General features: G+C 46.0%; 4 protein-coding genes and 2 long non-coding RNA genes across 11 annotated transcripts; 2 read left to right on the top strand and 4 right to left on the bottom strand.

Moving 5' to 3' along the window:
* Positions 1–37,050: 37,050 nt before the first annotated feature.
* LOC144455761 (uncharacterized) lies at positions 37,051–38,835 on the bottom strand. The gene is made up of 2 exons (XR_013484497.1): positions 38,545–38,835; positions 37,051–37,212 (listed from the first exon to the last, which is right to left on the bottom strand). It is a non-coding gene; the product is annotated as an uncharacterized LOC144455761 (long non-coding RNA).
* Positions 38,106–55,465, top strand: POLM (DNA polymerase mu). 2 transcript variants are annotated; one of them, XM_020963755.2, is made up of 11 exons: positions 38,106–38,408; positions 38,976–39,156; positions 40,790–40,888; positions 43,143–43,313; positions 43,855–43,926; positions 47,709–47,829; positions 50,639–50,771; positions 51,065–51,167; positions 52,067–52,333; positions 53,542–53,625; positions 54,880–55,465. In XM_020963755.2, the coding sequence occupies exons 1-11, from the start codon at positions 38,203–38,205 to the stop codon at positions 54,961–54,963; spliced, it is 1,521 nt and encodes a 506-aa protein (XP_020819414.1). In that variant the 5' UTR covers positions 38,106–38,202; the 3' UTR covers positions 54,964–55,465. The 2 variants fall into 2 exon arrangements, with proteins under 2 accessions (XP_020819414.1, XP_020819413.1); XM_020963754.2 differs by having other exon boundaries at positions 38,107–38,408; positions 54,877–55,465.
* Positions 47,043–57,802, bottom strand: LOC110192543 (uncharacterized). Its single transcript, XR_002320185.2, has 5 exons — positions 57,723–57,802; positions 56,125–56,222; positions 51,490–51,655; positions 48,520–48,591; positions 47,043–47,169 (listed from the first exon to the last, which is right to left on the bottom strand). It is a non-coding gene; the product is annotated as an uncharacterized LOC110192543 (long non-coding RNA).
* PGAM2 (phosphoglycerate mutase 2) lies at positions 56,212–66,001 on the top strand. 3 transcript variants are annotated; one of them, XR_013484496.1, is made up of 4 exons: positions 56,212–58,532; positions 58,702–58,882; positions 63,518–63,729; positions 65,794–65,880. XR_013484496.1 is itself a non-coding variant. In XM_020963759.2 (4 exons), the coding sequence occupies exons 1-4, from the start codon at positions 57,678–57,680 to the stop codon at positions 65,958–65,960; spliced, it is 1,320 nt and encodes a 439-aa protein (XP_020819418.1). In that variant the 5' UTR covers positions 56,212–57,677; the 3' UTR covers positions 65,961–66,001. The 3 variants fall into 3 exon arrangements, 2 of the variants coding, with proteins under 2 accessions (XP_020819418.1, XP_020819419.1); XM_020963759.2 differs by lacking the exon at positions 63,518–63,729 and adding an exon at positions 64,139–64,255 and having other exon boundaries at positions 65,794–66,001; XM_020963760.2 differs by lacking the exon at positions 63,518–63,729 and having other exon boundaries at positions 65,794–66,001.
* Positions 66,002–66,799: 798 nt separating this feature from the next.
* Positions 66,800–95,314, bottom strand: DBNL (drebrin like). 2 transcript variants are annotated; one of them, XM_020963758.1, is made up of 13 exons: positions 95,116–95,314; positions 84,593–84,648; positions 80,589–80,701; positions 79,505–79,579; positions 76,201–76,347; positions 75,022–75,099; positions 74,607–74,758; positions 73,955–73,997; positions 72,827–72,920; positions 69,882–69,977; positions 69,256–69,371; positions 68,782–68,884; positions 66,800–67,707 (listed from the first exon to the last, which is right to left on the bottom strand). In XM_020963758.1, exons 1-13 carry the CDS (start codon positions 95,196–95,198, stop codon positions 67,568–67,570), a joined length of 1,296 nt encoding a protein of 431 aa, XP_020819417.1. In that variant the 5' UTR covers positions 95,199–95,314; the 3' UTR covers positions 66,800–67,567. The 2 variants fall into 2 exon arrangements, with proteins under 2 accessions (XP_020819417.1, XP_078005459.1); XM_078149333.1 differs by lacking the exon at positions 84,593–84,648 and having other exon boundaries at positions 95,116–95,269.
* Positions 95,315–104,915: 9,601 nt separating this feature from the next.
* On the bottom strand, positions 104,916–142,035 carry UBE2D4 (ubiquitin conjugating enzyme E2 D4). Of its 2 annotated transcripts, XM_020963639.2 has the most exons (7): positions 141,903–142,035; positions 128,724–128,787; positions 125,838–125,869; positions 125,658–125,735; positions 117,515–117,620; positions 113,481–113,574; positions 104,916–110,536 (listed from the first exon to the last, which is right to left on the bottom strand). In XM_020963639.2, the coding sequence occupies exons 1-7, from the start codon at positions 141,924–141,926 to the stop codon at positions 110,491–110,493; spliced, it is 444 nt and encodes a 147-aa protein (XP_020819298.1). In that variant the 5' UTR covers positions 141,927–142,035; the 3' UTR covers positions 104,916–110,490. The 2 variants fall into 2 exon arrangements, with proteins under 2 accessions (XP_020819298.1, XP_020819299.1); XM_020963640.2 differs by lacking the exon at positions 125,658–125,735.
* Positions 142,036–142,782: the final 747 nt, after the last annotated feature.

Genomic DNA, 142,782 nt, shown 5'->3' with positions numbered 1-142,782 from the left:
CATGATGAAACATGCTATCTACCTCTGAATAGAGAACTGATGGACTCCAAGTGTAGACTGAAGAATCTTTTTTTCCTTTCTTTTTCTTTCTTTCTTTTTCCTTTTTGGGAACATGACTACTATGTAAATTTGATTTGCATGACTGTGCATGCTTGTGATGGGTTTTGTTTTTCTTGCCATCTCATTGAGGAGGGGAAGGGGAAGGAAAAGAATTTGAAAAAAACATAATAAAAAGAGTATGAGGATTTTAAAAAAATAAATTTTAAAAAGATCATTTTATAAATTCAATGAAGAGGAGAGGGATAATAAGAGCTTTAATAAGCTTTTATTAAATGCCAACCATGTGAAAGGCACTTTTCAGATATTTGATACTCAAAACAACCCTATAAGGTAGGTGCTATCATTATCTTCATTTTACAGTTAAAGAAACTAAGGCACTCGGAGGTTAAGCAACTCATCCAAGGTCACACAACTAGTATCAAAAGCCAGATTTCAACTCAGGTCTTCCATACCCTGGATTCAGTGCTCTATTCCCTATGGTGCTCCTTAGCTGCCTCATGAGGGTCTGGAACATGCGCAGAATATCTCTGACTCCGCTTTCCATGTGGGAAAGGCTGGGGAGCCTACTTCCAAGAGAGTTGTGATGACATGTGCCTTGAGACCTTGGAGCATGCATAGCCCTTCTGTTCCAGACCACTAATCATGTGGTGAATGGAAGACTATTGGATGGCTACATCCCTAGAACTAGCAGTGGCTTCCAAAAGCATCAGCCAATTAGAACCTCAGCCATTGTCTTCAGCCGTTCTCTTTTCATGGATCTCTGCTCTTGGTTTGGAACCTTCGCTAGCAGCATCTGATGAAAGATAATGCAGTAAGGGAAGAGTTCTTGAGCCTTTTACCCTCAGAAGCTTACATGGAGCCCCACAAAAATAAATCTGGGTCTTTTCCCTTGTCATTTGTTCCTCTGTGTTAGGGGAAGGAGATGAATTAGACAGCTCTGACTTTGTGAGTTCTGAAAGGTCAAGAGAAGGAGTCTCCAGAAATCTAAGAACCTAGGAATCCAAGAATCTGGAGTTCAATACTCCAGGAATCCAGGAATCTAGGAATTGGAACTACACTGTTTTGCTGCCAGCCCAGCCTCGATGCACTGAGGAGTAAAGAGGGATGTTGGGTGTGACCGTTGGGATTCAGCCCAATGGTTGCTGAGACAAGGACTTATTCAGTAACAATGCCATATTAGGACATGAACTTGGTGGGGCCAATGCAATCAAGAAACTGTGCTAAACCTTGGACCACTCTAGAGGCCATGGTGGTAGAGGGAATCTTGTACCCTCAAATCGTTTTGGGGAACTGTTTGTACTTTTGTAATTGCCTGTATGTACTCATTTTTCAGTGGTTTCCAACTCTTCATGACCCCAACTGAGGTTTTCTTGGCAAAGATACTGGTTTGCCATTTCCTTCTCTGGCTCATTTTACAGATGAGGAAACTGAGGCAGAGTTAAAGTTAAGTGACTTGCCCAGGGTCACACAGCTAGTAAGTGTCTGAGGCTGGATTTGAACTCAGGAAGATGAGTCTTCCTGACTCTAGGCCCAGCCCATTGTTCCACCTAGCTGCCCTTTGTTACTGCTATATCTCAAAGTAAATATCCCTTTGTGAAAGCTAATTGATGTTAGGTTGTCATATGGAGCTGGGACACTAGTCACTGATGCCTAATACTGGAAGGACATCACCAGTGGGGGCTTGAGGCAAATGCACCAAGTCCACCAAACCAGTTGCTACCAATGAACAAGTAAGGCTAAGGACTCTAAGCATGGCAATCCCTACCCCCACCCCAGATCCCAGGTCCTGCTTCCAGCCTAGGCTCCACAGCCATCATCCCAGGAAGCCCTGCCCCTCCAAGATGTGCTTCTGCTGGCGTGCCAGCCCCCACCTCCTCCTCCTTTCATGATTCAATATGGTAGAGGTTATTGTAGTGAAAAGAACATTACACTATGAGTCCACAGCAGTGTCTGCAAAGCTTTTACACTCCACCCCACCCCCACCCAATTCGCTCTGAATGTGTCATAGCACCTGGATGAGTTGTCCTCACTCCCTCCTGGCTGCCTTTGACCCACTTCTAGGCTGGACAAGGAAGGTTACTGGGGACTTTGGTCCATCCCTGCTGAATCAGCTATTTCCCACCCCTGGTATGCACGCCATCTCCCAGACCCCTGATGGCTCACTCTCCTTCCCCTTCTCCCCTCACTTCTCAAAGTCTCCAAATCTCAGCCTCCCTTAAGTCAAATGAGAACAAACAAGGGCAAATAAATAAACAGGTAGCATGATCGTGACCGGGACTTGGTCACCTTGGTGGGGATGAATGTCTGAGGCCTCCTTCCCCACACCTTTGGAATATATGCCTAGATCTGACTTAGCAGTCAGTCAAAGGTCTGTGTCTTCACTACAAACCAGAAAAAGAGTCATAGCTAGGGGTAGCACAGCGTATAGAGCTCCAGCCTTGGAATCAGGAGGATCCAAGTTCAATTCTGGCCTCAGACATTTGATACTTAGTAACTGTGTGACCCTGGGCAAGTCACTTAACTCTAGTCATAGCTACACATGCTCTGGAGACCATTTGGGAATTGCATCAACTGAGTATGCTGCACGTGCTCACAGGGACTGAGCTTCCATTGTCTGATCCCAGCTCCTCTTACACTTTTATTGATGAATACTCAGACCCTATCTGTATGTGTTGTTTTCCCCTAACAGCATATAAGTTGCTTGAGGGCAAGGCTTATTTCATTTTTTTTCTGGGTCTGACATACAGTAGGTGCTTAATAAATCCTTATTGAATTGAATGAAATTGAGCTGATGGCTGGATCTCCAAATGCCAGTTAAAAGACGAGAATGGACGCTAATTTGCCAGGCTAATGTGGTGGGCCCAGGGAAGCAGCTAGACTGGAATCAGTTTTTGAAAGTCAGTTTGCAAAGGATGGATTAGGTTTGTTAGCACCCCCCCCCCCAATTCTCACGTGCACCTGGTCAATGGGCTTACTCCTGCAGAGGTAAAGGGGAAGGGGATGCTCTCAGCGCAGGTGCACCTGTTTATGTCAGCACAAAAAAGGTAGCTATGGTTCTGGCACTGTTGCTTAGGGTGCAGTCTCTGCCTAAACCACCAGATGGTGCTCAAAAGTCAAGTAGCTTCAGGTGATTTTTATCTACATATATTTTACATACGTAAATTTTATAAAATATATTCCATATATTTATAGTTATACATAGCTATATAAATATATATATGCACATATATGTATAATACATATAATTAAATATAATATATACTGATATCTATCATTTATATATTTAAACCTATACACACATAAATATATATATAATATATGTATAACATTTTTTCCCATTAGCAAGCATTATTTCTTTTCCATCCACTTCTCTCATCCAAATAAATGTTGAAAAAAATTGAAAGTGTAATTAGGTGTTGGCACATGCCCAGATCACCAAAGATAGAGTTACCCACAAGAGAAACTCTGGGGAACCACTTCTGAGAGACAGGAGAACTAAAGCATGCGTGAACATCCTGCATTGGCCTACCGTGTGGTTGGGAGCAGTCTCTTTCCATTGGCTGTGTAGCTGGAACTGTGCACATCTTTAAAACTACCTGTCTGAGCACAGTCTTCCTCTTTCTGCAATAAGGGTAGTGGACTCTTATCCACATAGTAGCCAGCACCATGTCCTAAGAGAGAAGAAACTGGGCCATTTGTGTCCCTCTCCCCTCAAGCCATGTGGTCCTGAGAAACTGACTCGGAGTTTGGGCCCAATTAATTTCTCCTTTTCAGTTTTAGATGCAAGGACTAGAGTCCCTCCCTGACCCAAGAGCCATGGGGATATTGGAACCCAGAGTTCTAGGCCAGACATTGCAATCGTAGCAGTAGGGACACCCTGAGAAGAGACAGTAAGGCTTTGGATTTGGCCTCGATGGGACTAACATTATGTAGGAACTGAGTTAAGCTGTGAGCCTAGTTCCCCCCCTCAGAGTGTAAGGGAGATTATGGCCCCAAGATGTTGGGGGAAATGTTTGTATGTTTGTTCTTGATGTACTTTTAAAGTAAATATTGCTTTGTGAAAGCTAATCTGAAATTAAATGGTTAAATGGAAATGAGGTATTAGTCACTGTGCTCCTAAAACTGGGAAAACACAGTTGGTATTTCTTCTCCTAGGCAGAGATCCCTTACTCTTTACCCTTCAGCTCCATGTGCAGCAGCTATTTGAATGGATCTCAAACAAGGAATGTGTTTCTTTTGAAATTCACTTAGCACGGTGCCTGATACACAATGGGAATTTAATAAATGGTGATTGATTGATTGATTGGGGGCTTTGTCAGAGTTGCTCCAAGAGAAAGAAGGTTGAATCCAGGCTTGGCTAGGCAGAAGCTACTGGCAGCTGGAGGGAGACATAAGGAGACTGCCTGCAAGGCTTTGAGGGCAGAGGAAGAAGTGCAGAGTATGGAAAACAAACATGGTATAGAAAGAACATTGAGTTCAGAGTCAGAAAACCTGTGTCTAATTCTAACTCTTCTACTAATTATTTGATTATGATTTATCGTAATAATTATAATTTTACATATTATCGTATAAGTACTATTATATAATTTTATAATTCTGTAACTATAGTCATACAATTATATTTTTTGATTATTTATGGAAGTCGTCTAAGTCAACCCATAACTGCACAGGAACCCCCTCTAAATCTCACATCCATTGTTCCATTGACTCTCCATGAAGATCTGTGGAGACAGGGATCTCACTGAGGACTGAGGCCCCCCGTGCCATTGTTTGGATAGCCTTCATATGGAGGCTTGTCCTTATACAAAGCCGAAACTTGCTTTTCTGTGGTTTCTACCCACTGGTCCCAGTTCTGGCTTCTCAAGCCAAACAGACTATATCTAATCCAACCCTCTTCCCTGTGAGAGACTTTCAGACATTTGATCACTCTTCACCATTGGCCAACTACAGATCTATCTCCATTCCTTCTGCCCAAATTCAACTGTTATTTAGTCATTTTTCAGTCATGTCCTTACTCTTTGTGACCCCATTTGGGTTTTCTTGGCAGAGATACTGGAGTGGTTTTGCCATTTCCTTCTCCAGCTCATTTTACAGATGAGAAAACTGAGGCAAACAGGGTGAAGTGACTTGCCCAGGGTAACACAGCTAGGAAATGTCTGAGGCCAGATCTGAACTCAGGGAGAAAAATCTTACTGACTCCAGGCTCAGCACTCTACCCACGGCACCATCTAGTGCCACCTTCTGCCAAAGTAGGGAATAGACAAAAAACCTACTGACTAAAATGTGTGTTATGATAATATATATTCCAGCTATATGTAGATGGGGATTAAACTGAAGCATTTCTCATGGTGCTGGGCAAGGGCTCTAGCACCTTGCTAAAAGACATGTGTGTTACTAGCTGTATGACCTTGGACAACTCACTTAACCCTGATTGCCTCAAAAAGACATATGCAACCAGAAACTTCTGGTTGGTTCCTCAGTCCATGTGACTTGGGGTATGTGTTAAAGATGTCTGACTCCTGAGCCAAGAAGAACTACATTTTCAGAAGGTTATAAGAACTGTAGAAAAGCTCCCCCATTCTCTCTTTTGAATGTGTTCATTGGGAGTCTGCTAGCCCTCCCTTGGATTTCCAGTAAGAAAGGAGAAATCCTCTGCCTTCTACAGCAATGCTAAGTGAATGTCTGGTCCTTGGCTACTTTTCCTGTTTTCTGTTTCTAAACTGACATTTCCAGCCTTGGAATCTTGGTGCCCACCCCATAAGTTTGAGAATTCCTGAGCTGGTTGCATAGCAGGTGATCTGAATCTTCTCGAGGGAGAACAGCATCACCTCCAGGTGAATTCTTCATGCCTGGCTAGCCATGTACTTCATATATAGTCACTCAGCCTGTGGATGGCCTGAGGTGAAAATTAAATCTCTGCTGAGCAGCTCCTGAAAGAAAGCTTTATCACTCAGGAAGACCATGCTCATGGTGATGGGCTGTTGTCTTCAGTTTTAGGTGCAAGAAGGGAGTCCTCCCCACCTCAGCTGGTGGAGTCACAGCTGACTCAGGATAGGATTGAATGGTAGAAGTTTTCCTACAACCTCAAAACAAGTGTGATTAAGTTCTTTAATCACTGACAAAGGAGTATAGGGCTTCCGCCACTTAATGAAAGCAACAGACAGCTCACAGGAAACATCTCACAGATGTCAGAAAGAATCAGTCATATTCCTTGTGTCAATATATAAAAAAGCAAGTCACTCAGCGACTGAGAAGTTCCGGTTTAGGTTCAAAAGTTGGGGGCAATTGTGTAAGGAGATGTCCAGTCCTTGCACCAGAGGGCAGAGATGGGGGAGAGATGGAGGAGAAGGGATTTTCTTTCCTCTTCACCCTCCCCTCAATGGCTTCATCAACAGAACCACTTGACCAGTAGGAGAAACTGCATCCAGACTGGAAGCAGAGACATACACTCTAGACAGACACAAATGCCAAGAGACTGTCACCCAAGGTGCGAGGCAGCTTCAAGGACCTACCCTTGGAAATCGAAAGTTGATCATGGTGAGGTGCAGTCTGGAAGGTCAGCCGGGCAAGCTGCCCAGAAGAGAGGTTGAATCCAACTTAATCTCTTTTAGGAAAAATACTAGGCAGGAGCCACACCTAAGCTTTGGTTTTAGAGATTTCCCCACAGTTCCACAGTGGGGATACAACAAGCCATGGAGAGCAAGAAACACTTAACCCTCTCCTTTAGGGTCCATGACACTGCCTGCATGAATCTGGACTCTGTGTGAGTCATGAACCAAGGGTTTTTATGAGAGGGCAGTGCAAAGCCCAGGACTCTTCTGGGAGAGAGCCCCTCTTGGCCCCAGGAGACATCTTTGGGACTTATTCAGAATCTGAGGGGGGGAATACAAACAGACCCAAATGTTTAATCTCTTTGGGAAAGATCTACTTGTGTTTGGGGCCCATGTGAGTTTCTTTGATTTCTTTTTTCAAGGTAGCCTACCTGTCCTATCATCAGATGAATTCAGACCTCCATCTGGAATACCCCATGATTTTGGAGAAATCATTAGAAAATGGGTTCCCTGAGTGTTGCAGGGACCCCCAAAGAGATTTTGTCTAGACTTCTATCCAGAATTCCCTACTGGCAGGGATCTAGATTCAATAAATGCATGAGTGAGACCAGTGGGCAGGACCCCCACCTGGACTATGGATGATGAATGCTAATAATAGTAGTTATAATAGTGGTAATAGTGATAGTAGTAAAGTGGTAAGAATAGTAGTGTAGTTGTAGTAGTAGTAGTAGTGTAGTAGTAGAGGTGGCAGTGGTAGTAGTAGCGGTGGTAGTAGTAGTGGTAGTAGTGTGGTAGTAGAATAGGAGTAGGAGTAGGAGTAGTGATGGTGGTGGTAATAGTAGTGTCAAAAATACAATCATGTACATGGAGTGAAAAAAGATAAGAAGGGGACAAAGAAACAAATAAGACTTATGTCATTATTTTTATTCATTGTTATACAGTTTTTTTAATTAAAAAGCTTAGAACCCATGGTTTATGTATAATCATTTTTTATTCTTGACTTAAATGTGTAATGGGAGAGGAGAGTAATTGGAAACCTTTCAGAATTCGAGAGTCATGTAACAGAGACAATGAGGTGTTAAAATAGTCACATTTGTCCCTCGTAAAAGGTATGAGATTTCAAGTGACTCCCACCTACATAACCTATTACAGATTGTAAAGAGTATGAAACCATAAATCAGCCAATCTTGCAAAAGAAATGTAATGAAGCGTCTACTCCTCTGTTTTGTTGTTTAGTTGTTTTTAGTCACACCTGACTCTTTGTGACTCCATTTGGGTTTCCTTGGCAAAGATACTGGATACTCATTTTATAGGAGACTGAGGCAAACAAGGTAAGTGACTTGCCCAGGGTCACACAGCTAAGAAGTGTTTGGAGCCAGATTTGAACTCAGGAAGAGGATTCTTCCTGACTCTAGGCCCAGCATTCTATCCACTGAGCCACTCACTGCCCTATTCATGTTACTTTTAACATAAAAAAAAGTCTTCCATGAATTGATTTTGTTGACAATTATCAAATTCACTTCAATACTTCATACATCCATGATTTTGTGTAACTGTCTTCTGTTGCCAAGCTAGGTGCCTTTCTCTGGATATGCTCCAGAAAGTCAATATCTTACCTGAGGTGCTCAATACTGATTGGCATATCCTAAAGGAGACCTGACCAGGACAAATTATAGTCCTTCTGGACACTATGCCTCCAAAAGCACAGAATATTTTTTCAGTCATTTTTTTTTTGGCTGTCATGTCCCACAGATGATTATTGAGATTGGAATCCACTAGAACTCCCAGATCTTCTTCAGATAAATCACTGTCTAACTATACTTCTTTCAATCTGTACTTCTCCAGTCGAATATTTTATTTCAGATATAAAGCTTTACATGTATTCCTGTTTAATCTCATTTTGTTAGATCCAGCTTACTGATTTAGTCTACAGAAAACTTTTTGGAATACTGACTCCGAAATTCCACACATTAGCTACCCTTCTTCACTTCGTATCATCTGAAAATCTGATAATTATGTCATCTATCCCTTTAAGAATGTTGAACACAACAGGAACATGGACAAATTCCCAGGGAGCTCTGCCATCCAAAATGGCACCAAACCCTTCATGGCAATTCTTTGGTCCAATCATTAAGGTGGTTTTGAATCTTCTCAATTGTCCTTTTGTCTACTCCATATCCCCAGCATCTTGTCCACAAGGTAGACTATCAAAGGCTTTGCTAAAGCCCTAAGAGATATCATTCTACCCCATGCCAATCTTTTGTGCTGACCTCTTTACCTTTACAGGGTATTCTTCCTGCCAGGAGGGAAAAAAATCAGATAACATTTGTGAAGTGTTTAGCACAGTGCCTAGCACACAGTAGGTGCTCTATAAATGCTTATTCCTTTCCTTTCCCTTTCCTTCTCTTCCCACTGCCTCAGCCAATCTCCTGGCCTAGGCCACCTGCAGGGATAGGAGAGAAATGCTATTACATCACCTCCCCCCTCATAGTCCTCTCACATGAGCTGCCTAACATCTAGAAAGGATACCATCCTGAGGCCAAACCCCTGTGGACAAATAAAGTCCACCTAAATTAATTCTTCAATGATTAACCAACTCCTCCTTGCCTTACCTCCCCAGCCCCATCATTCCATGATCATCATTCAAACTCTAGTCTTTGTTCCCCACTGTTTAGCATATTTTTTTAAATATGAGGCAACTGGGAATTAAGTGGCTTGCCCAGAGTCACATAGCTAGTGAGTGTTATGTGTCTGAAGCCAGATTTGAACTCCAGTCCTCCTGTCTCCAGGGCCAGTGCTCTATCTACTGCGCCACCCAGCTGCCCCTTGTTCCCCACTGTTTGATCTCTTATTCCCATTCACCTCTATCCATACTGTACCATGCTCAATGGATAAATGGTCATCCTGTTTCTACTTTGAGATGACCAGGGTGATGGTCCCCACCCCCAACTCCCAAGGCAACTCCTTCCACTGTTAAACAGCAAACCAAAATTGTCCTCCTTGCGGATTCTACATACCCCTTCCCCCATTGCTCCTGGTTCAGTCTTCTGTAGTCAAACAGATCAAATCTAATCCCTTCCCCACTTGAAATTCCTTTGAATACTCAAAGACAACTTTCATGTCACTCTCGCCCACCCCTCCACTCATCTTCTCATCTTCAGGCTACACATGCCCAGTTCTTTAACAGATCCTTATATGACCTAGGCCCAAGGTTCTTCACCATCCATTCATTGGACATTCTCTTTTGGAATATTGGATGGCTCTCTGGAAGAGAGAAAGGGGGAATGATACTGGGAGAAATTCAGGTGATGTAAAAACAAAAGGAGCAATAAAAAATTATTTTAAAAACATGTAGCTGATCCTACTTTTTCATTGCTTTCATCTCTGTTCTAATTAAATATAGCATGGTGAGTAACTAAATAAAACTGAAATTATGTTTCAGACCTGAAATAACTTCAGAAGTTCACAGGATCCCTTCTGGCTGGAGGCAAGCCAGTTCAGACAGGTAAATTACCATTAAAAGTCTACATAATTAGAATCGTAGTAGCTAAAAGCACAGCAGGTAAGGACCTTGGACAGCTTGCATAAAGAAAGGATTGACCTCTAAGCTCTAAGGAGTGAGATGGTAAACACAGTCCGTAAAAGCCAGCTCTCAAAAAAAAAAAGCAGGCAGCTAAGTGGTGCAGTGGATAGAGCACGAACCCTGGAGTCAGGAGGACCTGAGTTCAAGTCTGGCTCGCACACTTGATACTTACTAGCTGTGTGACCCTGGACAAGTCATTTAACCCTAATTGCCTCACCAAAAAGAAAAAAAAGTACACATGACACACTTTTAGATTTAATGGGCATTATTGACATCTTCTCCATCACTTTCTTAAATATAGACAAGTCTTGATTTGCAGTTTCCTGATTTCAGAAATGAAAATGCTCTCATGGAAATTGGCCTGAATGAGCTGACTCCAACAGACTGCTGCCTCTAAGCCTTCTCTGTTTCAGACATTCTAGGTATCTGTGAATCTATATCATGAGACTCCTAGAACCACAGAATTTTAGAATTAGAGAGGATCCTGGTGACAATCTGTTCTAAGACTCTGCTCTCAGGTAGCAGCTTGGAAATGCCCTGATAAATACATTCACACTAAGCAATTAATGACTGATAAAAGCTTAATATGGAACTCTATTGGGAATATTTGCATTTTAAAAGAGGATCTTCCAATGGGAATTTTTGTTTGTTTATTTTTAGCCAGAACAGTTATGAGAGGCATTCTAGAGCAATGAAAAGAACACTGGACCTAGAGTCTAAAGACTTGGGTTACAATCTATCTATACCTACTGGGCAGGGCAAGTCACCTTTGTGGGTATCAGTTTGTCCATCTGTTAAATGTTGCCTCAGTTTCTTCCTCGAAACATCCATTTCCTCAACTGTGAGATGTATGTAATAACACTTGTCCTATTGACCTTTGACAGATAAAGCAACATGAGTCATCGTTATTAATTCAAAGAAATGAATATTGAATAGTTGAATTTCAAATCCTGTGTTAGGAATGGGGTGAAGAGGAGACATATTGAGGGGGGTGGAGCCAAGATGGCAGAGTGAAAGCGGTGACTTGCTTGAGCTCTCCCCCAAACCTCTCCAAATACTCATAGAAAATGGCTCTAAACAAATTCTGAAGCAGCAGAACCCACAAAAAGACAGAGTGAAACAAATTTCCAGCCGAAAACAACCTGGATGGTTGATCAGAAAGGTAAATCACGCCGGGCTGGGAGTGCAGGGCAGCACAGCTGGAGCAGGCCCCAGAGGACTGAATCGTGGGCAGCTATGGAGGTTTCCAGACTCCTCAATCCACGAATGCCAAAGACAACTTAGAAGGTCAGTGGGAAAAGTCTGTTTCTGCAGTGCTGAGACAGGAAGGCGGGGTCTCAGATCCATTCCCCAAGAGTGTGGTTGGGGGGGGGCAGCTGCTTCCCGAGCTTCCGGCCCACAGACCCAGTGGCTGATCAGAGAGGGATTGCAGGGATCTCTTTGCCAGTGCTGAGGCAGGAATCTCTTGCTTTGCCCGTGTTTGGATCTGGGTCACAGTTCTGGGCGGCGGTGCTGGGGTGAGGAGGAGCGCTGGCTTGGTGGAGCTTGTAGTGGAGAGAAACCCCTCCTCACAGTTACAGGACAGAAAGGAGTACTCGTGGTCACAGGCCAGGAAAGGAGTAAACACCTCGCCCCTTATCATACCACCTTGGAAGAACTGAAAATTTACAGGTCCCTACAAGTATCTCTGAAAACAGCTGTACAAACCCCTGAAGCTTGGGACAGTACATTCTCCACATTGGAAGCAGACTCTTACCTTAACAAAGAGTTTAAAACTCAAGTAATTGGCTGGGATCATGAGCAAGCCGCAAAAAGAGTCAGACTATCTTTTTTTTGGTAAAAAGAAGATCAAAATATACAACCAGAAGAAGACAACAAAGTCAAAGCTCCTACATCCAAAGCCTCCAAGAAAAATATGAATCAGTCCCAGGCCTTGGAAGAGCTCAAAAGGGATTTTGAGAAGCAAGTAAGGGAAGTAGAGGAAAAACTGGGAAGAGAAATGAGAGTGATGCAAGAAAATCATGAAAAACAAGTCAACAGCTTGCTAAAGGAGACCCAAAAAAATACTGAAGAAAATAACACCTTAAAAAATAGCCTAACCCAAATGGCAAAAGAGGTCCAAAAAGCCAATGAGGAGAAAAATGCCCTAAAAAGAAAAATTGGCCAAATGGAAAAGGAAGTCCAAAAGATTACTGAAGAAAATACTTCCTTAAAAATTAGAATAGAGCAATTGGAAGCTAGTGACTTTATGAGAAATCAAGACACTGTAAAACAAATCCAAAAGAATGAAAAATTAGAAAACAATGTGAAATATCTCATTGGAAAAACAACTGACCTGGAAAATAGATCCAGGAGAGAGAATTTAAAAATTATTGGACTATCTGAAAGCCATGATCAAAAAAAGAGCCTAGACATCATCTTTCAAGAAATTATCAAGGAAAACTGCCCTGATAAGTAGAACCAGAGGGCAAAATAGAAATTGAAAGAATCCACAGATCTCCTCCTGAAAGAGATCCCCAAAGGAAAACTCCTAGGAATATTGTAGCCAAATTCCAGAGTTCCCAGGTCAAGGAGAAAATATTACAAGCTGCCAGAAGGAAACAATTCAAGTACTGTGGAAACACAATCAGGATAACACAAGATTTAGCAGCTTCTACATTAAAGGACCAGGGCATGGAATATAATATTCGGAGGGCAAAGGAGATAGGATTACAACCAAGAATCACCTACCCAGCAAAACTGAGTATAATCCTTCAGGGGAAAAATGGTCATTCAGAAATAGAGGACTTTCAAGCATTCTAATGAAAAGACCAGAGCTGAATAGAAAATTGACTTTCAAATATAGGACTCAGTGGAACATGAAGAGGTAAACAGGAAAGAGAAATCATAAGAGACTTATTAAGATTGAACTGTTTACATTCCTGCATGGAAAGATGATATTTACAACTCATGAGACCTTTGGCAGTATTAGGGTAGGAAAAAAATTATATGTATATAGATAGATAGATAGATAGATAGAGGGCACAGGGTGAGTTGAAGATTAAGGGGTCATATCTGAGAATAAAATTAAGGGATGAGAGAGGATTATACTCAGGAAGAAGAAAGGGAGAGGTAGAATGGGGTAAATTATCTCACAAAAAAAACAGAAAAGTCTCTTACAGTGGAGGGAAATGGGGAAGGTGAGAGGGAATGAATGAATCTTATTCTCATAGGATTTGGCTTAAGAAGGGAATAATATACACATTCAATTGGGCATGGAAATCTGTCTTACCCTACAGGAAAATAGGGGGAGAAGGGGACAAGAGAGCAGGGGGATGATAGAGAGGAGGGCAGATTGGAAAGGGTGTAATCAGAAGTAAATACTTCTGAGGAGGACAGGTCAAAAGAAAGAATAGAATAAATGGGAGGGCAGGATAGGATTAAGGGAAATAGAGTTAGTTTTTCACAACATGTCTACTATGGATGTGTTTTGCATAACTGCACATGTGCAACCTATATTGAGTTGCTTGCCTTTTCAATGAGGGTGGGTGGGGAGGGAGGAAGAGAGAAAATTTGAAGCCTAAAGTTTTAAAAGCATATGTTTAAAAAAAGTGTTTTCACATGCTACTGGCAAATAAGAAATACAGGAAATGGGGTACAGAAGTCTATCCTGCCCTACAGGAAAATAGAAGGGGAAGGGGATTAGAGAAGGGGGGAGAGATAGAAGAGAGGACAGACTAGGGGAAGGGATATTCAGAATGCATGCCATCTTGGGGTGGAGGAGGGGTGAGATGGGGTGAAAATTTGGAGCTCAAAAACTTGTGGAAGTGAATGTTGAGAACTAAAAATAAATAAATTTACATTAAAAAATAAGTAAAAAATAAAAAAGAGGAGACATTTTTAGTCAGAGTCCAGACCTCACCATACTGGGGCCACCTAATTGACGTCATCATGACTACTCTACATAATGAATTTGGAGTAACTAAACACATCTTCAAGTATTTGAGGACCTGCCTTTTGGAAGGGAGAGTAGACTTGTTCTGATTGGCCCCTGAAATCAAATCTAGAAGAAATGGGAAGAAGTCGCAAAGATTCAAAGTTAGCTCGATATAAACGTAAGGATGGAGTCAAACTCATTCCACTCCACGTTAGCCTAGATAGATTAACTACATGAGAGTTTGTCTCAATCAGTTACTTGGAAGCCTTAAACACCATGTCTAGCAGGATTTTATTAAGTACCATACAAATAGGAGAAAAGACTTCTAGCAAACAGAAGCTGTGAATTATCACATGCACTCTCTAATCTTGACCCCACTTTTCCTTGGATTTGATGTGTACTTGGGGGGAAAGTGTGTAATACAGGGGTAGAGGTGGTTTTGTACCAGTGATTCTTGTTATATACCTTAGTGTATATCCATTTCTAAAGGCTATTTAAGTCTGGCAGACTAAATTGATCTTCAAGTGACCATCTTGAAGGGAAGCACACCACTGGGGGCTCAAGCCAATGGCCTTAGAAAATAACCTCTCCTGGGTAACTCTAGATCCTTGAAGCTTGCTGTAGACTCCTGTGAGAGCAGGAATTGAAATAAGGCTCATCATAGGTTACATAGACTACATAGAACAATTATGGCTATCGAAAAAGTAGAATCAGCTGGGTCTGGAGTCAGAAAGACCTGAGTTCAAATTTGACCTCAGACATTCACTAGCTGTGTGACCTGAGCAAATCACTTAACCTCTGTTTGCCTCAGTTTCTTCATATGTAAAATGGGGATAAAAATAGCACCTACCACTCCAGATTGTTGTGAGGATCAAATGAGATAATTATTGTAAAGCACTTAGCACAGTTCCTGGAACATAGTAAGCACTAATAAATGTTAGCTATTATTTATGAGTTTCCTCTCATTAGAGCTCTTTAAGGAAAAGCTAGATGGCAATATGGGTATGTGGTAGAGTTTTTCTTGCTCAGGTATGGGTTGGACTACATGGCACCTGAGGTTCTCTTGCCAACATTTAGATTGTGGGAGCTCCATAGGTATAGAATCTGATGACTTATTACTGATGAATTAATTCACAAAATACCTGATCAGGAGACAAATCACTTTATTTCAGGGAGCTTTTTGCAGACAGGGGGATCAGAAAAAGAGAGACTGATAGGATCAGAAATTGGGAGGAAATGGTGCCCAGTAAGAACTATAGGCTGGGGAAATCATTGCCCAGGGAAAGCCCAGGGAAATCAGGGGATTGGGTAAATACGACATCTTCCCCTTAACCTAGAAAACAAAAAGAAGATTCCATAGTACAAGCAAATTCCAGGAAGAGTCAGACATCCTGCATCCCGATGCTGTGCCCATTGAAGTGGGTCATTGAGGCACCAACTCAGAAGCCCACTCCTCATATCTCTGGCCCTCTAGCACCATCCCAAATAGTTCCCACTCCAAGGCCCATGGGTATTGCTGACCCCTGATGACTTTCACCCTGGTATGTGGAGAGAAAGCATAAAAATGAATCCTGCAGTCAGATCTGAGGCAGTTCACATGGGGGAACAAAAAAATAAAATGAAAAAAAAAGAAAGACATTGGGTCCAAATGCAAGGGAACATCATTGAGTCAGAAGGCAGAATGCTATTCAGGGACCTGTCACAGTCCCTAGGCTAAGTAGACCTCTTCTTATAGCTGTAGACAACTGTCTCCCTCTGGACAACACTAAATTCTTGACCCCCCTTTCCCAGTACTGACCACTTCTATCACAATGTATCACTGCCCAGACTTCCCATGTCTGACACTGGGCAAGAGGAAAAGTAGGTAGATTTTCTACCATCCTCACTCAGAAACCTCCATCTATATCACCTGTCCAGGCCCTCTGCCCAGATGGAAGTCATCCACAGCTCCCTCCCAAAGGGCCTTCCATGGAACAGCTTGGGACACCCAGTGCCTTATACGCAGTAGGTATCAACAAATCCTTTCAGAGTTGAGGCAGCCAAAATGAGTCCTGAGGCCCCCCCTCCCTCGCTTCTGTTTCTGTGACTCTACCCAACCTCCTATTATGCCCTTGTTTCCTTGGCCCAGGTCCTTTTTGGACACCCCTGGCTCCCCAAAGACCTTCCTGTGAACCTACACTCAGGCTGAATTCCCAGAGTTGTAAATCACCCCTTCTCCCCTCCTCTATTCACCTTTGCCCTTTGGGCAGGAGAACAATCTCCGATGAAAGGAATTTACATTAACATGTGAACAATTATAGTAGCTTTCCCCTTTGAGAAGCCAAGTGAAATGGGAACATTGGAGGAATTTCAGGCAAAGTAACAAAGATACCACTGGGGACGTATCTCCAGCTGGCTCTAGCTTTGGAGAGGACTGGGTCTGGATATCAAGAGAATTCTTAGGCTTACGTTTTCCACTGCAGGTTTCCAGACAATCAATTTTGCTTTGGAAATTGTTGTTGTTGCCTCCACAGCCTCCATAGATAAACAGCCCACATGTATTGCTCTTAAAGTCATAATACCACCTAGGGATAAAAGCTCGGCAGGGGCCCTGCACTTCAGTCTCCTTGCAGAACTCTAAAGAGAAACACCAGAGAGGTGGAAATGACTGACAAGTGATGCCAGAGTGATCATCAAAGTCCCAACAGCTATGGGAAGGAGGTTCAGAAAAGGAGAATGACCTCCTAGAGGTCACAGAGTCCAATAGTGGCAGAGATCAATTAGGAGCCAGGTTTCCTGGCCAAAGGGAGGAACAGAAGGGTGGGCTGGTGGTCAGGTCAGAATCCATGTCTGGTCCTCCGAGATGTGACCTGTTTCCTTCTCAGCATCCTAGTTATTGTAGCCATGGTACCTGTGTGATAAGGGTCTTGCTGGGGATCTTTTGTAATGGATCTTAGCCAAAAGGTCCAACTAGGCACACCAGCTGGCAACTTGTGGCTTCCATGCCAGCCATAAAGCTTTAGGTAAACCCCTGGGCTCTAAGCCCAATGATGGTCCAACATGGAAACCCAGGGGACTACAGCTCCCAGGGGACTGATACAAAATGAAGCTCCTTCCCTATTGAAGACAGAGAGTCCAAGAAGCAGGAACAAGGTGAGATAGTGTGGTTGTCTATCAGAGAAAAGGGTAAGGTAAAATTTTGACATAATTCCTTTATATAGAGTCTTGCCAATCTTTGGATTTCTGCTTGAAACCCTCCGACAGAGAATAGCTAAGGGTAGTTATTGTTTTCATTCGGGCTTGGTGGGGATTTGTGCATTGCCAGAATCAGTGAAACAAAATAACATGAATCTCTTGGAAAAAGGGGAAAGGCTCAGATAGTGCACCCCCTTTAAAAATGGAAGCCTGATATCAGGACACAAGAATTGTCCATAAAAGACACTGAGCATTCTGATTCCACCAAGTAAGGAGGGCAAAGAATATGTGATATGGAGAGAGCGTAGAAGCCTGAAAAGGAGAAGACTCCCTTCCTTTGCTTCTACTCCTCACTTCTCATCTCTACCTATCACCCCTCCCCAGTCTCTATCCCCCTCTACTCTCTCTTTCCACTATGACCTCTGGAAACTTCCCTTCATCCTAGACATCTTTCTATGCTGATGGAAAATTAACTCACTCTGGAAGAAACTGAATCCCTGACCATCTTCTCCTCTCTTGTTGCTCCCACCCCCACTGGGCAATAGGAAAAATAAGTATATAATCCACCACCATCACTCAGGAACCTGCTTTCCGACTTCCACTTTTCTGCTGCCATCTATTGACTTCCAAGTCACCCTCCCTCCTTTCTGAATTCACCTACGGTATAATCAATTCTGCTTAAGCCTTCATTTCAACTCTTCTTCAATCTTTATGTTTTGTGTCTCTTGTCAATAACATTTTGTTAGATTTGCTTTTCCCAGTCTATTCTGTGACCTCCCCTCTGTTTGGGGCTTAGTGAATCCTGTTCACATGCACATTGAGGGTTATTTTTCCTGGCCAAGTATTCCATTATAATGGTTCCTCTTTACCCAAAATAAAAATGAAGAAATAAAGGGAAAGAGATCAACAATAGCCACATATGATTGGGGAGGGACAATCTGATCCTACTCTTTGAAGATTAAAGAATATCTAGAGATTGTTAGTGCTATAACTCCTTATTCCCTTCCCCCAGACTACATCCATATCACTGGGTCAGGTAAGAACCAAGGCTATGTGGGAAGAAGAATTCTTTATATAGAAAGATAAATCTTCCTCAGATCCCAGCTTTTAGGTGAAACCAAGGCCCTCCCCTTGCCCAGTCTTCAGACACCAATCCTGTACCCACCTCTATTTGTTACAGCAGCCTTCTGCTTTGAGCAGAGAATGAGCAGCACCAAGATGGTGAAGGTGGCCCTGAGCCTCATGGTGCTGCTCGGCAGGAGAGACCAGCCTGGAACAGGCATTGATGCCCTCAATCCACAATGGGAATTAGACTGGTGATATGGGGGTGAGGCTGGCTCTCTGAAGAATAAAGACAGAGGATAGAACTTTGTCTTTCCACCAGTCCCCTTAGTGATTTTCCCTTCTTGGCAGGGGCCTTGCCCCTCACTGCTTTCTTAGAAACAAGACCCCTCCCTCTCCCTCCCAGGGCCAAACTTGGGAAAGCACATTGAATTCCCTAGAATAGGCTATGCATCAGGAGACATGCTCTCCCTATCTCCTGGGGATCTTTATCTGATCTCAATTTGTTGCCATAGTTCAAGGGTTTGGGTCTCTTACATAAGGGTAGATTTGAGACAAGACCCACGTATCTCCTACCCAGACCCTCTGAATGAGTAAGGAGAAGCAACAATACCTTGCCACCACAAGTTTGCTTATCTCTAGGACTGATTCAATCTATATTTAAAATCTGTTCCATTCCTAAGGCTTAATCAGGTCACAACCTACATAGATGAGCACTTGTGGCTTCAAAGCCAAGTTACAAAGTCCATTCTGGCCCAGCTTAGATCAGTCAGATGTTGAAATGCTTTCTTCTGGTTGCTTCTGTCAAGGTACCCAAGTCCAGTAAGTTCCTGGATTGGGTTCTCCTTGATTCTATGAGATGGGAAGGGAAGGGAAGGGAAGGGAAGGGAAGGGAAGGGAAGGGAGGAAGGGAAGGGAAGGGAAGGGAAGGGAAGGGAAGAGAAGATGAACAGAAGGGAAGGGAAGGGAAGAGAAGATGAACAGAAGGGAAGGGAAGGGAATAGAAGACAAAGGGAAAGGAAGGGAAGATGAACATAAGAGAAGGGAAGACAAAGAGAAGGAAGGCAAAGAGAAGAGAAAGGACAGTTATATAAGTGCTGACTGCCAGGTACTATATGCTAAGTGTCATTTACTAACATTATCTTATTTGATTCTCACAACAACCTGTGATCTAAGTTGCTATTATAATCCCCACTTGACAACTGAGGAAACTTAGGGAGATTAAGTGACTCGCCCAGGGTCACATGGCTAGTGTCTGAGGCTAGATTTGAACTTGGGTCTTCCTGGCTACAGGCCCAGAACTCTATCCACTTCATCACCAGCTGACTCAGAAAACACAATGCACAGGAAGCATGCCTTTATGTCCTATAGGCACCTAATAAATAGTTATTAAATGAATAAATGTTCCCAGTTCTCCTGCTTCTCATAGTGACCCCAGGTGAGTTCACAGAAGTGTGACGACTGACCTGAAACAGTGACCCAGGGAAGGTGCTACACTTACTTTTGATTTTAAAGTAAATTTCAATGACTATTGGTCACACATATTGTGGAGAGGAACTTTCAGGTCCTCTGGAGTAAAACACCCTCTGAGCTTCCTTCAACCTCCCAAATTTTATGATTTTCTACTATATAATAGACCAAGAAGAGGTAAACTGTATTGATGGAAGGAACACTGAGTCAAGATAGACCTGGTGGTGAGCTCTTTGACCATAGATAAGTCTCTGTACCTACAACAGTAGATCAGTGTCCTAATCTATAAAATGGAGATAATAATACGTACCTCAAAAGGCATATTAAGTGAGATGATATATAACATGCTTTGTATACCTAGAAGCAATATGAAAATATCAGTTATTATTATCATTTCATTCTCATCTTTTTTTATGGAGTTTAGATAGAACTGGTCCTGGTTGATAAGTAGCTATCCCACTATTTTGCTTTTATATTTAAAATCTACTGCACAGATGGATCAAATAATTAGCTACTTTTTGTAATTGAACAAAAGTACTTGGATACAAGGTCTTCTCCTACAGGACCCCTCTACATTTTCACTAGAACTCCGGGAACCAACAGGACATCAGAGATGGTATATATCTCATCTTGTTCCCCACATAGTTTTAAACTCCTCTGCTAGTTTCCTGTGTTTTGAGAACTTCTTATTCCATGTTCCTTGGAGATTAGGAGCACTTGATACCACCACATCTATGAAAAATGTTCTTGAGTTTTTGTGACTTTCTAGAAGATAATGGTCAACATTTTGATCTGTGTTAACGTGCTGGTGCAGGAACACTAATCAGGAGATTGGGGAGTTTGAGGATATATCAATGAGAATATTGAAGTCTCCTTAGCATAAAGATGGGAGCTATAGTGGGGAAAAAGACAATAAAGCCAGGAATGCATTCCATAAGAAAGAAGGGGAAATGACTCATGAGCTGACAGGTACTGGCTGCCAAGACCCGGACTAGATGGTAAATTTGAATACAGTAAACCTCCAGGGAAGAAAGGCTGCTGGGTGACATCAGCAGAGAAGGAATCTGAAAAAATGTCAGTGGGGAGCAAAGAGAATTCTCATTCCCCCTCCAGGAGTTTGTTCAAGAATATGAGAAAAGATGTATCCAATACTGAAAAAGATGGCCAGGGATGCAGCACCATCTAGGGGCATCCAGGTTTCTATGAGTTCCAGATGATAGGAATACAAGAGGAAGAGGTCTAAAATGAGGAAAGTTTGTATAGCACAGGAATTCCAGAGGGCACAGTGGAAGAGGCCAATAGAGCAGGAGTAGATCATTAAAGGAGTAGCATTGAGATGGATAGGGAGGGGGAAGAGAATGGGTATTGAGTGAAGGATGAAAGTAGGATTCACTGGTAAATGCTAGAGAAATCTTTTTTTTTTTTGAGAGGGGGAAGCCTAACCTCTATGTAACACCTGACAGTGGTCACCCTTCCTAAGCCACAGCTGACTGGTGGTTTCCTCTTCATTGCCTGTTAGTGCCAAAGAAACAGAAGTGGGGGATAGAAAGATGTGAGTATCTAATTGTTAAGTAGGTGACAGGTCAGAAGTTTAAAAGGACCCTTATAAGACCAATACAACATCTTGTGGCTGTCTTGCTCTCTCTCTCTCTCTCTCTCTCTCTCTCACTCTCCTCTCTCTCTCTCTCTCTCTCTCTCTCTCTCTCTCTCTCCTCTTGTTCTATCCATGAAAACTCCTACCTCTTGGGTATCTGTGGGTTACACCTGGCATCATGCAAACTGCCTGTGTCCAGTCATCCTAGATGACAGATACACTGGGGAAAAAAAGTTCCAGAGAGTTATGAGAAAAGATGCTGGCCCAGGGTCCTTCCAATGACCAGTCTGTGAGATAGATATCCAAGAGAGTTTTTATCTGGCTGTCATCTAGAAGAACTGAAGAACCCTAGAAGTAGCTGGAGTGATAGTTACCACAGGTCCAACCAGGGAGGCAGAGGCAGCTAGGTAGCGCAGTGGATAGAGCTCTGGCCCTGGAGTCAGGAGGACCTGAGTTCAAATCTGGCCTCAAACACATAACACTCTCTAGCTATGTGACTCTGGGCAAGTCACTTAACTCCACTTGCCTCACACACAAAAAAAGCTTGAAGTAATTCCCTATCAATACTATGGTTGAATACACCTCCCCCAGCTCAGAAGACTGGGGAGGGGGGCAGTGAGAAAGAATAGGGGGAAGAGCAAGGCTTGAGATTCCAGGTTTCCTTAAGAGTGACGAGCTACTTGGGAGACTAGCACTGTTAGCGTCACTCTCAGCAGAAGGGGTGCCCCTTTCCTGGGGTGGGGTGGGGGGCATAGTTCTGGGCTCAAGTGGACTGGGTTAATTCCTGAGGAGAAGGTTGACCCAAAAGAGAGGAGATTAGCTTTTCTTTGAACTCTCTGGTAAATTTTGCCCCTAGACTCACCCCAGAGCCCCATGGAAAATCTTTTAAATAGAGCTTAGGTATAATTTATGTCTGGGGTCTCCCCCAAAAGGGTATGACAAAATTCCTTCTACAAAATCTCTCAGTATATAAAATAGGATAGCTATTTATTTCCTCTACCAAGAAGAAATGCTTAAAATACAAAAGATTCATGCATAAAATATTGATAAACATTCATTGACAACTATTTAAAACATGCTAACAGTAACCCACCATTCTGGTTAAAAAAAAAATTCTGGAAGAGCTATGCAACTGTTGAACAGATATTTCATTTTCCTCTGTAGCCTGTGCTGTCTGCACAACTTACAAGTCTGGGTCTCCTGGCAAGTAAAGGCATGATTCGTGCCATCTTAGCCTTTTAATGGGTTGTATCCTCGGTGGTTGTGACTTCCCCTCTGACAAATTGTTGTGGAGATTATCCCCAGTGGATCAACCAGTACCTCAATCCAGGAGAACCTGAATTCTCAAACTCATGAGATAGCCACCAAGCCTAGAATGTCCACCTAACTATTCTTTTTTGGTCTCCTGTACTCAGAAAAAGAAACACAAATAGTTATCATTTATGTAGCACTTTAAAGTTGGCAAAACACTTAACATATGCTATCTCATTTGATCCTCACAACCATGCTGGGAGATTGGTGCAGTTATCTCCATTTCATAAATACAGAAACTCAGGCTGAGAGAAGTTTTTCATTTGCCCAGGGTCACACAACTAGTAAGTATCTGAGGCAGTGTTCTAATCCAGGTCTTCCTGATTCCAAGTCTAACACTCTATCTGCTGCTTCCTCTAGCTGCCTCAGATCAGAAGAGGCATCAAAGGACTTGAGGTCCAGGTCAAGCACATGGTCTCATTGCCATGTACATGCACCATTATTGTTCTTGGGGGAAGTAAGAGAGGTATCCTGTCCTCCTCATTGTAAGTTCAAAGGAGAGACTACTTGAGTCCCAAGTGATAGACTCCAAAGAAAGGAAAGGAGAGAGAGAGGCAGGGAAGGGAAAGGGAAAGGATGAATCTAAGAGAGGCAGCTAACAAACTGGATGACATTCAGGAGCCAAAAGATCTCTACAGACTAGAATGAAGGATTAAATGTAATCAGATGGAATTTAATAGGAATAAATGTAAAGATTAACGGGCAAAATAGAATAAACTTCGTAAGTATAGGATGAGGGAAATGTGGCTAGACTACAGTTCCTATTGAAAAGATCTGAGAGTTTTAATGGACTGCAAGCTCTATATGAATCAACAGGGCAAGATGGTGGTCAAAAAAAAAAGATACCATAGTCTTGGGGGGTGTTGACTTCAGAAGGAGGGAAGTGGCAGATCTACTATATTCAGTCCTATGTAAGACTTCATGTGGAGTATCTTGCTTGTTTCTAGGAAACACATTTAGAAAGGATGTTGAAAAGCCTATGTGCACAGCAGGGTGGCAAGGATGGAAAGGAAATGGCAACCCACTCCTATATCTTTGCCAAGAAAACCCCACCGACAAGATGGTGCACGGGGTCACAAAAAGTTGAACAAGACCTAACAATATTCCACTACATAGAATTAATTTTATCCCAGTTCACTCCATTCCTTTTATTCTATTCCACAAGAAAATAGTAAGTATCTCCCATATAGCAAATGTGGTGATGGGCCCAGTGGACAAATTTGGCTGTAATAGGCCAGAAACTCCATCCAGGAACACAGGCAATCCATTAACTAACATCTGGGTGCAAAAAGGGTTCTTCTGAGGGTTCTGAGGTGGGTGATACTGGTGAAGGTGATAGAACCACTTTCTCTTCCCTCCCTTGTCATAACCTCCCCCTACCCCAAAGAATCTAAGATCCAGCATCCCTTGTGGAGCAAGTTGTCTGATCAGCTCAGTAGCAGCACCCTGTGGGAAGGAGAATTTTCTGGGGGTGATGGACTCCTCATCTGGAAAGATGGACCCTCTTGGCCCTCCAAGGAGTCCAACCTCCAGGTTGACCCAACCATTCCCTCCCCACTTGGTGCCCAGCCTCCTCCTAAAGCACACATTCCCTATACCCATCCTTCTCTGATGCAGACCTCCTTATCTCTGAGAAGAGGAGGAGGAGCACCAAGAAGATGAGGGAATGCCCAGAATCTCATGATGCCACTTTATAGAAAGGTCCAGCCTGGAGCAGACATCTATACCCTCAGCCCATGGGGGTCCTCTTGGGATAGGGGAAAGAAGAGTAAAGGCAGGGGAAGGCAACTTGCCTCACAGCTGGCCCCTTGATGGCCTGCCTTCTTGGCAGAGCGGTTGGTGCCTGAGGGTGAAAATCAAATGGGGCATGCAAAGGAAGACAAAAAGTCCCCCAGGACAGGCTGTCCATCCATCACAGGTCATGTTCTTCCTTTCCCCCTTAGGGTCTTGATCTGATCCACAATCTCAACCTTTGCTGTAACAACCCAAGGGGTTGAGCCTCCTCCTAATGAGAGATTAGACCTAAAAAACACACCCACTTTCATCTCCTATACAGCCCCTCTTAATGAACCGGCAATGTCACATTCTTGACTCAGTTACCTTGAAGATCAAATGATTTAATTCATTACAAGTTTAGTCTATATTTTTTGCAGCAATCATCAGGTCACAAGGTATACATGTGGGCAGTGTCAGGTATATAGCAGATTCAGAATCCAAGCTGGCCCAACTTAGATCAGTCCTACATAGAAAATACCTGGGCCTGGACTCCTCCATCTAGTGGCCAAGTTCACCACCTTTGCAGCCTGAGTTTTTCATCCTCTCCATCCTTTTTTTTTTAATAGTATTTTATTTTTTTCCAACATTTTTCAACATTCACCTTTATAAGATTTTGAGTTCCACACTTTTCTCTCCCTCCCTCCCCAAGATGGCAAGCAATCTGATATAAGTTATATATGCACAATCATATTAAACATAGTTCCACATTAGTCATGTTGAGGAAGAAGAATCAGAACAAAAGGGAAAAACCAAGAGAAAGAAAAAAGTGAAAATAGTATGCTTCAATCTGCATTTAGACTTCATAGATTTTTCTCTGGATGTGGATAGTATTTTCTATCATGAGTCTTTTGGAATTGTCTTAGATCATTGCATTTCTGAGAAGAGCCAAGTCCATTAAAGTTGATCATCACATAATATTGTTACTGTTCACCTGGTTCTGCTCACTTCACTCAGCTTCTCCATCCTTCTTGATCTGTTTTATAGGGTCTGCAAAGAAGTGGAAGCAAATCAAGAATGCCTATCAGTTTGGGGGTGGGTGAACAAATTGTATTCTATGAATGCAAGAAATGGTAGAGATACAGAATTCAGAGAAACTTGAGATGATTTGTATGAACTGATGCAGAAGCAGGACAATAGACACAATGGACCCACCAAGAGAAAGGAAACTGTCACTAAAAGGCATCAAAACTCAGATCAACACAACAACAAATCTTAATTCCAGAGGACTGATGACAAAACACCCTTTCCCCCTCCCAGGAGTAAAGTAGGGGACTACATGTACTGAATCAGGCATGTGTTGTCAATGTGTCAACATGTTGACAACAAGGTTTGTTTTGCTTACTTTAATTTCTCATACATATAAGGGAACTTGCCTGTTCATGGCTAGATCTCCTACTCTGGAGGCACCTGGTATCCCTAAGTTCCTATATCACATAAGAGGAGTAGACTCCTTTGATTGGTTTCATAGCCACAATAGGCTACTCTTCCCCATATGATAAGGGAACTCAGGGAAGCCAGGTACTTCCATGGTAGGAGATCTGGGCACAAAAAGGGAAGTCTTTTATGTGTACAAGGGAGAAATCTATGAGAGGGAATTATTTGGAAGTAATAGTGACTTTTTAAAAAAATCTATTTTAAAATGGAGACTGCTTCTATAATCAGTAGGAGCCTAATAAATACTTGTTGAATAAATTGAATGCATGTTCCCAGTTCTGCCTCTTCCTGTGGTCCCAGTTCAGCTTTCTTTAAAGTTGTAGTAGTTTTGGAAGAGTCAACAGCTTCCCTCAGGTTGAGTGGCATCCGTCCCCTTTTTAATATCAATCTGCATGTATCATTCCCTGAACAATAGCAACAGAATGGAATGGGGCTGAATAAAATGGAAGGTGATGGGATGGAATGAAAGAGGATGGAGTGGGGCGGGATGAGATGGGATGGAATGAGGTGGGATGGAACTCAAAATAAAACTCTAGTAAAGAAATTACATTTTTCCCACCCCTGTGACTCTGGGCCTTGATCTATCAGTGATGATTATTTTATCTTGCCCATCTCAAGCCGGCCACCACTTCCCAGCCATCTCCTTGCCACGCATGGATCTTTACCTTCCTCTCTCCCTTTCTGACTTTAGCTCAGATAGCAGCAGTCAAATCATGGTGATCTTTTCTGAAAAGAATAAGTCGACCATTTGCCTAGTGGCTTCAGTCCTCCTTCTTGGCAATCACTCCACTCTGTGTTGTCTTTCCCTATAAGAATGCTTACATTCTCTTTAAGGTCAAAGACAGTTTTGCTCACTTCTATTTGTTTCTTCAGCATTTGGCACAGTACCTGGCATACAGTAAATGCTTAATAAATGCTTTTTCATCTCTTTTTATTCATTCTGAAATAACGGAGCTGAGAACATACTGCCATTGCTCACTTATTGATTCAATGGATATTTATTGAACTGGTATGTTTAAGACCCCAGATGGGAGTCCCAGATCCTTGTGGTGGCCAACGTTGGGATGCTAGATCAGATTAAGTTCCAAAAGGGGTATGGCAAGAGCATGACCTCTTATGGATGAACAGCCTGTTCCAGAGAACTCAGTGTCTGTTTGTGTGCTCCCTAGGGGTTCTGACCCTGGGGCAGCATCAGGGAGATGGATCATTGTGGGGTTGGCTATGGGTCAACACCCCATGCCCTGCCTTTGTTCTTCTGAGATCCTCTCTTGCTCCCAGTCTTATCTTCATGGGCCTCAGGAGAGGGTACAAGTTCGCTCTCTAGGTTCCACGTTTCTGTAGAGTGACACCATGAGACCCTGGGTACCTCTCACCCTCCTGGTGCTGCTCTTCACTTTCTGCTCAGATCTGAAGGCTACATCAGGTGGGTGTGGGGAACATATGCCTGAGGAGATTGGACACAGGGAGGGACCTGAGTGATTCTAGAAGCTGGACTCCCAGAAGGGTCTGTCTCTCCAGGTGGGATTCCATCACCCTATCAAACTCTTCCTTCCCACCCTGTCCTAGGATTGAGCAAACTAGACAGCCTATCCTAAGAAACTGAATCTGAAAATCTTTGCCGGGGGTGGGGGGGAAGCAACATGAGTGAGGAATGAGAGAAGGGAAGAGGTTCTCACCTTCACCAGAATCACCAAAAATAATGCTTTCCCACACCCAAGTCTCTTACAGGAAGACAGAGTCATGAGGGTGGACTGAGAGTCAACATTTTTGCCCAGCTTGCCCAATATGCCTCCTCTGCAACTTTAAAAAAAAATGGCTGTACCAAATTCTTGGGAAAGCCAAGAAAAAGTCACAATGAGTCATTCTTCCAGCCCAGGAAAGCTAAACTGGGGCCATCTCTAAGCTCCCTTCCTATTGGCTCTGGTTTGGCTTCTTGGAAGAAGTAGGATGGGTGGTCTTTTGCCCTCTGTTTAATGCTGGAATCTCAAGAGTAATTCTACTAAAGGGACAGTCTGGGGCCTCAGGGTGGACCAAGATGCCAGACAAGGGAGATACATGGATCCAAGAGATAGTTTTAGCCTTTTGAGGCATCCTCTCACAAAAACCCCTCTCATCCTTGACCTCTGCCGCCCACCCCCCACTGTCCTGGGAGCTATAGGATCTCCATATTGGACATTCCCCACCAAAGCTTGGACTTAAAAGAGCAGGGCTACACCGAAGGCATCATGAATAAGTAGCCTGGGTTCACATGGTCAATTGTCCCATTAGCTCAAACACACACTAGGAAACCACTATATGATACATATAGCACGCACAGGCAACTACAATTTCTGGGACCCTGGGAATGGTATGACCTATCTCTGACAAGACCCAAAAAAAAAAAAAGATTCAAACTTCATCTACTTCCCTGATGAGCTTGTGGTTCCATAGAAAAAGATTTAGGCAACCTGGACTCAATATCCAGATTGTGGCTCCTGTGTGTCTTTGGCAGGCATGACATTTCTCTCTGTCCTTCAGTTTCCTCCTATATACAATGAATGGGTTGCACTAGGGGTGGGGAGCCTGCAGCTTCAAGGCCACTTCCCCCCTTTGTTCTGTGACATTCAGTCAAAGAGCCGCACTTGAGGACCTAGAGAGCCACGTGAGGCCTCGAGGCTCCAGGTTCCCCACCCCTGGGTTGGATCAAATGATCCCCGAAGGCTCCTTCAGTTCTGACTTTCCATGACTCTTTAAAGAGCAGGGATTTCTCCTAACATCCCTCCCCTGCATGCTCCTTTCCACACTCCATCCCCTCAACCCCATCCTCTCTAAAAAAAAAAAAATCAAGGAGTCTTACCAAGAGATGCAGAATCTTAGCATATAAGAATGATGGGCTTGGAGTCAAGAAACACCTCAATTTAAATCCCACTTCTGAGATTTGTGAGCTGTTTGACCACAGGTAAGGTGTGTAACCTGAGCCACCATTTCCTTTCCTTTGCAAAGAATATAATACCCACAGATACAATAATTCCTATAGTCCCACCCTCAGTACCATTTTGAGGGTCAATTGAGATTATATATGTAAAGTGTTTTGCAAACCTTGAAATGTTATGTGAATGTCTTGTTGTTATTATTATTATTATTTTAAGTAAGCTACAACATTTGATGTTAATTGTCAAACTCAATGATCCCTGAAGGCCACATATTGATTTGGAAAATCAAAAATTAACATTATTTATTCCATATTATATTTTAATTTATTAATTTATGTATTTATATATAACATGTAAAGATATATTTATATAATACATTTATATATTGTATGTCATTTTTATATTATATGCTTATATATTATAAATATATGTATTTGCCTATTGATTTTATTGATTTAATCTGGTTTTTAGTTGCACTCGAGAGTGCAGGCCTCATCTGGCCATGAGTTTGATGCTTCTAATGTAAGGGATGCTGAGCCCTATGCCCAAATAATCTCCCCCAATATTTGTTATGCCCCTGGAATATCCCTTTGGACAGTCTCCCCAGGATGGCAGGGTGCCGGTAAAAGAGCACTGGATGAGAAGAAGCCAAGGAACAGGATTTAAGTCCCAGCTCTGGCCCTAACTCACTGTTATCTGAATACATAAGTCACTTAGCCTCTCTGGGCCCCACTTGCCCTAATCTATAAAACCAATGATCTGGACTACTTAACTTCTAATGTTCCTTCCAGCTATGATGTTCCATTTTCTCTTTTTTGACATTCTGTGTTCATCCTTCCTATCTCATTGTAACAACTCCCTGTATCTACAAAATTTCCATTTTCCAGAGTTCCCTATCAAAAATGCAATCTCCTAAGAGGGGGCTTTTAGCAGAGCCTACTTTAGCAGGGATTGGCAATCAACCATCAGGGATCAATGTCTGGTGGAAACCGTATATCAACCCCATACATAAGTATTCCTTAGAGCAGAGTGGGGCACCATTTTCAGGTGTCTGGGGTAACCAGGTTGGGGCTGAGCGAACCCTGCAATGGAATACTTCAGACACTCTGGATTGGGGGACCAGAGGACCTGCTTTTCAGTCTTGCCTGGCCCTGTGACTCGGTAGTTAGGTGGCCTTGAAATCTCTTATCCAGGAGTGGGGCACTTGCAGCCTCAAGGCCACGTGTGCTTGCATCCTTTCTGAGCTTCTATTCTTCATCTTTAGAATGAATGAATCGAGTTAGATGATCTCTGTAAGCTCACCTGCAGATGTCTCACCTGCCACTTCCATGGCCCCCTGAATTCCCCTGCTCTCCCTTCAGGTCAGTGCAAGGCTGCAGAGGACCAAGGCTTATGTCGGGGCTACTTCCTGCGCTGGTTCTTTAACAAGACATCCCAAAAGTGTGAACCCTTCATCTATGGAGGGTGCGGGGGCAGCAGCAACAACTTCCACTCCAAGCTTCAGTGCATTGGAAAGTGCATCCTTTGGGGTAAGGCTTGTTGGGGCTCAGGGCAGCCCCTGGCCCATGCACACAGAGACCCACTGAGGATCTGTGGCTTGAAGGTGGAAATCGGGGCCCTATGCAGGGAGCCTGGGCTGCTTCACGGGGGGATCAGCAATGTTTAGGCAGCCAAAGGGTTGCATGAGGTCACTGAGCTCAGGGGCAAGGAATAAGGAGGTGAGAGAAGCAGGGAAATGGGGGAGAAGGGGAAGGGGGGAAGACAAACTTCGGCAACCGTGGCTATTTTTTTCCCTTACCTGGCCTTGGGAGGGGTGAGGGGATGTGTAGGGGATGCCATTTATACAAATGGCCTATGTTCAGGGCTGGAAGGATTCCCTACTCCCTGGCTCAGGGATCTCTCCTATGCGGTTGAGCTCACCTTGGACTCCATGACCATCTCTTCTCTCCAGATGAAGAGAGAGAAAATCTGGAGCCCTAAATGGACCAATTATACCTAGAGACCATGAGAATTGGGGCTCTTTGGCCGAGGCAAAGGCTGTAGTGGCCAAAATGCCTGGGTCTTCTCTAGGGTCTGTCCATGAGACACTTGGGCCCTGCCCAGAGGGACCCAAACAGAGGACCCAAGAAGTGAAGGCAATTCCTTCCCTCAGATATTTTTTTTTTTTGGTGAGGCAATTGGGGTTAAGTGACTTGCCCAGAGTCACACAGCTAGTAAGTATTATGTGTCTGAGGCTGCATTTGAACTCAGGTCCTCCTGACTCCAGGGCCAGTGCTCTATCCACTGCTCCAGCTAGCTGCCCCTCCCTCAGATCTTTTTGTCTGGTTCAACCCTGGGGTGGAGGGAGAGGGTGGAGAGAAGTAGTCTCCTGGGAAAGGTGTGTGGGAGGAAAAGTGAGCAAATCTGATGATGTGACAAGAATGGGAATCTTTATTTTCCAGGCTAAAGAGAAGAAACCATCTATTGTCAGGCAGAGCCCAGCCTCCCCTGGCCTCTGGAGGGTTCAGCCTGCAGGCCTCTATGCCAATCCCTGGTGTCCATGCCCCTAGTCTTGTGCTTACTCCAGGAACTGATTCCTCACTCCCCATCTATCTGCACCCTCCTCGTCTCTCTCCATAAACCCTCAGTCCCATGTTCTCCACCTGGGTTGGTATTAACCCTCCCTTCAGGTCCCTGAAATAAAGTGCCCATCTCCCCATGGAACTGTCCAGCGTGTCATCTAGCTTTTGCCCCATGCTCAGCCTATGCTAGTCAAGGTCCCCTTAGAAAGTAGCTAGCCAGCTCCAGTACAGTGTTTCCAGGTATCCTGTCTTCTCAGTTCCATCCCTGAACACACTGTGGTCCAAGCAGAAGGCAACAAAAATATAGCCCCTGAACTCACACTGAAAACAAAGACTCTTCACACCTGTGTCTCCTGAGAGCCAGTCCAGGTGGATAAAATTCAGCCCCTCTTCTAGTGCTTCAGGGAGAAGAGAAAAGATCGAGTCCCTACAGGCAATGAGTGTCAGAGGGAGGGAGAAGACAGTTGAGAACCACAGAAGGGAAATGGACTTCCATTCTAACACAACATGTTATTCAGTCAGACCCCCTCTGGAATTCTGTGCCCATTTCTGGGTATCACATTTCCAGGAGGAACTTTAGCTCACTGGAGCACATGCAAAGGAGAGAGACTAAGATAGTGAGGGAATTGGAAACCATCCTCAACAACTCCACAGCCATATCATACCTTGCACCAACACATTTTGCCAATTTGCACCCACTCACCAATCCCTGCTATCAACTGGTTTTGCCCTCCCAGTTTTCCTTGGTCATAAAAGTCAGGCCAACGGATGAAAGTTTTAGGAGGTAGATAATTGGTCACTATAAAGAACTTTCTAAGAACCATGGCTACCTAACAGTGAAGTAGATGTAGGGAACTTCAAGATGTAGGGAACCTATCCAAAATAATTCTAAAGGACCCATAACAAAAAATGCTATCTACCTCCAGAGAGAGAACTAATGGAATCTGGATGCAGATGGAGACATGCTTTTTTAACTTTCTTTCTTTCTTTTTTTTTTGCAAAGTGACCAATATGGAAATAAGTTTTGAATGATTTCACATGTAGAATTGATATCACATTGCTTGCCTTCTCAATGGGAGGGGAGCTGGAAGGAGGGATAATTTGGAACTCAAAAATTTTTTTAATGAATGTTAAAAATGAATAAATAATGAATTGTGCCCCAAAAAAGATGTAGTAATCTCCCCATTACCAGAAGTGGTTAAGCAAAGGCTGGATGACCTCCTGTTAGAGATGTGCCAGCAGGGATCATGTACACATGTGGGTATTCCTGGAGGACTGGCACCTCTGGCGCAAGGGCATACTAAATCCTTTTCAGGGCTGCTCATCCACCTTTAGTGCCACCTTCACCCAACTCTCAGCTGTGGCTCCAAGAATCTATAGCAAACACAGCAGCCACACCCCAGGAAACGGCTCAGCAGACAAACCAGGTTGAGGTAACTAACAGACCACAAACCGATTGGTGAGTTGGGAAGTGTCTCCTCCAAGCATGAGAAGACTTCCCCCAGTGGAATGGGTGGATGAGAACAATTTGTTTCAATGGTCAGGAATGTGGCTAAAGTAGGCTCTGTGGAGCGCTTCGAGCTTGGTTAGACATCAAAGATGCCAAGGTCATCTACTGCATCCTGGGCCATCGCCAGTCGTCCTGACTTTTGTCTTGCCACCGGGCTTCGACGACTCTGGAAGAAAGGGGTGAGGACAATGAGTTTGTGCAATTCTGACTCACTTAAAATCCAATTCACACGCAAGTCAAGACATTACTCATGATGTCATTGGTCCTCTGAAAAAAGGAAAGACAAACAACTAGCTAGAACATTCTATAGCCTATGTTCTTTTTCTTTCATCGTGGCCTTATTTTGCTTTATCAACAATCACTTCCGTGAGCTTTTGAGTTTTAAATTTTTCTCCCCCTCCTTCCCCACCTCCCTCCCCAAGATGGTGAGCAATCTGATATAGGCTTTACATATACATTCCTATTAAACATATTTTCCCATTAGTGATGTTGTAAAGAAGAATTAGAACCAATAGGAGGAACCACCAGAAAGAGGAAACAAAATACAATAGAAGAAAAAAATAGCAAATTCAAACTCCATAGTTCTTTCTCTGAATGTGGATAGCATTTTCTATCATGAGGCCTTTGGAGATGTCTTAGATCTTTGTATTGCTGAGAAGGGCTAAGTCTGTCAATATTAGTCACCACACAATGTGGCTGTTACTGAGTACAACATTCTCCTGGTTCTGCTCAGCATCAGACTATGTTCTAAAACACACTAGATCCCAACGCCCCCTTCTATCGCAACCACCTGTATTCCAGGGATCCCTACCATGCCTAGCCTTGGTTTGACTGCTAACCTCCTTTTCAATTCAGGGCAAATCACGTCCCCCTACCCCACCCTGAATCTTAGTCTCCCAGTCTATAAAATGGAGATAATAAAAAACTCTTCTTCCTATCTTGCAGAACTACTTTGAGCTTCAAATGGAAGCATAGAGTCATGGTTCTAGCTAGGGAAAGGATCAGATGATGGATTTGGAATCAATTTGGAACCTTGTCTCCCCTTACAGTGCCTTGTACAATCCCAGGTATGATACTAAGGGCCCAGAAGCCCTCCCAGATTTCAGACAGGCCACCTGGATTTTATAATTTTACAAAGCAGGGCCTTTTTGTATGTGGGAACCCAGGAATATGGAGATAGTATAGACCTGGCATGCACATGGGGGATGAGAGAGGAGAGGGGACAGAAAGGCACTCAGTGGGCTGCTAAAGCCTTCCTAAATATATCCAGGCAGATCTCAGACATAACCCAGGCATCCTGTGTCCCTCCCTTGTGTCCACATTCCTGCCATGGCCAAGCCAACCTCACTACTGTGCTCTGGGGTAACAGGAGACCTAACCATCATTGGCCACAGGCCAGGTCAGAAAGACAGTTTGTCTTCCTGCCCAAGAGCTCCCCAGATCTTCACAGCTGGGACCATTTATCCTTAGCTGTTTGGCCTCTGAGCCCCACAGCTGAGTAGTACCTGCTAGCTTACACCTGCAGCCCATCTACTTGTGATTCCACCAATGGTTTGCCATCCAATCTACCTGACAAGGTTCTCAAGTCACTTGCCAAATCTAACATTTACTAGCTGTTGTGACCTCCATCCACTGTATCATTTAGCTTCCTAGTTCTTTAACATGGTATGGAGGTGACCCTGGGCTCTCAAAGGCTATGCCAGGGGACTTCAAGTTTTGGTAGGTCTGAACAAGTTGCAAACTCACTCTCTGATCTGGTTCATTCACCACAACCTGCTCTCACATTGGCAGGTCTAATTTCTCAGAAAAAGGATCACTGTGTGTCTACACTCAACTATGGATAACCCTGTTGTGAGAGAATCCACTCTCTCCTCACCAGCATTTCTCTCAAGCCTCAATCAGAGCACTTCTATTTGCCCAAATCCAGTTTCTCACAAAGGTGACACATTAGATCTTTAACATAACCATTTACTTAATAAGGTGAAAGCAGCAACAATTCATATTAGGCAAACACAAATAATAAATGTATCATTGTCCACTTATAAACCTAGATAACATTATCCCACCAGTTTGCTGACTATTTGTGAGAAAAAAAGTGGACAGAAACCTGGAGATACCTAGCAGGGAAACACACGAATGAGGAAAACCCATGTGTTTGGGATAACACAATTCTGGTGTTATAAACTTCAGCGTCATCTTTCTCTGGGCACCTGATGAGACAGAAATGGCTCAGAAATCAGTTAGCTGGGTATACATCCATCACGACGACATTCAGTTATGAGTGCCACAAGGTTTTCTGTCAGTGACTTTGCCAATGGAGTGGATAAAATGCTAGCAGTGAGGTTCAATGGGTCTCAGGACAGTGGGTCCAGAATTGAGAAGCCACTGTCTGAGGGGGGTAGTGGTAAGGGGGGAAGAGAAGAAGAAGAAGAAGAGAAGTCAAGATGATAGGAATTGGATCTGTGTGAATTACAGTATTTAGAGCCAGAAGGTACCCCAAGGAGGTTGGCTGGTGATTGGTCTTATTTAGACTTGCAGAATTTCTTGTCTGTGTGTGTTTACATCTGTGGGTCTTTCTGGGCCTATGCCCCAAATCTAATTCCCTCCTCCCCAATTAAACTGTCTTGACATCTCCACCCTGGCATTAAATAAACAAAATTTTCACTTGTAAACACTCTGCATGAAATATCATCCATTGAAAAGGGTAGCAAGGAGCAGCCAGGTGGCACAGTGGATAGAGCACCAGCCCTGGAGTCAGGAAGACCTGAGTTCAAAACCGTCCTCTGATACTTACTAGCTGTGTGACCTTGGGCAAGACAACCCTGAGAGGGAAAGGGGCAGCAAGTAATATTAGTATTCTCTATATAAACTTGACACATAGAGGCACACATCTCCTTGCCTTTTCCAGGAAAAACATTCTACAAACAATTGGCTTGATTATGATGATCATTATGATGATGGTCAAGGGCTAAGAAATAATAGAGTAAGGGGGCAGCTAGGTGGTGCAGTGGATAGAGCACCGGTCCTGAAGTCAGGAGGACCTGAGTTCAAATCCAGCCTCAGACCAAACACTTGACCCTTACTAGCTGTGTGACCTTGGGCAAGTCACTTAACCCCAATTGCCTTAACAAAAAAAGAAATGACAGAGTAAGGTGCCCCCCCCCCCGCTGGGAGGTGACAAAGCTGCAGCTGTTTATCCCTTCCCTTCTGTGGTGGGGTTCACAGAGGTCCCCCTTTGCAATCAGGACTTGAAGGGTGGTCTTGGAAATCATCTTGTCTAACCCCCTCATTTTACACGAGGGAACTTACCCAAGAACGGTAAGTGACTGGGCCTGGAAGCTAAGAGTCTGGACTTGCAGTCATAGTTAATGGAATCATGGGCTCACAGGCTTAGGTCTGAAAGGGATCTTCAGGATCATATAGTATAACTTCCACATTTTCAGATAAAGAAACTGAGGCCCAAGGAAGTTAAGGGACTTAGCCAAGGTTACACAGGTGAGCTCACAAGTGTGAGCCTGTGAGCTCCTGGAGGACAAGGACTGTCTTTTACCTCTCTTTGCATCTTCAGCACTTAACATAGTGCCTGGCACATAGTAGACAACTAATAAATGTTTATTGACTGACAAAATGGCAAAGCCAGGATTCCATTCTCCCTGAACTCTTGCCATCGCTTCCCTCCCTCCCTCCAGCCTCTCCCCTTCTCTAGGCCTCCCTGCACTCCGCTAGCTACCTAATTAATAGTCCTAAAAGTGTAATTTCTGACTTCCTCATTCTCTTGCAAAAGAAACTCCAATGGCCCCCTCTCGACTCTAGGATAAAACATAAATGTCTCTATTTGCCATGTGGAATGTCATGTACAGGGAACAGCTGGAACAGGCTGGAACACAGAGTTCATGGAAGAGAATAAACTCGGGATGGGTGAGGCAGACCACAGGAGGCAGGTGTAGCTAAGTTGCTGCCTGGCTGTTCCCCTACGTGACATTCCCTCCTCCCTTCTCCTCGCCTTCTCTGGGGCTGTGTCTCCTGCCCGGAATGCACTATCTTCTCTCAGATTGCCACAGTTCCTTCAAGCTTGTTCAGTTCAACCAGCATTCATTAAGCACTTACTATAAACACCAGGGATGCAAAGGCAGAAATGAAACGGTCCCTTCTCTCAAGGACTTTGTGTTTTATTGCAGGGAAACATGTACATAGAAAATTAAATACAAAACATGTGAAATAATTTCGGGGGGGGGGATCAGCAGAAGCTTCCTGTGGGAAGGGACGTTTGGGCTGAACCTGGAAGAAAGTCAGGGATCCTAAAAGGCAAAGTGGGAATAATGAAGATTAGACTTAAAGATATGTCTCGAGCGCATTCCCCACCTCACTCCCTGCTTCCAGCCCGGGGTGTTAACTATTCACCCGCACACCCCTGGCTTTAGCTCAAAAGAAATTTTCACGGCAGGTTCGAGTAATGGATCTCGTCACAGGATTCATTTTTCTCACTAATCCGGACCTAAGTGTTGATTTAGGTAAAAATGAAACAATCCCTACCCTCAAGAATTTAGAATCTACCCGTGTTACGTGTGTGGGGGATAGATTCCGAGCTTGATCGGAGTAGCTTGGGCCAACTCCCTCATTTCACGGACGAGGAAACTGAGGCCCAGGGGCTATCCCAATAGGTAGTTTTAGAAGGAGGGTACTAGCAGTTTGGGGGGGTGGGGTAGGGGATGGGCTATCGGTAACAGGTGCCGATGCAGCTGAGCCTTGGAGGAAACTAGGTAACCGACAGAAAGCACTTTGTAAACAACCTTAAAGCGCAGTATTTGTCACGGTTATTATTTGTCACGGTTCTAACATCCACCCCACCCCCGCCTTGAGTCCTACAATCCACTAGGGATGAAGAAAGGGGTCATCCTGGCCCCTGGGTCTGTGGGCCGAGATTAGGCTGAGATGCACAGGGAGCACTGGGGCGGGGCGGGAGGGGGGGGTGCCTCTGCCGCTTCACTAAGACGACTTCACTTCTCTCTGCTTCTCCTCTCCACGCCTTTGCTCCGGGTTGTCGCCAGCTCACCGCCCTTCAGCCCCACGGGACGGGGTGGAGCCTAGGGCAGTGGTATCTACGAGGGGGTGGAGCCCAGGGCGTGGCCTCGTTGCCCTCTTAGGCGCCTGCGTTCGCGGTGGGGCGGAGCCTCGCAGGGCTTGATTTGCATAAGGGCAGCTGCCCAGTCTTTCCGGAACCGGCTTCCTCCCTCCCTTTCCGACTGTCCGGCAACAGAGAGTTTTCTTCCCTCTGCCCCGCCCCCGGCATGGCCTTGGTGCCCCCCAAAAAAAGACGGGGCCCAGGCCGAGGGGAGGAGGCTGGGGCCGGGGGAGCCGCAGCCCCCTCCCCAGCCCCGCTCCGCTTCCCGGGGGTCACCATCTACCTGGCCGAGCGGCACATGGGCCGGAGCCGCCGGGCTTTCCTCACAGGGCTGGCCCGGGCCAAGGGCTTCCGCGTGGACCAGACTTACAGGTGATGGACGGGGAGCCCAGGGTAGGAGGGGTGCAGAAGGAAAAGGCACAGAGGAGCACTGCAAGGATGCCCCTCTCTGTCCTCTGTGCCCTGCTTCTTACCCCCTCTGCCTTGCCTGAATCACTGACTCAAGTACCTCTGAGTGACCCCATCTCCTGAGCATGGGAAAATGCCTCCAGAAGCCTTTGATCTCTTCGGAAACTAGCACCAAGGAAGAGTCGTGCCTGGCTGCGCGTGGTGTTGGGCTTCCTGTGAGGCAGTTATTTTGAGTGAGGTTTTCCTGTAGGTTAGAGAACCCAGAAAAAAAAAATAGCAGAAGAGGATGTGCGCAGGAGGGGGCACCCAGAGGCAAGGGTGACCAAGGCAAGGGATTTCCCTAGGGTGCAGTGAACTACGTGTGGTCTCCCCGTCCTAGCAGCCTCTGAACAGCTGAGGTGGGAGGGACCTGGGAACTTAAGAGAGGCTGCAGCTACTGCAAGTTCTGTTTCTGGGGAGAGTAGGATGGTCCTGGCCTGGGCAAGTTTCCCCCTTTAACTGTCTTCTCTATCTTGTTCTATGTGGACCCAGCCCAGAAGTGACCCATGTGGTGATGGAGGGGAACACAGCAGTAGAATCATCTGGCTGGCTGGATCGTGTTTTAGGAGACTCCGGGAGCCTTGAGAGGCCCCTGATGTTGAATATCAGCTGGTTCACCGAGAGCATGGCTCAGGGGAAACCTGTGCCAGTGGAAGGCCGACACTGCCTGAGGGTGAGCTAGGCCCTGGAGGGAGGACCACCCCAGGAGATGCTGTGGAAGCCCCTTCAGACGGGGACCTTGGAGAAGGAGCATGTGGGACTGTGGCCTTTGCCAGGAGGTTGATCCTCTCTTGGCAGTGCTCAGTGTTAGTAGATTGCCAGAGAGCTGGCCTCAGTCTTCAGAATTTAAGCATGACCAAGTTCCTTGTGGCCTCTAGGACAAAACACACGTCTCTGTTTGCCATATAAAGCCCTTCACAGTCTGACTCCATCCAGCCTGTGTTTCCACCCTTGTACATTTCAGCCTAATTTGTCTTCCTGCTGTGGCCATGCCCTTAAGGCACAGTCCGTGTCCAACCCCCCCCCACACACACACACCCCTTTTGGAACTCCCAGCTCTCTTCAAAAACTCTTCTCAAAAGCTACCACCTCTAAGAGGCCTCTCCTGTCCCACCCCCAACCCCTCACTACTTTTTAATTTATTTAGTGTCTATTTACTTATTTGTTTGCATTTTTTCCCTTCCATAGAATGGAAGCTCCTTGTGGGCTAAAACTGTTTCATTTCAGTTTTTGTGACTGTAAGTGCATGTTAAATTGAATTTATTTGATCAGTAAACATTTATTAAGTACCAATATGTACCAGGCACTGTGTTAAGTGCTGGGGGATATAAAGAAAGACAAAAAACAGTCCCTGCCCTCAAGGAGCTCACATTCTAATGGAGGAGGCAACATGTAAACAACTATGTAAAAAATAAGACATATTCAGCATAAATAGGAAGTATCAATAGAGTGAAGGCATTGGAATTAAGATTCAATTGTCAACCCACGGGAGGTCTGGCATCTTCCCCAAAATCAGTCTTTGTGGTTCTCTACGATTCTGTCCTCTACCCAGGCCACCAAGAATGTATTAAGTGTCTGCTAGACACCGTCACTGTGCTGGACAGAGGATAAAAAAGACCAAAAATAAAGTCTTTGTAACAGATATGCCTGGTCAAGCCAAACATTCCACACTGGCCATGTCCAAAACGCAGGTCTCATTCTGCACCTGGAGGCTGTCACCCTTCGGGGAGGGCTGAGTCTGGGGGATGATCAGAGCTTATCACTGATCCTACAGAATCCCTGTTGGTTATCATATTGACCAGAGTTCTTATCTCCCAAGGTTAGTTGTCTTTAAAATGTTAGATAAATTGTTCTCCTGGTTGTACTCCCTCCTCCATGCATCAGTTCATACAAGTCTTCCCAGCTTTCTCTGAAACTCTCCCCTTCATCATTTCTTGCAGCCTAATAGCATTCCATCACATTCATGTGCCATAATTTGTCTGGCCGTTCATTCCCCAATGGATGGGCACCTCCCTCAGTTTCCAGTTCTTTGCCACCACAGAAAGAGCTGCTATGAATAGTTTTGTCCACAGGGGTCCTTTCCCTCGTTCTTTGATGCCTTTGGGGAACAGGCCTGGCCTTGGTGTGGCTGGCTCGGAAGGGTAGGCACCGGATAATGACAGTGGGGGCACAGTCCTCACAGTGTGTGGGGGTGCCACAGGGCATGAAGATGGCAGTTTTTTATTTTGTTCCTCTAGATCGTGTTGATCTTTGAGCAGAAGGTGGTGATGCTTACTCTTGCTCACCCTTACCCTATCTCTTCCCAGGTCCCCTTACCCACGAGGAGCCAGGTGGATCCGGGCTCTTTGCCAGCCTATGCGTGTCAGCGACACACACCCCTCAACCACCATAATCTGTGCTTTACGGTAATGACTCGGGCCGTATACCTCCCCAGGGAACAGGCTCACAAGTACTGACACATCCCCTCCAATCCATCCTTGGTGCTGCCATCAAACTAAACTGCCTCATGTGAACCAGCTAAATAGGGCAGCGGATAGACTGCTGGACCTGGAGTCAGAAAGATATGGGTTCAAATCCTACTTCAGATACTTACTAGCTGTGTGACCCCACTAGGCAAGGGGAAGAGAAGGGAATGAGCATGTATATAGCACCTACTACATACTAGGCACTGTATTCAGTGCTCTACAATCCTCACAACCTGCTAGGTGGTTGCTGTTATTATCCCTTTTTTGCAGTTGAGGAAATTGAGGCAAACAGATGCTAAGTGACTTGCCCAGGGTCAACAATTGAAGTCATTTAGCTTCTCTGTTCCTCCGTTTCCTCACTGGTATAATGAGGGGGGTGGACTTGACCTCAGAGGTCTCTTCCAGCTCTGTATGTATGGTCGTTTCCTGGCCCTCCAAATCTGGTATCTCCCTACCTCTCTGCTGCGGGGCTCAGCCTGCTGCTTCAGGTAGGTAACAGCACCTACCTTTTTGTTCCAACAGCTTTATCTTTCATATTATTCCTCTCAACACATTCTGTACTCCCTGGGCAAAATTCAGAAAGATGACTTTAACTGTCCTACCCTCATGCCTTTGTCTATGCTGTTCCCAGTGCCTGAAGTGCCCTCCTTCCTCCCTTTTCACTTGTTTGGTGATATGTCCTTTAAAGCCCAACTCCAATGCTGTCTTCCATGGAAATTTCCTTGATTTCTGTGCCCTCCGGAACCCCTCCCCCTGTGAAAACCAGCCCCCCCCAGATCTTGCCTGGCACTTTATGTTTGAACTTTTCTAATACAGCTTTGTGTTACTGTGTATCCAGGTCTTCTCACCAGTTGTCATATGTCTCTGCTAGACTCTAAGCCTCCTGAAGGCAGGAACTAATTCCCGTTTACATTTTAGCATTCCTCTAGTGTCTTACACACTAGTGGCATTTAGGCCACAGTTGTGGAGTCTGAATTTGCCTTCTTTGGTGTTTGGTTGCTCAGAGAGAGTAGGTTTAGGAATAATCAATAGATAAACATTTATTAAGTACCTACTGTGTGCCTGGCACTGTGCTAAACACGAGGGATACAAAGAAAGGCAAAATGCAATCCCTGCCCTCAAGGAGCTCACGATCTAAGAGCACCCCCTGGTATTCACAGGATTTCAAAATTAGGCAGAGCCAGAATTAGGAGTTTTTTGTGGGAGAGGGGGTTCCTCTGGAGTGTAGAAGAGTAGGGAGAATTGATGAAATGCATACCTCTAGACATCAGCACCCTGGAGCAAAGACCCAGTCATCCCATCCTTAGTTGCTGCTCTGGGTTGGAGGCAGCATGACACAGTGATCATAAGTTCCATGGATTTGGGTTCTAAACCTCTGTTCACTGGGCAAGCCACTTCCCCTGTCTCACTCTCAGTTTTCCCTTTGTGAAATTGGTAGCTATGTATAATTGGTGTGGGTTTCTTGTCTTCTTAATGGGTGGGAGAGGGGTATAAGGAGGGAGAGAATTTGGAACTGAAAATAAAATTGGGGGGGGGGTTGTACTATGTAGCTCAGAGGTCCTTTGTGGCTCTAAATGTGGGAACCTATGACTTCAACAGCCATGTAATACAACCCACACTCTAAAAAGAATTCTCGGGGGCAGCTAGGTGGCACAGTGGATAGAACACCGGCCCTAAAGTCAGGAGAACCTGAGCTCAAATGCGGCCTCAGACCAAACACTTGACACTTACTAGCTGTGTGACCCTGGGCAAGTCACTTAACCCCAATTGCCTAAAAAAAAAAAAAGATAATAAAAAGAATTCTCACTATAGATAAGTAGCCTTTGTTTGATATGTGTTGGGCCTAGATTCCGGAAGACTCATCTTCCTGAGTTCAAATCTGGCCTCAGATGCTTGCTAGCTATGTGATCCTGGGCAAGTCACTTAACCCTGTTTGCCTCAGTTTCCTCATCTGTAAAATGATCTGGAGAAGGAAATGGCAAACCACTCCAGTATCTTTGCCAAGAAAACCCCAAGTGGGGTCACGAAGAGTCAGACACGCCTGAAATGACTGAACAAAGATGACCAGAAGCCCACTAACTCCCCAAGCCATCCATTCCATGTCTGGCTAGCTCTCACCGTTGTTTGGATTGATGCAATCCACATGAGGCCTCGAGGCTGCTGACCCTCTTTGACGTGGGTGTCATCCTTCCAGGAGGCCCTGGAGACCCTGGCAGAGGCTGCAGGTTTTGAGGGCAGCCAGGGTCGTCTCATCTCCTTCCGCCGGGCTGCCTCAGTGCTCAGGGCCCTGCCTGGCCCCATCACCAACGTGAGCCAGCTGCGAGGGCTTCCCTGTTTTGGAGATCATTCTTCCAGGATTGTGCAGGTAACCTTCTCTCTTCTCCCACCTTTGAAGGGAGTGAATCTCTCCAAGCTACCATTAACCCCTCTTACCTGTTTTCATTTCCCACATCATTCCCCCCAGGGGTCTGAAACTTTGGGCTGATCAGAGGGACACCTAGGCTGCAGAAGTAAAAGGAAGATGTATCAGCCAAGATGACACCTAAGCCCAGGCACATGTTCTAGAGATGTGGGGAGAGGAGGGAAGGGACCTCTGGCTGCCAGACCCCTTTAGCTTGTGTTCTGAGCGTTCTCAGGCCCCTGAGAGGTAGTAGAGTATCATAGAGCCCTAGACTTGGTGTCAGGAAGACCGAGTTCTGTCCCTGCCTCATATACTTCCTAGCTTTTGACCCCAGGCAAATGACTTCACCTCTGCCTCAGTTTCCTTATCTGTGAAATGAGGAGCTTGGACTCATTTTCCTCTAAAGTCCTTTCTAGCCCTAGATCCATGTTCCCATGATTTTTCATCCAACTTTTTTATTACCAGGCTCAGCCTCTCACTAATTTGTCCCTTTTTGTTTCAACAGGAACTGTTGGAACATGGAATTTCTAGTGAAGTTGAAAGAGTGAAACAATCAGAGAGATACCAGACAATGAAGGTGAGTGGAGTGAGGGGAGAGAGCTCATGTCTTCATTCTCTTCACCATCATCTGAAGGTCAGTCAACCAGTAAGTATTTATTAACCACCTACTGTGTACCAGGCAGGCACTGTGCTAAGCCCTGGGGATACAAAGACAGACAAAAGACAAGTGTTCTGGTTTGTCATCGTAAATGATGCCTAGAATTCAATATAATATTGCAGTCTTGCTGGGACCATGTCAGAGTACAGTGGAACCATCCCCTCCCCTTTTCTGGCATCTCATTTCTGACCTCTATTTCTCATCTCTTAGATGAGGAAAGCATTCCTTTCTTAGCTGTTCTGTTATACATTAACTCAGATTCAGCTAGCCATTCATTAGAATGTAATCTTCTTGAGGGTAGTAACTGTTTTGTTTTGTTGGCATTTAATAAATGCTAATTGAAATTGAATTGCTATCCATTAAAACCGCCAGATATTTTTCAGACAAACTAATGTCTACCCACATCCTACCCACCACTTCCTGCAATTTGCACTTGGGAAGTTGATTTTTTTTAATTAATTTTGAATTATCAACAATCACTTCCATAGGCTTTTGAGTTTTAAATTTTTTCCCCTTCCCTCCCCACCTCCCTCCCCAATATGGCACGCAATCTAATGAAGTTGATTTTTTTTTTTTAACCAGCTAGATGGTGCAGCGGATAAAGTATTGGATTTGGGTCAGGAAGACCTGAGTTCAAATGCAGCCTCAGACACTTTCTAGCTATAAACACTGGGGAAAGCCATTTAACTTCTTTGTGCCTCAATTTCCTCATTTGTATAATGGGGAAAATAATAGCACCTACTTCTCAGGGTTGTTTTAAAGATAAAATGAGATGATATTTGTAAAATTATATATAAATGTTGGCTATTATTATTAACTCAAGCATGGGATTTTACATTTATCTTAACTAAATTTCTTCTTATTGAATTTAGCCCATCATTCTAGCCTGCCAGGATATTTCTGTCACTTGATTCTGGCATCTAAGAGGTTAACTATGCCATCTATTTTTGTTTCATCTGCAAATCTGATATGCATACCATCTGTGTTTTTATATAAATAATTGTTAAAACTCTGAAAACACAGGCAAGTATGGAACCCAGAGGTTCTCCACTGGAGTTCTGTTCCACATGGACATCAGACCACTAATGGTGATGACTCTTTGGGCCCATTCATTAAACCAATTCTTGAGACAACTCGTGCTATCAATCCCATATTTCCCACAAAAGAAGTTGATAAATGTTCTAATACAGTATTCCCCTGACATACCAGTCTAGTAACCCGGAGGGAAGAAGGAAGGGAGGAAGGGGAAGGAAGGTATGATCTACTCTTGATGAAGCCATGATGACTTTTTCTGATTACTACATCCCTTTTTAGATGTTAGTAAACCCTCCCTTTAATGATACACTCTAGAATTTTGCAAGGAATCGAAGTCAAGTTCCTAGGATTTTAAGTTGACAGACTCTAGTCTTTTTGGCCCTGTCCTGTGGCACCCCTGCTCTCCGTGATTTCTCAGAGATCATCGGCAGGGGCTAAGGAACCACGTCTGCCGGCTCTCCCCCTATCCTGGGATATCGCTCATCTTAGCCGGGGGATGGGAACACCTCAGGGACAGTAGTGTGCATTCTTACTATCTCATCACTCATCTGTTTCCCTGTTAGCCGCTTCTTTCCCACCCTCTTCAGGTCAGTGACCATTCTTTCTGGGGCATTTGTGGAACCGAGTGCAAGGGCTGGAGAAGGGATCAGACTCCCCAACATTTAGCAGCAAGTGCTTTCTAAATGGAGAATGACATGACAGTTGTTCCCTCCGCTTCACTAAAGGGTAAATGTGGAACCCGATGCACCATTTACATTATGTTCCAGTGTGATTTATCGAAGGATCCAAATGATATCTGGCTCCATCTCTGACAAATAGTGAATGCAGGGAATGGGAAAGCGGCCAAGATGCCCTCCGGCGCTCTCTTGGATGAGGGCCATGGCATGCTCCTCTGAGCCTGTAGGCTTGTCGGTCCTGTGCTAACCTTTTCCATCTCCATACAAGCACTAGTTTGTATTGGCAACAATGCAGTTTGAGGCTGGATTGCTCTCATGGAGAAAAAGCTTGACAATGCCCCACTTTTCAAGTGTCCGTGGATGTTAAGAACACTGGTTGGCCCTGAGCTCAAGGGTTGTTTTGTCCACACTCCCATGATTGGGCTTTGGGGTAACTTGGCCTTGGGATACATTCAAGACCTTTAATGACCCCAGACATAAATTCTTGTTTTCTGGAAGGTAACCTGTGATGGTCTGATCATCATAATTAACCAACCGAAGAATAATATACACTTGATGACCTTGAGATGTGGGAGTTAGAGTCTGTTCAGCTTGGATATTAATACTTTTCATGAGAATGACCTTGACCTGTTATCATCACAGAATCATAGCTGTAGAGCCAGAAGGGACCATGGATGTCAATGAGTCCAAACCCTTCATTTTACAGATGAGGAAACTGAGACCCAGAGAGGTTACATGACTGCTGAAAATCACATAATTAGGAAGTGACTAAGGTGGGATTCCAACCATCATCTTCCTGACTTTGGGTCCAGCTTGCTGTCGACTACGTTATGCTCCTTCTCCAACATGCTTTCAGTGGGACCACAGAGAATTAGTATTTGTCCTAATGCTGTTATTCAACTACAGAAAATGGTTATTTCATCCACTTATGCAGTAGTCCATGGAAAATTAAATATCAAGGAATAATAATTATGTAATAGGATGTAATGGTGATGACGATTCATCCTGGAACCACTTGTCTGAACCCCATCAAAAAAGATGAGAGGGGCAGCTAGGTGGCACAGTGGATAGAGCACCAGCCCTGAAGTCAGGAGGACCTGAGTTCAAATCAGGCCTCAGACCAAACACTTGACACTTACAAGCTGTGTAACCCTGGGCAAGTCATTTAACCCTAATTGCCTTTAAAAAAAAAAAAGAAAGAAAGAGAACAAGATGACAGTATTGATAATAACATTGACTTGAGCCATCCCTCTGCCTCACTTTTCAGAATTCATCCATCAGTAGCATCTTGAGCCATTAGGTGAACTCCTTCCTCAGGGGCTGTTTTTGCCCTTTTTTGGATCTCCAGTGCTTAGCACTGTGCCGTGTAGATACAATGAGCTCTTAATAGATGTTGGTTGACTTGTTTTTTAACCAGGAGACTCAGCCTTCTCCAGTCTCCAGCAATTCCCTGGGACAGATCAACAAAGTTACCAGTTAGGGAGGGAGCTCCCAATGCCAAAATCACTGACCGTTTCCAAATAGCAGACCTCCTTGTCTGTTCTTCAAGGTTTATTGTGTACCTTTGTTATGTATATATGTCACCCACATGCATGAACACCACACAGTGTCCCAAAAGTCTTACTGTACTTTAAAACTTTAATTAAAAATACATGGTGTCCCAAAAATCTTAGTGAACTTTTAAGCTTTAATAGCTATTAAATTTTTAGATATTACTTAAGCTTATTGGGACACCCTGTGTATGTGTGTGTACACACATGTGTGTATACATATGTACATATGTGTGTATTATATATATACACGTTCATATATAAATATGTTTATGTAACATATGTGTATACGTATATATACGTATCCACACACATAAATATATATATTTCTATGATTATAAATGTGTGTGTATGTACCTACATAAACATACACATCTAATATGGGTGCAGTGGTTATTTTCTAAGATCTATCTTGTCCTGTGTGAATTCCTCCCACCAGCTGTTCACCCAGATCTTTGGAGTTGGGGTGAAGACCGCTGACAAATGGTACCGGGAGGGGCTGCGGACCCTGGAAGATCTCCAAGGACAGACCAGAAAACTGAACCGGCAGCAGGAAGCAGGTGAGGAACATGGGATTATACATTTTAGAGTTGCCAGGAATCTTAAAGACCATCTGGTGCAACACCACCACCTGCCCCCATTTCCCTTATTTCACAGAGCTGGGAACTGGGGCCCAGACAGGTTAAGCAATGTGCCCCAGGACGCACAGCTAGATAATGACAGGTGGGATTCAAGCCCTCTGACTCCAAAGCCATTGCCTAGAGGCAAGTGGGTAATGCAATGAGCCAGGAGTCAGGAAGGCTGAGTTCAAATCCAGTCACAGTCACTTACTAGCTGTGTAACCCTAGGCAAGTCATTTAACCTGTTTGCCTCAGTCTCCTTTTCTGTAAAATGGGGATGATAACAGCCCCTACCTCCCAGGGTTGTTGTATTAAATGAGATAATGGTTATAAAGTGCTTAGCACATAGTAAGAACTTAATATATGTTTATCTCCTTCCTCTCTCCTCTGCTTCAGTGTTTCTTGAGGAGATGGGGAACTGTGGTTCCTCTCAGACAGATAGGTCCTGGTGGCTTTCTCTCAGAATCTCCACCTGCAAGGGTTCTGAGGGACAAATGTCTCCTGATTTTAGCTCAGAAGGTCACTTGCATTGCAGAAGGTCATTCTATCACTCATTAGAAGCCTGCTAGGCACCAGGCACTGGAGATGTTCAAGTGAAAACTAAGCCGCCCCTGCCTTGAAGGTACTTACATTCTGCTGGATCCAAGAAGTGAGGAAGGGTATGACTCCAAGACTGCAAACCGGGGTGTTTGTTGCTGGTACCTTTGACAGAAAGGAGGCTAAGCAAAAGGTTTGCAGCTGGCGGGGGAGGACAGCGAGCTCTGTTGTGGCTGTGGTGAAGGTGAGATATCTATGGGAAATCCACTAGGAAGTGTCTAGGAAGTTGGTGCTGGGGCTGGAGCTTGAGGAAGGGGAATCCTCAGCGTAGGGGCCTTTGAACCCCTAGGATCTGAGATGAGTCCACTGAGAAGGAACAGAGAGGGAAGAGGAGGGGGCCCAGGACCTTAGCTTCTTTCAAGAGGAAGGCTCAGATCTAGTCAGTTCCTAATTATCCATGCTCCCAGAGGGCCTTGAGGAAGACATGGAACCCACACACCAGTATCCTTTGTCGTTTCTCATTGGTTCAATAGATTACAGTACTTTTTAAACTCGTCTCTAGCAATGGTAAAGGGAGATAGGAGAGTGTAAGCCCCAGGCCCTGCAAACATGGCAGCCCTGATCCCCTTGTGGGGAGACCAAAAGAAACCTAGGAACCGACCAGAAAACCCAGCAGCAGAGAAGAACGAGCTGCTCACTACTTCGGTTCAGCATGGGCTGGATGCACAAAGAGAGAGAGAAAGGAGAGCTTGGAAGTCCCTTCTCTCAACCCTTAGTTTCTTCATCTGTAAAACGGGGATGATACCACCATCTACCTCACATAGTCACTGGGAGGATTAAATGAGATGTTTGCTTTGCAAACCTTAAAATACTATATGATTTGCTGGCTATTGTTATAATCATCATTATTGTTCAGTCATTTCAGTTGTGTCCAATTCTTCAGGACCCCATTTGGGGTTTTCTTGGCAAAGATATTTGGAGTGATTTGCCGTTTCCTTCTCCAGCTCATTGTATAGATGGGGAAACTAAGGCAAACAGAGTTCAGTGATTTGCCCAGGGTCACACAGCTACTAAGTGTCTCAGGGCAGATTTGAACTCAGGAAAATGAGTCTTCCTTACTCCAAGCCTGGTGCTCTGTGTACTATGGCGCCACCTAGCTGCATCAGACTCAATGGCTTAATGAGAGTTTTGTGAACTTTCCCTTCCTTGGGCATAGATTGTGCCTGGACATCACAGAATCATGGATTTAGAATTGGAAGGGACCTGAGAGGCCATGGAATCTAGACTTCCCATTTTACAGATGAGGAAACTGTGTTCCAGAGAGGTTCAGGGACTTGCCCCTGGTCACACAGATAGTAAGAGTCCAAGAGACAAGATTTGAACCCAGGTCTTTCCAACTCCAAGTCCCATGGACTATCTATCCACTGCATCCAGGAAGCTTTTGCTCCCTGTACAGAAGGGTGAGGGCAGTGACCTCAGTGGCCCTGGCTCCGGAAGAGGCACCTCCATCCTGCTGGGTGGTGGCCCAACTGTGGCCATGAGAGGGAGCCTTCTGTCTGGACCCTGAGCCCATTCTGCCACTCACCCTGTGACCTCACTCCTCCATCCTCCCCTTCAGCTCTGTCTTTTCCTATTCTCCCTCCCATGAGGAAGAGGACTCTTTTACTTTGTTGTGGCTTGAGTGCCCACTGCCCTCTCTCTTGAAGCTCCTGGGGATGGTGAGTGGACAGTGAGTGGTGTGTGTTTATTTCAAAGGCCTTTCCTTGTGACTGAGCCGAGAGCAGGGGGAAGGGAGGCCACCTGGGTGGCCCCTCCACACCCTCCCCCACCCAGTTCCGTGGGGACTGGTGGGCTGATTTCATGGCTAGTCAACAGGAAATGAGAAAATCAAATGGTGCTGGAAGGCATCATTAATGGTTATTATAACATAAACATCACACACCCTTCCATTGGCCCATGACCCTTTGGCCTGTCTTATAAATAGGAAAATGGAGGCACACAGCATTAATAATTTGCCCAGAGCCACAAAGGGAGTCTGAGCTTGAAGCTACTCATACTGGCTAAGCCCCAAAACCCTTGTTGATAGTTCATTGGGTAGCCCCTGAGATGGGACGTAGCATGTGCTAGAAGTGGCCCTCTGCCAGGGTTACCAGAAAGGGCTGAGGATTCATTTCCAGTGGGTCCTTGCTGAGCCAGGCTTGGGTATCTGCAGGGATCCGCCATTTTGAGGACCTTAGCAGTTCTGTCTGGCGCCATGAGGCAGATGCTATCCAACGGGTCGTGGAGGAGGCTGTATGGCAAGTGCTTCCTGGTGCCAGTGTGACCCTGACTGGTGGCTTTCGCAGGTAAGAGGAAGTGGCTCTGGGACCCATTCCAAGCACCCTGCCCTGCCTCCCTTTCATGGGCTCAGGGCTCAAGAAAGCGAACCCTGGGGTAACCACCTCAGTGCCAGCTGCCCTCACTATTTTATTGGCCAAAATTAGGGGTGGTGCTGCCTTCTCCTAAGTGATGAGGAAGCTAGAACTTGGGGGGGGGTCCAGTGCTGGGGGGTGATTTTGGAATTGGGAGGATAAGGGGATATGGAGGAGGAAGGGGATATTCTGACACAAGGGGAGAATCCTTCCACCCCACTCTTTAGGGGAAAGCTCCAAGGTCATGATGTCGACTTCCTTATCACCCACCCTGTAGAAGGGCAGGAAGCAGGACTGATACCCAAGGTGATGGGCCTCCTGGAGAGCCAGGTGAGAGGGGCTGGGTGCCCTGATGATCCAGGTTATCCTTCCCCCTTCTCGTTCTCTTCTCTTCCTGTCCCACCACCAATCCAAGGAGGAGGCCCCTCCCCCAAACCAGAGGCTTCTTCAGGTAAGAGGAAGGGTCCCTGGAGGCCCCATCCAAAGACTCTCTCCTGGCTCCCTTTGACCAGCTCAGGATTTCCTAGACTTCTACAGAAAGGGAGCCTGGGGTAACCACTACACATAACTGTGTGTGCTTGTGGTATTGGGGGGCAGAGGCTCGGACTAGCCAATCATCTGGACTTGCCAGTGTCTCTCACTCCCCACCCACCTGCCAGAGTCTCTCCTGGGCTGTAGAGCAGTGGGGTGGTGAGGTGGTTATAGTTAAGCACAAAGAGCATGAATCTCAGGTCAAAAGAGCTGATTCAGATTCCAACTCTGCTGCATACTGGCTGTATGACTTCGGCAAATCACTTGACCTCTTGGAATTTCCACATCTGTAGAATGAGACCATTATCCGTCATTCAACAGGGACCTGATTAAGTATTTGCAATGTACCAGGCACTGGATCAGACCCTAACTTTGTTAGGCAGTAAGTGGAATTATTACCAGTCCCCATCCTGACTTGAGGCCCGCAGACAAACATGGTGGCCATCGGGGTGCCAGCGAATCCTGCACACACCCCAGGAGGCTCCCTTCTTCCCCAGACCCGAGGGACCATTGCCTCTGCCATGTACATGGCTGGGTTGTGCAGCAAACATAGCCCTGGATTTGGAGCGAAACCTCTCTCCTGGTGGTACCTTGAGTTTCTTCTCTCTGGGCTCTGATACCTCTGATGGGAGGGGGCTGGCCTAGATCACTTCTGAGGTTCCTTCCATTTCTAAGTCTCTGATGCCCACTCCTCCCAGGGTCTTGTTTTGTACCAACACACCCAAAGCAACCATTACCAAGACTTCAAGGACCTTGAGCACAAGGTGTCCCAGAGCACTGCCATAGATGCCTATGAGAGATGCTTCTCCATTCTCTGGCTCCCAAAGTCACCTACGTCCTTCCACCCAGAGGCTGGAGAGGGTCCCAAAGAGCCCTCCAGGGATGGGAAAGCAGTGAGAGTGGACCTTGTGGTAGCCCCTATCAGCCAGTTTGCCTTCGCCCTACTTGGCTGGACTGGCTCCCAGGTAAGAATGAGGTGGCTTCCTGGGGTTGGCAGTATTGGCAAGCAGACACTAGCCACTTCACACCCTGGGCCTCAGTTTCCCCATCTGTAAAATGAGGGCTCTGGACTAGCTGACATTTGCAGTTCCTTCTGTCTCTAAATCTAGGATTCTGGGGCTAAAGGCTATGGCTTCCTACTCCAAGATTGACCAGGCATTGGAGCCATGTCTAATAAGCCTCATTCTTCTTGACCTCTCTGCAGGTCACAGTTGATCTCTCTCTCCTCAACACTCTCTTCTCTCCAGGTTTTCAGGACACCTCGCTCTCTCTCCTGGTTCTCCTCCTCCCTCTCTGACCACTCCTCCATCTCCTTTGCTGGATCCTTATCCAGATCATCCCTTCTAACCATAGGTGTCCCTCAGGGCTCTGTCCTGGGCCCTTCTTCTCTTCTCCCTCTATATTACTTTCCTTGGTGATCTCATCAGCTCCTGTGGACTCAGTTACAATCTCTGTGCTGATTATTCTCAGATTGACTTATCCAGCCCTAACCTCTCTCCTGCCTGACCTCCAGTGGTCACATCTCCAGTTGCCTTTCAGACATATCAAACCGGATGTCCAGTAGACACCTTAACCTCAACATGTCCAAAACAGAGTTCATTAACTTTCCCCCAAGCCCTATCCCCAGCGGACTTCCTATTACTGTAGAGGCCAACACCATCCTTTGTCTCTCAGCCTAGGAGTGATCCTAGACTCCTCCTTCTCTCTCATCTCCCATGTCCAAGCTGTTGCAAGGCCTTGGCAGCATCTCTCAAATGCGGCCCATTCTCTCCTCTGACACAGGCACCACTCTAGTGCAGAACATCATCTCACACCTGGACCACTGCAATCAACTGCTGGGAAGGCACTCTTGTCTCTTGGCCTGGCTGTCCCCATACCTAGGACAGTCTCCCTCCTCTGTGCTACCTACTGAGCTGTCCAGCTTCCTTTAAGTCCCAACTAAAATCCCCTCCTTTACTGGAGGTCTCCCGCCCCTCTTTACGCTGGTGCCTGCCTGCTGATTTCCTCCTCCTCCTCACCCGGGCGTAGCTATTGGCAGGTAGTCGTCTCCCTCACACTGGCAGCTCCTTGAGGGCAGGAATGTCTTTTGCCTTTCTTTGTATCCCTAGTGCTCAGTCCAGTGCCTGGTTAGCACCGTAGGTGCTTAATAAATGCTTCTCACCTTGTTCCACAGCATTTTGAGAGGGAGCTTCGAAGGTTCAGCCGGGCAGAGAAGCAGATGCTGCTGAACAGCCATGGGCTATACCACCCAGAAAAGGTAGGAGCTGAGGCAGAGTGGTGGGAAGGCAGAAAGAAACCATTCTCCGCTCGTCCTCTGGCTCCCCATGGCTGATCAGGGAATGACAGACAGAACCTCCTCCCTCCCCGCCAGGGTCTTTCGGCTTAGCTCCGGGGGGACTAATCCTCCCCTGCACCTTGGAGTCCATGCCTTCTCCAACCCAGAGAAATCCCTGCGTGGAGACCAGAACTGGTGTCTGAGCCAGGCCCTCGTCATCCAGGACAGCAGGGGCAGATCTCAGCTGGGATGGGGGAGGTGGTGGTTAGGAAGGACATGGGATAAACTGGGGAGCACGCAGACAAAGGCAACCAGAATGGGGAAGGAAGGAATTGTGAGATTTAGCCTGCAGAGCTTTGGGGGGAAGGGGGAAACCAGGTACAAGATAACTGTCATATATCTATCTCCTTCCAGGCTATCTATCCATCCATCTCCCTCCATTTTATCTATGTATCTATCCTTCCATCTCCCTCTGTCCATTTCTGTCCCTCCCTCTCTTTTTTTTGGGGGGGGCAAGGCAACTGGGGTTAAGTGACTTTCCCAGAGTCACATAGCTTAGTAAGTGTTACGTGTCTGAGGCTGAATTTGAACTCGGGTCCTCCTGACTTCAGGGCCAGTGCTCTATCCACTGCGCCACCTAGCTGTCCTCCTCCCTCTATCTTACCTATGTATCTATCCTATCTATTTGTCCATCTCTCTCTATCTTGTCTATGTATCTATCTATCTCCTTCCCTCTATCCTATCTGTCCATCTATCCATCTCTCTCTACCCTATTTATCCATCTCTCTGTCTCCCTCTATCCTATGTATCTATCCATCTATCCGTCCAGCTTCCTCTTTCTACACTATCATCTATCTATCCATATCTGTCTTCTAGTAGTTGAAAACTGTCCTATCCAGGAAGAATTAGAAATGTTCTGTTTGGCCCACGAGGACAGACCCAGCAGCTGTGGGTAGAAGTTATGAAGAGGCCAGTGGAGGCCTGATGTCCTAAGCATGAGAGTTGTCCAGCAGGGCAGTGGGCTGCCTGCTGGACCCCTCCTTCTCCCATCCAGCCTAGGCTGGGTATCTCATAGTGATGCTTTCTTTTCGGAGGATGGCTTGGATAATGACTATTGGGCTCCCTCCCACCTCTAAATTTGGTGATTCCAAGGCCTCCTTCTTCATCACCTGGGGACTTAGTTGGTACTTGGACTCTGATAGTTCCATTTCTGTCTGCGCTTGCCTGTTTCAGAAGGAGTCCTTACCAGCAGCTTCAGAGGAAGACATCTTCACACACCTGGGCCTGGAGTACATTGCACCAGAACAGAGGAATGCCTGACTTCCCTGGTCTCTTGTCCTACACGTGCCTCCATTTGTGGGTAGCAAGAGAAGCCTAAGGACTGCAGAGATTGGGTGGGGCAGAAGGGCCTACCCTGCCCCACATTGGTCTGGTGACTATTCCACTCTGCTCCCCTCCCCAGTGGCCCATGGCAGAAGCCTGGGCTTCCTGGTGTCTAACCTTCCCATCCTGATTCTTGGGAAGGTGAAGGTATTTTAAGATTAGTCTGGAGCATCTGAAAATCCTGGGTCTTTTAAAATCACTCTTCCTGGGTGTCAGAGAATGAGTTCCCAGCCCCACATTCTTGCCCAGCTGAGGCTTTGGGGAGAATGGAATGCCAGAGTCAGTAGAAGCCTGGAATGCCTGGACCAAAGTGCCCTTTAGAAATATGCAGGGCCCGTGGTTCTTGGCCTTTTTTCATCCCCACAGGTAGGGCATTAGTGGTTTCTATGTAAAGGCAAAAACAAAATTATCATTAAAGGGATGTCTTTTTTTGCAAGGAGCCACCAGATTTCTTTGCTTTCTGCCAGTGTGGGCATCTGTACTTCTCTGGTGGAGTGCAGGTAAAGGGGCTAACTGGGCCTTCCGGTGTGCCCAGGGCATTGTCCCAGGGGGGAGGGAGGGACACAAGACGGTGAGTCCTCGCCTTCTAAGAACTTCTTGTGCAACCACGGGAAAAGATATTTGGATGAATGAATGAAAAACATTCATTGAATACTCCAGACATGCTGGGCTCTGTGCTAAGCGCACAATAGCCCTGGGAGGCTGGTGCTGTGATTATCCCCATTTTACAGTTGAGGAAAGTGAGGCAAACAGAAGTCAGGTGACTTGTCCAGGATCACACAGCTAAAAAGTAGCTTTAGTGGGGTTGCCGGAGAGTGTCCCCACCCTCTGTGCCATGCTGCTCCCCACTTTTCCACCTTGGCCTGCTAGCCAGCTAGTACTTCCCCAGACCCAGCCTCTCATCTCCCATCTTCACACCCCATGCCTGGGACACATTTCCAGTTCATCCTTGCCCCTTAGAGTCTCTGATGCTTCCTTCAGCTCACGCGCCACCTCCTACAGGAGGATTTCCCAGACTTCCACCCTCCCACCACCACACGCACAATCCATGTTGGTGGTCCACCTGCCTTCTTCAGATTACCTTGTAAATTTATTTACCTGCATATGCACAGATTCCCTTTGGCTCAAAGGCAGGGATGTGTCTCCAGTCTTCATATCTCATAACACCAGGCCTTGAACGTAGTAGGTGCTTCTGTCTGGGGAATTGCAAGGCATAGTAGGAAGGTCAAGATTCGTACCTTTAAAGAGCTTACAAACCCATTGGGAAGAATGGGAAGGGGTTCAATGACTTTCATGTATACGAAAGTATTGGAAAGCTGTGGAGGATGCCTGGGTTCAGATCCCAGCTTTGCCTTGGTATTCTTTTCCCTCTAGGTTTTCAGGACAAGTGTGGTTGGAGGAGGAAGGGCAGATTGGGAAGGGCTTTGACCACCAAACAAAGGATTTTATGTTTGATTTCGAAGGCCATAGGGAGGAACTGGAGTTTATTGAGTGGGAGGGTGACAAGGTCAGACCTGCACTTCAGGGCAGTCCCTTTGGTGGCTGAGTGGAGGCTGGATCGGAGTGGGGAGAGACGGGGCAGGCAGACTTGCCAGCAGGCTGTTAAACAATAGTCCAGGAACGAGGGGATGCAGGTCTTACGGCAGGAGGATGTCGGGGTCAGAGGAGAGAAGATGTTGCAAAGGTGAAATTGACAGCCTTTGGCACCATATTGGATATAGGGGTGAGGGAAGGTGAGAGATAGTGAGGAGTCCAAGATGACTCCTAGGTTTCAAGCATAAGGGACTTGGGAGGATGGTATTGCCATCTATACTAACAAGGTAGGAGGGAAGCCACGGGGAAGTTTTAGGTGGAAAGATAATGACTTCTGTCTTGCGTATATTGAGTTTAAGATGTCTACTAGATATCCAGGTCAAAATGTCTGGAAGGCAATTGGAGATGAGAGATGGGAGGTCAGCAGGGAGACTGGGGCAGGATACATCGATTTAGTATCATCAGCATCGAGTTGGTCATTAAATCCATGGGAGCTGATGAATCGCCAAGTGATTCAGGGAGCACGTGGGTAGGACTGGTTGGTAGGAGTCATGGTATAGAACTGGTTCAGGGCCAGCGTGAGGGGGGAGAGAGATACTGCTGGGCCAATGCCACTGGCCAGAGGGGGAGAAGGGATGTGGAGGGAGACACTGGGGATGGAAGGGTCAAAATGCAGCTTTCAGGTACTAACTCTTCAAACTGTTACATGGGAAACTTTTAGGCAAGTGAGGTCCCTGAGACCTAAGACCCATTTCTACAAACTGAGAGGGGGCTTCTCACTCTTACCATCCCTCAACCCCGCCCCCCCCACCCCCCCAACTGGGACAAGGCATTTGTGTATCACCATGGTAACAGCACTGTCACCTTTACCATCTCTGCCTGTGGCCTCCAGAACCCCCTCCCCAACCCAGCTTCCTGGGTGCCCTGGGGGGGGGGGAACTTCTGTTTTTCCAGACCCCCCAAAAGGCCCATACCACTTGCCATCAAGGCATATGTCAACCCAGAGTGAGGGGGCTCAGCATTAGAAAACCTGAGACACCTAGAACCCCCAAGTTACTCCTTGATCAAGCCTCCTGGCACTTCCCCAATGCTTTAGGGCTCTGAGGGTAGGAGCCAAGATGGCCCCGTGGGATCCACTCATTCCCTCAGATGGCCCCTCTCACCTTTACGCCCAAACTCAGATCATCTTGCCACATTGCCCCAGGCCTAGAGGCCCCCAGACCCTGGCCCAGGCTAAGGGAGTTCCTGGGCAAGAGGCCCAGCCCGGGACTTATTTTGGACAGATCCGTCACTGGAGTCGACTCTCAAGAGTTATTTTGAGGCTGGCTCCCTTCTGCCAGCCTTGGGCTCCTCCTTCCCGCAAGGCCACTGACCACCTGCCACTGTCCCTCTCCCTCCCACAGGCCCAGAATGCCAGCTGGCAATTAGTCAAGGGGGGAGGGGTGGAGTCAGAGCATCATAAAGCCAGGAACACTTGGCCGACAGACTGTGCTCCGCTGCATTTCAGAGCTGTCTCCACTGCTTACGTCCCCTCTGCTCTGCCTGCCACCGCCATCGCCATGCCCACCCACCGGCTGGTGATCGTCCGCCATGGCGAGAGCACATGGAACCAGGAGAACCGTTTCTGTGGCTGGTTCGACGCAGAGCTGAGCGAGAAGGGGAAGGAAGAGGCCAAACGTGGGGCCCAGGCCATCAAGGAAGCCGGCCTGGAGTTTGACATCTGCTACACCTCGGTGCTGAAGCGTGCCATCCGCACCCTCTGGTTCATCCTGGATGGTATAGACCAGATGTGGGTGCCTGTGGTGCGGACCTGGCGCCTGAATGAGCGCCACTACGGGGGTCTCACAGGCCTCAACAAAGCAGAGACTGCTGCTAAGCATGGGGAAGCACAGGTGAAGATCTGGAGACGCTCCTTTGACATCCCACCCCCACCCATGGATGAGACACACCCCTACTATTCAGTCATCAGCAAGGTGAGAGGGGGATGCATGGAACTTGGGGCTGTTCCCTTCCTCAGGCCAAGGGGAAAGAGGGAGGGTTGGAGCATGAGGACAATTAGCCTGGAGAATGGTTGGGGAAAGAAAGCACTGGGCCCCCTGGTTAGGAACACATTCTTGGCATCGTCTCTATTGCCCTCAACAGGAGCGGCGCTATGCTGGTCTGAAGCCTGGGGAGTTGCCCACCTGTGAGAGCCTGAAGGATACCATTGCCAGGGCTCTGCCCTTCTGGAATGAGCAGATTGCTCCCCAGATCAAGTCAGGGAAGAGGGTGCTCATTGCTGCCCATGGCAACAGCTTACGAGGCATAGTCAAGCACCTGGAAGGTAAGATCTCTGTGACTCCATCCTAGCAATGGGAGCTGGCCTATAGCTACCCTGCAATGTCTTCCTATCCCAAGCCCTGCAGAGCTCCTGATCTGGGCTCGAGCTCCTCCCCAGGTGCCCCACCTCCAAAATAGGAGATAGCCATGGAACTGGGGCCATGCAGAGAGCCTGGTCCCCACTCTGGATGCTCGGTTCATAATCAGGCTACACAAATTTCTCTTGAGCACTCTTGGGGATAACTTAGCCAGGATGGGATGTGTACCAGTGGAAGAATGCCCTTAAGAGCCTGCACCAGCTTTGGGAGTGATGCATAGAAGCCAGGACTCCAGAAAAGTGAATTACAGCACTTGGGCCCCGCCCTCCAGGACCAGCCAGCTTGGCCTGGAGACCACTGAATTCACACTGGCCTTAGGAAACTCAGCAGCACCTGTCACTGCCAAATACTCCGTGGGAGGGAAGACCCTTTTTCTTATGTCAGCTGAGCCTGGCCCTCAGGGCTCAGGGAGCAGGTAGGGGGGTGAGGGTGGGGGTGGAGGAATGGGTGACTAGACAAGTAGGAAATGAGGGACTGGGGCTGCCACACATGTGACTCAAGCGTCTCTATGCCTCTATTTCCCTAACTGTGAAATGAAGGGGTTGGGCTCCAAGGTACCTTTAGCTCTAGACCTCAGATCCTAGCCTCCTGAGGGAGCATGCTGTACAGACCTCTGGCTTGGGATTTGGAGTTCTATCCCCTAGCTCTACCAATAGATGTTCTGTACTTAAGCCTGGCTGCCTCTATAGATCTGAGCTTCCTCTTGTATAAAATGTCAAGTTTAGACTAGGTGGCACAGTAGACAGAATGCCAGGCCTGCAGTCAGGAAAACCTGGGCACAAATCCAGCCTCACACACTCACTAGCTGAGTGACTCTGGGAAAGCCACTTAACTGATGCCTGCCTCAGTTTCTTCATCAGTAAAACGGGGATAACAATACCTATCTCTCAGAGTTGTTGTGAAGATCAAAAGAGATTGTATTTGTAAAGTGCTTTGCAAAACTTGAAGCGCTGTACAAAACACTAACATTCTTTGCTCCTGCATTCTGACACCAGTGAAGCTGTCTGCTTCCGTATTTCTCTCCTCAACACCCCAGTGACAATTTTGCCAGAGACAACAATCAGCACTTCCCCCCCCCGCCCTCTCTTTGGTGACCATCACCCATGTTGAATTGGTCTTACCCCCACCCTGAGGGGAGTAGGGAGGGAAGGAATGAACACGTCCATATATGTGTAAGAAAGAGGACAGGGCAATAACACTGATATAGCAATGACCAGGACAGGTTGGTGAGAATAAGGAATAAAAAAAAAAAGTTGCCTCTACCAGGGGTGGGGCACCTGCAGTCTCAAGGCTACATGTGGCCCTCTAGGTCCTCAAGTGCGGCCTTTTGACTGGATCCAAGTTTTACCGAACAAATCCTTTGATTAAGGGACTTGTTCTGTGAAGTTTGGATTCAGTCAAAGGGCCGCACTTGAGGACCCAGAGAGCCACATGTGGTGTCGAGGTCAAAGGTTCCCCACCCCTGCTCTAGGCTCTGTCTTAAGGGCTTCAAAAATACCAGGAGCTCTAGCTCTATAGAGCCAGGACCCAAACCCTATCTCATGAGTCTGAGTGCAGGTGGGTGGAAGAGTGGAGTTTGGTGGGTGGTCACTGAAGTTAGCACCAGCTGCTAGTGTCACAAATGAGCAGCCAGGGACAGACATCTGGTGTCTGCAAGTACCTAGCTTGCCCCTGAGCCCCTAAATGTTGCATGGGGAACTGGCTTTCTGAAGTCTTGCCCCTTGGGGGCATACTAGCTTGGGTCTGTCTTGAGAAAAGCGGGCAGCCAGGGCCAGGTGCAGGATGAGAGGTTTCTTAAGCCCCAGCCCTCATCTTGACTGCTTTAGCAGATTGGGGTCTGACAGAGCCTGGAAATGAGGAGGTAGGCCTTTCATCTCTTCTTCCTAGGTTTCTCATAACTTCTTGCCTCATGGAACCCATTTTCAGTCCCCAAGGAGATGTTTGGGAGAAAAAAAAAGATTTAGAATGGGGTGTGAGGAAGGGGGAAGACGTTAAGTGTGATCTAGCTGGCAGACACACTTGCTCTATGTATGCAGTTCAGCACAAAAGACAAGCTGCCCCCCCCCACCCCCAGCCCTCCACTGCCTTCTCCTTTAGCCCCCTATGTCCCTCATGTGGGGATGCTCACAATGCCCTGCTCGGTCTCTTCAGCTCTAAAGATCAAAGAATAGGCCAGGCTATTCACCGAGGTGCCTCAAGGTCCAGCTGTCACCAAACATGCACTTTTGGGGGCATTTATTTCCATAGCCCCGCCCAATGCCAAATAGCAAGAGGCAAGGAGACCTGGGTGGACTCTGAGAGATCCCCATGCACAACCTCCAAGAGAAAATTTTTACTTATATGCTCCATACCAGCCCCCTCCCTGAATCAGGACCTAGGGAGCCCAGCCCAGGAAGTGACCACAAAAGGAGGCCACTTCTTCCCTAACTAGGTGGCCAACCAAGGAGTCTCCCTCTGCGATTGGTTTATGGCTTTCACAAACTCGGGTTTCTTGCAGCTCTAATATTTCGTGATTCTTAGCAATAATGTGGCCCAATTTTCTTATTTTGTAGATGAAAAAACCACCCCAGGTAGACAGAGGTGGCTGCTGCTGGCGCTGGGGTTTATGACAGGTGCAGGAGAGGAGGTAGATTACACAAAAAACTACCTGTGGCTCCCTCGGAGGATTCTCCAAAAAGCAGCTCCCCAGCCCCTAGCCCACTGTACCCAGGCTGATCTAAGAATGAGGGGGTTGGCTTAGATGACCTTATTCAAGGTCTATTCCAGCACTAAATCTATGATCCTATGACCTTTGTCTTTTTTTTTAATGCTAACGGATCCATCCTAAGTATTTAGTAGACTTTCACTGATTTCTGTCACTGTAGCCTCAGTACTAATGGGTGGGTTTTATCTATTTGAAAAGGGAATTGGTTCATCTGTGATCCAGTCTCTAAATGTCTCATAATATGGACACTCTGCAGAGGCAGTGTGGTTGAGTGGGATGGGGGCTAGATTTGAAATCAAAGCCCCTGGTTCAAATTCCAGTTCAGTCACTTACTATCTGTGTGACCTCAAACAAATGTTCTAACTTTTGGGACCTCTAAGGTCCCTTCCAGCCCTGTCTAGGATCCTATAAACTTCTGAAAAAGAAATGAAGGAAAACCTTTAAAGGACATGGTGATTTCAAGGTGGAATCATATTTTTTGCTCCCTTAGGCAAATTAAAAGCTTATTCAAACGTGAGATAACTGAGCCTCCAGAGTTGTGAAAAGTTCTATTCACGGGGTGGGGTTTTTCAAGTTCAAAGCCAAAGAATTCTCATGGTGTCTTTGGGGAAAATGCAGATGTTGGCACAAACGTGTCATCCTTCCCACTTTTTTCTAAGAGTAGGCTCTTTTTAATGGAATTCTCATAGTTTGCTGCCCTGTAGGCCTTCTTGAAATACATGAGAAGCAGCTGGTGAGCTGTCAGAAAAACTGATAGGGCAAAACCAAGGTACCTCGGGTTACCCTGTGGCCAGCCAGCCAGCTTGCAGTGCCTATCCTTGGCTGGCCGCATCACTCACACTCTCTTCCCTTTAAATTGACAAGTTTGCAGTTAACATGTATTCAGTTCATTCACTCTGCGCAAAAAATCTGGGGGGTTACATTTTAAATTTTTTTTTTGCTCTGGTCCCTTTCTTCCTTTTAGGGGTGTCTGCTATGGTAACTCTTGAATCTCCTAGGTATGCCCCCATTGACTTAGATAACATACTGGCAGGCACTCCAGTTCTGCAAGGCTTCACTTGGTATTCAGGAAAAATAGGAAGCATGTGGCAAGGTCTGATTTGTACTCGTAATAATAGCAATAAGCCATCTCCTGAAAATGCAGATCTCAATCCACAGTTGCACCTCAGAAAGGTGTTTCCAAATGCCATCTGTTTTGCTGTTATGAAAGTACTCATTTCAAACGTTCCCTTGGAAAGTGCCCAGTGTCTGTCTGATCACTTTTTGGAAGGGGGAGGTACCAATGTTCTGTCTCTACATTAGCCTCACTCATTTTCAGTCTGAGATTGAAATCCAATTTCCTAACAAAATTGGTCTGATATCCTGAAGTCATCCCTACATCAGTGTGGGCTGAGAAGGATGCTAGACATGAATGTGATTATGAAGAGAACAGAATGGTATTAAGGAAAGCCTTACTTTCCAGGTGTCATTTTTCCTAAATTTTTCAACTAACTCCAGATATAAGCACCCAGGAAATAATACCTATGAAACCCTCTAGTGCCACAAAGGCTTCTTGCCTCTAACCTCCAAACCAATAAGCCCATATAGATGAAGTGAACTAAGAACTGAAAAGGTAATTCTGATAAGCTAAAAACACCGAGGGGAAAAAGCTGTTAAAAAAAAAAACCTGCAGAGACCACCACAGGAAAAGAAGACTGGAACAGGTACTCTGTGGTGACTGATGAAGAAAGGGAGAAACAATATTACTGCCATTATAAATTCAGGTTTTTTAAGATTGTTTTGTTTTTACTCCAAGTTATTTGTACCCTGAAAGATTTTCTCGTTTTCCTTTCTCCAGCAAGGTTTCTCTTTCCACACGTCAGGATGAGTCTTTCCTATTGCTTCCATGACCATCAGAATGGAGTAAATAAGGCGCCATGTTGAGGTCTTCCTTTTCCTAATTGTGCTCAAATGCAAGTGTCTGAGAGCCCAAAGTTGGGTCCCAGCAAAGCAGTGTCTAGTAACTCAGAACTTAACCAGTTGACTTACATACAGTAAGCTTTTCAGAAGGTAAGAAAGGCATATATTATAGCTGGCCTAAGTCTGCTGAAAATGCACTGCTATTTATTTTGTGGATATTGTTTGGACACAACAGATCTTTCCCAACAAATATCCAAACTGCACTACACTACCATGGTGTGCCCCAAAGACAGTGATTGTCATGCCACCTTTCCCATTTGGAGTTGGCCAACTATTACGAGAACCGTGCAGAATTAGGGGCTGCTCAGATGAGTTTTTGGTTTTGCTCAGGAAGTCTAGTGGGCAATTACCCACAATCAGTAAGATGGACAGCCACCCTTCCAATGAAGAAAACAGCGTCCCAGGTTAATGAAATGTTTTTAACTCTTCATGGTCAGATAGTGTGAATTCCTGCCTTTTTGTGATTCTTCTTTTTTGCTCTGGGAACATGATGAGGCAGATAGTAAAGAAGCTCGTACGAAAGAATTCCTGAAGCTTTCGATGATGAGGTGCACGGGTTCTCAACAAATGAGCACAACATTTCAGGTCCAGGGCTGTAAACAGGTCCCAGCCACTGGTAAGGAACTTGGGGGCATTTCTGATAGACAAATAAAGTTGTTTTACACACACATACGCACACAGACTCACAGAGGGGCGTGGCTCTTCTTTCACACAGTACGTTAGGGACGAGGATGGAGCAAGAACTCTGGTCCCTCTGTGCTCTTTTTACACCTCGTTGCTTCACAAGCAGTAGCAAAGCTTCGAGTTATAACCTTCAGGGAGTAACAGCTGGCAACGGGGCCAGGTGCTCCAATCTATAGGCATTCACATAGGGAACCCACCTCCGCAAACATCAGGTTCTTGTCACCAACAACCAACAATAAACACGATAATCGGTAATGAGGCTAGTAACAATTCCAGGTTGTTTGGACACTCATTCATATCCCATCTAGGCTTCACCCGAAGATCTAAGGCCTTCCCCATTCCAGCCCCATCTGTCCTCCACTTTTCCTGAGCTTTCCTCTCACTCCCTCGTCCTTTGTGTGAAATGCTTTGGAGCAAGCACACCTATTCCCTGGAGTGCAAAGGACAGAGGGCACCTCTGTTCCACTATAGTCTTCCACAACCCCACCATGCAGAGGAAACAGATCTGGACTTAATGTCATAGGGACCAAGGTTTGAATCTTGGGCAAATCCTGGGCTTCAACGCCCTCATTTGCAAAATGATGAGCAGAACTCGATGCCACCAAAGGTCCCTTCCTAGTCCACGATCGATGATCTTTTGTTTCCAGTGTCCATAACCCAAATAGGGGATGGGTGGGGGTAAGGAGCACCCTCCTAAGTAGGTTCTATGTGAACAGACACATTTTATGCTTGATGCCTGATAGCTACAGGTGTCTCGCATCAAGAGCTCCACCCCAGAACTGTCTCTGGAGCTGAACACACTGGGGGGAGCCCACTGCTGGGTGAGGATGCTAAAGGTCAAGTTGCTATTCCAGGCAGACATGATAGCATGAGACCAGTCAGGGTCAGGTTTCCACAAGCAACTCCCTGCCCTTCCCATGCTGGGGGGGGTGGGAAGCCACTCTCCTCCCTCTTAGCCCAAGAATTAACCACCACTCAGCCCAAACCTGTATCATACCCAATATCTCCTGAACTGGGCCAGCTAAACAAATCTGGGTTCAAAGCCACTGAGACATCAGACAAGTCACCTAAAGTCTATGGTCCTGTTTCCTCATCTGCCCCCTCCAGCTCTAAAGGTGAGAGGAAGCTCCTGGGCCTTAAGAACAGAGAAGTGATGGCAGGACATTTTGTGATGAGCCATCCCACCCCCTCCCCCAACACATGGAGCACTTAGCATTAGTTTCTTCAGCATGACCTTTCTTCGTTGACTTTTTAGGATTTTGCTGTTGAGTGGGGATTTGCTTTAGGGCCAGCTGGCCCAAGCTACAAAGGTCACTGGAATACCAAGGAGGTTATCATCACCGTCCACTCCACGGGGCCCAATCATTGCTCCTGACTTGACCCCACAGTACTACTTCCTGGGTACTTCCCAGGAGGCAGGAAGTCAGGACAAAACAGTGGGTTCACTGCTAATTCCTCTGCTATTCACAGGCATGTCAGACGAGGCCATTATGGAACTCAACTTGCCCACCGGGATCCCCATCGTGTATGAACTGGATGACCAGCTGAAGCCCACCAAGCCCATGCAGTTCCTTGGGGATGAGGAAACAGTCCGGAAGGCCATGGAGGCCGTGGCTGCCCAGGGCAAGGCCAAGTAATAGCCTAGAAGCAAACTGCACAATAAAGTCACCTCCACTCACTCCTCCGGTTAAGTCTGAGCAGATGTCTGACCCATGGGCATGGTCCTGTGCACATCGGGGAGGGACTGTCAAATGGGGACAAGGCCCTTGGTAGCTAGTCAGCAGAAAGGAAGCTAAAGTGTAACACTCAACTCTATCCCAGTACTCTCAGATCAAAATCACGTCCCGGAACCCTAAAAACAATCCCTGGCCAGTCCTGGCCCTGTCAGCTTCTGTCGTGCATGGTAGCCCCAAAGAAGATGCAGGATCAGGGAGGGCTGTGGGAGGCTTTCGTCCTTTGCTGCTATCTGTAGCTGTTTACTGCAGTGAATGACCAGTGCCATCAGCACTCCCTGGATCACTCCTCCCATCTGGTGAAGCCTGAAGAGGCTCTCCACCTTGGGGTGGAGAGTTGCCTAAACCAGAATGTGAAGGGGCTGGTCCACTTCAACAGGGAACTAATCCTCTAATGGTTGATGATAGAACACAGTGGGGTCCCAGAACATGGTGGTGCTGTTAACCCAATGTCTGGGTGACACCCAGCACAACAGACTCTGGGTGTAAAGGGATTCCCCACTCACAAGGACGTAGTTCTAGAACCTAGGCCAGTTTGTAAATGTTTCCCCGGCAGAGAGCCCCAGCACGATTGGGGAAAAGGGCTAGTTTTTATTTGCCTAAAGCTGTGGGATGGGATGGAAATGGGGAGAAGCAAGAAGCCAGAGCTGGGGAGAAGGGCTGTGATGAACCCAGCTCTTGAGTCTAAGCGCTCCCAAGGCCTGTCTGGGAGAAAAGGCCCTTGTTACAAGACAGAGACACAATCACATTGCAGGGTGTGTCATGTTTGCAGAAATTTTCACACATCTGATTCATGTACTCCACTGGTGTAGGCTGCTAGCCTTGGCCCACACACACTGCGGCCACAGGAACAGGAGAATGGAATGAAGGGAGCAGCAGATTAAAAGAACACAAAAAACCCAAAACAAAATCCCAAACTGCCTCCAAACCATGGCACCCCAGGCTGGTTTTGGTCATATATGAAAATAAAAACACTTCCTAAATTCATTCTACCCAAAGGTCTCTAGTAACAAGTGTTGCAGCCATCACCCCTCAAAAGCAAGAGGAAAACGAAGAGGGCCAGGCTCCTCAGGGGACCCGCAGGTGCTGGGGAAGCCTGACACTGGCAGCCAGGGGGGCTCAGAGGCTGTGGAGGGGAAGAGGGCCCGGCTTCATCACCACCAACAGGGACAGAAGTTCAGGGAACACTGGCAGATCAGATGGGCCCAGGTCTCCTCTGAGGATGTGAAATCACCAGGTTATTGCTGTAACTGGGGAGACCAAACTATAGGCTGGCAGAAGAGACCCCAAAGCCTGGAAAGGCACTGAATGGGGGGTTGCCTCGCCACTTCAGCATAAAAAAAAAAGGCTTGCGGGGGTTGGGTGCTTCTGGGTTCCCGTTCTCCCCAACCCAACAGGTCTCTTGTCAGGCAGTGCCACCCTAGCACCCAGCCTCCAGGGCAGGTGACATGATGCGTCAGTGGAGTGAAGCAATGACCTGGAGAGTCCAGAAGCCAAGCGACGGGCAGCCCTCAATCGATGAGCTCCACGTAGTTGGCAGGAAACATGCCAAAGTGGCCATCTGGGCCATAGCCACGCCACCAGCCCTCATCGATCACTTCAATTCCTGTGATGAGGTTTTCCGGGTCAAAGGAGATCTCTGTGTCATCGGCTGGAAGATGTAGAGCAAAAACACTCATAAGGAACAGCCTCGGGGATACCTCGTGAGCCAGGCTCTTCAGCTAGTCATTCCCCACTCAGCCCCTCCAAAGCCCCCACCTCAGGGGATCTTTAGGTCCTCGGATGGTAGACTGAGAGGCAGAAGGGTCCCCAGGGGCCATCGAGCCCAGCCCTGCCGTGCAGCAGCACCACGTGCCAGCTCCATGTCCGCGCAGGGCTGTCCCCTGGGCCTCCCAGAGAACCCCAGGTTCCGAAGCCTGGGCCAGCAGTGCATGGGCTCTGGCAGTGAAAGCTGACTGAGCTGAGGAGGCTCCTGGTACAAAGCCGACAATAGACTGTCCTCCAGGCAACAGAGAATTCAGCGCAGAGGTTCACGGTCAGCCTGGTGACCAGGTGCCTGAGGAGCCCCCAAAAGATGGAAGACCATCTACTAAAGAACCGAGAGGTTCTGATCTGTGCTCAGGGGGGGATACCCATAAGGGTGAAATCAAAGATCTTTTAACACAGGGACAAACAGCAATCCTACAGTTCTTGACAGAACCACTGTCCTCATGTAACACCAGCCCCTTGATTCTGCTTCAGTGGAGTCAGGGACAACGGAACTGGAATCCGGCCTTGAACACTAAGTAACAAGCAGCAGTTTAGTTCTCTGGCCTCAGTTTTCTCATCTGCAAAGCTGGGATATTCATACTCGTCCCCTGCCTCACAGGCTGACAAGGAGTAATCGATATAAAAGCACTCTGAGCACCTGAATGCACTACACAGAATATACATATACATATATACACACACACACACACACATACACATGTAACTGTATATCTAGAGACATATATGTACACGTGTATATGTGTATATGTATGTTTATATGTATACGTGTGTGTATGTGCATCACTCACACACACACACACACACACAGAGTGATCTTCAGTCCTCTTCCTGATCCAGGCACACCTGCTCCCACCCTGAGCTCTCCTCTGGGGCTACAAGTAGCTCTCCCTAATGATGTCCCCGGCCCACCCATCCCCCACCTCCCACCCCTAGCCAACATACGTGCAGGCCTTACCAGCCTGGTAGTCATACAGGGCCCTAGCACAGAGTCCCTTCTGGCCCAGCTCTGGTCCCGGCTTGTAGTGATCAGTATACTCATAAGTAGCCTCTTCCTCTACCTGTCCAGGGAAAGAGACAGGAGAAGGATGAGTTCTCTTCCAACAACATATTACCTGCCCCCCCTCACCTCTCTCTCCTAGTGCTGTCCAAGAAAGACTTCAAAGGGGGAGGGGGAGCAGCACCCACACATGGTTGGAAAGGTTCAGGTTAATGGGACAAGGCTTCCCAAGGGCTGGGGAATTGCTGTCCCCTCCCCTCCGTCCTCTGCAGCCCACCCAAAATGCCAGGCCCTGGATCACTACACCGTGCCCTCCCCTTTCCTGCTCAGCAGAGTAATGCTGCCGGGTCTGATGGTCTGTGTGGCCAAAGGGGCTACAGCTGACCACCACTTTTGACAGCGATTCCCGGGGGAAAATGCTGAAGCATCAACCTGCGGGGGCTCCTCATAGAGATTATCGTGCTCTGGGGGCTTCTCATACAAGCTTTCTTCTTCCGCCTGCCCTGGAGAATGAGGAGCAGCACCCGGGCCCTGCTGCACTTGGACATCTGAGAACAAAGTGTCTCTATCAGCCAGATTTCACCCAGGCGCTCCTCCTCCCACTCACTTCCAAGGACTGAAGGTCACTTCAGAAGACTTAAGACACTTTCTATCACCACCCTTCCACCAGAAAAAGAGAATTATGGGGCAGCTAGGTGGCGCAGTGCACAGAGCACCAGCCCTGGAGTCAGGAGGACCTGAGTTCAAATCCGACCTCAGACACATAACACTTCCTAGCTGTGTGACTCTGGGCAAGTCACTTAACCCCAACTGCCTCACCAAAAAAAAGAAAAAGAAAGAGAGAGAGAGAGAGAGAGAGAGAGAGAGAGAGAGAGAGAGACAGAGAGAGAGAGAGAGAGAGAGAGAGAGGACAGAGAGAGAGGACAGAGAGAGAGAGAAGAGAGAGAGAGAGAGAGAAGAGAGAGAGGAGAGAGAGAGAGAGAGAGAGAGAGGAGAGAGAGGAGAGAGAGAGAGAGAGAGAGAGAGAGAGAGAGAGAGAGAGAGAGAGAGAGAATTACTTGTTGCAGGCTCTGGGGAAGCTGGGGTGGCTTCTCTGGTAATAGAAACTTCTGGTTGGGTATGCTGCCTCTGCAGGAAGGGGCTCCGAATCTTGCCTAGGAAATCAGACAGCGAGATACATCAGGTCAAATGCAAAATGCATATTTGGGAAAGAAGATCAAATAGCCTGAAGCCTCATTATCTATTCATTTTCTTTCTAGGAGGCAGTGTGATATTAATGGACAGGGAACCAGACTTGGGAGAAAGATCTAGGATCAGATGCTACCTCTAAAACTTTCCTGTGTGACCCTAAGCAAATCACTTAGCACGTCTGGGTCCCAGTCCTAAACAGATGTCTACTTCTACTACTATTTCATATACAGCAATACACATGCACAGTCCACAAAATAAATGCCACTGCTAATGAATGCTGATCAGACTACAAATAAACGGGTCCTTGCTGATGCCGACTAGTTGGTTCTTCCTTCACTGTCCTCCTGCCCCCCCACCATGTTCCCACTCCACACTCCATGGGGATGACCCAGCCTATTTCTGCAATGGACACAACAATCAGGGCTCTCCTCCAAGGGACCATCCATCACTCCCTCTCCTTCACTAGGACCATACAAGACCTAGTCTCACTCCTCACTAAAGCTCATTTCTCCCATTATCCTTAATTAAATTCTTCCCAGGCTCCTCTTCTCCACTGTCTCTAAGGTCATCTTCTTCCCTTCCCTTAGTCTGTCCATTCATCTATCCCTCCGTCCCTCTCCCCGCTTCCCATCTCTTCATCTCCTCCTCGCCCCAACCTCTTAAGAGGCCACCACTGACTGACCTCCTGACCACAGACTCCAGCAGCCTTGGCCCAGGCCTCGAGCCCTCAGGCCATGTTGGGCTGAAGCTTGCTGCTCCCTTACTCCACTCTGGATCCTTCTCACTGGGCTTCTTGGAAGGCTCTTCACCCTCTTCCCAAGCTCTTCATGTAGACTAAGGCCTTAGTCCTCCCACTTCTCTAGGTTCTCCCCCTTGGCAATCTTGTGTTTTCATGGCCTTGATCACCTTTTGGCCTCCAGACCTGTCCTCTTTTCTGAGGGTCAGACTGCTTCTCCAGACACCACCCCCCACTCAACTGCCCAAAGCCCAGCTTAGCTTTCCTCCTAAACCTACTCTCTTCTGGCATCATTATTTGTGTTTGTGACACCACACTGACTGACTCCCACAGTGACAGCCTTAAGGTTATCTGTGGAATGGAGAGGTGAGGAAGGAGGGAGGGTGGGCTACCATTTTGCATCTATTCTCTTCTCTCAGTTACCATAGCCACAATCTTCAAACAAACTTCATTAATGCACCTGGAAAATGCAGTTGCCTCCTTAGGCGTCTTACCACATCCATTCTCAAACCACAAGTCCAAGCAAGATCCTCCACTAGAAAATCACTGCTTCCAAGCGAAGTTCAGACTCTCCTGAGTGGCATTCAGGGCCCTCTACAAGCCAGTACCATTCTCCTTTTCCCATACTGTCTCCTCCCCAAGCTGGTCTCCTTTCTGCCCCCTCAGGTGCACCCAGCTTGGGGCCCTGCCCACCCTGGCCTGTTGAATTCTCATACGTCCTTTAAAGTTCAACTCAAATGAAACCTTCCTCCAGAATATTCCCCTGAACCCCCAGTTAGCAATGGACTTCCCTCTCAGGCCTCCTTCTCTGGTCCTCTCCAAGGCCCTTTTCAAGCCACAATGTATACCACAGCTGTCTTATCTGCCTCATGTTCCCCCACCAGACTATACATTTCAGGGGCAGGGCATCTTACCTAAAATTTTATCTCCCTCAACTAGGGTCTGCATCCACAGGCACTCAATAAATAGCTGCTGAATGAATAGCTATATGAATGTACACAAATAGCAGGAAATAAAGGTCAGGCTCAGAAAAAGCCCAGCTCCCCTGCATCCCAGAGCCAAACTCATTCTTAGATGAGATCAAGCAATGAGATCTCCCTCCCTCTCCGTTATTTCCTAAGAGCCTCATCAAGGCCAGTAAATGTGGTTTGGGAATAGGAAAAGGGGGTACAGAGATGGATGAGGGAAGAGGCTACGGTTCCGAGGCACTTCCCTCCATACTGCTGGAGAATTATCCCATGATAAAATGAGACTTGGGGATCCACTGTCCTGATTAAACAGAGAACATTGATTCTGAAGTTCTGGGGGTCCCAAAAGCTTAGTGACTTCAGTTTCTGAGCACACTGCTGCCAGCCTCCCCTCTGTGGAAAGGTATGAAGGACTTGGGGGCTCGGACAAAGAGCAGATAGGAAGATGGGCACACTGGGACATAGAGAAGAATCTTTGAAGCTACTCTTGGCACAGAAGAACAAAATCTCAGAGTCAGAAGGGATCTTAGAATGTTATATGGTCTAGTCCCCTAATTAATGTCATCAATTCCTTCTACAACAACTCCCATTAAGCCTCTGTTTGAACCCTTCAGTGATGGGGAACTTACTCCCTCAGGAGGCAACAGAAAAGCCCCAAACTTGTCAAGTCTAAAGGTTGTCTGCTAGGTTGTCCCAATTCTCATCTCAGAACATGGCTGTACAGAAGCCAGGAAGGATATTCAGAGCACACCCATGGCAGTGTCAAATATCAATATCAATTTACAGTCTTGTTCTCTAAAACACAGGTGTCAAACACACAGCTTATGGGCCCACTGCAGGTGCAACACTCCTGAGTACAGGTTGAACCAGATTAAAATGTAACTGGGAAATATCTAACAAAATAAATAAAAAGACAACAGAACATGGAAAATGCCAATGTGTGAGCCCCTGTCTCTACCCGAGTTTGATCCCCCTCCCCCAGTCTAGAGGAGGACAAGTCACACTGTATCGTCCCACTGGCTCCTTGACCCACCACAACACGAGTCAGGGGCCTGGTGGCCTTCCCTGACAACACCCATACCAAAGCAGCTATAAGGCCCCTTCTCACCTGGCTGAGAGCCCAGAATGGAGGTCGTGGACATCGCTCTCTCCTTCTGCTTAAAAATATCACGTGGGTTTGCTGGTTGATGAGATGCTGCCTCCTGGGAAGGAGGGAATGTACATGAAAACACAAACTGCCCAAGCACATCTGCACAGCACTAATTCACCAAGCACTTTCTCACAATGCCCCTGAAGACTGGGCAGTCAAAAATATTATTACTCCCATTTAACAGTGAGAAAACAGGCAAAGAGAAGAGGTGATTTGCTCATGACTCATTAGACAAAGTCAGTAAATCATGAAGTTGGGCCCCAATCTTAAAATTTTCTGCCTGATGCAAAGTGGTCTCTCTAGTAATCACAACTGCAAAGTGCTGCCATGGCTTATTAGTCATTAAACCCTTGGGCTAAATACTGACCACCCTTGTAGGTCTGGACTCTGGAATGGGAAAGCTGAGGGGGTCCCTGGTGCCTCTGTGAGCATCAGACTCAGCCCCCTTCAGCCTCTTCCCCAGGAGAGGAAAAGAAGAGAGGAGTAACCCTGGGCCATGACTGCAGAAGTGCTATCATTCATCCAGAGTCTTGTGTGGGCACACCGTTCCCCTGTGCAGCTCAATCCTCAATCCTGATCTGCCTCCAAGCTAAGCTCTCCTATTAGAGGCTCTCCTGCCATCGTCTCTACCCTCTGCAAGGTGCCTGGAGGTCCCAACCCCAACTCCTCTCCCACCCCAGAAAAGGGTAAGTGCTTCAGGGCAGACACTGTTTGTCCTCGTCTCCCCACTGTCCAGCACAGCACAGGGGTTGGACTGGGCTGGATTAAGAATCCCAGCTCTTCGAGGCACACAGGTTATCAGCCCTGTTTTACGGATAACAGGAGCAAGCCTCAGGGCCTGTGAGGGACCCCACAGCTCAGTGCCCTGCCTCCTGATGGACATGTATCTGTCCTCAAGTCCCATGGCCTGAGACCCCCACTCAGGGCCTGCAAGGGATCCCACAGCTCAGTGCCCTGCCTCCTGATGGACACGTATCTGTCTTCAAGTCCCGTGGCCTGAGCCCCCCACTCAGGGCCTTCCAGCCACTCATTCTGAGCTCAAAGTGGCAGGAAGGGCCCAAATACCAAAGACAAGCTCGTCCTCACCTGCTGCTCCTTTGAAATCTTTTCTTGCTCCTGCTCATACCTCCTATCAGGTGAATTCGATGAGAGGAAGAAGTAACGTTAGAGTCAGATCTAATACTTCAGGTAACCCTAACCCTCCCTTCACTCCTTGCTAAGATATCCTTGCTTGAGAAACCCCTCTCAGGTAGTACTTGAAGGGAAACCTTCACTAAGGAGCAGGGAAGGAGGGAGAAAGGGAGAAAGCACAATGGGAAACAGTGAACAAATGATGGGGTGTGAATGTCACGGAATGCTACAATTGTGACAAGACATATGACGAAAGAGGTGGCTTCAGAGAAACTGATGTAGTGAAGGAAGAAGAACCAGGAGAACAAAGAACTCTGAAAGCCTGCAGGGCTCTGATCAGAACCATGACAACCTGTGCTGCCAGAGGACCAAGGAGGGAACATGCTGCCGCCTCCTAGCAGAGATGGACTCGGGGTGCAGATGGTGACACAGATTTTCTGGATATTGCCAATGTGTGGATTTATTCTGACTATGCTTATTTGTTATAGAGTTGTTTCCTATTTTTTCCAGTGACGGAGGAGGTAGAAAGAGGTGGGGAGAGAAAAATTTTTAATTGAAAAAAAAATTAACTTAAAAGCTAAAAAAGAGGACTGGGCCCAGCCTTCACCTCTGGGCATCAATCTCATGGGCGTGTTCCTGGTAGCGCCGCTCTCGCTCCGCTGCCTCCTGCAGGTCCCGCTCCCTGCATTCCTGTTCCAGCCGCTGGCGCTCCTCCTCAGCCCGTCGCTTCTCCTCTAGCCGCCGATTCTCCTCGTCTTTCTACGGGGACAACGATGATGATCCTTAGATGTCCTCAGCAGGCTGTGGGCACCTCCCACTCTCCCCATCTCAGTGTCCTCACTCTACACAATGGTCACCAGGAAGGGCAGACAGCACTTAGCTGCCTCTATCTGCAACACACCCTGCTCCTCAGATTAGGACTATCAACTGATCCCTCCACATTCCCTCTAGCAAATTGGTCGCTCACTATCATTCACAACAGAAAGATTGCTGCAATCCCAGTCCTCAGCCCAAATGCTCACCTCCGCTTTGGCCCAGAAACTGTCTTTACCAACCCTTTTGATCTCAGACACAGCATTGGTTTTTTGGTACACAGAGCCCTGTAGAGAGACAGATAATTTTCATCAATCACCTGGACCTTGAAGGAAAACTGGGCCTCCATGGCTTCTTAGACACGAGATCAACTGCAGACAAAATCATACAATGTCCTCACTTCCAGAAATTTCTCCTTAAATCAAGAGGTTCAGGTCTTATAGCAAGTACTGTTAGATACAGATGTCTAGCACCAAGCTCCTCCTGGAACAGGACCCTGGAGAAGAGGATGCCAGGGCCCTCTACAACATAAACAAGTAAAAGATGACCATGAGCCTCCCTGACCTGCCCACTATGATTCTAGTCCAGTCCTACTAGGCTGAAGTCCAAGAAAGACCCAAGGCATCCTATACAAAATCACTTTAGGGGCTGGCTCAGTTCTGCTAAAGGATCAGTATATGTGCCCTTGGAAGGCTATTCCACAGTTATCTGTATGAGACAGGCTCACCACAACCATGTGGTACCCACATAAAAAAGCTACAACTGTATGTAGCAGGACAGAGGGGCTCTGCACTGGCTGGAGCATTAGACTGTACAGACACACGGGGCCTTTCCAACACAGAGCCAGCTGGATCTGGAGGTTAGACTTTGCTCTCAGGGCATCTTAACCCATCACCTTATCCCCACCCAAAGCAACTACTACAGATGGTTCAGCTGCCCAACGGAAGAGTGATTACTGCCAGCAAACATTAGATTCAAATGCTATGGTAGATAGCAAGAATCCCTGTGGTTTGGAAACCACACCAATTCCTGGAGTAAAGACTGCTAGAACAAGTGGCCTAGTTCAGAAGATACAGCAGGGGACCCCTCTCATCCCAACCCTCCCTGACTTCCATTTTAGAACCTGGAACATTGACACGGTCTGTGTTTCCTCAATTTGGAAGCGCTGTACCCGTCATGGCTATGAGGCCACTTCCCTAACACCCCCTGAAGCAGACAGATCTCATCGGGCTGTTTCGGTTTCAGTGTCAAATCAGCCTCCAAGAGGAGCTGAATGTAGGTCTGTCCTAAAAGGGGCTTGGGAGCACAGTCTTGCTACTTCTGAACAGAACATCTAGTCATCTGTACCCCTCCTCCTCCAAGCTTCTCTTCACGCAGCAAGGACTCACCACCGGTGCCTGGGGGCCCGAGTCTTGGAAGCGGCTACTCTCCTTGTGGAAGTTATAGTTTGCCCCTGAAGCTTTGGCAACCTTCTGCATGATGGACTCCGGCTCAACGTCCTCCTCAGCCCGAGCATTGATGGTCACATGAGCCCCCTGCAGGCAGATGCACAACTTGGAGAAAGGAAGGCCCAGCTAACAAGCAGACAGTGGGCATTTATTCAGCCCATCTCACAACACACAGAGCCAACAGTGAATGCTGTTCTGTTCATTTCCCAGAGAGTAACATTTTACACAACAAAGCCCCAAAGACAAGACTATGTGAGGGATTAGGGGTGGGAGGGGAGGCCCACAAGGTATCCATCCCAGTCAGCCAGGCTGACTCTACCTTCTTTCTGACCTTGTGCCCCACAGTCCCAACAGTTGCTATGTCCTTTCATTTTTAATGCTAAATTCTCTCACATGTAACCACTTCTTTCCCTTTCCATTGCCTTATTTTATCTCTAGCCCTCATGGCCCCTCCCCCAGACAACTGGACTCCTTCCTGGTCTCTCACTCATAAACTTGGAGAATATCGTCAGCTGACAGCCAATACTTCCCACCTTCTACAGTGCTCCACACGCCAGTGAAAATAGCATCAATGGCACTTTGAGGGAGGGGTGCCCCCACTTCCCTACCTCTAGAACAGCACAGTAAAGGAACTGGGATGGGTGCTGCAATGATGCCCCAGGATGCCATGACAGAGTGAAGCACTGGTAAGAACATGCTCAAAGACCTTCCAATCTAAGGAAATTAATGCTAAAAAACACCCTGGAAAATTAAAGCATCTGCAAAAAGTGAACCACTAACACCCTCCTCCCTCCTTTACCAACTTTCTCTTTCCTATATATTTAGGAGAAAGACTGTTCTTCCCACCTCACAGATAGCACCACCAAGAGAACGGGGAAGCCGTGCTAGGGACACAATCGAGGGCATCCTCCCTCTCAAGCTCCATGGCAGAAAATGTTTCTTATCAGCTACGCCAACTTTGCCATGGATTCCTTAAAAGACTGACCAGCTACAAGGCCTGGCAGGTGCCTTTCCAAAGGGTGCTGATGTCAGAATGTGGCCACCAAGAGCCAGTGGCTGCCAGGAAACTGACGAGGACACGGGGGGGGGGGGGCAGAACCTGTGACGTCACTGGTCCAGAGAATCCTTAGTGAGGAAACTCCCTTTATCCTAGCAGTCAGCTACCCTCCACGGATGGTCTGATGATAGCCTAAGACCCTGAGAGCACGTACCTGTCCAGGGTCACTCAACCACTACAGACCGGAGTTAGGACTTGATCCCAGGTCTTCTTGGCTTCGAGGCAGGAGTCTAACCACTCAGACTCTCCATATCCCAACTCTGGGCATCTTCTGTCTGTCCCCCATACCTGATACACTCTCCTTCCTCATCTCTACCTCCTCTTCTTGGCTTCCTTCAGGTCCCAGCTAATATCCCACCTTCTACGGGAAGTCTTTCCCAACCCCTCTTAAGTCCAGTGCCTTCTCTCTCTTATCCCTATTTACACTTATATGCAGCTCGTCTGTGTGTGTTTATTTGCTTGTTGTCTTCCCCTTTAGACTGGGAGCTCCTGGAGGGCAGGAACTGTCTTTTGCCTCTCCTTGTATCCCCAACACTTGGCACAATGCCTGGCACACAGCAGGTACTTAATGCTTACTGAATGACTACGCCACACTGCCTCTCTTCATTCATTCGACACTGCCTGGGCAGCTGGGTACAAGGTATCAGAGAAGACACAGAGAAAAGAACAATCCTGGCCCAAAGAGCTAGTAACTCCAGCAGAGAGAAAAGAACAAGCACATCCAACAAAGGGCGGTGCAAAGAATGGCCGGGGAAGGGGGGGTGCCAATTACAGAGTCTTGAGAGGGACCATAAGAGACGTGTAGGATCTGAAGGACAGCGATCGGAGGAGGGGTATTCAGGCAAAAAAGAACCCCAAGAGCAAGGGCGTGCAAGGATCCAAGCATAGGGTGAGCTGGGGGGAACACACGCCGCCTGAGCTGCTCAGAAGCAGCCCAGCTTTGAGCGGTGGGCCTCAGGGCACTGTGTTCTTTGTCATGAGGAGCCTTAGCACACTGAATGCTGGTAATACAATAGGAGTGCTAGGAGACTCCCAACCACAGAAGCAGTTGTTTTTGTTGAATTCTTTGAGAATTCAAGGCCTTGTGTTTAGTGCGTAGAAATAAACAGGCAAGTTAAAATAAACATATTTTGCAAATGCTATGCTTACTGTAATATGTATGCCAGCTAAGACTAAAAAATGGGCCTGTGACGTCATTGATACAGGAAATTCCTGAATGAGGACACACACTCTTTCTACTAACCATCTCTGCCTCAGTCTTAGGAAGCATCCCAGAACACTCAAGTGACTTGTCCAGGATCCCACAGCAAGCATGTGTTACAGGGTAGACTGGCCCCCATGTCTGCTTGGTCCCAAGGCCAGCTTCCATACACCATACCACACTTCCTCTGGTTAAGTACAATTTATAGCTTATTGATTTTATCTTATCTGCAATGCAGCATCCAAAGTCTCCCGGTGTGTAGCAGAGGGCCCTCTGAGAGTCACAGAATGTCACGCAGGAGGGCAATGGGAGAGAGAAAGATGAGTGGAGGTCAGCACCACAGGCAAAGGTGCCTGGAGGTTACTCACTAGTTAATGGGGACTCACTGAAGGTTTGTGAGCAGGGAGGGGAAAAACTCAGGGCTAAGCCTTAGGAACGTGGCTCTTGCAGCAGAGATAGAACAGATTAGAAGGAGCAGCTCCAAAAATAGGGGAGAGGCAATTTAGGCCTGGCTTGAGATCATGACAGTGAAAACGAAATGATCCTATCAACTCTGCAACCCAGTGACACTGGACCCTAGCTGTCCTTCTTCCAATCCCAAACAATTTTTCTGGCTACTCCCAACAAGAAGCCTTTCCCAATCTTCCTGCCTGCCTTCTGTGCATATCTTACGAGTACAGAGCTATCTCCCCTCCAGGATGGGAGCTTCTTAAGAGCAGGGACAGAGCTCAGGACAGTGCTTGGCTCATAGGAGGTACTTAATAAATGTTTGTTGACTTGACTTGAAATAAGGCGAAGATGTAAGAAACATTTCAGAGTTAGAGCCGAAAAATCTCAGCACCAATCAGTGTTGTGAAGGGAAAGGGAGAGGGGAAAAGTCCAATGGGCCTAGGGGGCTGGACAAACAGTGCCAGGGGTCGTGTGGTCAAGTGAGGTGCACAGAAAAGAGCTGGCCTTCTGAGAACCCTCCTAAATGATAGCTTTACCTTTAGGAAGTTGGCCATCGTGCTGACGTGGTTGGCGCAGGCCCCCTTCCGCACATCGTTCACACCTTCACCCGTCTGCAACACAAGGAGTGATGGCTTCGTCTTTGAGCCCGACCCCTTGACTGGAAAAGAGGCTTGCTCCCAGAGTGATCCCACCCCGAAGCAGCAAAGGACAAATCTCAAATGGGACAAATCTCAAATGATCCCCACCCTCTCAGCTCTTCCCTGTGAAAACTCAAAGGAAAAGCTCTTATCAGCCTATGGTAGGCAGCCTAGGGCACAATGGAAAAGCGCATGAGTCCATGTTCTACTACTTCCTACCTGGTGACAGTGGCAAGTCCCCTTTTCCTCAACTGTACAGGGAAGGAGTTGGACTCAAGGGACAAAGCCCCCCTTACTCCCCCTCCCCCCCTCGCCTGCCATTTTAAAGAATCCAAGAGCTATAAAGGACTCCAGGAGGCATCTGGCCTAATTCTATCCAACACGTCTGACAAGTGAGCTTCCAGTCTCCGGCTCCACACCTCCAGTAACTGTAAATTCACTCCCTCATGAGGCAGTTCATTCCATGATCAGGCAGATGCAATTCTTAGGAAGCTTTCCCTAACAAAATAATGATCCAAAGTCTTTGCTAAAGGCTGCCACCTTAGATCATCTAATCCAACTCCCTGCCTGATGCTGTAGAGCAAATTAAGCAGGAGACACTGGAAACATGAAGCTTTCAGCATGAAATTCTGGGGACATCAGAGTCCTCTCACATCACCCCTAAACTAGCCTACTGCTGGTTTTATGATGGGCTACACTCTTGTTCTTTCTCTGGTAACATTCACAGAAGGCCTAGGAATCAAATATCCTTTCTGCCTTATGTTCAAATGATAAAACTTGGACAGAGAGAGAAAAGAGTGATTTGCCACAAGTTAGATAGCAAATCAGTGACATGTGGGCTAAAACTAAAAATTCTTAATCCTACGGATTATACAAAAGCCACAGTATCTCTTTAGAATCTGCTTTTTTTTTAATGGGCCAATCTTGGAAGCCAAGCAGGAGTTAATTCTGAAGGAAAACTGGAAATAAAAGCTCTACATACCCAGTTGACAAGGACAAATTTGGGTAGGCCGGAGTTTGGGTCCTTCACCCGACAGAAAGCATACATCACCTTCCCGCTATTTAGCTCCTCCACCATCTCTTCCAAGCCACCTTCTGCAGTACAAAGTAGAAAGGAAGGAAGTCAGGAAAGCATAAGGGAAACTCCTAGGGAAACTGAACAGAGCTTGTGACAACAAACAACAAAAAAACAAGCTTTGGGCTTTATTTATTTATTTATTTTTGTTACTCTGAATGTGACAAACACCAACGTGAACATTTTCATAAGCAAAGAACAGAGAAAGAAGACTCTGTGAAACTATGACTATTACATATAGTTCATTTATCCAAATGTATGAAAAATTCAAGCTAGTCGTTTCAAAGTCGTCCTGATCGTGTTCTCTAACCTTGTCTTCCATGTGTTTTACAAAATGCTCTAATGACCTTTGTCCCCTTCTTTTGGGAGCATCACGATCCCTCCCCAACTCAAAAAATAAAAGTCTTCCGTAGTAACAACCAAGCAAAACAAATCCAAATATGACTACGGACAAAAAAACCTGTTTCATTCTGCACCTCTAGTCCATCACTTCCAGTTGGCCAATGTACTACTGATCAGAGTCTTGAGACAAGTTTTTCTTTACAATGTTATTATAAATAACTTCATAAGTTATTGTTACTGTATAAATTGTCTTCCTGACTATGCCCAAAGTATTATAAAACTCTGCATACTTTTTGACCCAGCAATACCACTACTAGGTCTGTATCCCAAAGAGATCAAAGAAAAAGGAAAAGGATCCAAACACATAAAAATACTTGTAGCAGCTCTTTTTGTGGTGGCAAAGAACTGGAATTGAGGGGATGCCCATCGACTGGGGAATGGTTGAACAAGCTGTGGTAAATGACTGTAAGGGAACACTATATATGCTACAGGAAATGATGAGTACTGTGCTTTCAGAAAAACCTGGAAAGACTTACCTGAAATGATGCAAAGTGAAGTGAAAAGTACCAGGAGAACACTGTACATAGTAATAGGAATACTGTAATGAGGGATGATCAACTGTAACAGACTTAGCTACTCTAAGACAAATATTCATAACAATTTCAAAGGACTCATGATGAAATATGGTATACCCCTCCAAACAGAGAAATGATCTCTAAGTGCAGATGGAAGCATAATTTTTTTCCATTTTATTTCTGCCTTTTTTTTTTTGGCAACGTGGCTTAATGTGGAAGTGTGTTTAGCTTGGCTTCTCATGTATAATGGGTAACTGTCTTCTCAATGGGTCTGGGAGGAGTGCAAGGAAAGAAATTTGGAGCTAAAAAAAAATTTTCTTTTAAAAATTGTCATCCGAGGGGCAACTAGGTGATGCAGTGGATACAGCTCTGGCCTTGGAGTCAGGAGGACCTGAGTTCAAATCCAGCTTCAGACACTTGACATTTACTAGCTGTGTGACTCTGGGCAAGTCACTTAACCCTGATTGCCTCACCAAAAACAAAAACAAAAAGCTGTCGTCCTGATCTGCTTACTTCACTTTGCATTAGCTCATACAAGTCTTCCAGGTTTCTCTAAAACTGCTCCTTTCATCATTTCTTATGGTACAGTGATATTCCACTACACTCATACACCATAACGTATTCAGCCATTCTCCAACTGATGGGCACTCCCTCCGTTTCCTGTACTTTGTTACAACAAAAAGAGCTAGTCTATTTGTGTACATGAGTCCTTTCCTTTTTTCTTTGATTTTTCTTTGATCTAAACCTAGTAGTGGTATGGCTTTATTCTTACAGTTTTCATCAGCCACTGGGCAGAATGGAAATAAGCTAAATAAGCCAACGACTTAGTTTTATGGCAGTCTGGATCAAAACGAGAAGTAATGAGGTTGTGAAGTATGCCCTGCACTCCAAGCTACTGAAATTCACTCCTGTCCTTACTCTTGCTTAGAACCCTCCCAGACACTTCCCCCACCTCAGGGAATCGGTATCCTACCTTGACTATCTCCTGAAGGCCCCCGGGTATTTTGAGGGGACATTATAAGGACCCTCTAGAAGATCCAATTGTCTAAAAGGCCACTTTGCTCTTTTTCACTTTCCCATTTTTATCACCAAGGATAGGAGAATGAAAAGTTAGGTTAGCCCTTATTTACAGTTACAACCTCTATGGGGTTTCCAGAGTATCCAGCGGCTAGCTATGCCAACCAGAACACACACACACACAGATAACAGGTGACAGACTTTAGGGGAGGAGAAGAAAAAGGGCTAAGGGAAATCACCACAGTTCAAGAAGAGCTACAGATTAGAATCAAACAGCAGCCCTATTTAAAATATACTGGAAAAGAACTATGTACCTTAAAAAGCAAGGAGAAATCTCATTATGAAGCAAGAGACTGCAACATTACCATGCCACTCTCAAGCTCTGCCTTTCTGTCCCTGAGGCAGGCCATGTCTCTAGAAGGAGCAATGAGGCAGATTTAACCCTCGCTGAAATAGGCTGGGAGGGGGAACCCCACCACAGAAAAAGTGAGCGGTGCCATTTTTAGTTTGAGTCCCATCATTCTGTGCCGTCCCGCGCTGGCCTACACCCCCTTGATATGCCCAAGGCTGTCACCAATGCCTCTGGGCGTATATGTGCATGCAAGGCACTTGAAGAAGATTCTGTAAGACAGTACATTATTAGATGGTCAGATTAGTAGTGAGGACACTAAGTGTGACCCAGAGGAGGTAGAAGGAAGGACGTTTCCGATTCTCCACTCCCTCCCACCCTCCCTAAGGACAGCAGAGGCGATCTGGGGGATTTTATTTAGTTGCATTTCCAAAACTTTAAAAGATGGGTTATTTTCCTGGATGGGTGCTCTTTCCTTCCCCAGAAAGTATGCCCTGACTGAAGCCTTACAAAGCCTCCACTTTATCAGACTCCATGCCCTGAGAGCACTAACAGCCTCCAGAGGCCTTAGTATTAAGGGAATGCAGCAGAGTCAAGAATCAGGTAAAGAATCAGAGGGTCACAATGTCTTCACAAGTGTCGCTGCTCAAGAAACAGCAGGTGGCCCCAGTCTAACATATCAGGGGATATACAAGGAATCGTGAAGTGAATGGAGGGATGTCCCCGGATTCTTAAAGCTGCTCTCAGCCAACTACTTTTCTTGGCAATGCAATCACCAAGATAAGTCAAGAAGCATGTATTAAGTGCCTACTATATGTTGGACACTGGCCCACAGCAGTGCCCCCTGTGCCTGTCTTAAGCAGTCACTGGTGGAAGGCCCAGATGGCCTCCACAACCACTCCCACCCTCAATCTGCTCTAGCAGTGGTGAGCAGCATCTCCTTGTCCTTCAGGGCCCCTCGAAGTAAACACCCAGAAGACTCAAAGAGGCTGTGTACTCACTCCCTTGGAGCACTGAGGATTTTTATTTCACTCTTTTGTGTGCCCAAAGACCCATCACTATATGTGCCACTGTCTTCCCTTAGACAGCATAAGTGAGAAAGAGCAGGGCCATAGAAGGGACACGTCCCAATTTCCTGTTGCTACTAGTAATAAAAACCCTTATACAATCTCAAACATGTCTTAGAGACAGAGGGTTATAAAAGAAGCTGTAAGGCTGATATCCCTGCATTTGTTCAGGCAAGGAAAGAAACCCAAGTTGGAAGCAAGATGTGGTGGCAGGATGATTCTGAGTACCCCATGTTGGGAACGTGTGACTGTTCTCAATGAAGCCTCTCCCAGCAAACAGCCTACACAGGCCAAAGAGAAAAAGTTCAGCAAGCAGTGGGAAGAATAAACAAGACAAAGAGTGGAAAAGAAGAGCAAAGGAATTAAAAAGTACCCAGTCTAACCTGCATTCTGCAAATAATCTGTCATTTCACCACTGAGAGAGAACTCCTTGAACGGAGCTTCCACAAATTCAGAACAGCATCTTTTTCATAGCCTGTCACAGACTGCCCTCTTTCCCCATCATCAAGCCCACAACAAAAAGTCACTTTGCACCCACTTCCCCACCACATGTAGGCTCACCTCCAGTGCCAGCCACACGGATGTCATTGCTGTTGCCTTCATAAGTAAACAAGGCCCTGTAAGAAAGCACAAGTAGACCATGCGGTCAGGTGACACAGCACACCCTTCACTTTGCAGTGCTACAGAAGTCCACAATAATCTGAGATCTTACAAACGATATTAGCTCAATCTGTATAAATACTTAACATTTCACAAACTTTGTCTTTCAAGGTCAGGGGTGCAAAGTATCATTATCCCCATTTCCAAGACATGGAAACTAAAGCCGAGAGAGATGATCCACAGAGCTAGTAAATGGCAGAAGAGGGCTGAACCCAAGGTCCAGGCGCTCCACTTCTAACCCAGTGCTCTTTCCATTGTACTCATTTGCCTCTCTAACACCAGGATACTACGATTCTTTCAAAAAAAAAAAACCGTAATTAGATACTAATTGTCCATGGAGGTCAGTAAGATTCTGCAGACAGCTTCCTCGGCTACTCAAATGAATTCACAAGCAAGGATGTAGAAAAGTCAGAGGAGACTGACTTGTTTATTAACAGGCAAGAATCACGAACTAAGGTTGCTAGTGAAGCTAAAAGACCCCAAAGCAACTTAAGCAAAGCTGGGAAGATCAGGCAGGAGAAAGATACAAAATTAGGCAAAGGGCCATCGCACCTAACTCCCTTTGTGTGTACACCTGTTCTGTATACTTGCGGCTAACACAGCTGTCTAGACTGGGATGAAGCTCCGAGTCCTGATCTCAGGACAGCTATTTTGATATTTTAGACTTATCATTCCCTGGCCACTGCATCCCAGGTGCTGAATACATCATATTAAGATCACTCTCATTAGCCTTGGACAAGTTACTGTCTCCAGCCACTGGTTTAATTTCCTCACATAAAAATAGGGCCTTATTTCTTTGTTTTCCTTTTTAACAACATCTGTATTTACTACCAGGGAATGCTGGGCAAGTAACTAATAACCACAATGCCCATGAAAATGTATAGGCTTATAAATAAACTCAAAGTTATTGGGAGAAGTCACAATTATGAGTTGTTAGATACTCACTTCACAGAGAGCAAGCTACCAAACTAGGGCAATTCCCCAGCTTTCCAGTATAAAGAAGCAAGTTGAGTGAAAATTCCCACATTCAAAATGGCAATCACATTAGCCATCTTTAAACCAGCCCAAGCAGGCAGCTCTGTGAGCTATCCTGTTTTGCATTCAATCAGGAGTTTTTAACCTTCATTGGTGTCACGAGCCCTTTTGGCAGTCTGATAAACTGTACTAACCTCTTCTCAGAACAATCTTTTTAATATACAAAATAAAGTACACAAGATTACAAAGGAAATCCAATACACCGAACAAGTTAAAAACTAATTCACAAACCCTCCTGAAATCTACACCTGGACCTCATGGCCATCAGTGGGCCTCAGATAAGAACTTCTATATTAGAAAAAGATCTGATAAATTGATCTCCATCACACAATAAATGAGAAGTAAAATTCATTTAGGATTCATAGTTCACCACCCAGGAATAAAACTCACTTGGAATTCCAAGTATAGCAGAACAGTCTCTGGGTCTATGTGTTTATCTAATGATGCATAAAGAAACACAAAGCTGAACACAAGATCCTATTGTTTCTAAAGGGGCTCTGTCTAGCCTGATATGCTAGCTTCACTCACAGCCGTGTCGAGATGACCAAGCAGATACAGTGGTGAAATGAAAAGAATGAAGGAGGGAAAGCAGACCCAGACAGGATGCAGTGGATCAAGTTAACGAGGAAACAGCCAAGGAGATAGTGCTTTTGCAAGGAATGAAAACACAAAGCAAAAGACTTTCAGAAGCACAGGTGGGAGTAAAAAGGAGTGACCCAAATGAATTGGGGAAGAGGCTGTCATTATTTCAAATTATCCCATCCAATTTATCACTGATTACATCACTGACTCAGGGTTTCTGTTGTGGTCAAATGTTTCTACTCCTCCCTGAATACTGAAACACTGCTCCTTTCTGTGAAAACAAGGTCTAACCATGGAGTACTCGTTCCAGCAAGGCTGGGCCCTCAAGGCTAACTGAGAGAAAGGCAGCAGCTCAGTACAGAGTCTATTAGCCCTCTTTCTGATAGGAAGCAAAGTAACTCTTTGGCCCCCTGCAAACTCTTCAAAGCTACCTACCACTAATCCCCTAAGACCTCGTGCTTCAGCTAAACTATTTTGCTTGTTCCCAGCAACAGAGCATTTCTATATAATATGTGCACCTGTCCTCAAGAAGCTTATCGTCTTCTTGGGGAGAAAGGACATACAAACTTAAACAACACAAATAAATACAGATCACAGTTTTGCCAAAGGAATGGTCCAGATAATCACTCCACAGTGAGCTGAAGGGATCTGAGAAAGTTCACAGAACATGTTTGGGCTGGGTCCTGAAGCAGGAATAGGATTTACAAAGTGAAGGGAGACCTGTGAGTTAGGATCAGGAGGGAACCAAAGCACAAAGGGAAGAAGGTGGAAGTTAGGGGAGACAAGATACGTCCAGGCACAGCAGATAATCCAGAAGTGGTAAGAGAGGAAGCAGGGGGAACCACCTAGCTGTTGCCTAGGGAGCTGAAGACAGCCTGAAGCCAGACGATGGGGGACTTAAAGGCCAAGCTTCGATGCTATGGAAGATTCTGAGGCAGGAGAATGACCGATCAAAGCAGCATTTTGACAAGATATGTCTGGTAGCAGCCTGAAGGACTGAAATAGAGAGGGATTCAATACAGAAAAATCCATCAGGAGGCCATTACAGTAATCTGGGCACACAGTGTACGGGCCTGTAGTGGGAATGATGGCCTCTACAGTTAGGGTTTGAAAAGCATTTTACATCCATCTGTTTCACCACCGATCCTCTTACCAACCCTGGGAGAGAGGCACTACGAGTAGGGTTCCTATTTTTCAGATGAGGAAACAGACTCCAAGGTTTTGTAATTTTCCCACAATTAGTGTCAGAGGCACGGTTCAAACCCAGGTCTCACCTGCCTTCAAGTCCAGAGCTCTCAACATTACATTACTCAACCTTCCCTATTACAATGGTAGCAGTGAAATATCACAAAGGAAAAATCAAGTCTTTATGACTGACAGAGAGAAGTCAAAAATGCCTCCAAGATTTCAAATGAGTAACAGGGTCATAAAAGCAACAGAAACAGGGAAGTCAAAAACAGGAACTAGGAGCTAGGTTGAGAAGTTCAATTTTAAGCAAACTTTGTTGGCAAACTACCTTGAGGCACAAACAGGTTATTCAGATGAAAATGCCCAAATGGGCCACTGGAAACAAGCTAGCACAAGGCCCCCCCCCACGGCCTGCTGCTGGACTGATCTCCCAACCTTCCCCCTGACCTCAGGCCTCCCATCTCGTCCTGTGTCTGTCCCTTGAGGAAGAAGAAGAGCAACAGCAATTGGGGGTGGGTCTTCCACTGCCTGCTGGGCAGGTCCAACTTCCCTCTCCTGTTGAGCTCTTTCCTCACTAATCTCCAGCTTTCAGAGGAGTAATGAAGCAGGGATGACCATCTTCCTTCCACGTCGGGCTCATGTCTCCAGTCTCCTTTGGGAAGTGGAAAACGGCACCCTCCACACCACGTCCTCACACTGAGTCATACCTTTGCTCTCGCTTTCTTGCACGCAAATGTACCACCTCTGTGTTCAAGAATCCCAAAACCCCTTATCAGACCATAATCTATTGGCTTTTCACCTCTTTCCCCTGCCTTCCTTTGCAAAACCATACTCTTCATCCTGTGACCTCTAATTCCTTGACCCTTCGATTTCCTCCCAGGCCATCTTCCCTGCACTAACTACTCTTTCCTCTTCTTCCCATCTTGACTCCCTGGTGAACCAATTCAACTCTATACTGTCCTCCTCTCTTGAACCTCTAGCCCTCTTATTATTTCGCCAGTTAGACCCAGCCAAGCCTAAGCCTTGGATCACTCCTATAATCCATTGTATTCCTACAAACATACTGCTGATCAAAGATAGAGAAAATCACTGCAATCACTCTATGTCCACTATACATCCTCAACTGGGCCCTCACTGCTGCTTGGCAATCCTACTAAATATCCCTTATCAACTCACTGTCCCACCCTCCACAGCAGCTGTTTCAAATCTCCCATGGCTCCTGCTCCCCTCCCCCCAACTCTCTCAGCTGGGAACCTTGTCTTATATTTTACAGAAAAAATTGAGGCTGTTTGCCGTGAGCTGCCTCTTCTCCCCTCTTTCCCAGCTCCTATCACTCAGGAGCCTTCTGCCACTCTCTTCTCCTTCACCCTCACCTCATATGAGGTGGCGTTCCTCCTTACCAAGGCTAACCTCTTGTACCCATTCAAGTGACCCCATCCCATCTCCTCCAACTGACTGTCCCCTCTGTCATCCTCACCCTTTCACTTGTTTCCAATCTTTCCCTCTCTACTGGCTCCTTCCCTACTGCCTACAAACATGCCCACGTCTCTCCCATACTCAAACAACCCTCACTTGATCCTTCCATCCTCAGTAACTATTGTCCTATATCTCTTCTGCCTTTTGGCCTAAACTCAAATAGCTATCATCTATAATGGGTGCCTCCACTTTCCTCTGTCTTCTTCACCCTTTACAATCCAGCTTCTAATGGCCTTTTCTCAAGTCTCATTCTCCCTGACCTCTCTGTGGCCTCTGCCACTGCTGATCTCTTTTTCCTCCTCGACACTCTCTTTTCTCTAGGTTTTCAGGACACCAATCTCTCCTGGCGCTCCTCCTATCTGACTTCTTCTGAGTCTCCTCCTTTGCTGGATCCTCCTCCAGATCACATCCTCTAACCATAGGTGTCCCTCAGGGCTGCCCTGGGCCCTCTTCTCTTCTCCTTCTATACTACTTCACTCGGTGATCTCATCAGCTCCCATGGATATAATCAACATCTCTATGCTGATGATTCTTAAATCTACCTATCCTGCCCCAACCTCTCTGCTGACTTACAATCTCACATTTTCACTTGCCTTTCGACATCTTGAATTGGATGTCCAATAGACATCTTAAACGCAGCATCTTCAAAACAGAACTCATTCTCTTTCTTCCTAAACCACCCCCACCATCACTTTCCCTATTACTGTAAAGGGCAATACCATCCTGCCAGTCCTTTATACTCACAACCCAAGAGTCGTCCTGGATTCCTCACTATCTCTCATCCCCCATATATTCAAGCTGTTGCCAAGACCTCTCCATTTCACCTTTGTCATATCTCTAGAGCACAACCCCTTCTCTCCTCTGACTCTTCCACCCCTCTGGTGCAGGCCCTCATCATCTCACACCTGGACCACTGAAATAGCTGCTGGTGGGTCTGTCTGCCTCAAGTCTCCCCCACTCCAATCCATCCTCCATTCAATGACTAAAGTGATTTTCTTAAAGCACAGGTCTGACCACATCACTCTTCTATTCCATCAACTCCAGTGACTCCCTACTGCCTCTAGGATCAAACACTGTTCAAATCCTTTCATAATCTAGACCTCGCCTACCTTTCCAGTCTTCTTGTACCTTACCTCACCCCGCTTCATCAATCCAGTGACACCGGCCTCCCAGCTCTTCCACAAACAAGTCTCCATCACTCAGCTCCAGGTATTGTCCTGGCTGTCTCCCACCAGACTCTGCCTTCTAGATCCCATCTTCTAGAGGAAGCCTTTCCCAACTCCTCTTACTTTTAGGGCCTTCCCAGCTTTATCTACTTTTTGCTTGTTGTCTCCTCCACTGGGTAGTGAGCTCCTTGAGGGCAGGGACTATCTTTTGCTTCTTTCTGTATTCCCAGTGCATAGCACAGTCCCTGGCACGTAGTAGGCAGTTAATGAATGCTAACTGACTGAGAATGGTGGGTGCTGGAATAAGTTCCATAGTACAAGAGCTTTCATGATTGAATGTGCAAGCAACAGACGCAATGCCCCTCCTACCTCAATGTGTGGAGGGGGGGCAGTCTGTGCAAGGGCATGGAGACAAGAGATGGAATATCATGCACAAGATTCAGCTAGCATGAGGGGAAGCATGTGCAATAAATTTGGAAAGGGAACCTGGGACAAAAACAAACTGATTCAAATGCCATTTTATATTTTATTCTGGAGGCCACAGAGAGTTACTACTGAGGAAGGAGGGAGGGAGAGAAAGAATAGGTAGAGGGAGAGATTGAAGGCTAGGAGACAACTGCAAAACAATCCAAGTTAAAAGGTGAAAGCATGATCGTTGGAAGAGTAGAAAGAAAGAGACTGTTGTGAAGGTCGACGCTGTAAGCCTTGGTAAATAACTAGATATGGGGATGGGGAGGAAGAATGAAAAGCAAGGACAACTGTGATGTTTCAAAGCCAGGTGACTGGAAAGATGGTATTCTCAACAGAAACAGAGAGCCAGGAACAGGGGTCAGTTTAGGGCTAGAGAAAATGAGATCTTTTTTGGACACCCTGAGTTTCAGGTGCCCAAGACGCACACGGGCAGGTGGCCAGCACACCAAGAGACACAGGACTGGAGCTCAGGAAAGAGATGAAGACCAGATATGCAGATTCAGAAGTCATCTGCACAGAGAGGAGGATATCACTTCTACATCACTTGCAGAGAAGTGATAGCAAACAGAAGACAAAGGAAAATCATTAAAGCAGATCTGCAAAACTTCCTTCCTTCACTGTCATCATTGCTGAGTCGTGTCTGACTCTTCACGAAGCTATTCCGGGGGTTTTCTCAGCAAAGACACAGGAGGGGTTTGCCTTTCCTTCTGCAGCCTTCTCCAAGGCCAAATCCAAACTGACAAAGAGGCGGCTTCCTGACTTCAGGCCCACACTCTCACCACTGCACCCCCCAGGTGGAGCTGTGTGACCCCTGGGCAAGCCTCAGTTTCCTCATATATGAAATGAGCTAGAGAAGAAAATGGCAAGCCACTCAGCATCCTTGCCAAGAAAAGCTCAAATGGGGTCACAGAGGATCGGACATGTCAGAAACTCAACAATAAGAGAACGTTCCCAGACCTCGGAGCATCTGAATTTAAACCGTGTTTCCAAGTAAAACTGTACAGTTCCCCACCGCCCAACTGCCACCCCCCTCTCCAATCCACGGTTTCAAGTGGATCCTTGTCCTACCTAGGCCAAGGTAGAATGGAGGAGGTGGGGACAAGCTGGAGGGGAGCAGAGGACCCAAGCTCATCTTCTGTTTTTTAACTACCACAGTTGGTAGCTATATTAGTTTTCTGGGACCTAGATCTTCTTATGCTTCAATCCTAAGTAGCCTGGGGTCAGGGTGGAGAAAAATTCTTTTCCCTGTAGAGCCTCGAGGTTCAAAAAGTCCCCTTTGAGCTAAGCAACCTGGCACTACAGAGCTTGACATGCACTAAAGAAATTCAGAATTAATAAGAAAACATCAACCACAAGATGTAGACGAGCGGGAGATAACGGCTGAAGATACTGGTCTCATAGCAACAGAACTACATTCTCAGAGGCCCTAACTGTCTGGGCAGAGCAAGATGAACCTGTAAACAATTCAGCCTGAACGTTTACCTGTGCTACAATTTGTGAAATTATTTTCCAAATAAAGAGACTGTTTACACTCCTTCAAAGTCCTACGTCCACTTTGGTCCCATCAAGTCACGTTAATAAACATTTATTAAACATCCACTATGTGTCAGGCACTACACTAAGTGCCGGGGTTGCAAAAAACAAAACCAACCTCCACCCCCCACCAAAATAAAACCCAGTCCAAGTATGACAGGTGGCACAGTAGTATTAAACTGAGAGCCAGGAAGACCTGAGCTCAAATTGTATCTCAGCCACTTACGAGCTGTGTGAGTGTGCAAGTTCACTTAAGCTGCCTCCTCATCTATAAAACGGGGATAACAGCACCTACATCACAGGCTTGTTGTGAGGATCCAATGGAAAAAACATCTGTAAGTCTCTCTGCAAACCTTAAAATGTATGCAAACAGATTCTTACAAACAAGACACATTTCTCGTTTCTCATCTGGCTGCACCACCCTGGGGCTCGTCCCCAAGCCCAGATAACTTCATCACCCTATAAGATATCGTCAGCGCAGCGCACCTCAGCCCAACAATCTTCATCTCTCAATGGAGGGTGGGACCATCAACTCCAAACCTCCATTTAAGGAGAGAACTCAGTTCAAAATCTCATTTCTCACCGGGATGTACTACTTTGGGACTTCTCTGATCCCCCCTCCCCATCAACCTTCTTCATCTTCCTTTTGTGTTACCTTATCCCATTAGATTGTAAGCTCCTTGAGGGCAGAGACTTCAAAAAAAAAATCCCTATCCCCCAAGTTTAGCACAGTGCCTGGCACATAGTAATGCTTAATAAAAGTTTACTGACCATTGATATATCCAAGATAAACTGAAGCCAGAATCATTGGATGTCAGAACTGGAAGGTCCAATCTCATTTGATAAAGAGGAAACTGAGGGCCTGAGAGACTAAATGACTTAAGATCAGAGAACTAGTGAAGTAGCCGGTGGGATCTGAAACCAGGTCTTCTGACTGATCATATTGGTAAGTCAGTTACCAAGACCCTATTATTACCCCCAACCAAGGCAGTCAACCTTAATATTCTCTGCTGAGTTTATAGCTTCTTACCAACAACAGGAAATACTCAAAACAGGTCAATTGAAATAAACAATCTAGGCAAAAAGGGGAGGGGGCAGAAAGTGGCAAATGACCATATATGACAAATGCAACTGCATCTAAGAAGCTCCCTCTACCTCTTACCAAAATAACAAGTATGACCTAAGCCCAACACAACGTCAGCCTTCAAGTACTAGGTGTGCACTGACTTTTCAGACTTCAAAATCCGACAAGTCACTGTCATGTAAGCAAGTAAGGAAACACTGTCACACTGTAGTTTTGAGGAAATGAAAGAACAGAACTCTCATCCAAGTACGTGGAAACATTTCGCTGATCTGGGTCTAGGATAGGAAAAAACCTATGTTCCTTCTTCTCGGTAAAACTGAGGCCCTGAAAGAGTCGGCCAGCCCCTGCCAGCACCTTCCCAGAAAATACACAACTTGATTTCCTGGTCCAGCACTTCCACACAGAACGCAGTGATTCCTTTCCAGGCACTCCTGACAAGGCATGCATCCTCATCATCCTATTAGAAGAGGCAGAGATGCGATGGCCTTCTTGGTCTAGAGCTCATGGAGGAATCAGGAAGAAAAGCAAAGGTCTGAAATTCAACAGGAAGGTCCCTAGGAAGTGATGAGAGAATGTTGCAGACAGAAAAGGAAGGCAAGAAGAGGAAACTTACAGCTTCCCCCCCCCAAACTCTTTAAGGCTTTTGGCTGGTTCCCAAACACCAAGTACTCAATGTTCTCAAACTGTTTTGCCAGCGACTGCTGGAGCTTGAGATACCTGAGATGAAGGGGAGAGGCCTGCACAGCCCAACCTGCTTTCTTCTAGCTTCAATAAACCTCAGCCCCCTCCCCATGGAGGCAGCAAGAGTGTCAGCAGTACAGGCCAAGGAGAAGGCACCAACACCTAGACTGCTGAGTGAGCTCGATCCTGGCTTCAGGCCTCAATGGGCAACCCCCCACCCCCACACAGGCTCTTAGAGGACGGTGGTGGTCAGGAGGAGGAAGGTAAAGGCGGAAGTGCCTGGTGGCCCAGAAGCGGGAGCTCCCCCACCCCACCCGAGGCCACACCGCTGACACACCCATTGCACCACCAGCACCCGGCAGAGGGAGCATGCGGGTGAGAAACTGCCCGGGCCTGGGGAAGACACTCAGGGACAGCAGCAGTGAACGCCCCTTCTCCTCCCCCTCCCCCCCCCCCCCCCCGGCCCCAGCACCCGGGAACGACGACCCCGCCCCGCCTTCTGCACTCATTCACCAGCTCCCAAACTCCAGCCCCTGGTCCTTCTCTGCCCCTCCTTCCTCCGTGTGCCCACCCTCCAGCCCCTTCCTCTCTCCCCCACCTCCAGACCTTCCTGGGCTTCTGTAACCCCCCACATCACCTCTTCACTCCCAGACCAGTTACACCCCGTCCCCTCCAGCCCCCTCCCCTCCCTCCTCATGCCCTTCCCATTCCTCTCCCTCCCCCACCCCCAGACCCTCCTGGACCTCTGCACCCTACTCACGTCTCCTCTTCGCTCCCAGACCTGCTACACCCCCTCCCTTCCCTCTCCTAGCCTTCATTCGCACCCTTCCCTCCTCTCTTCACGCCCCCCACTCCCTTTCCCCCTGGAGCCCCCCATTCCTCTCCCTCCCCCACTCCCATCCCCTCCTGGGCCTCTGCACCCCCCTCACGTCTCCACTTCGCTCCCGTACCTATTACACCTCCTCCGTTCTAGCCCCCTCTCCTCCCTCCTTCTCATGCCCCCTTATTCCTCTCCCTCCCCAACCCCCAGACCCTCTCAGGCCTCTGCACCATCCCCCCTCCCCTTCCTCCTAAGCTTCATTCGCACCCCCTCCCTCCCTCCTCCTCATGCCCCCTACTCTCCCCTCTGGAGCCCCCCATTCCTTTCCCTTCCCCCCGCTGGAGTCCCCCCGTACCCTCCTTTCCCTCTCATCCTGCCCCTCCCTCACCAGTCCGTGGGTGACTTCTCGGTGACCACTTGCCGGTAGGCCTCCTGCAGCGCCGGCCCATTCCGACTCAGGTTCACGGCCATGTCGCCTCCGCCTCCACGCTTGGCCCCTTCCACACCAACTCTTCCTCGGCTCCGGTATCCCGGCTGCTCGTCGCCGTCGCCGTCGCCGCCGTCGCCGCCGCCACTTCCGGGACGGGCCCCGCCCCCTGGCAGCCGGAAGTTACTGCGGCGACGGCGCGCGGGGAGGTGGGAGGGAGAAGGCAGGGGGCGGGGTCTGGAGAGGGCGCGCATGCTCGGAGAAGTGAGAGGAGGAAGGTGGGGGCGGGGCAGGGGCGGAGTCTGGAAAGGAGGGAGGCGGTGCACGTGCTCCCTAGCCCTCGCGCCCCAAGGGCTCGAGGCGCCCCATGGCCCCCAGGCTCGGGCTGCGTCTCCGCGGCCCCGTTATGTTCCTTCACGTCTGAACCCCGCTGGGATGCGCCCATGCCACGGAGGAGGGCTCAGAGGGCAGAGGGGTTCCACGTATTCGGCCCGGGGTCTGCGGTCAAGTGTCCGCGGCAGGGTTTGGACCCACGTCTCTTCATTCGAGGCTGACCCTCCAAACTCACCAGGACCGGAACAGAACCCAAGCCCACTCCTCCTCCTAGCACCCCCATCCTTCCCGCCATGGAAGGGTGAAGGATGGAGGCTGCCTGCGTAGCCCACTTCAGATTGTAAGCTCAATGTGCCCAAAACAGAGCTCGGTCACTTTCCCCAAATCCTTCCTCTCCCCCCCATAGCCAAGCTGTTGGCCAGGTCTGTCCATTTCACCCCTTCCCCCACTCTGGTCCAGGCCCCCCTCACCTCACAACGGTACTATTGCGATACTACTGCCATAGCTGCTGGGGTGATGGGAGGATGAGGGTCTGCCTCCCCCCAAGTATCTCACTCTGACACATCCTCCACTCAGCCACCAAGGTGATCTTCCTCAAGCACAGATCTCACCCTGTGAAACCTCACCCCCACCCCAATTCAAAAAACTCCAGTGGCTCCCTATTATTTCCAGAATCAAATATAAAACCTTCTATTTGGCTTTTTAAGCCTTTCATAACCTGGCCCCTTCCTACTTCTCCAGTCTTATACTTTACTCCTCTCTTCTTATTCTTGATCCATCTAGATGACATGACAGTCTTTCCATGCTCTTCCTCAAACAAAACACTATCCCCCCCACTCTGAATTTTCACTAGCCTTTTTTTAAGCAATTGGGGTTAAGTGACTTGCCCAGGGTCACATAGCTAGTGTTGGTCTGAGGCCACATTTGAACTCAGTTCCTCCTGACTTCAGGGCTGGTGCTCTATCCACTGGGCCATTTAGCTGCCCTAGCATTTTCACCAGCTGTCTCCCCTACCTGGAATTCTCTTCTTCCTCATTTCCACCTCCTGGCTTCCCTAGTTGCAATTCCCAACTAAAATACCTCCTTTCACAGGAAGCTTTTCCTGATCCCCCTTAAATCTAGTGCCTTCCCTTGGAAATTATCTCCAATTTATCCTACCTATGTCATCTTTGTACATAGTTGTTTGCATATCGTATTCCCCATCGTTCCCTTAGACTGTGAGATCCTTTAGAGTATGGACGTCTTTTTTTTTTTTTTGGTATCCCTAGAACTTAGCACAGTGCCTAGCATAAGTGCTTAATAAATGCTTGTTTAATTGGCTTGACTTGATCTCCACCTAAACTATGGCAATAGCCTTCTGACTGGTTTCCCTACTTTCAGCGTCTCCACTTTCCAACCTGTTCTCCACTAAGCCATATAACTGATATCCCTAAGATACAGTTACAAATCCTCAATGGCTTCCTATTGCCTCTAGGATAAAATGCAAATTCCTCATGGGCCTACAATTTGAAATCCTCTCCCATCTACCTTTCTAGTCCACCCCCTCACGATTTCTTTTCCAGTAAAAATGGCTAATTAGTTGATCCCTATATATGACATTCCATTTTCCAAGTCTGGAATGAACTCCCTCAGAATTTTTGAAGCCCATAAGGTCCTTTGGGACAGAAACTATTGGAGTTTTTGCACAATGAGTGCTTTGCACTCATAACAGGCATTTAATGTTTGTTAAATTGAACAGAATGGAGTGGGGAAACTTGCTCCCTTATGCCAGGGCCCTGCAGGTTGTGTTGATTTCACGTCTAACCTGTATTTCTCCCACGCCACCCTCAGGTTCATCATTAGAAGGCTGGTCACCAGGTGACAAGCTTTTTCCAATGTTTTGGGCCACAGCACCTCATAAAGACATCTGACAATAGGGAGTTGCTTGTCTGACGATCTAGAGAAGACCCCAAGCCAAGGGAAATGAGAGCATTAAGGTACAAATGTGGGGAGTTCTAGAAGGTTCTCTCTGATGTATTAGAAAAGGAAAAGGCTGAACCTGTGTCCTTCCTCCACCCCCAACTTAATCCTGGCACACAGATCTCCTTCCAATTCAGGACAGCTGAAGGACCTGTAAGCTGTACCACATAAACCATCTAACTAGAAGGCAAAGAAGTAGCTGTCAGTCTCCCATCAGTTAAATGCCTTTTACCTATTTGCCTCCTCAGGCCCACTGTAGAGGTTGAGCTGAATGAGACCTTGGAGATATTGTTGATCATGCCCAACTTTTGCCAATGAATGGGGATCATTGGAACTGAATACAGAAAAAATGGAGACAAGATCCATTCTAAGTCAAGCTAGGATAGCTTGGAAGTCTCTACAGTAGAGACCAACTAATTCATCACATTTTCTGAAGATACTTCAGTGAAGCTGTGATCCTCTCATGATTTTAGGCATGTCAGAAATTACAAAGATAATTAGAATCGCCAACTAAACCATTTATACACTGCTTTTAGGGTGTAAAAAACACTGTCCTAATAATCCTGTGAAATAGGCAAGTGTAAGCATTACCAACCCATTTTACAGCTGGGAAAACTGATCACAAAAACCACTGGAACTCAGGTCTCCTGACCCCAAGGCCAATGCTCAACTAAATCATGTTGAAATTAATTTGTTCTACATATCCTTACCACTTTTCTCCAACAAACTGCAATTATTATCTTTATGTTCATTTTACAGAATGCCTAGAACACTAACATATGCCAAAACCTAAATGTCTCCTACCTCACCAGCTAGATTTTGCAAATGTCTTTAAATCACAACACTCACAATAACCACAATGAACTTCTCCCAGGTCTCCTGATTTCTCCCCACTACATTCTCCCTCCATTTTCCTGGTTTCATTTTTTCCTTAGTATCTGACCTTCCTAATACACTTCTGTTCTCTGCTTTTTGTACTTCTTCAGGTGTCCTTCCTTATCCCCACAGCAGTAGTGAATAATTACTCGATTATATGAAGCCAAATCGTTTGTACTTTTCTTATGCTGTCTGCTTATTCAATGTTAAGCATCAGTTTCTCCACTCTAGCTCATCCTTCATAGAGCTGCCAATATCACTTCCTGACGACATCACTCCCTTACTCAAAAATGTTCCATGATTCACTATTGCCTATATGATAAAAATTCAAACTTCTTAGCCTACCACACCACTCGTGCCTACCATATAGCATGCCAGTCCCTTCTATCCTCCATTATCTCTCAAAGTCTGTCCAAGTTCACATTCGTTGTTTCCATGACACTATCTCTCTATCTCATCCTCTGTCATCCCCTTTTCCTTTTGCCTTCAATCTTTCCCAACATAAAGGTCTTTTCCAGTGAGTCCCATCTTCACATTATGTGACTAAAGTATTTAAGCTTCAGTTTCAGTATTTGACCTTCTAGTGTATAGGCTGAATTAATTTCTGTAAGTATTGACTGATTTGATCTTCTTGCTATCCAAGGGACTCTCAAAAGTCTCCTCCAGCCGAGTTAGAAAGCATCACATTCTGTGGTGCTCAGCTTTCCTCCGAGTCCAACTCTCACAGCCATGCATTGCCACTGGAAAAACCATAGCTTTGACTATACAAACCTTTGTTGGAGAAGTGAGGTCTCTGCTTTTTAGTATGCTGTCCAGATTTACCATTGCTTTCCTTTCGAGAAGCAAGCGTCTTTTAATTTCATGGCTTCAGTTGCTGTCTACAGTGATCTTTGAGCCCAAAAATATAAAATCTGACACTGCTTCCATTTCTTCTCTCTGTGTTTGTCAGGAAGTGATGGGACAAGTTGCCAAGATCTTAGTTTTTTGACGTTAAGCTTCGAGCCAGCTTTTACACTCTCCTCTTTCACCCTCATCAAGAGGCTTCTAAATTCCTCTTCACTTTCTGCCATCAGAGTGGTATCATCTGCATCTCTGAGACTGTTGATATTTCTCCTGGCAACTTTAATTCCAGTTTTTGATTCACCCAGCCTGGCATTTCACATGAAGTACTCTGCATCTAAGTTGAATAAATGAGGTGATAATATATAGCCTTGTGGCACCCTTTTCCAATCTTAAACCAATCAGTTGTTCCATGTTTGGTTCTAACTATTGCTTCTTGGCCCGCATGCAAGTTCCTCAGGAGGCAAGTAAGACGATCTGGTGCTCCCATCTCTCTGAGAACTCACCACATCTTGCTGCAATCCACACAGTCCAAGGCTTTAGTGTAGTCAATGAAGCAGAAGCAGATGTTTTTTTCTGGAGCTCCCTTGCTTTCTTAATAATCTAGCAAATGTTGGAGCAAGCAACAGCAGCATAGATTTATTACTGAAACCTGGGTCTCCCCTGATGGCACAGCCTCCCTGGCCTCCCTTTCTAGTACAGGCTGTACCTGCACTGATTCCCCTCAGCTGGTCAAGGCAGGGGAGTTGGAACACTCCTTGCTCCCCACTTCACTTCCAGGTTCTCCCCCTTCCTCCATCACCCAATAACCTTTCCTACTTTGAGGTTTATGCTATTCATATCCACCACCCAAACAAAATTATGTTGTCTGCTAGACACCTCACCCCCCTGTTTACTCCAAAATCTTCCTCAATTAGTTAAGTACATGGCTCACAATTTTTCCCTCCTCTCCAACTTCTGCTCTCATACTTAGGAACTTCAATATACATAATGCTTCTCCCTCAAACACTAACCACTTAGATGCATGACCTACCCTTGTCCCATGAGCTAAGTCCTCTACCCCTTCCTTAGCCATACACAAAGATCTTGCCATCCATCACCCACAAATGTACTATTTCCATGTATAAAAATTCCGAAATCTCCTTATCTGAACATAATCTATTGGCTTTTAATGTCTCCCTCTGTCTTCCCTTACAAAACCCTACTCTATCCAAACCATGCTCTCCAGTACCTTAACCCCTCAGTTCTCTCCCAAGCCACTTCCCCTACACTAGCCACTCCCTCTGCTTCCATCTTAACTCTTGATAAACCAGTTCAACCCTATACAGTCTTCTCTTGAATCCCTAGCTCCCTTAATTTGTAATGGGTATTCACCCATTTCACCCAGCTATGCCTCAGCCTTGGATCATTCCCATCATCCATTGACTTTACTCCTACACATGTGCTGCTGAATAAAAGTGGAGGAAATCACATACCTTTTCTGACTGGGTCCACTACAAGTTTGTTACACAACTTTGACTAAGCCCTCACTGCCACTAGGCAATCCTACTATACCTCCCTTATCAATTCACTCTCCCACTCTCCACAGAGGCTCTTCCAAACTTTTGCATCCCTCCTCAAGCCTCTCATGACTCCCCTTCCCCAACCCACCCTGTTGAGCACCTTGTCTCATATTTTACAAAAAAATTTAGGTCATTCTCTGTGAACTTCTCCCACATTCCTCATCTCCTATCACTCAGATGCCTTCTTCCACTATATCCTCCACCCCTGTCTTGTATGAAGAGGTGGCCTTACTCCTAACTCTTCTACCTGCATAAATCCATCTCCTCCAACAAATTATCCCCTTTGTCATCCTCAACCTCTCACATATCTTCAATCTTTCCCTATCCACTAGCTCCGTCCTGTTGTGATGGAAGAAACTGAGTACTTACATCCAAATTATTTATTTAGCAATGCATTCAGCTGCAGAAACAAACCAGGTCCAAGGTTATTGGTGGCCAAGGACCCAGAACCTTGGTTTCTATACAGTTAATATAGAATTTGGATGGAGTTAAAAAAAAAAACAGGATTATAGGAATTGAAACACCTGGTTTCTGAGTGGTGCAGGGGATTGGGAGACACCGAGACAAGAGGGAAAGAGATAGTTTTGACACTCCCTAAGTCAGGTGACCTTTGGGAGGGGGAGTCACCTTGTGACTTCTCCAAAATCTGATGCCTAACAAGTGCTGACACCTACCTTCACAAAATGGTGGATAAAGGCAAAATGTAGTTACTAATGTTATTTTTTTGATATTCTCTAATGCCTATAAATATGCCCATGTATTTCCCATCCTTGAAAAACCACCACTTAATCCTTCCATCCTGGATAGCGATCATCCTATTTTTCTTTTGTGCTTTGAGGCTAAACTCCTTGAAAAGGCTTCTACAGTAGTCATCTTTATTTCATCTCACTTTTTTCTTAGCCCTTTACAATCTGGCTTCTGACCTCATCATTCCACTGAAACTGATCTTTCCAAGGTCACCAGTGACTTCTTAATTGCCAAATCCAATAGCTTTTTCTCAAATCTCATTCTCCTTGGCCTCTCTGCAGCAGCCTTTGACACTGTCAATCATTCTCCTTAATATTCTCTTCTCGGGCTAGGTGGTGCAGTGGATAGAGCACTGGCCCTGGAGTCAGGAGGACCCGAGTTCAAATCCAGCCTTAGACCCAACACTTGACACTTACTAGCTGTGTGACCCTGGGCAAGTCACTTAACCCCAAATGCCTAAAACAAAAAAAATTCTCTTTTCTCTAGGTTTTCAGGTCACCACTCTCTACCTGCTATTTGACTTCTTCTCTTTTGCAGCATACTTATCCAGATATCTCATCTACCTCTTACTGTAGGTATCCCACAGGGTTTTGTCCTGAGCCCTCTTCTCTTTGGGGCAACTAGGTGGCACAGTGGATAAAGTACCAGACCTGGAGTCAAGAAGAGGCATTTTCCTGAGTTCAAATCTGGTCTCAGACACTTCCTAGCTGTGTGACCCTGGGCAAATCACTTAACCCTGCTTGCCTCAGTTTCCTCATCTGTAAAATGCACTGAAGAAGGAAAGGGCAAACCAGTCCAGTATCTTTGGACCCCCCCAAAAAAAAAAGAAGAGAAGGGGGTCATGAAGAGTCAGACACAACTGAACAGGAAGGCTACAACTACAGCATTTTTGTGTCCTCACAAACACACACAGTAGGTACTTAAATTTTATTACCAGTAGTATTACTTGTTGAATACCATGTCAGAAAGTGCTGTGCTAGGCCTGGGAGAGATACAAAGTTTAGGTAAGGCATTGTCCCTTACTAGCAGAGTTTACAGCACAGTACACTCTAGTCTATATTGTAATTTTTTTGTACATGCTTTGTTCACCTCATTAGAGTATAAACTACTTGAGGGCAGACAGCAGTGTTTTATTCATCACTTCCCTAAGTATTATATATAGAAGATGCTTAAAAATCTTGGTTAAATAAATGAAACTTAATTGTTCTTCCTGTCTCTTTTCCCCTTCATGCCTGCACATCTCGATATCATTTTAATCTTAGCAACCCATCTAAGCTATTTGAGAGTGAATTGTACTTTGCTGTTACCACAGAAAGGGCCCTGGCTCTGGGGCTGGAGAACCCTGGCTCAAATCCCACCTCTGAAGTTTACTAGCTGTGACCTTAGGCAAGTCACTTAATGTTCCCAAATTTGATTCTTCCTCTGTGAAACTAAAGAGATTCCCTGTAGCACTAGAGCTATGACTCTTTGGGCATCTTTAGAAGCAATCTGCAAATCCAGTTTCCTTTCCTTGGGAAATTTTACATTTAAAATCTTTTTCCCAATGGCCATCTTCTATTCCATGATAATAATTCCCCTTAACATTCCTATAGAAGACTTACAAAAATGCTCTCCCAATAACAACCCTATCAGGTAGGTAGCACGAATTATATTATTCCCCTGTCCCTGCCCTTTTTTTTTTTTAAAACAAATGAAAAGACAATCTCATAGAAATTATAAGCAATCTTTATGTGTTTAATTCCATCCCTTTCTTTGATCCTCTTCAATTCTACTTATTATGTCTTCATGGAGACCACCTGTGGTGGGCAGGCCAAGATAAAGCGATTCTTGTAGGCCACCCACCAATTAACAAAATGTTTAGTTACCTGTAGCAGGGTAAAGTTCAGCACTGGTTTCACCTGGGTGGGGCTTCCCTGCCTCTCCGTTGAGCACGATGGTCTGCTAATCAGAAGCCTGCGCTAAGAGAAGTGTCCTGACTCCTCCCGCACCAGCTTTTTATGTGTAAGCCATCAGCAAGTTATGTCAATAGCCCTGAAGTCCCTTGAGGCAATTAAGTCTCAATCTTCATTACTTCTCAAGGAAAAAACTAATAGCAAATATTAAATTTAAAAATAGCAGCAAAATTATACAAATTAAGAAAATTTAAAAATAGTAAACATTAAGCAAAACCAGCAAATATCGCCTCACCATACCACTCATGCCCACCATAAGCAATAAGGAACAATGCCGGCATAAATTTATTGAGTGCTTATGGGCTAGGGTATTTTATTAGAATTTACACATCTCTACTCACGGATCCATTTTTCACCACCATTTCGAATAAAAAATATCAACCGTCTTTCAATTGTTTCTATTCACTAGAGAACTGGAATTAGAAGGGACTTCATTAGTCCACACCACACCTGAACAAGAACTGCTTCTCGTTCATCCCCAAGTAGTCACTATTCTTTTGCTTGCAGATCTCCACTGGAGGGCCACTTGCTACCTCCTGAGACAGCCCACTCTACTTCTTTTTATTTTTATTTTTTTGAGGCAATTGGTGTTAAGTAACTTGACCAGGGTCACACAGCTACTAAGTGTCTGAGGCTGGACTTGAACTCAGGTCCTTCTGACTCCAGGGCTGCACCACCATGCTGCCCCAAGAGACCGTCCTACTTCTTGGTGGTTCTAATTGTTAGAAGTTTTTCCTGGCATCAAACCTACATTTTCCTCATTCCCGCTTCTACCCTTGCTTGCTCCTCTTTCTGACATGCGGGGCCAAGCAGAACAAATACGTCTCCTATTCCATTTAAGAGCCCCTGAAATGCTGGAGGACAGTTACAATGTCCCCTCTATTGTTTCTTCTCAAGTCATTTAATGGCTCCTCAGAAGGTGCAGATTTAAGGCCCTTCAGCATTTTGGTGCCCCTCCTCTGGTCGCCATCCAACAGATCAACGTCCTTCCTGAATGTGGCACCAGGAACCAAACTTAATATCATCTTTTCTCGCCTTCACAAGAAGTCTTTTCTTCCATATGTCTTTTGCTGGCTCATTCCCATGTCAAGGATGTTAAATCCAATGAGCTTTTTAGGATTTCATTCTCTCGGCCTGAATTCTCATTTGATTTCATGATGTTATTGTTTTGTTGTGGGTATTATTCGGGTTTCTTTCTCTCCCCTCTCCTCCTAGGTCTAAACCTACATTGCACATTTAATTCACATTCTACTTTTCCCCAGAGGCTTTACCACTGCCTTATATCAAACCTGGCAGGACCTGACCCTACTAGACCAGCTTCATTTTCTAAATTCTAACTACTTGGCTCATATTCTAAACATCTTCAAGGGTTCTGATGGGGCAATAAAGGGGGATTCTTGAAGCTGTTTTTCTCTGCAATTCATGAGAGTCAAAGAACACACACAGACAACATCAGAAAACAGGCTGTTCTTAAAAGGCACGGCGAGACCAGTAAGAAAGGACCACTGTTTATTTAACTTATGCATCAACAGAAGATTCACAGTTACCAACAAAATCATATTTCAGCAGAATTCCAGGATGACGTTTCCCTGCTCAAACCAACATGTGGCCACAGTATTGCAGAGGTTGGAGAGGTTTCAGTCTCTGCTTTTTTCCTAGCTTAAAAAGGAATTGTGTCCACTCTACATGTCGTGAGGCAAATGGCAAATATGGTTCAACAAATGGAGACTTCACAATCTTGGGGAGAAAAAAAAATAGACACAAACCCTTCACAGTAATCGGCTGTTGCGGTTTGAGCAATAATAAGCATTGGAGGGGGGAGATGGGAAGGAGGGAGGGTAGAGAATAATGAGTGTGCTAGGCATCTGGAGGAGTGTGGAAAGGCCCAAAGGAGACCAGGGCTTCTCAGGTTTGATCACGGTTCCATGTGACCACACATCACGGCTTGCTTTCTTCTGGGTAGCAGCGGCAGGTAGACCAAAGACAGCTTCAAGAGACTGCGGGCTGAGGTTCTGTTAGTAGAGTCCATCTGGGCTCCCAGGAAGGGGCAGAGCCCTCCAAAGAAGAGAAGAGCAAATGTGGCGTTCTTGGGGCCCAGCCCTTTCTGCAGCCCGAAGGAAGGATGACCATCATTCCTACCACATAAGCCTTTCCAGTTTCTTGGGATTCTCACAGACATCCAAAGCCCAGGTAACGTGCACACGTCTGCCCCAATTCCCTGGGGTACACTCTTCAGACAGGAAGAGATCTAAAGAAAATGTAGGGTGGGCTGGCCATATGAAAGTGAAATCACAAGGAGGACGGTGATTTCAGCAAATTGAGAAGTTCAGTGGGAAGCCTGTTTTATAGTCTGACATTCTACATTCTAACACACAAAGTAAACAACCTGACACCAGTATGTTCTTTAACATGATCAATGTACTTTGAACTTCTGAGACATTTGAGAACTACCTCTTAGCATTTCATAGGCTGAAAAACATGCAAACTAAATAAGTAGCTCTCCACAATCTGTACTGGCTAGCTTTGAGCTTGCATACTGTGGCCAGGTCTGAAATAGCACCAAGGTTCCCACAGCTAAGTAATCTGCCCCATCTACTTCCATGGCTAGAAAGTGCAGTTTGCAACGCCTTGAAAAGGACTGTTATTGCTCCTTGATACACGGTCCAGAGACAGACACACACATCTGAAACAGGCAGCCAGATTCTGATGGGTTTTCCCCTTTACTTCCCACATAAACACAGCAGAGCTTTACTCCTTAGCTATGCCAAGGGAAGACAAGGGAATGATAGTTAGAACCCTGAAGCCTCCTCCATCATGCCCTTCTCCACTGAACCCACAGACCTCTACATCCCTCTACTCCCCAAAATGAATCATCCATTCCAACGAGGACAGCTCCTTGATGGCCCCCAAACAGATCTTGCTCATTTCTCACTTTAAGCTTTGGCTTGGGCCATGCCTCCAGCCCTTCACCTGTACAAATCCCCTCCACTGAGTTTTAACTCAAGTCTCCACAAGCTTTTCCTCACATGAACTCCAAGTGACCCTTCTGGTCTTTAACACTCATCCTGGACTTAATCTACCTACTGCTTTATGTGCATACCCTGAATTTCCAACTGACTAGAATGTAAACTCCTAGAGGGCTGGACTCTCTCTGGTGGCCAGCTCCTTCCCTGGAATACCAATCAGTGCTATGCAAGCATTGGGGTGCTCCAAAAAGGCCTGAACAAATCAACATAGTTTCTAAACGTGGATGACTCAATAAATGGGCTCCTGGCCATCTCATTCATGGCAGTTCAAGGCTAATTCTGCCCTCTTTTACAGGTACTTTGTTCATTTTTCCTGGGGGTTAGGAGGTGTTTAACCTGTGAATCTTAGCCGACCTAAGTTTCTCACCTTTAGAAGCTGTGGCCTAACTTCTCAGAGGGCAGCTGAATACCCTTGGAGCAGCAAGGTTCAATCAAGGAAGCCGTATGAAATGCGTTCATTTCTCTGATATAAACATTTCACGGGCCCTTGGCCAGGGCCTTTCCTGGATGGAAGTCAAGAAAACTTTGGGACTGAAGCCAACAAACTGCCACGGAGACTAGCTGGTTCTTTACTGTTTGTCCTATTTCTTGAGGCTGACATAGAGGTGGGAGATACAAGCACATTCTAAGACAGAAAACCTGGCACGGGTCTGAGCTTAGGCCACGGGAAGCTTCAACCAACCTGGCCCTTGAGTCTCAGTGCTACTTGGCGACCGATGCCCAGGGCTGACTCTCTCGCAATTTCCAGTTTCTTCAGAAGGCACGGCTAGTACTCCCTGACAAGTCAGCTATAGCTCCACCCCTTCCCTCCAGCGCTACTCAGGAAGAAAACCGAAACAACCAGAATGAGTCATAAACAAGTAAATTTATAAAGAGGACAGGAGAATTGAGGAGATCTGTGTCATCTTGAGCCCCTCTCCTAAATTCCCATTGGCAACAGGATGACCTCAGAGCCAGTGAGCGCAGGAAGCTGCCAACGTGCCACTCCAAGAAGGCTGGCACTGACTTTTCGAAGAAATCCCAAAGAAAGTGTGATGAGGTAGCTTAGAACCAAGCTGTGCTTCTGCTTGCTCAGAAAGCGACCTTGGGGGCAGCGCAGCCTGGTGAAATGCCTCTCTGGTCAGACTGATCTGAAATGCCACCTCCTTCTTCTCCGTCCTCTAATAGGATCATGTTTGTAATTTTCAAATTTCACCTTCTGTAAAATCCAAGGATGCCAATCCTATTCCCACATAGCAACCAGAATTCCAAATGGCAAGGTCCTCTAGGAACATAACAAGTCTGTCTAAATGGATTATGGACCTCAGTCATGCCTTTAGGAAAAGGAGGAAAAAAGCTGCATAGCTAGCTGACCCATTGCAAACTTGGGTCTCTTCCCCTGGATAGGAGGTCCTAAGTGCAGGGAGCTGGTGATTACCCAGGAATTTTTAGAGAGCAGCAATCTGTTTGGAAATAAGACCTCTTTACCCAGTGGAACAGGGCCTGACCTCATGGGTTTTTTTCACATTGATTTCCTTGTCTGTCAAAGAAGTGGGTTAGACCCCACAATTTCCAAGGTCTTATCTAGCTCTATATCCGATGGCTTTTGCCCTTGAAAGAAGACAGGTCTGGTGACTTTACTAGAGAAAGAGAACCCGCTGGACTGGCTGGGGTAAAGATGACATGTACTCTGTGGCTCCAGCTCAGGAGTGTCTGAATCTCCAGTGTCTAGTATAGGCTTGCCAATAGCTCCCAGCAAAGACTGAGTAAAGACAGATGTTGGAGGAGGAAACAAAGACCTGATTTCACTTGTTTTACTACCAATGGAATCTCTTAGGTAGAAAGACTTAATTTTTAAAATTTGATTAAACTGGTTAAAAAAAAGTTGTGGTTTTTTTTAGAAGGCATTTTTCAGCAGTCACTAGGTTGCTAAGTCCACACTATGTAACTTCAAGCAGGCTTTCTTCATTTGTAAAACTGGGACACTGGATCTCTTAAGACTTCTCCTAGCTCTAACATTCTGTGGTTCATTTGGGCTTCCAGTATGTGGGGCAGCCCCTCTCTGGGCCTCCATATCTCCAACAGCAAAATGTGAGCCAGTCTCTTCTTCTCCCTCTCACAACGTGCTACACAAGTCACAGCTGTAAGTGCTTTGTGATCCTTAGATACAAGATGCAGCGTCACCAAACAGTGAGCGCACACACACTCTAAGCCCCATGTCATTACTGCCATTTTGCTCTTCAGAGTGACTCTTTCCATACTAACACCATAATGATGGCCTGTTGCACACTCTTAATACCTGATATGTTTAAATTTTAAATTTATTGGTTAGTTTAAAAATGACTGGAAAGGAGTGATGACACAAGAGAAGGGATCCGGGGCACCGGAAATCCCAAGACAAGGAAACACTGTCTTATGGCAATAGAGGAGCAGCTGGACAGGGGCCTGTCTAAACAAGGCAGAGCAGCAGGCAAGGCCCATCCTAGCTGCTCTGCCTTCCACGAGGAGCTGACCTTAGCCAGCTTCCTCTGAGAAATCTTTTGGCAATAATGTAACGATCACTTCCGAGTCTCTGCACTCAGCCAATTTTTTAGAAAAGTAAATCAGCTGCCCTTCAAGTTCAAGGTTTAACAAATCCATTTATCGTTTCTTTAAACCTGCAATTGCTTGACTGGGTCATTTGCTATTTGCATAGTTTACAGTCACTCGGCTCCCATGGACTTCCCCAAACATTATTGTTCTATCGTGGAGTAACCCAAGGAGTGCAAAGCAACTCTGAGAACCAGGAGAGAACAGAGACAAGTAAATCATTATCTTGGGTTTTAAAATAATGCATTTTGCTTCTCTTTGAGAAGGTTTAGCTAAGGTTAAAAAAAAACAATCTGCTCATTTTCTTGCTAGAATACTCACAAAACTATAAAGGCAACCAATACCTAACTTCTTCATTTATTCCAACTCTAACAGAAATGTTTAAACCTGAAAGCTAATTGAGCCGAAAGGCCCAAGGAACCACTCCTGCTAAGGTTTCTGGAGGACCTGGACAGAGCTTCCACACCTTGTCTTCTGAATGAAAACAAACATGAGGATAAAAGTGGAGCTGTCCCTTTGAATAATTCAAGGATCATGTCAAAGGGAAATGACAGATTTATTTACAAAAGAAGTCTCTCTGCCAGAGCGCCATCCCTTTTTGACTTTTTTTTCCTAACAAATGAAACACTCTCCACTTTCTGACCTCTCCTTTCGTCTGCAGGGCCTCAGCATCTTCCATAATCTTCAGACAACACAATCCGACATCTTTCCAAATCTCGTGATTTTTTTTCCTGGTAATTCTGTGAGCAAGAGTGGAAATGAGCACTTAGCTATTATTGACAGGTGCTTCGGATCTCCTGCTTCTCAGGCTAAAAAAGTGAGACTGCAATTCCTACTGCATACGAAGACCGGCCAATCGCACTGTCCTCTTTTACTTGGAGACAGTGGAGAAAATCCAGCCACTCATTCATTTCACTGCCAAACCATTTCCAATCCCATGCAATGTCCCTGAGGGTTGGGATTCCTCTTTGGATAGAGTTCTTCAGTAAACTGAAAACTAGGGAAAATCTCATCCGGCTCTCTTGGGCACACCAGGCGAGTACTTGGTTCTATTAGGACACTTATCAGGAAGCTGCACAGCTCCTGTTGTGCAGTGTGAAGGGCACAGCACATGCCACCCTGAGGAAAGACTAAAGGAAGGAATGCGTGCATTTCTGCCATTCCAAGAGAAGGTCAAGGGAGTGGGGGTGGAAAGTGGATTCCAGTTTGAACCAGGCTAAAAATCAGTAAATGAAAGTGGCTACTGATTTTGACATCAAAGGCAGGAAGTTGTCAGAATCCAAACGGCTGCAGGTGGTAACTCCAAGTTGAGACAAAAGCAAAAGGGAAACCAGGGTCTGTTCACAGAGTAGGAGACCCCTTGCAAATGGCTCATGGCATCAAGTACACACTGGACAACCCAGAGTTTCCACTAAGAGATTGCTCTGAAAGGTTAAAATTCTCAGCTTGTAAAGAGTCAAATCTTCATGGCATTTACATGGCGTATTTCTGGGTCCATTCTCTGGCTAATCTGTTGTACCTGGAAGAAAAAGAGCAGAGGTTCTCAATGCTACAGGAGAGGCAAAAAGGCTCCTTTCTGCCAATTCTCTTGAAAACCCGAGGAGTCTAGGTCACGGAAGCCACAACGACAACTGAAGTCTGATTTTCCTGCCTGTTGGCTGGGAGGTCCAGCCCAGGAGGCCATCTGTCACTTCCTCAAGGGCCACCCAGTCTATCTCCTGATTCTCTTCCCCTGTTCTAGTGTGATGATGTCATACATGCAGTAGGAAAAACCCAAGCTGGTGTTATCTGAGAAGAATGAAAACTAGGCAAGGCAAAACCAGCGGCTCGATCAAGCCTCGGAAAGTGATGTGAAGTGCTAAATTAGAGCCTATTGTGAAAACGATAGTAAAAAAGCTAGTTTTAATCAGGGAATCCCAGTTTGAGCAGCAGAACGTTCTGTGGCTTTTCCCATGGGACTCTGGAGAAATCTCCCTTGGTAAACCATACTCTCTTTTCAAAGGGAGACTGACACTGATCAGCACTGAACTTAAAGTACAGCTGGGGGTGTTTCTGTAATTCTTGCTATTGAAAGGATGGACTGAGTGTTAAAAAAAAAAACAACAGTGAAATTTCACACATTTTTGCACTGACTCAGAAAACAAAGATAAAACACTGAGAAACCAGGCCAGTTAAAGAAAAATAAACCTAAACATGAAGTGAGCCAGAAAAATATGTCAAAAGGGAAAAAATAAAAGGCTGTCCTCCAGAATTCAATAAGCATGTGGCTGCAAAGAGCCCTCCATCTACCTGCCTTTTTTCAGGTTCTCAAAGGAGATGTCAAACTGATGTCCAACAGTCAACACGCTCAAGTCGCTAACAAACAGCTTGGGCTCAGTGGTGAGAGCCAGCTGGGAAAGTGACAGTCCAGCCTCAAGGACTCAGCCTAAGGCAGAGGCCCAGGAACAGAGGCTCAGGGTCTCACCTCCTGAGAGGCAGTGGATGGACTCCAGGTGCACAAGACTCCAGAGATCTGTATTGCTTGACTATGCACATTTGTTACGAGGTAGTGGGGATGGGTGGGAGGGAGAGAAAATAAATACTTGTTAATTTTTTTTTAAGTGATCTCTTCTCCAATGTTTCAGCAGTTATCAATGTCCAACCGTCCAACTGTTTTTAAGCTTTTTTTCCCCACATTTGATTTATCTTTGAACAGTTATAATTAATATTGAATGTCAATTTAACTAATTAAATCTGCTTTGCAACCACCTGCAGTTAATTAATCCCAACATATAAGACTCTCCTGACTTTGCACCCCTCTCTGAGGGTCTCCATCAGGACTCTGTCCATTCATTCTCGGCATTTCACCTCAAGCAGCTGCCATCAGTCTTTGGCTTCCACTTTTTATGCTTTAATTAAATTCACAAGGGTCTTTCCAGATTTCTTTATATTTCTTTGTATTATATTATATATCTGCTCATCTACAGTATAATTCCATTAAATCAACGTACCACAATGAAGTTAACCATTCCACTGCTATATAACATTTGGGTTACCTCCAGTTTTTTTTTTCCAATTACAAATAATCCTGCTATGAAAATAGCTTTTTTTAAAAAAGTTGTTTTGATAACACTTTCAGGGTGTATTGCAAACAATGGAATTACTGAGTCAGAGTGTGATAATTTTTTGTAATTTTAACTACCAGATTGTTATCCAAAAATATCGCATAAGTTTGTGATTCTATCAGCAATCAATGAATGTGTGTGCACCCGTCTTCTCTGAGGCCAGTTTGCCAACTTTTTAAATTCATGCCACTGTTTCCGTGCTGGTCTGGTGTGGATTCTGCCAGGCTAGGTGCTCGAAGTGATGGTGGCACTTGCCTTTTGAATGTAGCCACCAAAAGAGAAGTCAGAGTCGATCAGGAACAGTGAGCTCGATGCTTCTAAAACCTAGTGCTAGCTAACAAATGTGTCTGTTAGGCATTCCCCCACCTCTGATCACATCTCGCCAGGACTCCTCTATTTAGCTATAAAGTCCTGTCTTCTCTCTGCCCTTCTGGCCTCACTGGATGTTACATCCCCTCCCACACTCTGTGATTCACCCAAACTTGTCTTCGCACTGTGTCACTTTACCACACCACATCATCTCCCATCTCCAGACCGCTGCAGGAGCCAAGTCCCTCACCAAGAATGCTCCCCTTCCTCACCTCTTTCTCACAGGCCCTCTCTTCCTTGAAGACACAGCTTAGGTACCACCTTCTACATGAAGCCCATCCTGATTCCCCTGGCTCCTCCCCAGTGCTCTTCCTCCCAAACTATTGTGTGTTTAACTACTCTGGAGTTACATTTATTTATTCATTTTATGTTTATCCTGAATATATTTTTAAATGTACTTGTCTCCTCCACTAAAAATGTCAGCCCTTTGCAAGTACAGGACACTTCATTCTTTGTACTTGTACCCCAGTGCCTAGAACAGAGCCTAGCACGTGGCAGGCTTGTGGACTGACTGAGATGCCCATAATGCTCTCTGCCACAGGTGCCCTGAAAAGCCCTGGTTCTTGGCCCTCCATCTGCCACCAGCCAAGCGTGGCCGGACCACTTGGGGGAAACATTTTTTCAAACCGTGGCAGCTGATAAATTACAGAAAAGGTGAATTGCTCCTGAAGCAGCTGACCATCCTCTTCTTCTTCCTTAAAGCCATCAGACAAACTAGTTGGAGGACCCAAACAGACCTCCTGTTTATAATTCAGGACTCCTTCCACTAGCCTACACTGTCTTCTTGTCAACTGACTGTAATAGTTGGTGGGTTTCTTGCAAAACAGAGCTGCCATCGGTGACCTGTGGCTCAGTCGAAATCCCCAATTATAAAGCAGTGGTGAGGAGTACCCTTCCGCAGGTATACCTGAGGACAAAACGGGCCCGCCCAAGGACTGCCACTTGTTTAGTCAGTCATAGGAAAAATGAGAAACTCCAAGCGAGGCTTACTTCTCTCGGTCTGCTTTGTAGGTGTGGGCTATCTCAGGAACCAAAGGGTCATCAGGGTTGGGGTCACAGAGCAGGGAACAGATAGACAACAGAACTAAGGGAAAAAGAAGAGTTGAATGAGCGACCCTTCTGTGCCCTGGTGAGCCCCTCCCCTCGCCCTGTCATTGGCACTCCAGGGATTTCAGGGTCTGCTGGAGTAACTGTCCTTCTATCCTCCATGATTAGCCCGACTGACAGGTCACTCGCCGGCCACTGATGTGCCCTTCTGCCTCACCGCGAGTCTGACTCCACTTCTCTCCTGGAGCCTCCATTCCCCACAATGAGCGCCCTTCATTATCCTGAAGCAGACCCAGCTGGCTCTGTCCTCTAACACACTTTCTCCCCCTCCCTCCTCCTCCTCCCAACTTCTTAACTTAAGCTCTGAGAACAACAGCCAAAGCACTATCTCCAATCCTGGAGGATGTGTTGACCAACCACCCTGGGGGTCCACCCCAAGCCCCCTCCCTGGCAGCCACCCCTTCCCCCACTGGGACCAAAGGGCAGAGGCTTTCCTTCTGTTTGCATTAACAGCCCCAGTCCTTGGCATGGTGCCTGGCACATCACAATGCTTTCAGAAATGCTTATTTACTCTTTAAAACACAACACCATCGTGAGAAGTCAGTGCCCAAGCAGAGTCTGCGTGGTGAAGCCACGTTTGCTGCTAACTCACTAAGGGACCCTGGGAGCATCATGGAAGTTCTCTGGACCTGTTTCTTCTGCTGTCACCTCCCACCTTAGCTCAACACTTGGCAGACACGGCCAAAAGCCCATAACCTGCAAAGCAGGTGGGAAGACTGTCATCTCATCAACACTCAGGCTGTTCCACTGTCTAGACACAGCAGGACGAGTACCGGCATGGGCCCCTGTGCTAAAGGTGAGAATGAGGAAAGGGCAGTTCCATAGCTACTGTGGTAAAGCCCAGGGAGAACACAAGGCACAGGAGCAGGGAAGGCCGGGCCAGTGATAGAGGCCATGTCACCTGCTGCCTCCATCTCTTCAGGGGCTAGTGATGCGGTGGTGGGGACTAACAGGGGAGGAGAACCATAAGTTTTATAGAAGGAAGGGAACTTGGAGTTCACCTGGTACAACACCTTCATTTTACAGAGAAGGAAACTGAGACACAAAGAGGAGAAATTCTTTCCCCGAGGTCAAAGCAGGAACAATAATGACAATGATGACATCAAGTTAGTGCTTTGGAGCCTCCTAATTCACTCCAGGAGGTGGGAGCTGCCATCCTGGGCTTAACAAGGAGCTGTGATGCGATTCAGACCCAGGTTTAGGGAGATAATCTCGCCTAAAACTAGCCCTGTCTTCAGCAGCAGCGGAATTCTGCTTCATCCTCACTTTATTACTGCAGAGATAAAACAGGCCACTCTAAGTAAACGTGGCTGCGTCTAAACAGGACAACTGAGCACATAAATAATGAAGGTCACATGAGAAAAATGTATGTGAAGATCTGGGTTCAAATTCAGGCTGACACTAGCTAGTGAGCTAGGCAAGTACTTTTTTTTTTTGAGTGAGCCAACTGGGGTGAAGTGACTTGCCCAGGGTCATACAGCTAGAGTCAAACGTCTGAGGCCGTATTTGAACTCGGGTCCTCCTGACTCCAGGGCTGGTGCTCTCTCCACTGTGCCACGTAGTGGGCCAGCACTTCTTAATGGTTACTCGTGACCTCAGGCAACTCGTAAGATTTAACTACAAGCTCAGAGGCAGCTTTCTGTGTTGGCAGAAGGAATTCCCCAGCCTGAAGAAATCAGAGACCTTCCCTGAGAGGTGTAGTAAGCTTGCAAATTCCATTTCTTCTTTCCTAAGCATAAAGGCTGCGTGTCAAATGCTCCTGAATATGAAGACTTTTCTTCAAGATGCACCTCTCCTAGATTCGAGGGGGCGTGGGGATGTCCCAGGGGAGATGTCAGTGGTGTGCAAACAAGAAGCAACAAGAAAGCCTCAAAAATAGTCCTCCTCTTCTTGCCAGCGCCTTTCCCTCTAAGATCGCCTGCCCGCCTACACTGCGTGCACCTCGCACGGACCTAGTTCTATACACGCTGTTTCCTACACTAGACTGTGGGTTCCTTGAAGGCAGTGCCTGGTACACAGCTGATGCTTAATAAGTGTTTGCCGAGTGGTTAACAGTTGGCAAGTGACATGTATGTATATACACACACATAAATATGCATATACATACATGCCTATACATGTACACATGCACGCGCACGCGCGCGCGCACACACACACACACACACACACACACACACACACACACACACAGAGGCGTCCTGGAGAAGGTAAGATTTTACTTGAGACCTGGAAGAAGCCAGGAAGGCAGGAGGAGAGAGAAGGGAAAGCATACCAGGCACAGAAGACACCCAGGACATGCACAGATCTGCGAGAGGGAGGGTCTTGTTGGTGGGAGCGCCAGGAGGCCAGGGTCACCGGAAGCGTCCGGAGTAAGGTGTAAGAGGACTGGAAGGGTGGGGGAGGCAGGTTGCGAAGGGCATTTTGTATTTGCTCCTAGAGATAACAGGCAGCCACTAGAGTTTATTGAGTAGGAGGTGGGAGGTGAAGGAGGTATGAGCATGTGACTTGGGCACTTTAGGAGAATCACTTTGGTGGCTGAACGGAATATGGATTGGAATGAGGAGAGACTGAAGGCAGGCAGACCCACCCCCCAGGCTACTGCAATCATCCAGGCATGACATAATGTGACTGACACCAGGGTGGAGGTAGTGTCCAGGAAAGAAGGGGGTATATCCCGAGAGGTATTATGAAGGTGAAATGGACAGGCCTTAGCAACAGCTTGAATATGGGAGGTGAGAGACAGTGAGGAATCCGGAATGACTCCTAGGTTTGGAGCCCAAGGGTCTGGGAGAATGGTGATGTCCTCTATACTAACAGGGAAGGGGCTGGGGGTGGGGTGGGGGTGGGGATGAATTCTGCTTTGGGCATGTTGAGTTTAAGATCTCTACTGGACATCTAGTCCAAGACATCAGAAAGGCAGTTCTATCTTGCCCTGGATTCAGGAAAAGCATCACGTCATCTTCTCCAAGAATTTTCTATCAGTCTGAACAAAGCCCGCTAAGCAGTTACTCTAGGTTTTCAGGCCTTTTCTTATCAGCTTGTCTCTGGATCAGCTAATGTGCCTCTTCTTGGGGCCCTTGGAGGTCCTCCAACCCACCCAAATCCTACTGCTGACCAAACATCTTCAATGTTTCCTAATAGGAATCATCTAGTCACATAGTGGTTGCCCCCATATCTACCTTTAATGCACTTTAGCTCATTAACAATACAGTTATCCCTTCTACACATTGCAGGGATTAGGGCCCCCTTGATCTGGAAAATCTTCATAAAAACTTTTAGCCCCCTCTTCATACCAGAGAAGAAGTCTGAATATTTTTTTTCTTTTTCTTTTATGGGATGTTTACAGTACCTTATTGTAAAATTTGGGTTAAGTATTTGGCCATAGGCTATATTATACAATACTATACATATATTTTATGCATTTCTGGTTTCTAGACTTTTTCCATGTCATCTGTAGGCCTTTGTGTGTTGTCTGCAGCTTCTCCAAAACTTCCCCAAAACTCCCATTTAATTTCATATGCTAACCCGCGATATATCAAAACCACAATGTGGAAAACCGTAATGTGGAAGGGATAACTATTTGCCTTTATCATTCTTACATTCTAATTATCCTTGCCCCATCTCAACAGACACACTCTCACGCCTTGGTATGTTTTAGCAAGAAGGATGTTCATCACCTGGAGGAATAGAAACATACTTCAATTTCAATCTGCTATTGATTTTTCTACAAGTCCTTTAAGTTGGGCTTACCAAAATCAAGGTTTGCCCAAGCCCCCAAAGGACCTTTGAAAGGCATTTTTGACCCACGCTCTCGAATATCGAATGGCAGGTGATGGATGGAATTTTCCAACAAGTCCTACTGAGAAATGTCCTATCATACAGCCCTCAGTGATCCTACGTCCTTTTTTCATTCCTACCTTTTGATACCGTTAATGCTGGAGACCACTGAGATCTCAGGATGTCAAGACAGATGCTGCCATTGCTGTTGATGTTGGGGTGATAAATTTTGGTTGTAAAAGCAACCTGAGGGATAAAAGATCAAAAGCTGAGATTAGGAATGAGGCCATCACAGACCTTCTGAATTTGCAGAAACAGTGAAGTTAAAATGAAAAGTGCTATCAGGAAGGATGTAGCTAAGAGCGTGCCTTGGTGTCCATCACATCACTCCTAACTCTCACCAGCCACACGTCTGGTCTCAGGCCTTCTCATGAGCAGGGGTTAACACAGCATGGGGGTCCTTTTCCTCCTCCTGCTCTGGAGCAGTCCTGGTACTTAAAAGTAGATGAAGCCAAGGGAGCTGGCAAGTGGGAACCAGAGAGGACCCCCAGGCCTGTCCCTGAAATAAACCCTCCTCCTTGGGTCCCCTGAAAGGGAGCTGAATTTGCTGGGGCTCGCCTTGTCCATGGATAGGCCAGATATACATCTAGGAGTAGGAAAACACATCGACCCAGAAGTTCTCACCAATACCGAGACCATAGCTAACATAGAAAGAAAAGGCTGCATGACTAGGGGCTCAACGCTGGGCTAAGAATTCAGGAATTCTATCACCAAAACACCCTCAGGAAAGCCAAGTTACATTTACCCACTGCCTGCCATGTCCTCCCTCTTGAATGACCAACTGGCCACACAGAAAGGCTATGGGGAACACACTTTTGGAGTGGGAGAAACTAGTCAATACCACAGCTAGAGGAACTCTATACTGCATGAGGATAAAGTGCTACTAAAAAATGATCACAATCATGGCTAAAACCAGGAAATCAAGGCAGTACAGTAAAGAAACCTGTACGAATTAGGTTTTTCTCTTTTTTCCTCTTACTTATTTCACCCTAAAGAAATATAGACAAAACGAGCGTTGCAATTCCTACCATTTTTCTTCTAAGTGAAATAAAAACGGGTACAAAATTACCTTAATATAAGTTGGATCACTGAAATGTTTTAAGCTAATCATGGCTCTTCCTACACTGGGAGGGCTGAGGGTATTAAAAAGAGAACTGGAACTGGAACGGTACTAGATTTGACATCACAGGGCCTTGGTTCAAATCCCACTTGGCCACTTTTACCACCTGGGACAAGTGACTCACTTCTCTCTGCCTCAGTTTCCTCACCTGTAGATAGAGGTAGGTCAGATGATCCCTTCTGGTTCTGACCCTATGATCCTATGAGTTTGGGATTAGAGCTCTGCTACTCACCAGTTGTGGGACCATGGACAAAGTGCTTTATTTCTCCTACCCTCAGGTAATCATCCTAAAGCCCTGCACACAAGCCTTACCAATCTCACAGAGCTTTTATGAAGATCACAGACCTAACACTGGAAAGAACCTTAGAGATCCAGCCCTGGAATCCTTAGCCTGGCGTTCATGAATCTGGCTGGTGGGTTTTTTTTTAATATTCTGATAACTATATTTTTATATAATTGGTTTCCTTTGTAATCCCATGTATTTTACTCATTTAAAGCCATTATTCTGAGAAGGGCTCACCAAACTGCCAAAGGGGCCCAGGACCCTGCAAAAGGTGAAGAATCCCTGAACTCAAATTATAGATGAGGAAACTGAGGCCAGAGGGAGGAACTGGCCCCTCCAAGGCCAACAGCAGCCTAGAGATGCGAACCCAGTCCACTTGGTTCCAAATCCAGTGCAATTTCTACGGTGCCACGACCACTCTGCCTCCCTTAGGTGACCATAAAGTAACATCAACATTTGAGTAGTTAATAATCTATTAAAAATGTCAAAATATCCGATGTAACAGTTAAAACTGAGTAGTCAAGTAGGGGAATATGCAACAGAAGGCAGGTGCATTCGCCATCTCAGGAAAACTGCCTGGCTCTTCAGCCCCACTTCCCTCTACTCCCCTGGCAGTAACAATGGGCAAGCAAGCATGGAGGGCTCTGATATGAAGTGAAGCTGATGAACAACGCCTTAGAATGTTGACTACATTCACAATTGAAAGGACGCTAAATTTCAGTTAGAGGTTAGTGAAAATAAAAACGTAATTTTTTTCCCATCCAAGTTCCCCTTTGGGGGTCTTTAGACCTCAGGTTAAGAACTCCTACTCTAAAACAATGAGTCTAGTTCCATAAGCCACAGGAAAATCTATTGTGCCCAAACTTACTTTCTAACACAGGAAAGGACAGCACTGTTTCAATGAATGATTTTTATCCTCCCACCCCCTGGTTTTATGAATTTAACAACCCCAGGATCCACTGGCTAGGAGATCTCTTGAGAGAGCTTATTGACTCTTCTCTTACTTTTCCAGGAAGGTACAAATTGCTAAAATGGTTCAGAGTGGACATTTCTCCTGTTCTTAATCAAAGAAGAAGTGATTCATGAGGGTGATGTGATAGGAACGTTGAGATACTTTGCCTGTATTGGCCAAGGAAGGGAACGGCAGAGACCGAGGTATACCCTAGGCTTTATTTGGTTATCTTAATATATACGTGTATCCAAAACTATTCACAATGCTTTAACAAGGGAGAGAGACTAGCTCTGTGACTTCACTGGTATAGGGAACTCCTTCTACCAAAGCAGACTAGCACCTTCTTAGAACATGGAGAGATTATGAGACTTACCCAGGGTGAAAAAGCCCAAGATGTCAAAAGTAAGCCTTGAACCCAGGGCTTTCTGACTCTAAGTTCAGCTCTCTCTCTATCCATTACTCAGCACTGTGTATATTTTAATAAACTAGAAAATAACAACAGTTTATCTATTTTCCCTCTGGATCTATCTATGACCCCTTTCTGATCCATTTGCCCATTTGTGTCCGTATCTTATATACCTGTCATTGTACTTCATGTGCATGAACTGGTTTTCTCTTTCTGATTTCTTTGTTTTGCACTATTTTGTATCTTTCTACATTCCTGTTCCTTAAATTTTAGTAGTAATGACTTATCACAATTTGTTTGAACAGTCCATTATCACTGGACATTTAGGTTGTTTCCAGATTTTTGCCACTACAAATAATGCAACTATAAGTAATTTTTGTACAGATAGGTTCCCCCCCTTAATTAAACCCAGGTTCACTGCTTCTTAAACTGTGGGTCACAACTCCATATGGGATCAGGACACACAATTTAATAAGTGCTGAAAAAAAGTGAAAAAAAGATTAAGAAGCCCTGCTTCTAGACTCATAAAAAAGACAACCATTGTCCCACTGATAAAAGTGCTAAGGGAAGATGAGATGCTACCAGAGGGGATAGTAAGCTCTAAAAATAAATAAATAATTCTGACAATATAATCACAAATGATCTGGATAAGAAAGATAAAGGCAAAAAAAAAAAGACAGGTAAAACTGTTCAAAGAACTCTTCGATAAACTCAGGTTTTTGAGTACTGTTCAAAATATGGAAACATGCTTAGTGAAATGAGCAGAACCAAGAGAATGTTGTACACAATAACAGCCACGTTGTGCGATGACTAATACTGACAAACTTAACCCTTCCCTGCAATACAAGGATTTAAGACATCTCCAGAGGCCTCGTGATGGAAAATGCTATCCACATCCAAAGAAAGAACTATGAAAGTTGAATTGCTATTTTTTTCTCTTCTGTTGAGTTTTGTTTCCTCTTTCTGATGGTTCCTCCTATTGGTTTTAATTTTTACTTACAACTTCACTAATGTGAAAATATGTTTAATGGGTATGTAAATGTAAAGCCTATATCAGATTGTGCGCCATCTTGGGGAGGGTGGCGGGGAGGAAGGGGGAGAAAAATTTTCAACTCAAAAGCATATGGAAGTGATTGTTGATAAATCAAAATAAATTAATTTTTAAAAAATTTTTTTAAAAAATAAAATAAAATTGTGTCTTCAGTTTTTAATCATTATTATTTGACTACTTACAAAGAGGAGGGAATAGAACAAGCCATACCAAAGTCTTCTCACTACCTCTTTGCATTAGCTCATCAGCAGTGTAGATCAAGAAAATGCTTTAAACACTGTTATGGGGGGCAGCTGGGTGGCGCATTGGCCCTGGAGTCAGGAGGACCTGAGTTCAAATCTGCCCTCTGACACATAACACTTACTAGCTGTGTGACTCTGGGCAAGACACTTAACCTCAATTGACTCGCCCAAAAAAAAAAAAGAAAAGAAAAGAAACACTGTTAAGGGCATCCAAGGGGTGGCCGCAGTGCACGGGAGTCAGGAAGACTCCAGTCAGAATCTGACCTCGGACACTGAATAGCTGTGTGACCTTGAGCAAGTCACATCACTGCTGTCTGCCTCAGTGTCCTCATTTGTAAAATGGGAATAGCACCTACCTTATAAGGTTGCTGTGAGGATCAAATGAAATAATCATTATAAAGCATTTGGCACAGTGAAGCATTTAGCACAGTGCGCGCACATGGGTAGTGCTATATAAACGTTAGCCGTTATCATTATCTGAATTTTTAGCAAACATCTGACAAAATCTCTCATGATATCCTTGTGTAGGGATACGGACTAGATGGTCACACACTTAGCTGAGCATGAGGTTGGCTGAACACCCCTGCCCAGAGTGATGATTAATGAAATCAAGGTCAAGTTGGAAAGAAGTCTCTGGAGGCACTCTGGGGGCTATGCCGTGGCCCTGCCTCGTCCAACATAAGAAAGCTCAACAGTTACCGGGATGTAGAAAGAGCAAGCATGAATGTCAAATGTGTGGATGATACAAAATTAGGAAGGACGGCTAACACACAGTAGACAGAATCAGGATCCCAAAGGACTACAACCTTGAGAGGCTAAGATCAAATTTAAGAAAAACAAATGCAACGTTCTACACCTAAATTTCAAAATGACAACAACAAAATCTCTTTGTTTAATAGCAATTTATGCAAAAAAGACAGAGAGTTTTGACTGACTGAAAGCTTAACGATAAGGCTGCCAAAAAACATAAACTCTAATGCAATCTTTGGTTTCATTAATAAAGGCATCGTATTCTGAATAAAGGAGGTTAATAATTATTCCATACTCTGGATTAGCCAGACCACACCTAGAGTGCTGTTGTTCACTTTTAGAAAGACATCGACATGTTGAAGGGATTGTGGGGAATCAAAGCAATCATTTTGAAAAGCAATTTGGAATTATGCAAATAAAGCAACTAAAATGTCCATACGCTTGGATCCTGAGATTTCACTATTAGGCTTATGCCCTGAGAAGGTCACTGGTAAGAAGAATATACCCATATACACCAAAATACTTATAGAAACACTTTTTGTGGTGGCAAAATATTGGAAACAAATTCGAATCCCATCAGTTGGGAAGTATATAAACAAATTGTGGCACATTAATATGATAATATATTACTGTGCTACAAGAAACAATGAAAATGAAGACTATAGAGGGGTATGGAAAGATTGCTACAATCTGATATACAGTCAAGAAAACAACATACACAATGACAACAATATAAGTGGAAAGAGTAATCACCACCACACAACCAAGAGAATGTTGCAAAATTACAAAGAATAAGCCTGGTCCCAAAGAAGAGACATAAAAAGAGGCCTTTGGAGAAGTGGGAGATCCGTCAATGTGATACACTGCATATATTTTCAGCCCTTTTCAATGTATTGATCCATTTTGCTGATTTTTTCCTCCCTCTCCTTTTTTCCAGCTTGGCATTGATTTCATTAATTTAAATTTTTAAAAAGCATTTGTTATATGAGGTGGTCTGCTGAGAGGAGAAGAAGGGACACTGGGAGAAATCCTGGTTCTATAAAAAACAAAAGATATCCAAGATTTTTTTTAAAAAAGAGGAACAATGACAGACTATAGCTTATCCAGTGGACACACGGCAAGTAAAAAACACCTGTCTGGAAACAATGTCCCATGAGATATGACTGAAGTCCTCCCACAGAGGGTTTTAATGCAGCTTATTTTGAGAACTTCCTGTGCCCAGAGCTAGGACCAGCGGGTAGAAACTACAGAAACAAGATGAAGAATTTTCTAAAAGTCAGATTTGTCCAAAAGACACAGTGGGTGGGTTGTGAAGCAGTAAGTGCCCTGGCCCCGAAGGTATGCAAGCGACACAGGCATGATGCCCACGATGCCCGGGTGTCTAGGAGGCTGTTCAGAGAGTCCTGCATGGAACCACACTTGGGCTCCGTGACTTAATTCCATGAGAGCCTCTGCCGGTGGCGATCACCACCACCTCCTTTGCTTTCTCTTCCCAGGGACAAAACTCTATTACTGGTGAGTTCTCCCTGTCTATTCTCAATGCTCTTTAATGAAACGTTTCGTTTTGTGCTATCGTGAAAAGAGTCGGAGAGCCAATGGTCAGCTTCCTATCATCAAGCTATTCACCTTTTAGTTTGCTTTGCTAAATTAATGCCAGCCTACTGGAGATACAGTTTTTAAAGCCTTAATAACTAACACAGTTGGGGGGTAGTTTGTATACCTTGAGCAAACGCAGCTCCTACATCTCGTTCCCCCAACCCCAACCACACAAATTCTAATCTCCATTGGGGTTTACTTGAAGTAAGGTATTCTATCTGGATGCCAATGAGCAGGGCAGTCAGCAAATCCATCTTGCACAGAGGACAGACTGGTCTGCTCTGAAATCTTCCCCAGTCACTTAGTCTGAGAAGCATGCTACCGTTATTTACTTACTTAACTAAGTTACCTTAAATAGAAGTAAGCCCGGCTGGAATACATACTTTTTAGTCTCAATATACAAAAACATTTCAGAACTAAATGCTGAACAATTATCTTTCCCCACATTGTTAAGTCCACATCGATTTAACATCACAACCCACATATGAAGCACATGGTTAATGGTGGAGGCAACATGTCTTCCAAGACACCAAAACATATCATTTTCAATCTAACCAAGCTGCTTCTGGGGTTCAGATCCCGGCTCCCATACCACATGGCAAAGCCAGAGAGGGCAGGCATCTAAAAAGGTTTTACATTTCTGTGGTTGATCACTGTCAGCGTCTGGGGCAGAGGGCAGCCCATCTTCTCCACTGGTGCCCACCGAAGTCACCCTCGATACCATGCAGAGAGACCAGGAGCAGGTAACTGCACCCATATCTTAGTCTTGGTTATGATAAATATAAGGATGGCTGAGCCCAACAGCAATCTGCCCACAGACCATCCAACAGCTAACAGACTCTGTGCCCAGAGCCAGAAGACACAGTTCTGTAGCTGCAGGCACACGCCAGTCTCTAGCACTGCTAAGCGGGTTAGCAACATTTTAGAATAGTCTGCCTATGGAGGCTTCCGGGTGGGACTGTCCTGGACATCGGCTTTATGTCACTTCCTATAGGCCACATCGGCAAGAATATTCTAGAGCCTGGCGTAGGAAGGGAAGACCCAAAGGAAAAAGCATGTTGACGACTTCATGCCCCACTCGGTGACCTTATACCACATGTCAACAGGACATCTACTTAGAGCCCAACACAGCACAGACACTTCACTGATAAGGGCTGAGGTGGGGAGGGAGCTACCGTTCTGCTCTCATTTCAGGGTAAGTGAAGAAATGGGTCACACAACTGAAGCTGGGGATGAGAGAAGAGGAGATGAGGAACATGGTCAGGCTGAAACCTGCACCAGCACTGTAACTAGTACAGGTAGATGGGGCTTCCTGATGACAGGAAGGGGAGGGGGGCAGAGTTCCTCCTAGGGGAACCTGCTTCCTGCCTGGGGTGATAGCCATCCCAATTGGGCACAATTCTGTCCCTTCCATCCCCGCCTTGGCCACCACTCTCAGAATCCTGAGACCCCCACAGAGGTAGGGACCAGATCACTGCCCCCCCAGGCACCAGAGCACCCACGGCTAGGCTGCTTGTTATACCTGCCACCCCTCCTTCCACCCCACCCCCCAAATCTTTGACCTTGCCCCAGTGAAAGAAGTCCTAGTTACAGTGGTAACCTCATCTATGAAAAAACATTTTTAGGATGTGAAATAGTATCAGTGATTGAAATAAAACCCCCATCTACTGAACTATCCCACAGCCCAAGTTAATCCAGCTTCTCCCTACGGGGATGGAGGCAGTATCCCCATTGCTGTTCCAGGGAACCACTTTAAAATCCACTTATCACGAGTCCTCCTTTGTCTACAAATGTCAGCCAAAGTCAACGAGACCCTTCCTTACCTTTGGCGGTTTGAAAGGGTAATCTGTAGGGAAGTGAATAGTCAGGAAGAAAACACCACCTTGGTAAGGGCTATCATTCTAGAATGACAAGACATCAAACACACGCCAATTAGAAGAAGAAACAGAAATTTAAAATGAAAAGGGAAGGCCAAAGCAGGGAATTTAGCAGCTGGTACGTACCGGGCCCATGATGGTGGCCTGCCAGTGGAATACTGAAAAATAGAGAGAGAGATGATGATATAATAAATCCATTAAATCAGCAGCCACTTAGATAAACACACCCATTCCACTATAATGCACTAATACTCTTACAGCTTTTCACACACGGTTTAGAGTTTTTCTTCGCTTTGATCAATTCTTATACTCTTGACTGTAAACTCATCGCCAGATTCCTTGTTGGAGGCAGCTAGGTGGTACAGTGAAGAGAGCACAGGGCCTAGAGTCAGGAAGATCTGAGTTCAAATCCAGCCCCAGACACTTAGCAGCTGTGTGACCGTGAACAAGTTATTTCACTTTTGTTTGCCTCAGTTTCCTCATCTGCAAAATGAGGATAAAAACAGCACCTAACTCCCAGGGTTATTATGAGGATCAAATGAGATAATCATTATAAAGCATTTAGCACAGTGCCTGGCGCATAGTAGGTACGCTATAAATATCAGCTACTGTCATTACTGTTGTTGTTTCTTAGCAAAGAACCCTTTTTTCCTTGGTCCATTCCAAAGGGCTTTCTTCCAAAGTATTTCTCCCAAAAGCCAACCTTAAGTCACTTGAGGTGAAGGACTATTTCTTCTCCATGTTCTACAAATATTTACCCTATAGTACCTTGCACTGTGCCACGGACTCTCTGGGAGTTCAACAGCACTGATAAGGTTTTCAAGTTTTTCCCTTCTGGTTTCCCCCTCTCTCTTTACAGGTGTGTTTTTGGTGGAGTTTTTTTAATCCAACTCCCTCCTAGGGATTCAGCCTCTTCAGTGATGAGATACATACTCACTTTCTACTTATTCCCATTTTAATTCTTTGCTCTACCTAAGAACTCAGGGTTACCTGTTCTGGCCCTTGCTCTCATTCCCATTTCTGGACCAGCTCCTCTCTGCTCACCTGACACCACAGAAGAAAAAGGTAGGCAAGAACATAATCTATAATAGCCCAATCATTGATTTCTAGGTTCCTGAAGGCAATCATGTGTCCAGTCCTGGCATAAGGTCAATACAATTCATTTCATAACCTTTTTGGAAAATGCCTGTCCACACCCTTGAAGTGGGATGAATGTCCCAACTGACTTCTTTCTAATCTGGGTGTACAATGGTATCACGTCCCGATGTCCTCCACCAACCACCTCCTAGTATGTACTCAAATACAACAAAGGCTCTATACCTAACAACAAGGAGTAGACGCACTAGTGTTAGAAGGACAAGGTCCAGGACAAGGCACAAACATTTTTTCCCTTGTTGCGTCCAGCAAAGCCGCATAATAGCAATGGGAAGCGCAGGTGCCAGGGGCACAGACAGGGGAGAAAGAAATAAAGGCAGAGAAAGGAGGAGAACCTAGCAAGAAGTGAAAAAAGAGAGAAGGATATGGGGCCCCTCCTAGCCCCATGGTGACTGCCCAGCTCTGGTCCATGAGACGAGCCCTCGGACACACGGAGGCTACAAATACCTGCAAGAATTCAGGGTCATCTGATGGGATACAGAGAACGAGCCTCGTCAGAGAGTGGTGACATGAGATGGGCCTTTGATCCCTAAGCTCTCAACACTGGAAAAAAACCTTTCTTGTCAGCTGAGCCTGAAATCTGCTCACCCAACAGACGGCAGCAACGTGTAGTCCACCCCCCCAAGCCACTTCTTCCCATGCATTTACCCTGTCACCCCCTCTCTGCTCCAAATAATAACCTGCCCACTCCCCACTTACCTGCCTACCTCCTCATTGGCAGCAGACAAGTCTAAAAGCAGGGGTCCCAAGAACAGAGAGAGCTACGGAGAAGAGGCGAGGTGCTAGGAGAAGGCAGCAGAGACTTGGGGAAAGGGGACAGGCCAAAGAGGTCTCTGAAGAAGATGGTGGTCCAGGCAGGAAGCTCCAGGAGAAGGCAGCAGGAGCCTCACAGAACTGGTAGAGGGCTATAGGGGTAGCTCCATTGCATTTTCTACCCCAATTTAGCCAGGGTTGAGAGAAAAAGCTTGCTGAGCCACTTCTATCAAAGGTATGCACAAGTGGGTAAACAGAGTCAGGGAAAAGCCAAAGAAAAGATGGATTGCTGGCCTCTCCTTTCCTCACCTTTCTCTCTGCCCCCCTCCTCCCCAGGGTCAACAAGGGCCAAAGCAGTGGGGATTCTGCCCCTCTGCATGGACACTGCTCTCCTTGACTACAGGAGTGGAGACCCGTCCCCTTCCCCCAGACCCTAAAGGAAGCCTCACAAGGCATGGGGCAGTGGCAACAGTATCATCATCAATATTTTTTTTAAAAAAATTTGTAAAGAGCCATTACCCAAAGAGATAATTATTTAGAGAAATCTTTCAAGTGCCAGCTGCCTTATGATTTTATGCCTACAGGGTGGCAGCATGCTGCATAGAGATTTCTTGAGCAGACTGATTATCTGGAAAGGTCACTGATGAACCTCCCTGGAAAGCAACGTCCTCATTTGCCTCTAGCAGGGAGGGTGGTGTCACAGCCCCCTCTATATGGCTTCTGACCAGAGAGGCCTGTTCACTGCTAACCAGCCACACTACTTGAGATTAATGGTCTTCTAATAAGCTTGGAACTTCAACCAAAGGAAGAGAAAAAGACGGCTGCTTCATTCATTTACTACATGATCTGCAGTGGGAAACATTTTTTAAAAAAGCTGAAGTGGTGGGGGCAGTTATATGGGGCAGTGGATAGAGCGTCAGCCCTGGATTCAGGAGGACCTGAGTTCAAATTTGACCTCAGACACATAACACTTACTAGCTGTGTGACCCTGGGAAAGTCACTTAACCCTACTGCTAATCAAAAAAAAAAATGCTGAACTGGCAAAATGTGGGGATTTATTTGCAAGACTCCTTCAACCCAAAGCCCTAAAACACCATTACTTACAATCATCACCCACAGGTCCTGCTGAGCACTGGGCGGGAGGGTCCCTCTGCAAGTCAGTTAATTCCTAGGAACACGAGAGAGTGATTTCAGAGTTGGCTGTGCTCACTTGCTCTCTGGGAGTCCGTGACACCACACACACACACACACACACACACACACACACACACCCCTCCCAAACACTGATTCTCTCGCTTGGTAAGTTATTCCTTCTGTGAAGAGGTAAGACCCAAATTCTCAAGGACAGAGAACGGTTGTGCTGATGGCCAGAGAGATAAACAAGGAAATGTCTTCCCCAAAAGACTTTGAGCTTCCCACCGTGGCCTCCATCATCACCTTTTCAAATATTCCACCGCGCACCCTCTCAATGGCCAGCCGTGGTAATGATGGCACAAAGAAAGATGCCTCCCCTCCCCTGGGCAATGACTCCTTCAGCCTTATGAGTTACAGCGAGTCAATGAGCATTTATTAAGCTCCCACCATGTGTCATGCAGTATGGTAAGGAAAGGCAAAAAAAGTCCTTGTGCTCAAGAGACTCAGTCTACTGGGGGTGGGCAGGGTGAGCAACTGAAAACAGCTGTGAATGAGCAGATCCATATGGGATAACCTGAAGAGAATCTCAGGGAAAAGCACCAGCACTTAGGGGGACCAGGACATGCCTGCTGTTGGGGGATGGGGTGTTCTGTGCTAGTAACAGCCAGGAGGCCAAAATCAGTGGGTCAGAGAGTATATGGAGGCAGAAAGGTATGATATGGGAAGAGCTGAGGTGTAACTGCAGGGCTTTGAAAATCAAAAGGAAGAATTTATATTTGATCCTGGTGGCAGGAGAGAGCCACTGGGGCTTATGGACTGGGGTGTGTGTGTGTGTGTGTGTGTGTGTGTGTGTGTGTGACAGAGAGTGAGAGAGACAGAGACAGAGACAGACAGAGAGAAACAGACAAAGAGAGACATCGGGACAGAGAGATGTGGTCAGTCCTATCGCTTGGGAAGATCGCTATGACAGCTGAGTGGAGAAAACGCCTGCAAAGGGTTGAGGTAGGCAGACTAACCAGACTCAGGCAGCACACTGACACACTCCACAGCAAGCAAAGACAACATCAGACAGTGGGCGGCAGGAGAAACAGGACAAAGGCTAGTTTCGGAATGCCCCAAGTCCATGCCCCATCCCCAGAGGGAGGCTGCAGGGCAGGAAAGAGGGGCCCAGCATAAACCCCTAGTTTTAAATGACCCTTAACCTGTCCTCCCCATGGCTTCCAACTCTCCTACTCCCGAGCCCTAAAACTGGAATCTCCTCAAGCTGGCCTGGCCATCCTGAGGCAGGACAGTGCAGCTCAGCCGTCCACACTACAAGGGTGGCTGGTTATCTCCTTGGGAGATGGTCCATCTTAACTTGGAGGGACGTGACAATTCCAACAGAAGGGTTAGTGGCCCTTTAAAGACCAGCCCCAGCCAATGCCATTCTCCCACCTCTGCCATGACACTTTCAGGTCCCTGTAATCATTCAGTCATCCCCTCATTGCCCCCAGGCTTCACCAAAACCACTTTTCTGGTAACTTGGCATTGATGCATCTATCTCTACACAACCATAAAGGATTAAGTAGTGAATACATAGCCTGTCAGCTCCCAATCAGATGCACCAACAGAATGGAAAAGGAGCCTTGTGAGAGGGATAGCGCTCTGAGGAAGCTCCAGGAGATCTGGGTTCTAGTTCTGACTCTCTCAGTAGCTACACAAAGGAAGGGCCAGCCATCTCCCCTTGCTTGGCTTTCACTGCCTCATCTGTAAAATGAATCAGGTCCACTGACCCCAATCATCTCTAAAGTTCCTCCCTGCTCTAACATTTGAAGACTCTGGAGAATTCAAGTTAGTGGAAGAATTTAAACAACACCCACCACCACCACCACTACCCCCATTACAGTTAATTCTGATTATTTGTAGCTTATTCCAGCAAAATCTGAATTGCTTTTGGCTAATCCTTTATGTCTGACACAAATCTACTCAGTAGAACTCATAGGACTACTTCAGCAGGGACTTCTAAGTTCCCTGCCATTCTGGATCATCCCACATAGTAGAACTAAGGATTACTACTCCTTGGGTGTGGAAGGAAATCAACTCAATTCTAAAACCATTTGCCAGGCACTTACTAAAAGCCAAGCCTGCTTAACATATCTATGCTAAGCCCAAGCACAGATATGACCACAGACACAGTGATTCCGCACTGGGCTCAGTGTCAGCTGTCTAAGACCCAGGCAGGGGAGGTGAGGGAAACAAAGTCACAGATAAGCCACCAAAAAGATAACTCACTTGTGGATGAGGGAGCTATCACTGTTCAGGTTTCCCTCACTTGTGTTTATCTATGACACTGGTCCTCAGTTTCATAACTCTCATCATATTTATTATCTCCATGAATCAAATCGGCACCTGAGTCTAATATCCTAATATAAAAACTACAGACAAACTTGAGCATTTATCAGCTGGACATCCCTGAGTGACACAAAACATGTCAGGGACAGTCACTGAACCTGAATTGCTGCCCCCATCAGGTAACAACCCTGTCAGTTGTTAGTTCATACTTGTCAAGGACAGTCAGAGTTTTCTGCTTAAATGGAGGCCACCTTAGTTTACTGCAGGCATCATCGCTGCCTCTCCATGAGATAATTTCACCCTGCAGAGGAGTGAACTGTCCTATTTTTCCTGACCTGACATAACCCATCCTCAGTAATGGCACAGAACGAGAATTTTGTGGTTGTTGTGACCCTTTTTGCCTCGGTTTCCTCATTTGTCAAATTAGCTGGAGAAGGAAATGGCAAACCACTCCAGTACCTTTGCCAGGAAAACCCCAAACAGGGTCACAAAGTCAGATATGACTGAAACGACTGAACATCACCCCCACCACCACCATGCCTCACTACTCCATAAACATGGGATGGGCTGTATTCTAGGCGGCCTCAAAGCAGAAGGACCACTCCACTCTTCTCCTTTCCACCACAGTGTAAAACATAAAAGAAAAATTACAGCCTAAGACTGGATCTGCCTTCCTGAAGGCAGAAAGGCTAAGCAAAAAAGGAGGATGAAGCTGAAATGCCCTGGGTTCAGGAGAAGGATCTCCTGTTTGGGGAGGGGTTAAATTAGATCCTCTCTGAGATCAATTCCAGCATAACCATGGTGGGACAGCAAAGTGGAAAGAGTGCTGAACTTAAGAGTCAGAGGATATGGGTTCAAATCCTGGCTGTGCCACTTACTACCTATATATTACCCTGGTCAAGACGGTTACTATCTCAGGGCCTCAGTTTCCCTACCTGTAAAATGGCCTAGATTATTCCTAAAGTCCTTCCAAATCCAAACCTAATACACTGTCACTTTCCTCAAATCTCTTCAAATGGGGAACTTTGCTGCTCCTCCTGGTACTAGGCCTGCATGGACGACAACTCACTGGAGGAGGGTAATTAGGGAAATTTGGAAGCCTTGGGAGGTAGTGAGCTTCCTCCACTGAAAGTGTTTCGAATACGTAATGGCTATGTGACAGTACCACTTTCTTAACCAAGCCACTTATGTCTCTGCCCACATGGCTTCATTGAGCCTCAGTTTCTTCATCTGCAAAATGGGAATAACACACTATCTCCTCTCTCTCTCTCTCTCTCTCTCTCTCTCTCTCTCTCTCTCTCTCTCTCTCTCTTCTCTCCTCTCTCTCTCTCTCCTTCATCTCTGTCTCCAGCCTCTCTGGCTTCCTTCAGGTCCCAGATAAAATCCCATCTTCAGCTTCCCTCTCTTTATCCTCATTTACTCTTGGGCTTCAAGTATCACGCAGCAGAAAAAGCACTGGATTTGAAGGCAGAAATCCTCAGTTGGAGACCTAGGGCTTCCATGAATAATTTTAATTATGTAAAAGCTTTTACACAAACAAATCTAATAAAGCTAAGATTAAATTAATAATTAACTGGGAAAATATTTTTGCAGCAAGTTTTTCTGAAGTCTTACTTCCAAGATATATAAAGAACTGATTCAAATTTATAAGAAAAAGAGCCATTCCCCAATTGACAAATGGTCCAAGGATATGAACACACAGTCCTTAAGGGAAGAGACTCAGGCTATCTATGGCCATATGAAAAAAATGTTCCAAATCATTACTAGTAAAATACAAATACAAGCACTTCTGAGATTCCAGCTTGCACTCATCAGAGGGGCAAAGATGGCAAAAGAAGGAAATGAAAAATGTAGGAAGGGCTGTGGGAAAACTGATGTAATGGGTACAACCACTGTGGAAAGCAATTTTGAATTATACACAAAAGGTTACTGAACAGTGAGTAAGAGAGGAACGGGTCCTTTATTTGCAAAAATATTTATAGCAGCAAAAAAACAAAAAAAAAACCTGGAAACTAAGAGGCTGTCCAGCAATTGAGGGATGCCAAATAAGTTGTGGTATGTGAATGTGATCAAACATCATGATGTCATAAAAAATGAGGGACAGATGATTCCAAAAAGACTTGGAAAGACTTCGATAAACTAATGCAGAGGAAAGTGAACAGGAATAATACAATTTATACCATAACATCACTATCACAAAAACAAACAATTTTAGGGACTTTTATAAACTGATGAAGAATGAAATGAGCAGAATCAGGAGAATGACATGTACAATAACAACAGCAACGTAAAGACGAGCAACTTTGAAAGCTGTAAGGACCATCCATCATCAACGCAATGACCATTCACGACTCCAGAAGACCAAGATGAAAAGATGTTTCTGTGTACAGCCATAGAAGGGATTTGTTTTACTTGACTATGCATACGTGTTACAAGGCATCCCCCCTCTCACGTGGCACAGGGAAGAAGGAAAAACAGATCTGCTTACTTTTTTTAAGACAGAGTTTTGGGGATGGGATGCTACAGACGTGACACACTGCATGCCCTTTCAGAGGAGGTCCCTGAATTATTAGTTTTACTTAACTATTGATTTCTATCACAAGAGACTCCTCATAAAGTGGGATGAATAATCTATAAATGTCTGTAATGTAAAAACAAAACACATCAATAAAAGACCAAGTGGCAAAAAGAATATCAGATTTAAAGTGAAGTTGGAGGGGAAGGTATATAGGTATCTATACAGAAAGACAGCTTTCTAACTACAGCATCATAATCTCCGGCAAAGTTCCCATCCCACTCAGCATGTGAATATTAGTTGTCAAAGATCAGTCCAACAGAGTATAAATTCTGATAATCCTACCCAACTTAAAAGGTTTTGTGGACAGCTAGTGACAAACCATAGCTGGGGACTATTCCAATCAGTTGGTCAATAAATATTTATTACTGTATGCTAGGAACTTTGCTAAGCACCGGTGATACAAAAATAGAAGACAGGCCCTGCCCTCAAGGAGCTCACACTCTGAAGGGGGAGAAAACAAGCAACAAATATGTACAAATAAGCTGTGGGCAGGCTTCAGAATGTGGAAGGTGGGATTTTAGCCGGAACCTGAAGGAAGCCAGGAGGAGAAGAAGAGGGTAAGCATTCCAGGCATCGGGGACACACAGCTGGAGAAAATGCCTGGGGTCAGGAGATGAGTGTCTTCTGTAAGGAGACTACTACCAGAGGATCGCAGAGGACATTTTGGGGAGCAAGGTCTAAGAAGGAAGACTAGAAAGGTAGGAGGGGGCCGGGTTGTGTTGGACTTGGAACGCCAAGTGAAGATTTTATGTTTGATCAAGAGGTGATAGGGAGCCAGCCATTCCTGAGGAGGGGAGAGGTGCCATGGTCAGAGCTGCACTTCCAGAAGATGGGCAGGCTCACGACCAGAACGATTGCAGAGTGATTAATTTTTTGGCCACAGAACCTCTTGAAGACAATATCAAATATTAAGTCACAGAAGAGTTACAATGTTTGTAAGTGGAGGAAGTGCCCACACTGAAAAAAGTCATAAACACTTTTGAGTACAGATGACTTTCATTTAAAGCATTTAGATGACTCTAAAGAAAAAAAATCATCATCGGACAAGTCTTAATATGAAGAGTTGGCTTACGTGAAGAGCCAATAAGCATCTCCTCCTAATACCAACAATAACAAACCTCAAGCCTGGGTGAGCAGGAAGTTATTCTGGTTTATACATCATATTTTAAAGAAAGTCACACCACTGAATTGGTGGAAGTCACTTAAACACTTAGTCACCAGACTACTGAAGTGATAATTCAGTCTTTAAATAACAACAGTTTCTTTTGTAGGTGTTGAAAGAAAATGCCCCTTCTTGGAACATAACTTAAATTGAAAAAAAATCACTTATGAATTTTAAAAAGTGAGAAAGCTACATTTCTTTCCTGTACATAAGGAAGAAGATTAAAACTCAACCATATAAATATTTAAAAATTTTAATGTTGAGCTGGATGAAGGTGTAAGTTCTCTTAAAAAAAAAAGTTTGGGGCAGGTAGGTGGTGCAGTGGACAGAGCACCGGCCCTGGAGGCAGGAGGACCTGAGTTCAAATCCGACTTCAGATACCTACACTCACTAGCTGTGTGACTCTGGGCAAGTCACTTAATCTCAATTGCCTCACCAAAAAAAAAAAGAAAGAAAAGTTCTAGGGCAGCTAGGTGGTGCAGTGGATACGCACTGGCCCTGGAGTCAGAGGACTTGAGTTCAAATTCAGCCTCAGACACATAACACTTACTAGCTGTGTGACTCTGGGCAAGTCACTTACCCCAACTGCCTTGACCAAAAAAAAAAAGTTCAAAACTATGATTCTTATTTATAACTAAAATATGTACAATTTCAAAAATACGCACATGCTTTTTGAACTTATGAGTCAAAATAAGTATATGTACTAGCTGTTGACTAAAAATCTAATCAAACAATTTAAATGTCTTGTTCTGGTCACCATTTTTGTCTTCCTAACACAACACAATGTTAAATTCCACCTGAATCAATACCCACCTATTCAATTTGTGTGGATTCACATCTCAAAGACTTCCCAAGAATCTGTTTCAATAAAAACCTTGGCTAATAAAATAACCACATCACCATTCAGCCCTCTGATGTTGCTATAAAACTAATAAGAAAAAAGTTTTAATGTAATATGCTGCCACAACCAGACCCACACATGTAAGGCTATATAAATGTATATACAGAAATAAATCACTGCTTTGAAACAAATTGTGGAACACGTCCTAAGAAGACACCTGCAGAAGGAGGAAAAAAAACAACCAAGGGCCACAAAAACGTGGGGGAAAAAAAAGAAACGAACTATTTCAGGTCTATTCGATTGTTTGGAGATGGGAAAACAGGCATAGATACAAAGGTGAAGCTCACCTTATATCCAAATTAAAAAACAGGAAACAAAACTATTCAGTTCAGTAAAATATGCTTTAATTCAATAGCAGGGCCTTTTAACTGGTTCAGTAAGGTAAGCATGGGGAGGAAAACAAAGTAAAAGACAGGGCAGGAAAAGAGAGAAAAGAAAAGGGCTATGAAGATGAGGAAGGGAAAAAACAGGGTTGATGATGAGATGGGGGGGGAAAGTGAGTAAGGAAAGAGGTTGGAGAGGGAGGCCAGAGAGATGGACAGGAGGGCTGGCGCGTTAGTCAATTACTTTGGTCAGAGCCTGCTAGTCATTAGAACATAGGGCACCAGAATATTATCAAATCTTGTCATTGTCCCCTCGAATATTAATTAGATGACTAGCTGCTGCAGAGAGCTCTTCAGCTGCTTTTTATCCTTAAGCAGCCAGGGACCTGCTCAGAACCCAACTACAAAAGAGAAAGAAAGAGAAAGACAGTGGGAGAGAGAGAGAGAGAGAGAGAGAGAGAGAGAGAGAGAGGAGGGAGGGAGAGAGGGAGACAGAGAGAGAGAGAGAGAGAGAGAGAGAGAGAGAGAGAGAGAGAGAGAGAGAGAGAAAGAGAGAGAGAGAGGATGGGGGAGGAGGAAGGAGAGGGGGAGGCTGAATTTTTCTCCAATCTGCAATGGGGCGATATCAATTTCCAAGCTAGATGAAATGCAGCCAAGTGCCAGGGTGTAGTCCTACTAAAAATAAAACATATCTACCCCTGAGTCATTATAAATATTCAAATAAAACTCACCCTCTCATAAAACATCTCTTTCATTCCCACACCTTTTTTTTTTTTTTGCTGATAACGCCTGCCAGGTGAGACACAGACTCCCTACTGCCTTGTATGCACTTCCTTGGGATGAACTTTTCATGTTGTATTTCTGCCTGCATTTACGGGTATTACTAATTTATTTATCAGGTAGCCACCGCAGTAGCAATGGGGCCTCTGGCTTAATGGGTGTGTAATACTGTGTCATGAGACCAATACTTGTTTAAGGATCTATGATCTCACAGTTGTGGGCACTTCCTCTGCAGAGGCAAACAGCACCAGGAGTAGATGGTGGCACCTGCTCCTGAGTTGCTAAGAGAAAAAAAAAGGTCACTTTTTGCTCAGCCTCTAGCAATAAGGCCAGTCTCTGAAAGACACATATCAAGCCCAGCCCTAGTAAAGTACTGCGAGTCTTCCCAGGCTATCCACACTCCACGTGCATAACTTCTGCAAACTCAGGATCACCTCTGTACCAAGAGGGAAGACTGGGCTGGTCCCTTGGTGGGATATCATATTGGCCAATGAAATTTACAGAATCAAAACATTTCCACTTCTCAATCTCAAAACAGGGGTGAGGCCAATTGGACATTGTCCCAGACTGCCCTAGGAACTAAGAAACATCAGGCAATGGAAAGGACCAGTTCATTCAGAGACCATCTCCCTAACCCTGGCCAGCCATCTGGAAAATATTTACTCTTGGTTAGAAAAGGAACTGGCCAAGAGTGGAATGGGGCAGGACTGATCACCACCAGTGATTAGGGCAAAATGACTAAAAGTCCCCACTTCACCAGCAGGACTTGTGCGGTGCTTAAAAATATGGCTCAATCTGTCACATCATGACAAGCTACCAGACAACTGCTTCGCAGCCTTGGCAACCTTGTTAAGTCTCTGTAACTCTCAGACAAAGAAACAATGGAACAGGGCTGGCTCCTTTGATCTCTATATCTTGGAATGCCAGGCCTGAGCAAAACAGGTACCAGTTCTGATCTTTGGGAAAAAATGGCAACTTCAGGTTTAGGAAAATGGATATGACAATTTTCTTCTGATGACTTGAAGAGAACTTCATAAGGTGAGGCTAAAGTACGGCAAGGGCTATTTCTGAGACAAAGGGATTCAGGGCACTTACAACCCAAAACAATGCAAGGAAAATACACGTACTGAGCAGGAACGGGATGTGTATACCACCTAGCTAAACAGAGGAATGCTACATACCTGAACATATCAGCCAATCAATTAGGCCCCTGCCAACATCATTCTGAAAACGAATCATTCTGCACACAGAAGCTATGACCATCACCACTGGGCACCAACAAAAGGGATCACCACAAGGGTGCCCCCACTGCAGTCCCAGAAATAATCATGGCTTGTTCCCAGGAATCACAACAGGAAGAATAAGTAAGGCTCCTCTTCCGCTCTTAGCTATGGAGCCACCGAGAGAACACCTCCAGCACACAGGGTCAGAAGAGCCTCGAACCAGACCTGGGAAGCACCTTACAGACCATCCGGTCCCCGTCACGTGCCTGATGACATACCCGAGGGCCAGACGGGAGGTCTAACTCAGCGAAGGTCACATCCGGAGGATGTGGGGAAGGACTCGACTCCAAATCTCATGCTCTTTCTACCACACTCTGCGGCCTCTCCTGGTTAACAAAGTGTCACAATGGCAAAGAGCCTTGAATCCGTATCATATGGCAAACCTTTGAAGGAAATGGGCACACTCAGCTTGGAGAAAAGAAGACTCGAGGGGAACATGAGCCACGTGAGCTCAAACCATGTCACTTCCATGGTAGCTGTCACCCCAGCTGTGCCCATCTCGGGCTCCAGGAGCCTCCTTGGACTCGGAGAGGGGAGGGAGCCTTCACCCGATCTCACCTGGAATAAGCCTCCCCTCACTCCCTGGCCACCAGCTCCAAACCATGCCCCTGGAGGGTGTGATCTTCAACTACAAAACTTAAAACTCCCCGAGGGCAAGGTCTGCCTGGATTACTTATATTTGTATACCCAGTGCTTGGCACAAAAGAAGCACTTAATAAACGGTCTAGGGGCAGCTAGGTAGTGCAGTAGAGACAGCACTGGAGTCAGAAGGACCTGAGTTCACTGTGTGATCCTGGGCAAATCACTTACCCCACTGCCTCCAAAAAAAATTCTTTCTATCACCTATGTCTATCTAATATCTATCATGCACGTAGAGATGTATGTATAAAATCTATATATCTATGCCTTCCTGTCTCTCTGTATCTATGCATCCTTTTTATCTATCTATCTGTCTGTCTTCAAGTGTTCAAAAAGCTAAACTATACAGGAAGAATTGGACTTGTTCCACTTGGCCCAAGAGGACAGGTGCAGCAGCTGTGCGTGGAAGATGCAGAGGTCAATCTAGACTGGACTTTAGAGAAAGCTGACCACGAGAGCTGTCCAGCAGGGCAGGGGGCTGCCACCACAGAATCCTGGGAGGTCTTCAAGCAGAAGCCAGATGACCACTTGTAATGGGCTTCCTTTCATGTAGAGGTTACGTTATTGGGACACTGATTTCCCTTCCAACTCTCAAATTCTGTGATTCTCTTACCGGGCCTAGTAGCAGCCTAGGCCTGGTTCTATGGCTGTGCCCACACTGATGCCAATCTAAGTAAACCGGTCTTTCACGGGAATATATATGTTATCACGTCTGTGGGCTTGTGTTTGTAAAAGAGTCAAGACTGCAATTACATAAAAGTGTATTGTGAGGAGGGAATGTGACTTAGTAAAGCAACTGTAAATCTTTGTATTACTATATATAATTATTTTCTCCACAAGTTACCCTGAGAAAAGTTACTCTGGATAATTATGGCATGAGCATAGTCTATAATAAAACATCTGCTTTCATGCTACAGAACTGGGACCAACCCATGAATGTTTTGTGTATATACTCTCATGCACACACACACACACACACACACACACACACATATATACAACCCCACATAGAAGTATTTATGTATGTACTTGAACACACATGCCTGGAACAGTAGAAAGGGCACCAGGTTTGGCGTCAAGAGGACCTGCGTGTGCCTTTCTGCAAATTATTTGACCTCGGTTCCCTCATCTGTAAGATAAGAGGGTTGGCCTCAATGACCTCCTTAGTACAAGCAAAAAAAGAAAAAAGAAAGACCAACAGTCCTTACCCTCAAAGAACGGACATTCACAGCTATGAAGTGGTATAACAAGGACATCAGTAAGTAAACACACAGAACACACAAAGACACAGATAGGCATTTAAGTGCATGAACACACACACGCAGAAACACAGATATCTGGGGACGAAGCAGAACCAGCGGGCTGACGTGACCCACTGGAAGACCTATAGGGTAGATCACCGTGAAAACAGAGGGAACCCGGCAGAAAGTTGGATTGCACGCCCGGCCTGAGATGGAAACAAGACAAACTCATCAAGGTTAATTTAATAAGCGGGCCTTAGGGAAGAAATAATGGCACAAAATGACTTGAAATTTATGGGTAAAATGGGTATAGTCAAAGGTATCTGCCGAGGCCAGCTAGGTGGTGCAGTGGATAGAGCACCGGCCCTGGAGTCAGGAGGACCTGAGTTCAAATTCAGCCTCAGACACTTGACACTTACTAGGTGTGTGACCCTGGGCAAGTCACTTAACCCCATTGCCTGGCCAAAAAAAGAAAAAGGTATCTGTCAAAAGCATCCCAAAGAAATTATGAGAAACTGCACAGCAAAGTATTAAATGATCTCTAAGACAACCTCCCAGTCAGTCAACAAACATTTGTTAAGTACTTTAATAATGTACCTTGGCCCATTACTCATAAAAGAGAAACAAAAAGTAGCTCACCTTCTAATAGGGGACACAGCTCGAAAACAACTGTATACAGTTGTATGCATAACACTGTAAACAAAAACAACTTGCACGTATACACACCAGACAGGCACAGTGTAAATGGGAAGTAATTTCAGACCAGCTCTAAATGCTACCAGTGGTCCTAGAAGATGATTAACCATTTACCAAGGGCTGCTACAGCTACGGTTGGGAGAGCAGGGAAACTTCTCTAAAGCCACTAACGAAGACAAAAACGTGAAAGCACCCCTGAAGTTGTGAGCATGTGGGGTGAACAGAATTCTAAGGATAGAAATTTAGTCTAAATAACTTTTCAGGCACTGTGGGTGGTGAAAGCCCAGCAGATTCCTGGAAAGAAGACTGGGCTTAAATCTATCCAAAAGGAAGCTGCAAACAGCAGGCAGCACGCCCTGGGCTCTGAGCCTCAGTTTCCCCATCTGATGGCACCGGAATGGGACCAGATAACCTCCAAGGTCCTTCCTTCCCAGCTCTAAACCTATGCTACCCTGACGCAAAGGGAGGTGATGTGGTTCAATGGAAAGAACGGGAGTCCCAAGACCTGAGCTCCCCCACTCTCTGGCTGGGTGACTCTGGGAAAGTCACTTAACTTCTGGGCCTCAGTTTCCCCACCTGACGTATGCCTGAATCAGGCTCTAAGGTCCTTTCCAGAGCCAAATCTACGCACAGCTTCATCTTTAAAATTAATCTAATTATTCGGCTGCTAAGGTCCTTTCCAGCTCTGGATCTATGATCTCGTTGACCATAAAGTAAGGAAGAAGGTTTAGAAGCATTAATTAAGCGCCCCCTGTGTGCCTTGCACTGGGGCAGGGAGCTGAGCGTGGAGACTGCTTGTTTTCTCGGGATGTTACGGGGCAGACGGGGCGGTGCAAGAACAAGCGGAAAAGTGAGAATGGGACACGCCCCTCCACGCCAACAGCCAGCCACGAGAAAGGGAAACACGCAAAAGAGCACATGGTTGGCCAGAGGCGCCACTAGTTCCGCCCAGGCCCTGCCCCCGCTCGCCCCGTGACGCTACGCCCCAGCGCGGCTCCGCCCCCGCTCCCGCCCCCGCCCCGCGCCTGGCTGTTCCCTTGTAAGGCAGCGGGCGCGCGAGGCACCGCCCCATTATCTGGCAGGTGCCACAAGTTTTTCCGCGCCTGCGCGCGGCGCCGCCTCCTGCAGCGGCTCCCCGTGCGGCGGTGGAGCCGACGCCCGCCGCTCCTCGGTCCACGGACTCACGCTGAGGACGAGAGAAGGCGGGAGGCTTACCTTCTGGATCCGCTTCAACGCCATCCTACGACCCGCTGCGGGACCACGACTTAGCCCCGGGGCCGAGGGGGCGGTCACAGGAGGCAACACAGCTAGGCTCGGCCGCCTCGCAGCTCTCTGCAAGGGGAGGAGCTCAGCTGGCCGCGCGTGCGCGGCTTTGGGCCCGCCGCGGGGCACTGTGGGAGTTGTAGTTTTTTTTTTTTAAACTCGGGCTCGGGGAGGGGTATGGCGGAAAAGCGTTTTCCTGAAATGATGTCTCTGGAGGAGGGAGACCCTCGGCTAGCGGTCTCCTGCTCCTCCTTTGGTATCCAGGTCTCTTTCTATTAAAGACTGATCATACACTTGGGCAAATCGTTTCTCAGGGTCTCAGTTTCCTCATCTGCTAAATGAGGAGCTGGACTGGATGAGATGACCTCTGAGAGCCCTTCCAGCTCTGAATCCTAGGCGAGGATTAGTGGCTGGCCAATGTCCAGGACGGACCGCTGGCTGTTTGCTTCCCTTCTTCTCCGAGTAGAGGGAGTCCACTCAGTCATTCAAAAGGCATTTATTAAGCGTTTCCTGCGTGCCAGGGGTACTAAGGTCTGGAGATGCAAAGATCCCATGTAAATCACTTAACCTTCCCGTGCCTCAGTTTCCTTATCTGTCAAGTGAGGGGGTTGAAATTACTAGGTGCCAGGGACTGTGCTAAGCACTGGGGATAGAAATACACGCAAAAAAAATCCCCTGTGGCTCAAGGAGCTTACATTCTAACAAAGAAACACAACCCATAAAAGGGAGGTGAGAGGGGAGGGTCCCCAAATTGGGAATTCCCCTTCATTTACCTACATTTCAACCACATGGCTCTACTTGCTATTCCCAGAACTTGCCACTCTACATCCTA

This window comes from Phascolarctos cinereus, unplaced genomic scaffold (assembly GCF_003287225.1).
Source record: "Phascolarctos cinereus isolate Bilbo 61053 unplaced genomic scaffold, phaCin_HiC Scaffold_2;HRSCAF=192, whole genome shotgun sequence".
NCBI lineage: Eukaryota > Metazoa > Chordata > Mammalia > Diprotodontia > Phascolarctidae > Phascolarctos > Phascolarctos cinereus.
The sequence above is the reverse complement of the archived record's forward strand: the minus strand, read 5'-3'. Positions and strand labels throughout refer to the sequence as shown.

Coding starts and splice junctions, on each gene's coding strand:
- PGAM2 (XM_020963759.2), top strand. CDS start 57,678: ATGGCCCCGTGGGATCCACTCATTCCCTCAGATGGCCCCTCTCACCTT. Junction 58,883..64,138: donor CATAGTCAAGCACCTGGAAG/GTAAGATCTCTG, acceptor ATGATGAGGCAG/ATAGTAAAGAAGCTCGTACG. Junction 64,256..65,793: donor TAAACAGGTCCCAGCCACTG/GTAAGGAACTTG, acceptor TGCTATTCACAG/GCATGTCAGACGAGGCCATT.
- POLM (XM_020963754.2), top strand. CDS start 38,203: ATGGCCTTGGTGCCCCCCAAAAAAAGACGGGGCCCAGGCCGAGGGGAG. Junction 38,409..38,975: donor CGCGTGGACCAGACTTACAG/GTGATGGACGGG, acceptor ATGTGGACCCAG/CCCAGAAGTGACCCATGTGG. Junction 52,334..53,541: donor TTGGCTGGACTGGCTCCCAG/GTAAGAATGAGG, acceptor CTTGTTCCACAG/CATTTTGAGAGGGAGCTTCG.
- UBE2D4 (XM_020963639.2), bottom strand. CDS start 141,926: ATGGCGTTGAAGCGGATCCAGAAG. Junction 125,736..125,837: donor AGGCCACCATCATGGGCCCG/GTACGTACCAGC, acceptor TTGTCATTCTAG/AATGATAGCCCTTACCAAGG. Junction 110,537..113,480: donor TACAAAGCAGACCGAGAGAA/GTAAGCCTCGCT, acceptor TTTTTCTTCCAG/GTACAACAGATTAGCCAGAG.
- DBNL (XM_020963758.1), bottom strand. CDS start 95,198: ATGGCCGTGAACCTGAGTCGGAATGGGCCGGCGCTGCAGGAGGCCTAC. Junction 75,100..76,200: donor CGGGCCCCCAGGCACCGGTG/GTGAGTCCTTGC, acceptor GTCTCTCTACAG/GGCTCTGTGTACCAAAAAAC. Junction 67,708..68,781: donor CCTGTATGACTACCAGGCTG/GTAAGGCCTGCA, acceptor TACATCTTCCAG/CCGATGACACAGAGATCTCC.